This window comes from Drosophila guanche, unplaced genomic scaffold, assembly GCF_900245975.1.
Source record: "Drosophila guanche unplaced genomic scaffold, DGUA_6, whole genome shotgun sequence".
Taxonomy (NCBI): domain Eukaryota; kingdom Metazoa; phylum Arthropoda; class Insecta; order Diptera; family Drosophilidae; genus Drosophila; species Drosophila guanche.
This window is the reverse complement of record NW_022995743.1, coordinates 13,317,210-13,453,171: the sequence shown is the minus strand read 5'-3', so window position 1 is coordinate 13,453,171 and position 135,962 is coordinate 13,317,210. Positions and strand designations below refer to the sequence as shown.

The following is a 135,962-nucleotide window of genomic DNA, read 5'->3' as shown; positions in this document are numbered from 1 at the left end:
AAATACTCCATTAATTTTTAGGATTTTGTTCTTTATATCACATTTTCGATTTAATATTCCCAATTATTTTGATCAGCAATATTGGTTGAAACAGCGAACAGATTTGTCTCTTTCTTTTCTATTCGGATTAATTCAATTCCACTTTCTTTGCTCTCAAAGGGCAAGCGTTCTAGTATAGTGAATTGCTATCCCTTAATCGACTTCCATATTTGATGTTTGTCTATTTCAAGTTCTGAATTTCCTCGCAAGCTCAGTTGTTGTTTGCCCGTTTTGTTTCTAATCTCTTGCTGGAAAATGTCCTTGATTTTGCATCTCCTGTCTACATATCTTTTATAATTTATTTCGGAGCCCTAATTTAATTCTCGTCCATCTTTCGATGAGGCAATCTGATTTGATTCCATTAGTTTCTGCTCTCAAGCCCCGTATTGTTGTTACAAAATTCTGGTTATGGTTCTGGTTCTGATTCCTTCAGCAATGACTTTTGGACGATTCTTTCTTCAACTCTGAAGGAAGAACCAACTTGAAGCGAACTTTTTTCTATTTCCCTTATGAGTGGAACGTTTTGGCGCATTTCCCACACTTAATGGAACGGAATAGAGAGACTCAAATTATACAAATTACGTTTCGTGTTTTGTGTTTTCTCTCTTCCCATTTTTCCGGCCTCTTCTTCCATCACACCTCAGCACACCTCTTCACCTGCTGCTGTTGCTTTTCGTTTCTACTTTTACGTTTCTCAAGTAGTCATTATACACAAATAATGTGTCTTCTTCTGCTTGCTCTCTCCCTCTCTCTCCTAGTCTGTACCTCTCGCGAACGTACTTCTTCCTCCTCTCTCTCTCTCTCTCTCTCTCTCGCGCACTCTGACTCGACTCTCTCGCTCGTCATTCGGCAACGGTCGTGGTCGGTCATTCATACCGAACTCTAGTCTGCTTTTATTTTCGCCGTTAGAAGAATTTGAGTTTTGTTTTCGTACCCTTCCGACCGCTGAGTATTTATAATTTTTGTTAGATGTTTGACCCCGTAAGGTATTTTCGATACAACAATCACATACCCTTCATTCTGCTGCAAAAAGTTCCTAAATGAAGTTCCTCACTTTGTGGCTAATTGAAAACGAAAAGAAAATCAAACCAAACCCTTTCAAATTGTATTCTTAAATCCATACCAACTAATTGATAACTCGCTTCAGTTATCGGATTACTGAGCTGCCGGAGCATCAATGGTTCTGTAGGGTATTTAGATATTTCCTAGCCTTCTTCTCCTTCTACTTCCTATGTTTCGTTTTGTTCTTTTGGTTTATCGGTTGGCCTTTTAATGAACAACATCATTGCATCATTTTGTATTTCCACCCATAGAAAGGCCTAGAACAACATTTTCATTCATTCTGGTTTCTTCCATATTCTCTGATTCTTTTCGCTGGCAGCTTTTCTGTGGCTGTGCGGAACGCAAATGTATCTTGTGGCGCCGTTGGAGAACCTACAAAATAGCAGCAACAGCAACAGCAACAACAACAACAACAACAACAACAGCAACTAAGAGAGAAGACAACGACAACTCACCTGTCAGTGCTTGCTCCCGAAGAGAAAAGTGCAATTTGTATGAAATCAGTTAACTTGAAATAGACGAGATTCGTAAGCCTTAAAACCGACCCGAAGTATCCTCAATAGAAAGCAATATAGAGTAGATTAGAGACCAAACCGAATCGTTTTCAGAGCCAAGCAAATATTTTGCCATTGTATTAGGATGCCACAAATGAAATATTCCAAGGTAGGCAGGGAAGAAAATGTTAAAAATATCGTCAAAAAATAATTAATCAAATATACACACTGACAAGCAAAAAAGAAAAGGTTAGGCAGAAGCACAAAACAGCAACGAATTAATTATAAAATATCAACAAAAACATAGATAAGGTCGCATACGCATACGGGTAACCAACGATTTTGATGTATCTTCGTTTTTTTTTTTTTTGCTTTTCTGGGTGAAAGTCCAAACAGAATCAGAACCCCAAGCCCCAGTAGAAGTAGGCGATAGAGAGACTTTTTTTAAAATAGGATTATGGTATTGCGATGCCCGATAGGGCGCCTGAATGTTAGGGGAAGTGTAATCGCATCAAGAATATTTGATTATGGAAAGTGTTGCCGCAGACTTGCGACTTGCCACCAGTGCGGCGTGGAGAATGTGCTCCGAAGTGTGAAGTTGTGGTTTTCGTCGTGCTGCTGGTAGTGGTGGTAGAGTCAAAAATGTGCTGTCCGGGTAGACAGAACAGCACTTACAGAACACCCATAAAGAAGATGAAGAGAAAACACAGATATACACAAGTACTGGGATGGACACACAAACACCCCGATACATAGATACATACATACATAGCCACGTTCTTCAATGAGGCGATAAAATTTTAACGATTTTGCGCCGCTTTGAGGCGAGCGTGTCAGGCATAAAAATGCAAAACAAAACAATACTCATATAAGCAAATCAAACCAACAAAACGGAATAATGCAAATAACAGACCCACACACATACCGATACATGCATGTATGTAGATACGCGTATATCTTGTAGATACTTTTTTTGGTATTAGTTATTTAAGCGCGTTACGTTTAATTGCAGCACGAACTTTGTACATAAATTTAAATCGAATCGCATCGCAATGAAATTAAATGAATCCCGGGCAAAGCAAAATGAAAACAAAAACAACACACCACACGGCGAATGAACATAAATTTGGCCCCTTTTTTAGAGCTTTGACCAAATAAAAATACTATGCTATTATACTTTATGCAGATATGATATTATACTCTTACATTTACGATATTCATAGACTTGAAAAAAGGCTTTAGGTTTCCATACTTTCCCTCTAACCCTTTCCGCTTTTAGCTGATATTTTGTTTTTTGTTATTACGTATCGTATGTACATATTTTACACAAAGAAAAAAAATTATAAATAAAAGAAGGAATAGAAGGAAGCTATATGAATGCACATCAGTGAGTTTCTTACGGGAATAGCTGTAATTGTAGAATGGTGTCCACCACATAGAGAAAGAGATAAAGAGCTACCCTCTATTTTCACTCGACTTCAACCCTGCGGCATCCACAGCAGCAGCCCTCGTGATCTGAACGAAATTAACATAATTTCCAGGCAATCAAACAAATTGAAAAGCCTCGGGATCCAGCAGCTACAGACTTACGTACGAGTATATTCCAAAACTTTGTCTCGATTCCCGATTGTTGTATATTTATGTATTCCTATTATTGAGATGCATATACGAATGTATGTATATGTAGTTGTATATTTGAAGGTCCGACATCCGATCGCACTGCTTGATTGATCGGAATAAACCCTAAATAAATGATATAAAACCTATTAATATATAAATATGTAGAATATAGCTCTGATTGTACGCACTCTTGTATGAAATATTGTTAACCCACACTCGAAATGTAATCCACACACACACACACACACACACAAACACTCTAAGTTAATATAGCAGATTTTCGAAAACAATAAAAAAAATCATCAAAATGAAACACCCCGTGCAAGAAAATATATTTCAAAATGGGATGGCAATGCGGCGAATGGCGAATGCCAATGCGGTGCTCTCTATACTTTTATGGATATGGCTGTGGCTGGGGCACAGATAAATCAGAGCGATGCCTCGTCGGTGGCGACAGAAGGTGTCGCCCCAGTCGAAGGAAGTTGGATCAGGTTACAGCCTCGACTTTGTTCCTTGCCACCCCTCTTCTACTTGTTGTTGGCATTGCAGATTTCAACGCTTTTCATGCCTCACAGGAGGGGGAGCTGGAGCTGGAGCTGCCACTCCAAGTATGTGTATGGAAGGGAGCACCAAGTGGAAGGAGTTGGGCGGACACTTGCCGGAAACATATGGCAGCTCGCTAAAACCAAAACCCCGTTGTCGTTGTCCATGCCTTCCTCCCCCACAAAAGCCGCAGAGCCGCAGAGCCGCAGCCACATAACGGGGCACGGGACACGTGCCAGCGGCGTCCCAGCAGCGTAACCTTCTGCAAGGGCGATTGCTGTGACAGCACGAGGACGTGCACAAGGACGAAGGCGAGTAAACGATTGCCGAGTGAGCTCGCTCGCCGAGCTTCAGTGGGTGGTGGCAGGGCCTACTGCCTGTCTCTTTGTGGCCGTGTGTATATCATCCAACGGTAAGAGAGTGTGTGTTTTCTGCCCCAGAGATGGGAGCGTGACGGTGAGCTGTCATGTCAGTATCGCATCCCAAGGGGATAACTGAATATTAAACTAGCATATCGTTTATTTTGGTAGCCAACTTCAGGGGCTAATGGACAATCTAGAGGCTTAACTTACGGAATAAAAAACTAATTGAATAATTGAATATTCTAGACTCAAAGAACTCGTTAAAATATTATTGATTTTACTCTAATACCAACAGATTTATGTACATATTTAATTACAGTAATTTTTCGCAGCAAAACTGAAGTCAAGCACTCACGAGTATCTCACTCGTGTCACGCTGCCATCGCCGTTTGGCCAACTTGTTGTTTTATTTGCCTTGTCGTACTTTTATTAAAAACGAACGCTACTTAATCAGCAGCAAAATGTCGCACTTTACTGCGCACACACCCACACCCCACGTCTCCCCATCAATCCGGAGAATCCCTAGTGTCGGCGGAGAGAGAAGTTGTGCGAGAGAGATAGCGAGAGTGGGTTGGGCAGGGGGAAGCAGACGACGTTTGACTTTTTGCTGTCGTTGCAAAAACAGACTTATCAGCTTTTGTTTCTGTTGCTTTTGCTGCCTGCCTGGTTACGAGAGAGCTTTCCAAGCCGCCTCGCGTCGCTTTGCTCCATCCGGCCACCCGTTTGGCATGTGCTGCCTCCCTGCCCAACCCCAACAGCAACAGCAACAGCACCAGCACCAGCACCAGCACCACCCCCCACACCATGCCAGGCCTGCTCCGCTCTGCTGATAAATAGCATTTAAGTATTAGTGTTGCTGTTGCGCCTTTGTTGTTGCCACAGTTGGAACGTGCCCCGCTTTGCGATTCGCGATTGGTAAATTGGGTAATTGAAAACACTTAACGGTTATGATTTATTATCTGTTTGCTTTCCACTTCTGCCCCTGTCGCTGATGTAACTGCCAGTCAAGCCGCCTCAATGCGACATTGTATAGAAAATCGCATTTGCCACACAAACTCTATTGTCGGCCTGAATACCTGCGACACTAGTAATTAAAAACAAATTTATCAAACGCATGTATCAGTATTCTAAGCTCCATTTGAAGGGTTGATAAACCTTCTCCCTGGTGACAAATTCGAGAGATCTCTGGAAACGCCACAAGAAAAAAGATATACTACGTACTACAACAATTAATCTTTTGCATGGAAAAGTTTTGGGCTTTTTCCATTAGCTTAAGAACTGTTTCAAACGTAAATTATAAGGTATTGGGCATTGCTTCTCTCGAATAATCTGAGACTTTGAAACACTGATAACCACGCAGAATATGATCAATTTTATTGACAGACTAAACTACAATCTAAGGCATAAATTCGAAAGCATTTTATGGCTGGAAATGATCCAAGAATCTTTAAAAAACCCTCCAAATGCATTCGCTTGCACAGCCACAATCAATAGCGCTTTTATCTAGACATATTCCTTATTGTATCTTGGTGATAAACGTGCTTAAACTATCTATCGAGGTGCCTAGTTGACTGATCAATCAGAGAGTGTTGGAACGGTGTTAGTGGTCAGCTGCTTACTTTTACGTAACCCTGCATTGACATGCTAATTAATCGAGAATGCGATTTCGATTCCTTTCCGCTTACGCAACCGTTATCAGTGTGTAGTGAAGTAATTCCATTGGAATTGGAGTCATTTGTCTCGACGGGTTATTAATGCTAATAGATTGCACTTACATATAGTTTGCATAAACAATTTGCACAGACTTGCCAGAGCAGAGCAGGCCAGGCTAATCGAACTACATTGTGTGCAAATTTGCTGCCCAGGTAAGCACGTGTTCCATCCAATTAAGTTCAATCAAAATGGAAAAATGCTAAAACTCTCCCGAAAATCCATAAAGCCTGTGACTGTGACTACTGCACAAGCATCTATATTTTTGCATTTGAAAGCTTAATATTTGGCAGACGGTAAGCTAAAACCACAAAATGTTTGGGTATACTTTATGGATGCATTCATTGGCTCTTTAGAAGGGCCAATTTCAATACATCCAGATTTAAGATACTTACAGATTCCAATAGAGATTGAAGCCATAATCTTGATAACGATTATGGAGCACAAACAAATGTGTGAATGTTTGTTTATTTTATCTTACTATTATTTCTGGCAATGGCTGAGTATGGCCTGAGTATGGCTTTTCGAGTACGTTCTCCGACGGTTGATTGGACATATTCATGGCCTAAATCAAATCTCGTTGTCCATAAATCTCTAACAATTAGGAACGTATTAGTTTTAGGGCCACCACCCAGATATGTAGGTAAAAGTAAAATCGAATCTACAAGTGCGAGTTTTTCGTTCATTCCACAAATCGAGGCAAGCAAGATAAGTACAGAAGCACAGGCTCAAGTATGCCTCAACTTTGATCCCAGATGAATGCAATCCGAGGGCATTATATTATTTTTATAACCATTAAAATTAATGAAGAGGGAAGGCAATGCAGCCAGAAAAAGAAACGGACAGAAAGAGGCAGAAACACACTGAGAGAAAGAGAGAACGAGAGAGAGAGAGAGAGAGAGAGAGCAAACGAAGAGAATAACAACAAAATGAGCGTTAACCAAGCGAATCCTCGGCACGTTTTGGAATTTACACGAGGCCAGGAGTCGCGGAGTGAGTACGGTGCAGGGAGGGAGGGCGGCATCAGGGGCAGAGGACGACCAAGGTGTGTCCGTGACTGGAAGTGGTTGGCTTGCGGGGGAAGGCATGACTGGGGTGTGGGGCAGCGCAGGGGCGAAGCTCGAAACGTTATGCGAAACACGCAAAGCGATTCGATTTCGCCTGTACCGATGCGATGCGATGCCGTTGCCTCCTCAATTTTGCCGTTGCCGTTGCCGTTGCCGCACAGTGTGTGCCATGGCAAGGCACAAGCAACCCCTCTCTGCACCCCCCACACTCACTCTACTCCCCCTCCCTGGAGTGCATGGCTAGCATGGCAATTTGCCATTTTGAACGAAGCGCAGAGGAGCCTGAGAGCCAGTGCCGGAGTCGGTCTCGGGAGTAGGGAGTAGGGAGTCGGGAATCGAGAATCGAGTGAGGAGGACAGGCCACAATTTTGCGGCTCCATTGGACGCCAAAGGCGGCGGCTGTAGAGCGTGTAGGGGCGCGAGGGTGGAATGCAACCGCCACTGCCACTGCCACTGCTGCTGCTCCTGCAGCCGGTCTTCATGGGAGCCGAGCCTTGGCCAAGTGTGACCAGGCAATGCAAAATATTCGGTCAATCATGGGCTTCTTTCTGCTTAACATTACAGCAAGGGGATACAACTAACTTACTGTAGTTTCAAGAACTTTATGGCGTTCAATTATTATTCTCAAACAGGGAATTTTTACATTTTGGAACATGGAAACACAGTGGCTGAACAGGCTCTTTTCTTCCACAAAATCAAGCATCCCAACATAATAATTGTTAATTGGAACGTACATATACTTCCTACTGCTTTGTGCAACTTTGAATAGAGTTCGGTTTGGAATGGAATATATGTACATTCTTAATCATTTCCAAACTGTTTGAGCCGTGCAGGCAATCTGTCTGGTCCCATCTCTTTGAATAGATTTCTTTCATTATATTCATTTGCAGCTTTTCATATTCCATAGTTCTGTAATCACAGTCGAGCAGCAGCGCCTTCAGGCTCTCATCTCCAATGGTGATGGAGCGAACGTGCTGCAAAAGAGAGAGCGGGGCAAAAAGTTGTAGATTTTCATGTCCCCCCCCACGAACTACTGAATCAGCTTCAATCAGTGCGCGTTGTGTGTTTCTGTGTGTGTGAGAGTGAGCGCACCTGTTACGGTCGTGCCTTTTCATCTGTACCTGTATCTGTATCTGTATCTGTTTCGCTGAACTTTGCCTTCTCCGATGAACTTCGTTTTGGCTGTTTTAGCCGTCGGTGTCTGCCTGCGCCTGGCCTGGCCTGTTCTGTTTTCGCTCTCCTCCTGCCCTGCCACAGAACCGTGTGGCGTCTGTAGGCGGAACTCGAATAAAAGTTATATTGCCGCTGCAGGGGGATTCGAGTTAATCGAATAATAAGCACACAGATACACCCCGTATACAGACACAACTGCAGACTGATTCGCACACTGAAACAAAGTGCAGCCCCCCGACGAGGTCGAGACATGACCAATTGGCGTGTTTTTCAAAATATTTCGCTTCGCTGGAATTGAAATTGGAATGGAAGATGATAGCCTCCGTGGCAGCCTTCTCGCCTTGTTATGTTTGTGCGCCTCTTCTGTTTCTGTTTCTGTTTCGTTTTCTGCTTTTGAATTTGCCTCTTCTCTTCTGTCTTCTGTATTCTGTCTTCTCTTCTCTTTTTTTGTTCGTTTTCTTGGGGAGCTGTTATTGCTGTTTTATTACCTCTTGCGCTCCACCGCTCCACTGCTCCAGCGATTTCCAGCTCGTCAAAAATTATGTGCACTCATTTGTGAAGTACGAGACGTTCGGTTCGGCGCTCGCATGCGTGAGAAAAGCAATGTTGCGACTTCTTTCCCTTTGTTGATGCCACCGACTGCTCGGTGCTGCTCCACCCAACCGACCTCCAATGAGATACACATTTACACACACACACACACATCTGTACGGACACTAGATCCGCTCAAGTGCCGGGTGAACGGTGCAGCGGTGCTACTTGAAAGCAAACTATCCGAGCGAGTTCCTCAAATTCACTTCTAATTGATTCAAAATTGCTTTCAATTGTGGCAAGCTTGATCTCCAGTTGGATTGAGTTGGGGAAGATTACGTCCGTCAAGTCTGATCTGATCCACATGTCATGAACAATTTTAGTAATTCCATTGATTTTACATTGTCTGTCGTTTGCTTGTAGCTAAAGTATTTAAATATTTATTAAACATTTTCAGATTTTCCCAAAATGATGGGCAAGCAGAGGAGAGCAAGGATAAGAGTCGTAGCCATTGTACAGCTGTTTCAGCTTTCTTCCTGACTACAAGATTACGTATCATTAATTAAGGAATTTACTTTAGTTTAGCACCCACTTCTCTTCATTGCTAGACACACTTTGATTTACCATCGCCTGTTCCGTTCAGTTTCTAATCCCATTTAACATTTAAATTTACATACTTGTCTACACATGCTTCAAGGTAAAACACACAAGAATGTAGCCTCGTATACTTTGGTAAATGGTATAAATAAAATAGAATAAGGTATATCATGTTGTTGTTAAAGTTTCTACTGGATATAGAAGAAAGGAGTGTTTAAAAGGAGAGGTTTTGGGGTTGTGACTGGCAATGTAACTAAAATCGAGCAAGCTGTGCATTATTTGGTAAAAAAGGAAATAAATCAGCGCCCCATATCAGACAAACTATTTATTTAAAATATTACGTGATGTGGTTCTGAATTAGATTGGGTTTTAAATGTACCACATTTATGTAAATATCCATCTGACATCTCCATTTTGCATTTTCCCAACCCCTAAAAGGGTCCGCAACCACAACCCTCTTTCATCGACGATGAACCGTAAACATGATGAATATTTATGGCTTTGTTGCTGTTTTTGCTGTTTTTTTTTTTTATTATAATATTATGGTGTTTTTTTACGCGCGATTATTTATCGAGACAATCTCATATGATCCACATTCCACATTTGACGCTTCCACACAAAGCGCTATAACAACAACAACAACAAAAAGCTTTCAGCGTCGGTTGAAATTCCAGAGCGTCTCGGACAAGCGATAAATTCGTATGAACAAATTGAATGTTGCTGCTGCTGCTGCTGCTTTTGTTGGTTGTAGTTTTTTTTTTTAGCTGCCCTGCCCCACTTCTCCGCTGCTGTTGGGTCTGCTGCTGGCGTATTTCATTTCGTTTCGTTGCATGACTGACTGGCTGACAGCAATTTTAAATTGCAGTGCGCGCCAAAAATGGAGCACTCACCGCTTTTTCAGCTTCTCATCGTTTTTATTTGAATTTTCGCAGCTCAAGGTTTGCTTTTGCATAGAGTATTGGATCACAGAGCCAAGAGAGAGAGAGAGAGAGAGAGAGAGAGCGAGAGCAACACGCTCTCACATACATACATACATATACAGACATTTTATTTTGTCCACACTGCCAGCGTTGTCGTCGGCGTCGTCGCCGTCTCCATCGTCTAGTGCGCCATTTGTCATGTGTCGCTTTGTTGCTGTCGACGTTGCCTTTGCCGCTGGTTTATTGCTGCTGCTGTTTGCCGTTTGGGCGATAATTCTATCCACCCACTTTGCCCCCCTTAGACATTCCATTTCTCCTAGCTCCCATTCATCAGTGAGCAGTGTTCCTTTCCTTCTCTCAGCTTCGTTGCTCAGTCCTTTGCCCAGAAACAGCCATGAGTACTGATAAGGATTACACGATCGTATTATCACGATACCAAATTTATGGCAAACATTCGCTCAGTTCCTATCTTCTCTACTAGTCCTCTTCATATCGTGGTTCCATTATCGCAAACAATCTCCCAGCATAAACGTAGCAACGACAGCAGTAGCAAAACTTTTTCTTGCCTGCTTCACAACCCACACACAACCCACTGTTCTCTTTTTCTTTTGCTTGTTCGCTCTCTCTCTCTCTCTCTCTCTCTCCACCACCCCCTTTACAGGGCGAGCTCTCTCTCTCTCTACAACCATTCGCTGCCCGCACTCTCCCCAGGCTTCGGCAATTTTCTAGCTTTTTCACTGCTCCGTTCGCCTGCAGTTCGTTGGCTGCTTGTGCTGTTGGGGGGAGGTCTGAGGTTCCCGTTGAAGCTTGTGTACCGTTCGGAGGTGTGTGTGTGTACAATCAACCAACTGCTTCGCTTTATTTGGCATTTCATTTATTTTTTTGTCTCCTCTTCCCCTCTCTGTCCACCTTCTTTTGTTGCCAACTTTGCTCGCTGCGAAATTTCATTTTAAATTCCATGGAAAATCGTTTTAATTATATTTGTAAAGTTTCCTTTTTCCTTTCGTAGCTTTTTTGTTGTTTTGCTGGCTGCCACTCATCCGCCGTTGGCATTTGGATAAACTTTGCGGCAAGCTTTTCATTATTCAGCGTTTGAAGAGCATTTCATAAATTCAAATTAACCGAAACGAAAGTGTTAACGCAATTAGCGTTTGGCTGCTGCTTAATTACAAGTGCCCTTCGAGCTTCTTGATGGCCCTTTCACATCTCTGAACGCCAAACGCGGTTCACAAAAAGTGGAGGCACTGCCACTGCCACTGCCACTGACTGATGTTAAAATGGCGGCACCTGCTCCAGCGCTGAATGCAATGAAAGTCCCCGCATGACAGCCATTTGACGTCGCCCCGTGCACGTAGAACCAACCTCATGCATCCTGCCGCATAGTCTACGTGTCCGTCCTCCGTAATTTGATTGGCATTCAGAGAAGCCACCAGAAGCATTCGCATGGATGCTGTACACAGCTTTTCTCTGCTCTAACCACCATCATCTTCCACTTGCGGCAACAGAGTGTGGACATTTCAATAATGTATCCGATTTGTTCGCTTCACAATGATACGGAAATTGATTTTTTTACACACATTCTTGAGAGACTCATAAGACTAGAACCTTGTTTACCAATGGCTATCATGCGGTTTATTAAATGCGCACATCCGCTGGTTGCTGTGGGAGACATTTTTCTTTTGGCGTGATTTGAAAAGTTTTAACTTGAGAGAAAGTTTTTTTGTTCAAAGTAACATACTTTAAACTGCAAGACAGTTCGTAAAGATGGGTGAGAGGTGACTTCTTGGGGCTGTAACCTCGTTAAGCTTACATTTTTGACATACCTAAGAATTCTTGAAAAATAAATCGCATTCAAGAGTTATGAAATATTTTCTTTATAGAGTTTCACTTCTGGTTATTGTCAGTATAGCTGTTATTTCTATGAAATATCATAAACCGAAAACCAAAATATGCTGCTGTACGATATTATTTTTCATAGTTAGTAGTGACGCCGCGACTGTACTTATTAACTATACATATTTATGAACATACGGCGTATGTAGACATGTATTAACTACATATAACTTAAGCTTAAATATATATAAAGAAAGCAGGTTAGTGTCTTTTAAATGTCTCTTCCTAGTAGACTTTGACTGCCTAAATATAAAACTACTGTACAGTTTCTGTTTATTCGCACTTAAGAAGCGCTATCTGATATCTGATAATTCTGGCACTTGTGTATGGCACTTATATTTCTCCTATAATCCCAAATAATGTTGCACCACCAATGGTGCCTGCACCATTTTTATTAGCCCCAGAAGCATATTTTCTGCTCCCTGCCTGCAACATTGGGCACACCGCACCAAAGTAAGCGCATATGAAAGCAAGCTGCGGCCATTTTGAGACATCTTTTATGGCCCATAACTCTCGGGTTATGACAAATATAGAAACTAAAAGCATCAAATTTGGCGACAGCCAGAATATCCATAAAAAAGTCTCGGCAAATTGATATTCAAGCCCGACGAGATGCACGGAAAGAGCGGCCTCAAAGTGTGTTTAGCTTTATAAGGCAGCACAGACGGATGAATAAGGTAGCAACTGTGTGAATGTCTGGGTGTGTTCCAGTACATGTGGATGTCACTGCGAGTTGCTCTTTACAGTCATTGACTCTAATGAATAACGCAATGAAGTCGAAGGCTAAAGAGGCCTATGAATTGACTGAATTATTGACGATTATGGAAATATACTGGAATTCTGACATTAAAAATGTATAGTTTGTGGGCAGTATCTGAATAATCTACAGTTTAACCCTTTGACAACGCAGTCTGATGTCTTTATGATCTAAATTCCTTTCATTTTCATTAGGTTCGATTATCTAATCGTATGACATTTTATTATTGGAGTGACTATAAAGATAATTTGCTTCTTAATTGTAGAATTTGTGTACTTTTAGGTTCAATAACAAATATGTAGATTACTTTGTCTTATTTGCGACCATTTAACGGGAAATTTCGGAAAAGTTGTCGCTAAAATTGTAATTGTTCATCGAAACTTTGATAGACATTTTAAGGCAGGAACTGTCGGAGCCATAACAGCTATAAAAGCCATAAAGATAACACTTTGCATAATAATGTGTGGCCAATGTGGATTGAATATCTCTCAATTTGCTACCTCAAACACCGAGCTGCCGGAGTGCCGGAGTGCCGCGTGTATTCGTATTCCCCAACACCTTTGCTGACAATTGCCATAATTTGCTTAGATATGCATTAGGCCATTCCTATGCTACGAAAATCGTAAAGCGAGGCAATCGGCACGTTCCATCACCAACCCAACCACCCATCCACTCATTGTCCCCACACACATTCAGAGTGCCACAAACTTTGACTTCTTCATATGACCGAATCGTGGCCGAGCCACAGCGACCTTTTCCGATATAAAATGGCGTCGGGCACAGGCACATCATGACGATGCCCGACCCGACCCGACTTGCGATGCTCGTCTCGCCGTTTCCCAAATTCAAGCTCAACTTCTGGCCTGGCCCGGAAACCTTACCACAAAGATATAGCCCTCAACTGCCGCATGTTGTTGTTGTTATTGGTGCTGCTGTGTGTTAATGGCTTACCCTGGACAGCGGTGGAGATATCATGCCATAAAAATAAAAACGCCACCGCCCGCCCGCCCGCCGTTTATGCCACATTCATATGTACCTTCGTGAGGAGGACCCGCAGGTAAGACACACACACACACACGCACACAAGCACACGTACACGTGAATACACGGCCAAAGTCATCAAAGAGAAGCAACAACAAAACATAAAGTAGAACGAATGCACACGGCTCGCCCTCGCCCATTCATTCAGACCAGACCCTCATTCACTTATGTATTCATTTTAACGATGACGCCGACAGGTAAGCCGGACGGACGGACACACTTGTGGGTGGGCTCAAATGTGTTAAGAAAAAGAGAGACAACAACGAGAAAAAAGGGGAAAATTAAGAAAAAAAGGCAACGCTGCTCAACACTTGGAGACGCACTCAACAGGATTCGAAGCTGCGATCCAAGCTCCTCATTTCTGACGATGTACCATGATATGCCGCGTCGGCTAGTTGGCGACTTAACACTTGGGGTTCATCCGACACAGCGACAGGGACAGCGCCAACGCCAACGCCAACGCCAACCAGCGCCAAAGCTTCTGCTTTGCTTTCGGCACAGCGCAGCAGAGCACTCAAGATAAGAAACTTTTTTGTGGCCTTTCTGGCACTCTGCTCTCCACTCTCATTCGCATTCGCATTCGCATTCGCATTTTGTTGTTGCTGTTTTGTGTTTAGACTTTAAGCTGTGCCATGCCATAAAAACACAGCCAGCCGTAGAAAAACTTATTTACATTCGAGGTACGAGTATGTATATACATACATATGTACATAGCTACATAGCTACGTGTGATTGTTGCTACAGCTGTGGCCAAGCGAATGAAAACTTGTTACGTATCACCTCTTTCTATTTGTATATATTTAAATAATTGATTTGAAATCTCTTTCAAATGGAAAGTTCTACTATTATGTCATTTATTTATGACCAAAGATTAGCTACCACTAAATACTCTGAGTACGCTTCGGTTCCCTAACTCAAGCTTTCTCTCTTCCATAACATCCACAAAGCCAAAAAACATAGTATTTGAACTTAATATCCCACTGATTTGATCATTCATTTTTCCTCTCTGTATTTATGCAAAGTTATAACAAACAATGTACAATGTTGTCAATGTATCTTAAAGACTTCCGAACTACTAAAATTGTCTCTGCAACTGTGTGCATATTTACATTATACGTGTACATAGTTCATAAATACACACATATGTATGTATGTACATACATTTACATTTAGCTTTTATTTAAATACATAAAGTTTTCCTCTCGCTTTTTGTTTTTGTTGGCATTTTCATCGTTTACATCTTCTTTATGTTGCGGCGATTTTATTTAGAAGCTTTTGCGGTGCGATGTTTTCCGATGTCCGTCCGTCTGTCCGTCCGGTCCGTCAAGTTCTGTTTGAAGTCTGAGGTTTTTGCGGCCTGTCTAGAGGAGTAGAAAAGTTCTTTGTTTGGTGCGTGTTAAATTCCATGAGATGGCACAAATGTTCCAAAGCAATTTCTGTTTGTCTGCAATCTGAGGAATATACTATAGCCATACATAAATATGAAGACGTATACATAAGTACATATGTACGAATACATACATAAATACATACCTGAGCCTTGTCTTTGAACAGGTTGAAGTGGAAAGTAGTTGGTTCAGGTTCAGGTTCGGGTTCGGGTACAGCTACGGGCCGAGAGCATTTCAAGGTTTGTTTTGCCAACTTAATTTCCATTTAAATTTTTTCCATACGCTTTTAAATAGGCAAATATGTGCACAAATGTTTGCCACTTCCATTGGATCTGTCAAGTTCATCGAGATCGTCGCGAGACGCAGCCGCTCCGGGGCTCCAAGACCCATTTGCATTTGCCAAAAATAAAAACAACGAATTCCAAAATATCAGCTCCACTTCGCTCCGGTCCTCATTAGGCTTGTTTGTGTGATGTGTATTTAGTCCCAACTGCGAAAAGCTGCCCGGCCAGGGGTTTAGTCAACTAACAATAAACTAAGTTTGCCTGATCGTCGAGCACTAAGTAAACTCGATTTGTGTGGCCTGGCCAGAAGTTAGAGTGCTTTTGCAGTTCTCAGTAATTGGGTTTTCATTCAAAACATACAACACTAACATACATACATAGGTTAGGTAAACCATTAAAGACATTAACTTATTAGAGCCAAATTGTCGGATTGCATATTTTACTCAATGAAAGAAACTCCCAAAGCTGCTCCCAAAATGTAATACATATACCATTAAAAAATGCCTAAAACTGTGTTTATAAACTTGACTGATTAGATTTACTGTAATGTAACACAAAGTGTTTAACCTTGTCAGATATTTACGAGCTGGTAAGTGCATGGCTTATGCTCTAAAGAGCTAATAAATGTTAAAATAATTCATTTTGATTGAATTTATTATTTGTTCCCTTTTAGGACAGAACGAGCTGAACAGAACTCAGGTGAAGTGGATTCCTTCTGTGGATGTTTAAAAATTGAACAACAATGGCGACTCCACTCCTGGAGACGATTGCCGCTGAGCTCTCATTCCGGTATCTAACATCTTAGCTCTCAAATTGAATTTGTTTTGTCCTCTTCCGAGTAGAAGTCCTCGACTTGGTTGGTTTTTTTTTGTATTTTGTGTACGGGTATTATTACGAGACGGCTGGAGACTGCCTTTCGGGGGTTGTTCTTCGCTGGGAGGATGGCAACTGAGCCAGAGCAGGTCTGTTTTGGGGTTGGTTGCTAAACGGCGGCTAACGATGTGCCAATCTAATCCTTTGAGATACTCGTATGACCACAAACTCCTGTGTCCCCTTAAGCGGGGACATTAATGCAATGTTTGTGCAGTTCGCTTCTGTTCTTGAGTATACGCTTAAATCTTCCTAAAGGTATTGCTGTACGTTAGGCTCTTTATGTTATTCTCGTACCTTTTGGGTTCCGAATTCAATGGAAAAACTTACCCACACAGATACAAAAATACAAACGGAGGCAGGCAGACACTGACAATGCAGCACAGCGAAGCTTGAGATCCATGCATCCTGCCTCTTGACGTTCTTCCCCAGTGACCGACCGACTCCACTTCGTCTTTGAACACTGCCACTGCCTCATGCCAATCGAAAAGCCAAGGAAATGAAATAAATTGCAAAATAAATTCGGAATATGTGTATGGCTCTGTGTGTGTGTATGCATCTGCATCTGTGTCTGTGTCTGTGTCTGTGTCCGTGTTCGCATTAGAGATCCAGTAGCTGCGATACATAAATCAAGGCCATAAATGGCAAACAGCGCCTGCATCGGCGGCACTGCCGGCGTCAGTTTGATTGGAGGCAGCGACGAACGAACGAACGCCGAACGATATGGGATGGGCGGCGAGGAGAGGCGCTCGCGGCAGCGGGCATTAAAAAAAAAAACATCAATGCATTGTGTCTCCCCCGCTCCGAGCTCCCGCCGAATCGGTGTGTCCATCCGTCTTGCTTTTAAGCTTAGCTGGGATTTGCTCTGCATTGCTTTGGCTTGCAGTTTTCAGCTCTCTCTTTCTCCTCTCTCCATTCTCCTAGCACGCACGATACATTTTGCCACGAAGCAATTGAACCCGCTCGGTCGGTTCGTACACTTAAATAGCCGTCGGTAGTAAGTGTGTCGTGTGGATGCAGCTTTATCTCTGTTCTCCGCTGGTTTAGCTTTCCTCTGCTCTCTCCGTTACTCTTCTCCCCGCTCAATAATCAGAGAGTGAGTGAGCTTCATTTGCAATAACTCTGCGCATTACTGGGCAGAGTCGGACGACCGGGCACCATCTCCATCCAGTGGCAACGGCAGCGGCTGCGGCTGCGGCTGCGTCCGCGGCTCCCCACCGGCAGACCGCAATGTGTGTAAATCAATCTTTATTAAGTGCAAGCTCGGGCTACCTTGCCACCGCTCGCTCCACTGATTTCCCTCCTTCCCGCGCTAGAGCACTACTACTGGGTGCTGGCCAATGTGGCCAAAAACAAAAAAAGAGAAGAAGCGGCAACTGCAGCCACAAGCTGAACCTGTTTAAAGTGCAACTTTGAGGCAGCAGCAGCAGCAGCAGCAGCAGCAGCAACGACTTTTTGTTCTGCTTTCAGTTTTCTCTTGCGCTCCTTCTTCGGGCTTTTTCTTCCGTCGTCTCTCTTCTGTTGTCAACGTTGTTGTATTTGCAGTTGTCGCTCATACGACGCGTGTGCCGCTTCATGCTCTTTTGCTGCAGATTCTCAATTGCTGCACCAATGTATGCCCGGCATCGAGCGGCGCTGCCCCACTCTCTGTGGCATCATCGTCCCCCCATCGTATCTCGAATGAAATCGCAATTAAGTTTTATTTTGTGGCGAGCATTTTTTAATTAGCAACGACGCGGCGTACGCTTCGTGTCGCTGTCGCTGTCGCTGTCGACGTTGCCGTTGCTGTTGCCGTCGTTGCTGCCCCATTTGCGGCTCTGGCTGCGCTGCCTACGCCAAGACTGTGGACTGCCTGCCACATCGCCAATTGCTAATGATGATGATTGCTGGCTCTCTCTCTCTCTCTGTCTTTAGCTGCGGCAGCATCAGCTCTCTCCTTGGCCTGGCCGAGACGTATCGCTGCATGTATCTGGGTATCTCATGTATCTGTATCTCCGCTAAGTGGGCGCTACGCTGCAGTGTGTGTGTGTGTGTGTGTATCTCTGTGCACGACAATTTATTCGCTCCCCGATGTTTAACACCCATGGGGGTAGCCCAGGCAGACACCGGCAGATACACATCGCATACGGAACATAAGAAACAAAAAGCAAACAAAATAAAAAAGCCCAACACAAAAATACCCACGAAATGCAACTGCAGCCTCATTGAAATTCCTCTCTTGCGGATGGGGGCACTGAGCAGAACGGCGCCAGACACGAGGCCGTTCCTAGTCCCTTGATTCTATATATATTTGGTGGCCAGCGGTTTGGTCAGCTTGAGGTTATAGATTTGTGTGTGTAAGTCTTCATGTACATACTTGGATATTTAAGTATTATAATTCAATTGATCATCTACTCGATAAAGGCTTCTGGTTCTATCTAGTCTCATGCATAAGATCTTAAAAACAAAGACGGGAGACGTCTCCTCCAGACACCCGCAACTCCTTCTGGAGTGCCGCCCAGTGGGAGAGCTGCAACGGGTAATACGGAGGCTTTGGTGCAAGAACTTGATTCTGTCCGGATGCCATCTGGAGCTCCTTGCCATGCTCCGAGGACGAGATGTTCCCATTCAGATTGATGGGGCCTCCTTGTTTCGCACATCACTCCTGGTTGGCCACCGATACATTTTCTCCATCGTTTGCTTTGTTTTGGCTTAGAGATGTTTTAATTCCCGACATACGAGTTAGAATAAAAAGTACTATTAAAGAAAAACGGAAATAGAGCCCAGCACGAAAGGAAGAAAATGAAAACACGAACCTTGCCATTGGTTATCCAAAAGGGTAGATTGAGGCACTTTATGGTCAAATTTGATCGCCTATTTTAGACTATTTTTGCAGAGATTATGTGGATTTTTAACTGCTAATAAATACATCTAAGTCTTAAGACCTTAAACTATGTATAAATATGTAAGTCTAATGCTGTAAGGCTTAAGTTTTCTTGAGTAAAACTCTGTGAGTCGTAGCCTAACCCCACTTGACCTGCCACCCCACATTCAGCCATTTGGAATATCGTTTTCGCCCGGTTAGATCGTGATCTGATCCCATTTGATTTCATTTCACTTTGTTTCAGTTCATTTGCGGCCAAACGCGACCCTTGATTGCTGTTCTGCTCTGATGTTTTTCGGCTGCACTCGGAGCATGAGACAAATTTGCATTTGACTTTTATTGACATATTCGCATTTTTATTGATCGTTTTAATTTGCATTTCGTTTTCAATTGGGGCTGTTGTTGTTGCGTCTGTGGCTTTTGGTGTTGCTTTTGTTGTTTGTTGTTTGCTGTTGTTGCGGCTGTTGTACTTGCAAATAAACCGAAGGCCTTTTTGCATTCATTTGTCCCGTGCTGATGCTTGTTGTTGTTGCTTCCTGCACTCTCGGCATTCTGTTCATTTCGTATCTGTATCTATATCTATGTCTGTATATCGGAGTATCAGTGTGTATGTGGATTGAATTTTTGTTGCTGCGCTGCCATAAACTGGTTGCTGCCGATGGGCGCTGCCACCTCACGCTGGGTGCAACAAATACACACATTTGCAATATTTATAAAATTTTATTGCATTAATTATTTAATTTATGACTTTCTTTTCGCTTTACGACTTTGCATTTTGCATTCAGTTTTCAGTTTTCAGTTTATGGCGCACTGGCCCCTGTTCTGCCTTCTCCTCCCATGTCCAACCCATTAATGCATTTCGCATTATTTCGAATTATTGATTGCCGGCTGATAATTCAGACAGAAGCACATGCACGTAGAGCACTGTAGGCACTGAAAGTCTGATTAGGTAATGTTTTTCCATGCCCAAAAACAATTCCCTTTGCATTGCCACAAATGTGGCAGGGCCGTGAAAAGTTTACTTCCTCGAGAACTGCCTACGAACTTGGCAATCGAAGAGCCGCTCGCCAGATGGGGAATTGGCACCGAAAGCGTTGCAGAATTGGCAGACTTCCGCTTCAGTCGTGAAATTGCAAGATAATTGAGCTCAATTTTAAAGAATTTTGTGCCAAATTGTGTCGCGATGATCAAAAACGAAACTTGTTGGGAATCAATTCCCGCAATATAATGAACTGGAACCGAGATGCACGAAATACATAAGTCAATACAGGATTAACTGGTTGGCAGTAGAGTTTTATTAACGTTTAAAAGTGACTAAAAACATGGGAATGTATTTATTCGTCCTTGAACTTATTACTTGAAGTAAGGCACAGATTCGTCAGCTTTCTGGAAGCAAATGGCATGGATAGAACTATGAAACTATGCAGGAAATTGCTTTTGCAGAAAGTGCCGTTTGTGCATTTAAACTTTTGAATATTTTATGCATTCGAGAGACGTTGTGGCGCCTTCTGGACATATTTATCTGTGAATTGGCTTTGTTTAGCTACAAATGGGATATAAATACCAGAGTAATTAGCATTTTTTCCATCTTAGGTAGCTGCACTTCTCTTCTTCAAGGCGAAATAATATCGTAACTAAGGAACTTCAAACGAGAATATGATAATAAAAAAAGAGAATACGCAGTTAATGTCATCGGAAGGACAATAACAATCCATTCGATGGCATGGTCAGTCCGGGACACTCTACGGACAGGGACACAAGTTAATAACTCTGCCATTAAAGTTATGCCGTGGCGGAAGGTCTATTATTATTTCATGACTTAAAGCACTACGGCCTACGGCCCTGGCCCTGGCCCTAGCCCTAGCCTTACAACGGCAGCAGGAGCGCGAACCATATATTTCTTGGTCGGTGTCCTTTCGGGTGCCCGTGGACAAGGGAGCGGGAGATTGGGCGAGCGACAAAAGGAAACCTTTTGCGGTTAATTGCACCACCGACAACAACGAACAAAAAAATGAATGAAAACCGGGTGGCAGGGTCAGAGCCAACGTTAAATGTCAATTGCCAGGGCCCACCCCTGGCAACCTGCTGGGTGAATTCAACAGCACCAGCGACAGTTCCGTAACCCATTCAAGGGTATTCCAGATTAGATCAAATGTGACAACTGGAGCCGCATCGGAAATAATCAGAGAAGGTGGCTCGCTCAGCTGCTGGCAAAGTTAAGTCTTCTTCTGAACTTATACAACTCGTATCTTGGGAAAGTCCACACCAATTTTAATCGATTCTGTTTGGTGCCCAACAGATGCCACGGTAGAAGGTTCTTCCATTGACATTCACATTGGAGCTCCCTCCATCCACTTACTATAAATAAATTCATATAAGACTCAGGCGAATACTTTTGCCCCAAAGCCAGCCATATTTCCATTCGCCAATTAGGCGGCCCCCGGCAGCTAATTAAGATTTGTGTACCGAAATGATGCCACATTTTGCAGAGCTTTGGAGGGAGCGGTATGGGAATGGGCATAATAAATGATTTACATTTAAAGCGAGCGAAGCGGGCGAGATTTAAAATAAATTACGAGTGTATCTGGCAAATTCCCAGGGGCGCTTTAGAGCTCACGAGTGACGTGTGCTCCATGTGCTTGCCCCGAGCTGCGTGGGTTGAGTTGCCGTGTTGAGTGTTTTATGTGTGCATATGTATGACTCTCTTTCGCTCTCTCTCTCTCTCTCTGGGGGTATCTGTGTGTACATGCACGCCTGCTCAGCCCACTTTTGGGAGCACCCAAACAACAGTAGCAGCAGGATGACGACCGACGACCTCGTCACACTCGACACGCCAATTCCATATGTTGCACACAGTCCTCGCCACCTCTCCCTCTCCCACCCCACGCCGCAGCGCTCCGTCCATCCATCCATCCATCCGCACTAACTTTTCCCCTCGGTGAAAGGGGTGCTTGAGGCAGCGGACGAGGACGAGGACGACCGCATTGCATGAATTTAACTTAACCCCGAACAATTTGGTCTAGGAGGACTATCAGCACCATGGGGCTGTGCCTCTCTTTCTCTCTCTTTGCAGCTCTCTATTTCTCTATCTCTTTGGGACTATGAATGTGTCTGTCTCCGTCCGCTTTCCATCGGGGTAGAAGCAACAACAACAAACCATTCCGATAATTGAACATGTTTCCGCTGTTCGTGGCGGGGTTCGGCCTCAACCTCGTCCTCGTCCTCGTCCTGGCCCTCGTTCTTGCTGTCGATGTGGTTGTCGTCCTCGGGCCCTTTTAGCATTTTTCGAAATTGCCTTTTCCGCTTCGTTCCGTCCTGTACCTCATTCTCTTCTCTTTCCCTTCTTCTTTTACCTTTATTTTTGGGATTTTGTGCGCTCTACGAATACGAATACGAGTAAACTCTGAATGAGTGAGTGCCGCGGCGGCAGCGGCAGCGGCAGCAACCAAGCGAGCAAGCCCTTGCTCGCACACAGCGATGAGGCAGCACATCACACGTACAGTGGCGAGAGGCAACTCCATTTTGTATGCTTTGGATTAGGGTGACCAGAGTTGCCAAAGAGTTGAGCAACCTTTTTCCACTTGGACTGGTTTTTGAGGGGGAAATGTTGAGCATTTATAATCATATTTATTTTGAAGGATGGGACTAATGGAACTCCTTCAATATTATATACAATTTCTGCATATATATTTCCCATCTTCCCCGACTCTGGTCACACTTCGCACCATGACACTTTCCTAATGAAGAGCCTGTTGACGCCAAACGGCCACACCACCGCCACGCTACCGTTATTTATGCCTGCTATCGGAGGAGCATGACACACAGGGAAAGCTCTTGTCTTGTCACGCATTTAATGAAGAAACCTATTTGTGTTCGTTCTCACTTATTTATAAAGTTTCCATAATAAATTAAGGCAGGGGGACACACAGAGAGGGAGGTGTGAGACGAGGTGTGTCCCTAGCCCCAAATGGCCCGCCTGCCCTAGCTAAGCTTTTGGGATATCCTCTTCAGTGTCATAAAGCTTACACTTTATGTGCGCTTGCCGTTTATCCTTTAATATTTTTAAAGCCCAGGGAAAATTTCTAACCCGCACACACACAAGCAGACACACAGCAGAACGTGAAAGAGGGCAAGAGGGGAGCAAGAAGGCTTTATAAAAATTAAATATTTGCCCAGGAAAGCAGAGCGGGGGAGGCAGTGAAACGGTAGAAGGGAAAGGCCAGAGTGGCAGTGCCAGTGGCAGAGGCAGAGGCAGTGGCAGAGGCAGAGGGGAAACAACAGCGACAGAAAGTTAGAGCAGCAAAAACTTTTTCTTCTCTTTGATGGGCTGCTGCTGTCCTCGTTGCTGTCCTTGTTCCTGTTCTTTTTCTTGCCATCCTGTGTGTGTGTGTGTGGGTTTTTTCTATACAAAAAAACATATGCATTTGCACGAGTGTGTGTGTGTGTGTGTGTGTGTGTGTGTGTGTGTGTGTGTATCTGTGTGCTGTGCTGGTTTTCTGTGTGGGCGAACAGGGGCTTGAGGGGGCTTGGGAAGGTGGGGAACTTCTCGACGCGTGCTTTACGCTCGTTTGCTTGCCTCCGCTTCAGGCATTCATTCTCTCTGTTTCTCTGCTTCTCTGCTCTCATCTACACACCCACACACCCACACGCACACACACATGGACAGATTTTGTTTGGTTTTGACTTTTTGTGTTAAGGACATTATTGCACGGTTTGCTGGATGCATTTTGGGGGTGGTTGCCACAGCCTGGCCTGCCTTCCACCCTCTTGGCACTACACTGGCTGCAGCGCTTTCCTGGCGTTTCATTTCCATTTTTATATTCGACTTTTGATTATATTACAGAAATACTTACTATATTCCCGGATTCTGGCGTGCTAGCCGCCTTTAGCGCTGTGGGGCGATTCCCCTGAGCTACAATTATGCCGGTTAATGATTGCTTTCGAAAATAACGTTTTCCGGCAGTTGATCAATTTCCAAATGACAGTGGATACTGTCGTCATTGGAAATTGTGTTTGTACTTACAACATACTCGTATACCTTTTCCAGCTACCAATTATTTGGCTTAGCATTTGGGTTCCATTTATTGGGAATATTATCAAATTACTCGGGAAACATCAGATCTATTTTTCGTAGACACTAGAAACTTACAAGTAAACCTCGTGGATGGATCTACAATCTAGATTCTAGAATATTTGTCTATGATTGTTATGTTCATATTCAAACAAATGATGAGAAAACTTAAGCCAATCTTGTAATCTGTTTATTGAAGAACAGACTGTAGAGCACATTGGACTCTAAGAAAGTGCCACCGATCTAAGGATCTCCAAAGTTTTCATCACTTCCTGGGTCCGATTTTTCTCTGCTGTTTAAACATAGCTCTTATCCTAGTCGTAGAGCTTTAAAGATAGCGTTACTTGGGGCTACCAATTTGGCATATGATTTAAAAATGTCTGCGTGTACGCAAAGATTGAGTAGATTAATAACAAAACAAGAAGAGGCCGATGTTGATTGAAGGAACACAAAGAAAATATGACGAAAAGTGCGCACCATTATTTTCCATTATCTGAATCATTTGACTGTGTATTTACATTTGTAAGTATCTCTGGTATACAGGAATGGATTCCCTTTTTATTGTTTTTATTTATGTAAATTATTTATTTAATTTCCCTTATGGCACAAGCATTTCAATTAAACGAACACATTCCCGATTTGTCCATGTTTTCGTTGTCAGCTCTGATTAATCATCTGAACTCAAGACTGGAGGGCGCAGCTCTTTCTCTCCCGCCATTACCAGACTCGTTTTCATCTCACCTTAGCAGCCATAGAGTGCTATCACCGGAGCAGCGCAGCCTCCTCTCTCCCGCCTGTACTTGCAGTTGATTTATTGTCATGTTCTGGACTTCGGACACCTTCGTATCGTGCGTGTTGCCTGATTTTTCCTGCTTTTCCTTCTCGGTTTTTGGATTTTGGTTTGTTTTTTGCCTTTGGCGTTTGGTGTTTGCCGGCAAGTCCCGTTTGGCCGTTGGCTTTTCTGGGGAGAGACACTTAACATATTAATCAAAGGCCTGAAATCTTTATCAAGTTGTCAGGACGGGCTTCGAATCGGGCTCCGGCATTGGAGCTGCAGTCTGGAGTCTGGCACTGGAACTCGTTTGATCCTTAACACGCACCAAGCAGTGCCAATTCCTCTGCACCGAAAAAAAACATTAAAGCATATCAAATATTGTACATAATTACTCATTCTTTTCGGAGTACTAATAGCAGATGTTAATTCCCATGAAAATTAACCATACAAATGGAACAATGTACTTTTCATCCGAGCTTTTACACATTACATTACTTGAACAATATCGAGCTATTTTGGCCGCATAAATGTATACATAGATGTACCTCAGCATAGTATCAAGGGTTTAAGATAATGATCTTAGGGCATAATTATTATCATTTTATTGTCATTTTTCTTGCAGTGTTCCCATTTCTCATTTGGTGTTTTCATTTGCAATTGGCACAAACGAAAACTCTGAAATTGCGAGCACGAAAAGGAGAGAAGCGGAATAAGAACAGATCCGGCAGACTCTACAAATTTTGTCACCAGAACTGGGGTCGTTCTCTGCGATCGCCAGCCCCAGCATTAATATTCACATGTCGTCTGTCGGTTGTTTTGGGCATTCGGCATTCGGCATTCGAACGAATGGCCAGGTTAGGCCTCCAAAGCAGCTCCACTCAGACTCTGTCGGAGAGTCAGGCCGGCCTCTGGTTCGGTTCGAGTTGGATGTCTAAACAGAGGCCGCCGTCTGTCTGTCTCTGTCCCTGTCCCTGCCTCTGTTCCCCTCTGCTCTGCACGCCTCTGAAAGCGGCCGCATAAATTTACTCAAAGCTGACGCTAACTAAAGTCTCCGACTTTTGCTTGGTTCCTCGGCCCCACAAAACTGGTTCCATTTATGCAAGCTATGTATTATTATTGTTGTTGTTCTTGTTGTTGTTGGAGCCTTTTTTGTTGCTTTTGTTGGATCTGTAGTTGGTGCTTTTGCTGCTGTTGTTGTTGTTGTTGTTGTTGTTGTAGTTGTTGTCTGGCAACGCTTTTGGTATTGTGCTAGTTGTTGTTTTGTTGCCTTCGTATTGAATTTTGCGCCTCGATTTTTAACTTTGGCCGCAGATACATTTTACTTATCGGCATCTAAATTCAGAGACGCTGTCAGTCCCCAGTCTCCCCCAGACATTGGGTCCATGGATCCAGCCGTGTCTTGGAAGTATCTCAAACACTTATGCATACATACATACATAGTATATGTATGTACTACAGATGTGCATATCTAAGTATCTGTGTGCGTGTTTTTGTGTCCTCTCCTTGAAAAAAAGTATCAAATTTCTATTGACTGGCTTTTGCGGTGGGATAGAGAAACATAGTGAGTGGTGGGAGGAGGCGAACAGCACTGGGAGTGGACGTGGAAGTGGAAATGGGCAGCAAAAGCGTCAAATCATACACAAAATGAGCTAAAGTCGAAACAACAACAAAATGGTTGAGAGAAGGGCAAAGCTAACAGTAAACTGCACTCACTAATCGCTTTGACAGAGAGTCGAATTCCTACAAAAAGAAAAGCAGAAACAGGCAGAGCGGAGAAAAATGCAGAGCAGAGCAGAGCAGAGCAGAGCAGAGAGCTATGATGAGAAGAGAGAAGAGCAGAGTGGGTGGCAGTGTATGGAAGATGAGCAGAGAAGAGAGAATCAACACAGCGACAGAATTTTCAATTTGTTTATTTAATTATTTTCATTTTCGTTGAACCTAATGAATTCCACTGATTAAAAGCTTCCCCCTCTCCCTCACGCTCTCTCTATCCCTCTCTTTCACATGCTCTCTGTGTGTGAGCCCCTCTCTGTAAACATTCAATGTGCTCGCCTTGAAAAATCGGATTGAAATGATTCCTTTGTTTATCATTATATCAAATCATCCAACCGTACATACATAAATATATGAACATAGACTATAGATGTATGTATACTCGTAGATCTGTATATAATGTGTTTATATGGCTGAACATCTTATTTGTTTGTAAATATGGCATATGAAGGCGTTTGAAGCTACTCTCATGTGTTTACATATCGCTGTCCATCGCAACATATCAACTTTCTATCTATCTATCTATGAACACGGGCCCCACTTAATGAACTTTCGTTTCGCTCGGATCCGTTTGCTGGTAAATGAAAGTTGGCACGAGCCGGTGCCGCGATTTAATGGATATATCAAATAAAGTGCTTGAAGTGTGAATTACGAAACGGAACGAAACGATCTAAGAATACATACTACAAGCTGAATTCTCTGCTAAAAGAAAGATCATTGAAATTGTAATGGGAATAAGTCGTATGTAGATAGTTATTAGTTATTAGGCTTTTCTACAACTCCATTTTCTACCTTTATATAATAAAAGGCATCATCCAATCAGTTTTAAAACCAGAATAACGACTAATGTCTGCTTGGCTCATACTTCAAGTTGTTCCATGTATTTCGACTCTGAATACAAACTGCATGATGAACATCCCTTCAAAATTGATGGAACAATGGAGTACAAATAGTTCCCGAAACCCCTTAAACCCAAACTTTCAGTGACTGAACTCTATTGAAAGTGCGAATACATATAATCTAATTTTAATTTCCATTAAACTGTATAAATGAAGACCTCGAAAAAAACCATTATTCCTACAACAAAATGGAGAACGACAACCCCATCCGTTGGGCCACAACTAACACATCATTCCGCATAGCGCACAAATGACCTGCCCGCGGCACATAAATAACCCTGCACACCATGGCACCACCCGACAACCCCCCCTGGCAGTGCAACACGCTGTGGCAGCGATAAATTTGCTTTGAAAGTTTTAACCCAAAGTTTTCCCAGAGAGTTAATTGATTTATATTTTGACATTTTCCGCAAAAACAACAGTGGAAAACTGAAAAATGAGAAGGTGCAGCCCCAGCAGTGGCAGTGGCAGCGCCAACATGGAAAGGTTGCAACTCCCGAGACCTTTTCGTGACAAATGTCGGGGAGTCGGCGCCTGAGTGGGTGGCTCTTTGTGTGTGTGGGTGTGTGCCTGAGTGGTACGCCAGACCAGACTCCCTCTCTCTGGTGGGGAGCCCGTCCTGGCTTTGTTTTCCGAAAAGTTACTTTATCATGTGCTCCAATTAGTGCAACGACCAGCAGCGAAGCGGAGTGAAGAAGTGGTAGCTGCAGAAATTACTTTCATGCGGCGGACAATAAAAAATGGAGTGCCATGTCTGTTTCCTGAGGGACGAAAATGTTCCCTAGCTGATTCGATTTCATACGGGGAGTTGGTTAGGTATGGTGAGGGGCACCCAGACAGGGGTCCGCATATTGCTTTTGTGAGTGCGACACGATGGGTTGCTTCCGCTGCATTGTGCGTGCCCGTGCCCCCCTCCCCATCCCTTCCACCCGCTCATGGCACCCACAACCCACAAACGTCACACTGCGGGCCTCAGTTACAGTTGCTCTCTCTCCCACTCTCACCTCTCTCGCGTACATTGTTGCTGGCTGTCGATCTCCCACTCTCTTGTTTTCTGCCTTCGTGTGCTGTGCTGCGTTCGGCTCGAATGTCTGTTCGGTTTCTTTCATCAGCATACATACACGCATACATATTGCAGAGTGATGAAAATTATGTTAATGACGTTTACAGAGCGCTAACGCTGACGCTGACGTTATCTCTGGGCGCTTTGCATGTCGCCACCTCCATGTCCAGTGCTCCCCGCCACCCCTCCGTAGGCACCCATCAAGAAGTGACAAGTAGCGAAAGCTGTGCCAAATTGGAACGTCAGCGTTTTGGCTTTGCTTCTGTTTGCAAGTATTTCTTTGTGCTTTTTTACTTCAGCTCTGTTGCTTCTCCCTCTGCTGGTGCCTTCTTTTCTACTCTGAGAAGAGACAGCAAAGCGGAATCCGAAAATTCATTTATATAAAGTCAAATGCATATTGAAGTTATATTGTATTTATTAATTTCGCTTTGATCTGTTTATTAACATATTTGACATTTTATTATGTTCTGTGCATATTCTTTTTTCTGTCCGGCTCTCTGTCGTCGCCGCCCCGTTATCTGGAAGCTTTGTCCGAAGAAAAAAAATTTATAGTAGAGGTAATTGTATTGGAAAAAAGTCTATTGCATTGGTTTGGCGTTAATTTCATCTCTCGAGGATGATGGTCAGATGGAATCCTGCTTTTATGGAGGATCACATTCACCATGTCGTTTCAAATATCAAGTAGATGAAATTTCAATCTTTGGAGTAGTTCCAAAATTGCAGTTATTAAAATGCACTTGACTTTCCCCCATTGGATGTCGATGACATTCAGATCCAAAAACTGAGTTGGACATGGCAAAACGACAACCCTTTCAGATGAATCCCATTTCCTGGCGAGTTTTCTTGAGTATTTCGTTTCATTATCTTGTTGAAAGATCATATTAAGAGCTTTTTTTCAAATGATTTATGAATGTAATATATGAAAATGTACGCTGAAACACTCAATACTTATACTGATGAGTGTATTGAGTTGTATTATATGGTAAGAAATACCCAACATAATATATTTGGCGTTGACAGATATCTAATTACTGCCCAACTTCTTGAACAAAATATTATTGAGCATGTTTGGTTCAGCCTTTACTCTCATATGCAAACGCTTAGTTTTCTGGGGCTGCTTGTTAAATGTTAAATCAGTCGTCTACTAACTGTCATAACACTTTCAGAGCTACTTAAAATTGTTTGTATTACTCTTGTGGATATAGAATACATTGCTTGCTTTCTTTCTTTTGAACAATCTTCGACCATCTTCTAAAAGAAGATCTTCTTTTAGTTAAGAGCACTTAGTTTTAAGTTCCATGATACCACCTGACTTTAGTTTTTAGTCTTATTCTAATTAGGCCCAACAATGATTTCTGCTATTGTTAGAAGGAATAGAAGGAAACGTTTCCGAACCCGTAAAGTATATATATTCTTGATCAGCATCAATAGCCGAGTCGATTGAGCCATGTCTGTCTGTCCGTCCGTCCTGATGAGCGCCTGGATCTCAGAGACTATAAAAGCTAGAGCCACCAAATTTTGCATCCAGACTTCTGTATGCTCCCACTGTTAAAAGTGTATTTAAAAAATGAGCCCCGCCCCCTTCCGACCCGTCTCACACGTCCCTTCTCGTTTGAATTGATTTGATTTGTTTTAAATTTATTTCGAATACTGCCACTATTTTGTTGAACAGCAGATGGGTGTTCGACTAGATTCATGAAAAGAAAGGAAGATGGAATTCAAATGTGACAAGATTTCTTCGGGACTATAATGCTTACGTTCCAGTCTATTCAAAAATGTATACATTATTCAATTCGAAAGACTGGAAGGGCCTCAAAAATATTTGTGAAGGTAATGAGGAGCGGCACTACTATTTCATTAAAAATTCAGACGGATGTACGTAGCCATTTTTTATCGTTTGTGAATTAGAATTAGAACTCAACTGAACGTCCTACTGTAACAGTTTCTCTTTGAAACTCTTTGGGACTGCTATGGACATCATACAAATGTACCCGTGATGTGCATCTATGTTCATTTCAAAGTCTTGGAGTAGAAACAATGCTATTGCTTTTGTTGTTGAGACTCTTAAGCCCGCACCTGGTGATGTGTTTAAAACACAATGTTTCCATGTGATTTGTTAGCTTGAAACCAGATTTTGCTTACCCCCACAAACAATCTCCCTAAACAAGACAATCAAAATGTAGAAGAAAATCAAAGATTTTTTAACCAGCCAGATGTATTTTTCTTCGCATTTTATCTCATTTTAGCTGGCATTCCCTAAAGAAGTTAAAAACGGAATTTTGCAGCAGGTCGAGATTAAATCTTTCTCCGATTGGTAATCTATTTGTCATAGCCATGTCTGCAGTTGTAATGAAATTAGGATCTCTCATAAGTTTCTTTCAGTTTCCCCGCTTTCCATTTTCTGAGTGCCCCCTGGAGAAAGTCAGTTCTGTGGAAGATTCGAGAGAAATTTCGTCTGCGCCGTTGGGCTCTGTTCTGGCTGTGCTTTCCAAACTGCAAATTCAGCATCTAGCCAATTTAGAAGACTTATGGCCCGAACAAAGCGATTGTTTGCCAACTTTGCAGACACTCCGAACTGAAAAACAATGGAGGCCGACGCGACGCCAACAACGACGACGATGACGATGACGACGCCAGGCTGGTGGTGCTGCCAACTGATGCGGCAAATGAGCGCGGAGAGCAATTTGCCTGCCGGACACGTAAGCGGGGCAGATTTTCAGCAAAAAGCGCAAACACAAAAGCAGCAAAATATAATTAGTAGAGTCGTGATAAAAACGGAGAACAGCAGAGAGGAAAAAACCGTACAAAAATACATTTTAGAGGCCTGTTTTTGCGTTTGTTTTCGTTTTTTCGGCTTTGGCGTTCAATTAGCGTCCAATTGCGACGTTGCCACTTTTCAGATCGGCACGAAAGCAACGAGACGAAATTTTCCGCGCTTTTGGAAGTCTCTCTCCCTCTCTTTTAGTTGTCTCGTTTGCTCTCTCGACACACTCTCTCAATGCGACCGGCTAAAAGTGCGGCGAATTCGGCGAATACGAATTGTCAGACACACACACACACACACTGATATCAAAAACGCACATTCATTACTACAATTTATTTTGTGATGCGCTGTTGCCGATTTTCACCTATTACGTATCATGGCGAAACCGAAACAAAACACGTTGAACATGTTGGTGCAGTGGGAGAGGAGTGGGGCGCTGGAGTGTGAGCTCGAGGGTGAGCCTGGAGGTGAGAGTCATGTGGTGTGTTGTGATTAGGGTGCTGTGTTGGCGAGTAAGGGAATAGTGTCTGTTTGGCGCCATTTATGACGATGATTAAGTCAATTTTTAAGTCTCCTATCGCGCTTTTTGGCCCGACAATGGAAGCCCAAAGAAGTGGCAATCGAATTGGAATGAGTACCTGCCTGGGAGTACTGCCACCCCCTCACATTACGGCATTTACTCGAATTTATTTATAAACAATTACGCGCGCTCCGTCACTTGGGCACATGTGAAACATTTTAATTATAGAACATTCTGCGTGTCGCTGTGGCATTTCGATTTCGCATTTTTGTTTTCGATTATTCATTCCCCATGCCATGCCCCTACGGAATTTAATTTCTTTTCAGGATTACCGTTGGCTGCTGTCGTGTCCGCTCCTGTGTGGTCTAGTATGACGTCAATCGATGCGGAAGCCGAGCCACAACACATCGCATCATCTGCCTTTGACGCCATTTTATGTGTTCGAAGCGTGGGCGTGTAGCAGGGATTACGGTCAGAAAAGCAATACAGGCGAAGCTAAGTGATGGATGGATACATGTGTATGTATGTACATATGTATGTATGTATGTAAATATGAAATTTGATTATGTATGAAAGTGTGTAAGTTATGCAGTAAAAGTGTTTCATCTTCTAAGCTAAGGAGAGGCCTACAAAATGTATCCGTTGCAGAAAAGCTTTGGTAGCTATTTCTAGTAGTACTCACCTATGAGATGAGATAAGATGTTGGAAGCTCTGGTAAGATCACCCTAGAGAATGTTACGTTGTGAAAGTTAAGACCAAAATTCTGATCATTCCCATATAGACTAGTTTAATTTGAATGAAATTGATTGTAAACTCAGTAGCGGGAATGTTATATTTGATTGTTACCAGTAAAAAGGCAAATAAAATTAGTTGTTTAATAGTTTCATGATGTTTTTCTCAAAGTGGAAGCTGCCAAACATCTCAATCTAATTTACATTAGCTCACTAGAGCGCCCACAGGCCCACTTTTGGCTACCGAATATGCCAGCGGCGGAGGAGGTCTCTATAAATCTACCTTTTCGACAGGCCATTTCATTAAAAATGGTAATTTGCAACCGGCCGAGGAGGTTTGCTTTGAGCAGAGGAATGGAATGAGTCAGTGGTTGCGGCGGCTGCTGAGGCAAACGACCATTTTATGGCCCGTCACTCAGAAGGCCAACCGCGGGGCGAACGAGCATAAAAACCGAAAATGGAGAACTATGGGGAGAGGTGGTGTGGAGTAGAGGAAGAGGAGAAGAAAACGCCCTCGCCTCGCTTTTCGGAGAATGATGTGCAACCGAAAGCTGCCAGCAGAATGGACTAAATGATTGAATTATCACGTCACTTGTTAGTACAGTAGAAGCCAAAAATTAACGAGAGCCTTACCCGCGGACTGGGTGAATTGGAGAACATTCAAGAAGAACATGAAAGTGAAGGATCACAGACATTAGAAACTGCTAGAAGCCAATGTAACCTTAACCAGAAGGGAATATAATTTATTTATTTCGTATTTGAATAGCAATTTAGAGGGAACGCGTGTTGACAGTTGTTTTAGGCTAGCTTTCCTGCGTTAAGTATCTCATAACATTGTTTGTTTGTCCCAATACTCTCGCTAATATGAAGGTTCAGTTCTAATTTTTAAGTCAAATTGAAGTAAATACACATAAATACATATATACATATCTATACCCAAAGCCATTGAAATCCGTACATATCCGTTCAATTTTCGTATCCATTATTCAGCTGCGAAGGAAGTACAGGCACCACATACGATAGCATAGCTGACGTAAAAAATGAAAGAAGAAGCTAAAGAGAGGAGAGAGAACAGAAAAATGCGAGAGAAATAAAACCGGTTGCGAGCGAATTTAGTTCGCCGTGCGGCGAAATATAACCGACGCGATTGGGATCCGAATTGGTCGGATTGTTGTTAAACACGATTGGTCGACAAAAGACAGCCGAAGTGGGTCTGAGTTTCTATTCGCTCACGATTACTACTTCGTGCAACTTTATTTTCTCGATTGTACGGGGCGTTTTTCTGCGTCGGGTTGAAAAAAAAAACGTGATTAAACGGACGAAAACACTACCATAGAACAGTCGCGTTGGAGACGAAAATCGTCCTGGGGCCATGCAGAACACACAAGGAGTTAAATGAATGGAACAAAAACTGGGGCGACAAGCCATCATTTCCTTAGCTCATATGTAAATCAATCATGAATTTCATCTCACAGACAACAACAATGCAAACAGCCAAGCGATGCTTAATTGAGACCGTTAAGAGCACATGAATATAATTTTCGTTGCAGCTAATGTCCATATTTCAGATAGATATAGCCTATAGCCTTTTGTGGTCTTAAGCAGTAAACTATGTTGTTTTGACTGAAAATCTTAGTCCAATTTAATGTGGATTTTATTAGGTTTATACCCATGCTATAGACCGGCTCGTGCGCTTCTATGCACAGTGGGAGGGAGCGATGAGCGCGACTATAGCTAATTAGTATAAGAGATAAGATAAGATAAGAAACAAGACGAGCTGATCTTAATATTTATGTACTTGCTGCGCCGAACACAGTTAATTCTCAATTTAATTAAATAAATAAATACTATAAAGCATTGTCTATAGTCAAATATTAATATATTTTATTTGATATTTGGTTATTTAGTTGTTCAAACTCCCTTCGCAAAGGATGAGAAATTTGCATCAAAAATTAAGATGTCGACAACAGCTAAATACGTCACAAAAAATCCGGGGGCGCAGGTACATTTCACAGCGATTTTTCATCCCCCGTGATGGAAATTATCCAGGGAAATCCTCTCCTGTGTCCAAACGGTCAGGGAAACCCTCTCCTGTGTCTAAACGGTCAGGGAAATTATCTCCCACCAGAAGCTCTCATCAGTTCTCTTACACCCAGATAATATAAAGTACTTAAGACACCCCATCTACTTGTGACATTAAATTCAACGCCGTTTAAGGAACTTAAATGACACGTCTGGCGTCATCTAGCTTTTGTTTTTGTTACTTATAAATAAATAGACGCCTCAACGCAAAATGCATTTGAATAGTGGAAATGGTCAGTCCCGACGAAAATACGCAGATGGTGCCACTGTAATTTAATTTTAGTTTCACGATTGGCCTTCGATCTAAGTGGCGCCACCATGTAACAAAAATTAACTAAGTTTTTTACATTTTACATGCATATTGCTGTACGGTACATACTACATTATCTGAAAATACCTGATACAAAAATAATATGGAAACCGTTGAGAATGGCAGAGAAATGTATAAATAAATGGAAACGGTTGAGTTCACCGCTACCAAGGTTCCGACCATTACCGGTCATTAAATTTCAAACTCAAATCGATTACCACGGATTATGGTATGTACCTGATTTGAATAATCTTCATCTCGCTGTCCTTCGCGAATGACTTTCCTTTTCGGAAATAACTTAATTAACTAAATGTAAATTTTAATTTTACCGTTTGGATCCACCTCTTTTCGGCTTAACATTTAACATTTCAAAACATTTGATAGTTATTATTATAATTCGTCTATAAATATGTGAGATTAACTTAAAAAATATTCTCAACTCGAAGTTGGATTCGAGTGGGAGACTAACTGTTATGTTAACGATTGCCAACATAAATTATGTTAGTTTTGTGTAAATTAGGTACACATGTGAGCTGGTGATAAGAAATGGGTAACATTGTGGATTTTAACCATGGGCAAAATCTGGGAAACCTCTTTTGAGGGCGCCAATCGGAGGCAAATGGAACCGGTAATCGCAAAATTGGCAACATCAGTTTGATGCTAACCAGCTTTTGTCAGAGTGGCAACGTAAATATTCCCAGTATTATTTAATCGAATACTTATGTATATCAATTGAGGGGGTGCATTCACCGGGAAATGTGCACGCAGTCTACATGCAGGAACTGCAGCCTGACGCATGTCAATAACGCGAACCTGGAGATTTTCGGACAATCTCTAAAAAACAATCTGACGCAACTATTTAACTATTCTGTAGCAATATATAAGAAATTCGTCCAGAGAACGGTGCCAGCCATTAAGCTATTCAGCTGGGAATGTTTGTAAATTAGACAGTTTTTAAGTTATTTGATTGATATTTGATATTTTAAAATGAATACCTTGTAAAAATAAAAGACTTAAATTTCGATTTTGATTAATTATTACCGTAAATACAGTCATACTTTAAAAACGTAATTCTTAAATACAAAATAAATCCTTTAATACTAAAAAACACTTACATGCGACTTACAAATCGTCATAATACATATAGAGGTGTGGCAGAAATAGTCATTAAATACTAAATCTCGTGATCAGCATTAAAATCACTTTCCCTTAAAAATCCATACTTCTTCGAATATATCAAAAAAGGGGGCATGTAAAAAAATACTTTTGCTAATACGTAGGAAATGTGGTTACCATATCAAAAATATATATTTTTTGCTTACAATTTCAGCTGGAAAAGGTTTCAGGAATTAAGGGTCCTATAAAACGGATTAACAAATTAGACAATCTTGTGTAAAACTAAATCATGAATCGGATAAAATTATAGTTACGTAGCCGGAAGTCTTACTTTGCAGGTAATATTAACTAGAATATCAAAATCTAGGAAAATATTTGGATTTATGGTATATTTCGGTATGTTTTGAAATTTGAAGGTGTATTTCGGTTTATTTCTGAGGGTCGCACGGTATATTTTATCGATAAATCCGCGGTCACACTGGTCGAGGAGTCGCGCAAAAATTGTTCATTGCATTTAATACGAATTAATTGTAAATAAAATTGAAGAAATATATCAAATAATACTGTTCTGGCGGAGCGCTTTTTCTGTTCGGATTGATACGTGGTATTAGCAAACGTGTGGTGTGTTTGTGTGAAAATAGAGAGAACGTAGCAGGCAACGCAATCAACTCAACATTGATTTTTTCACGGCATTGCCGGTGAAGCGTCGCCGTTAATAAATGTACTTGTATTTGTATCAATAATATGACATAATCGACGTGGGCGGCTTAATTGACACAGTTGCTGAGTGAAGAATACCTAAAAGTGCGGAAAGAGAAGCAAAATAAAAACATTTTTGTGGTCAAGCTGGGGAAACAGGACTCGCGGCGTTGTTGTTTCACATATTCGTCCCAGTCCATATACAGACACAACGCTCTCGCACACACACACACATTTGGGCGTAGCAGGATGATACACTTCCAGTCGCTGTGCGGTTGCTTTCCAGAGAGACTTCACTCTCTCTCCTCTCTCTCCCCTCACTTGCACTAATCGCCCCAACGTCAAAATTCTGAAATAATTTTTAATATTATAAAAAATAGCTTTCAATTACAATTACACCCCGCCCCTTCTGGACAGCCAAATTATTATATTTGGAAACTCTGAACCATTTGACGTTTACTAACACTGACGACCTGACCGGACCGCCTTCCAGGTCGCCTCTCGTTTTTGCGTCTTGTTCTTCGAGTTGTGCGGATGTGTGCGTGGCGTGCCTCTTTTCAGCTTTAAATAACAAAATAAGCAACCTTTAATGTGATCGTGCAGTGTCAAGTGCCGTAGGAAAAGCGCAAAACCAAGAGAAATATATAAATGTCCGTTTAATCAAATGCAATAAATTTATACAATTTTCTCTTCTCCCTTTTATATTAGTCTATGTTTTGTGCATTACGAGAGCGAGCGAGAGTATAAAAAAACGCGTGTGCTCCCATAGTGATTGTATTGACTTGTACTTGTGTGTGTGAGAGAAACAACTGGAGGATCGGCCGACCGACATTTGGAAAAGCAGACACGGTAAGTTTCTATAAATTAGAATATCCATTGGATGGGTGAGAATGTGTGCGGTTGTTAAATTCGGAAACTAAATGCAATAAAAGCGAATCTTTACTGTTATGCTGTGATGTTTCTGCTGTGATGAGCAGAGGTTATGCCCGGTGACGCCATCTTTTGTACTTCCCTAATAAGTGTTGTTTTTGTTTTTTGGGTTTGGTCAAGCACACGCAACATTCCTAATTGTGTACGTGTATTTGTACGTGTGTGTGTGTTTTGATGTTATTCTTTGCGTTTAATGTTCTGAAAATTTCTGACGCGGCTTTTTTCTCTCTCTCTCTCTCTCTCCTTTCGTCTGTTGGGTGGGTGTGAGTAAGTGCCTTTTCCTTTTCACATGATTCATTTCATGCTTTCTTTCTTCCCACTTTCTATTCCCCTGTCGGATTATGAAAATACGGTTGCATGTCGTACGGACTTCGGATTTAGCTGTTGCTTTTATAACTATTTTGTTATCGACACACACACGCGCCATCTTTGTTGCAAAATCTTCACGCTCCGAGTGCATGTGTGTGTGTGTGTGAGTGTGTGTGTGTGTGTGTCTAATGCAGTATGCTTTGCTATCGCGCCGCGACTGTGACCTACATTTTCTCTTTCGCTTTGGCGAAAAATAACTGCGACCTGCAACAAGTGATAAACAGATTTGTAAATTGTGAAAACTTATTTATTAAAGAACTACGATACGCTACAGTAGGGTTGCAAGTGTAAGTGTTGCCTCCCAACAGATGTTTTGCTGTGGGACTGGCTGCCTGTAACGTTTATTCAGATGCCTGGCAATCTTATCGAAACTTTCGTGTATGTTTTCTGGTTAGATACATTTAAAAAAAAGTAAAGAAGCTTTCTTGAAGTTGTTTCCATGGCTGGAGTAGAGCCAGGTAAATCGACAAGCTTATGACGTCACTTCACCTGCTCTATCTCGCTTCCTGCATGGTCTGTGCATACTCGAACATACAATAGCTCTCGTATCTCTACATCGAGCTTTGTGTTTGCTGATAAATTGTAGCTACCTCTTGTGTCGCATGACGTCATTTCGCACACAAAAGACAACCAAATGAAAATGTTCTCTGTTTTGATTGCTGCCTTTTTGTTTCCAATTCTAAATCGCTCATACATTCACACACATACTCACACACGCGTGGACAATGATGTTTATATTTTTGTTTTAATACGGTTTCTCTGCGTCTCTTTACCAATTCCTCTCTGCTCTTATCATTTGTGCAGTTGTTTCTTGTCTTTTTTTACAATTGCAAATTTACGTGACTCGTTGGCTGGGCATTTATTCGTGCCGCAAACTGCATTCAGCCAAGTGTTTGTCTAAAATCGTTGAGGCATTATTCCCTATAGTCCATGTTGATTACCCAAGGAAAAACAGGGAGAGAACGAGAATGATTGCCCACCGTTGATTTGTCTGTTATGTCGTCGGTCGAGTGCAAAATAGCTGGGGAAACTCAAAACCCTCTGTTTATTCTTGTTTCCTCTATATTTACATACAAATGTACAAACATACATACAAGTGACAAATTAACGGGCACTGAGAGTGCTTAGGTGAGAGTGAGAAGGTTGTATTTTTGTGTGTGAATCGGTGTGGGTGGGAGGAAGTGCATAGTTAAAACTGGAAACAATAGCGGGAGGAACCAAAACCTAACCTAGAAATGTGTTCCAATAAATGACGGAAATACAAAATTGGGAACGGTTTCATATGGATATGTACATACAATATGTGTGTAAACAAAAAAAAAACCAACGATTGAAAGACTTTCTAACGATTTCCCCTTGTCCTCATCGCATCCAACAATGCAAATGCGTTTGATTGACACTTGAGTAGAATGGTAAGAAAATGGAAAATATGTTGAGGGGAAAGGTAGAAAACGTTTTTTGATTCGAAATTGTTTACTCAAGCGTGATATGAGGCTGCCGCTTATCTAATTTCCCACTGACGTCACTTTGTGATTAATTATTTTGGAAATCGTTGGGATTGAACTGCATAATTGTGACGTTCACTGTGATTAATGGAGTCCATACAGTAGGCTGTGGTGGGAATATTGACTAGGACAGAATGGAGAGGGGCTGAGCGGGGTTGAATTGACAAAAATGCAGACACAGATATAAATAAAAGAGGCGTACGTGCCAAGCTTCAAACAAAATAAAAAAGATGTTGCATTTCTGCTGGGTAGACAACTGCCGCTCATCAATTAAAAAGCAACAACAGACATAAAGACGTTAGAAAGGAGACACTAAAAGGTACCGAGAGAGACGCGCAAAAACAAATGTACAGTTTCAGAAGCAGCAGCCGGAATAACAGCAACAACAATGAAGAAAAACAGACTGGGGGCCAAAGAAAGTCCAAGTTCCAATTCCCTACATCTCTAACTAAGCAAATAGTGTATCTTTAGGAGTCCAAGAAGAGCATCTGGCAACGACAGAAGGAGACAAAATATGGCAATGAGAGAGCAGTATTTTCGTGTTTTTTTTTTTGGTAATTATTGATATTGTCTATAATTTAGGAGTCTAGTTTATGAAGTACTTTAAGCCCGAGCTCCAAAGTGGCAGAATGAGCGACAATGTGGATAATTAAATACATACATACAAACACGTACACGTAAATTTGTATGTATGTACATATGATGTGTATGTGCATGTGCATTTACCTAAAAAGTTGTGTACAGTGAAGCAGAGACTGTGGAGATGATGAAGCTGTGTGTCTGCATTTCTTGCCTTTTACATGTTGCTGCTATTTCTTTCTCCTGCCCAGCCGCCGGTGCTGCTGCGCTTGAACTTCAATTGGAAATTGTCTTGAGAGGTTCTCTCTCTCCCTCTCTCTCTCTCTCTCTCTTGCTTGCTCTGTGTATCTCTGTCCGGTCTGTCTCTTACCACTGGAAAGTGATTGAAAGCTGTTATTAAGTGGCTGCTGAACTGCATGCAAATGGATATTTAGGTTATTTTATTCTCTTCTCCTCTTTTTTTGTGTTTCTGTTTGTGGAGGCGTGGGAAATGCAGTTTTTTCATGTTAAATTGCCACAATTTGTCGTAATTACTTTTAATTTGATAGTAAATACTAGGAGATTCAATTTAGTTTAGCTGCAGCCTTACGTCCTACCAAGGTAGCAAGATCCTCTTCCGTTATTCATAAAAAGATCAGGGAAAACCATAAAGAAATTCCCACTTTGCCCGGCTGATTGGCCTTTTGCTTCCTCTTTACCAGAGCCTGCTCCTTCTCTATGCATAACCCACTTTGCCAGTAAAAATGTCAATAAAAATCTTGTTTCTGACCGGCTCTTCTTCATTGTAGAATTGCCTCCACAAGAAGCAACAAAATCAGCCGCGAACAAATTCCATTAAAAATACCCGTCATCGTCATCATCATACTCATATAACAATAGACGGGGAGGCAGCAAGCCAAAGTACTCCGTCCGTGGGCAACAATAAACGCAAACGTGTTGCTGCATAAATGAATTCATAATGCAAAAAACGAAAAATGAGGAGAAACAGAGGAGAAAAAGTGTATTGTGAAGCACACGAAAGGCGGCTTACATAATCTTTTATATCTTCTACTCCTCTCGATCGGCTCTCCCATACCATTTGAGGTTGGGCGATTGCTGGGGGGAATGGGAATGCCTCGACCGCAACAGTATTTAGCCAGGCTCCAAATCAAATTGTTGATTAACACCCCAGAGAAGGTGAGACTGGCAATCTTGCGTGTCTGCATCTTCACGCATAAGCATTTCAGTGCCCATTTCGTGTTGTTTTGTGCCCCATTGAGCAATGCAGTTATTAAATTGTGCGTAAAAAGCGAAAATGCGAACACTCGCAAGTTAAGTTACTACAATTTTGATGGTCGTGATGAGGACTTTATAGTTTTTCTCGGACTCTCTAACCCGTAGGAACCATAATATAATGTAATTGAACCCAATGTGAATGCAACCACTACGATCCCCAAACATGAATTTAAATGGTGTTATTACATACTCAAAATTTTTCTCTCAAATGCAGCAAATATTATTGCTCGAATTTATGAAAGACATGAAAATTGTTCCAGCCGATAAATGTACCTTGGCACTTGGATTGCGAAACATTACGGTGCTGTTAGTTTGCCCCATCGCGATCATACAACCTCTCCCTCAATAATTCAATTATTTTGTTGTAGACTAGGGAGAGTCGTCGCCGTCTCGTACTCTGTCTTTCTCTGAGTGTGTTGGTAAACAGCAGTATAAAATAACGAGTAGTATAGAAATATGTTAACCCGCGCTAACTAAATATATTGGCATGACATCATCGTACAGCGACGTCGGCGCAGCAGCATCTCTCAATGAATCTCAGTTTTTGCCTGACGCTGAGCAATGAGCAGTGTCTATATGTTTCTCTCTTTTTTTTTGATAAAAAATTGTAGTAATTAAACGCTTCCTCCCAATTTCAACATTTACTAATCAACGTAATTTATTATTTTATTTTATTTGCAGGCACATCTATTGATAAGAAAGAGAGCAATCATTTAAATTTTGAGGTGAGTTTTCTAATCGTTACCGTTCGGAGGCAATAAATAAGACAGCTAAAACTTTCGTGTTTCGTTGAAAATTAAAATTCCAACGATGAAATTTGGAAAATTATTACAACTCTTCTACGTCTTGGCTAGAGGGTATGTGGTCGAATCATTTCCCCCGTTTTGCGATAAATTGCCGGAACAATATTTTCTTTTATTCTCAAATGTCTCCTTGAATCTCTTTTACATGACGCCACGCATTACTTCACCTCTAATTCAATTAAGATTGACCTTTGTTTTTGTGGGGTTTTTGCTCTTCTGGTTTTTTACTTTCTATGTACATATATTTTACATTTGCTCGCACCAGTCTGATCTCTCGGTCCCCATCTGCTTCAGTTGAAATTGAATTAAAAGCCACTTGAGCGTTGAGTCTGCTTTTTATTCCGACACGTCTTACATGTATGTATGAACATACATAAATAACCACCACAAATGTAAATATGTACCTATGTACATGCATAAATCTTGTTAAATAGTGCAAAAATCAGATTTCGCCCTTCGGGGCATGGTACACTGGCTTTTTTTCACAATATTTATAATGAGAAATCATGAGCTAAAAGGGCCTGGCAATGTTTTCCTCTTTTGTTAAGTAAACTTGGGTAAATTGGGAAATACTTAAAACTTCATGAAAATGCATTGTTCTTTGTAGGATTTTTTTTTTGCCTCTGTTCCTCTTGTTCAGCAACCCTTTAAGTAGTGTCTCAAAACTCAACTGTACCTCAGGCTCAATTAAAATCCTGTTAAATGCTGCAAATATGAGCCTGCATCAAGATTGAGCTACTGCCGTTGAGGAATTGCGGTGGCTGATCCATTGATTGTCTTCTATGTAAAAAAATTGATGCTACTAAAAACAATGTAAACACGCATCAGGCTTTGAAATTTGGATTGCCACATTTCCTGCTCGCGTGTTAGGGTCAATGACCCATAACCACCCACCTCCAACCCCCTAGATTGGCCAACAGAACAAGGACACCCATCGAACACCCTCTTGGGCAGTGGAGCGAGGCGGTAGCTGGTGTCCTTTGGAAATACCTGTGTGGGACACGCCTATCATTTTATTAGATTTACCTTGTTGGTTTTATTTTGTTCGCCGGCAATTTCAATGTTATCGTCGGCGTCGTCTTGCCGTTGCCATGCAATTTTGAATAAGCGGAGCCGACTTAATGACAGAACTGTGGCGCCAGAAATGAATAGGGAGGGGAATGTTTGTTCCACGCGCCTCGTAAAAATATCCTGGAATTGGGATGGGATTGGGTGGTTGGGCTCATTCGTTGGGGTTGCTGCTGTTGCCGGGTCTGTTGTGTTGTGCTTCTGTTTGCGTTTTGAGTTAATGACAGGAAATGACGTCATGTGTCGTTCTGAGGGGATGAAATTTTATTTGGCTTGTCTTTAAGTGGCACAGGAAGGGAAAGTGGGTGTGGGTGCCACAATGTCCCGAATGATGTCATAGTCTACAATTATGTTTCCTTCACGGAATCTGACTAGATTATAAAGAAAAAACCCGACAGCGACAGATAAACTCTGGGAGATACTTTGCATATTTAAAAAATTGAAATTGAGTGATTTTCTATGCAATAAAAACCTCATATTTGTTCCCCTTCCCCACCCCGCACATCGGCGAATCTCAACATCTGTGCAGATTTCAAGTTTATTTGGCAATCTTACAAACCAAACCAAATTTATGTGTATCTAAAATACAACAGTTTTGGCCAACTTCCAAGTGAGTCAAAGACACCCTCGCCAGCCGCTCGTATCCCATTCAACAAAAGGCTTAAAATCAAGGGCAAATTTTAGGAAAATAAAATATTCAGGTGTACTACTAAATACTCTTCCTGGGTAAATTGTCCACTGCCATAACATATGTAACAATCGTAAATTATCTTTACTTTAGAGTGCATTTCTACCGTACATTGCATTTTAACATTTGTATAGAGGCAAGATTGGGTTTCCTCTTTAGTGCCTTTCAAGGGCACTAAAATCGAACGCGAAATAATTTGTTTTCTTTCGTTTTTGCCAATTTACTTTCTTCTGTGCCTTTCGCCTTCCATTCATTCCTCTTTCGGACTCTTGCTGCACCGCCGACGCCGCCTGTATTTATGCAATTTTGAACATCTCTTCATAAAGAGGGCGTTTGTTGGCGCCAAGTTGGCTACCGGCATTAAGATTTATGTGCAGATTTTGTAATTCAAGCCACGCGACTCACAGGTGACTTTCGGTGCCGCCAGAAGCAAGCAGCAGAAGCGGAAACAGCAACAACGGGTTGTCCAGAACAGACGAGCAAGACCAGACAGAGTGGCAGCTTGTTAGCAAAACAAACAAAATTAGCAGGTGGCAGGGGAGGGAAGGCCAGACGGAAAAGCCTCACGGCTGCGGATAGACCAAGACAAGACCGTCGCTGGCTGCTGCTACATTGTTAAGATATTTCTCACGCACAAGCAATTCCCCGAGAAGAGCTAAAGGCCCAAATTAAGTCATTATGACGATACTTTTGTCAAGATTCAAGACAAGCGAGCACAAAACCGATGGCTTGGCACACTCCATATAGGGAAAGCTGTTATAATTAATGCTTAAAAAGTAATTTAGTCACGAAAAAATGAAAAGTTTTCTGTAAAAATAAAAAATTATTTTAAACATGTTTCCGCCCGGGATCGAACCGGGGGCCTTCTGCGTGTTAGGCAGATGTGATAACCGCTACACCACGGAAACAGTTGCGAATTGACTGTCCAATTTCTTATTAGTATATAAGTGTGTTACGGGGTAGCAAACGGCTGAAATGGCTTGAAATATTTTGTAATCATAATTTATTTTGATTTCAAACAAAACCCCCAACTTCTTGGTTTTACTTCATAAACTTCCCGAAATATACTAGAGCAGCACACCCCACTCCATTGTGCCGAGCCTTGCACTAGAGTATATCCAAAAATTAGTCTTGTTTAGAGTTTAAATGGAACTAAAATAAACGGAAACTGAAAATAAAAAAGATATGCCATCTGTTTCCGCCCGGGATCGAACCGGGGGCCTTCTGCGTGTTAGGCAGATGTGATAACCGCTACACCACGGAAACAGCTGGAAGCCTTGCCGCCAAGCAGAAAACAGTTTCTGTGAGAAATATAAATGAATGGAAAATGTAGAAAAATCTTATAACGATTCAACCAAATTCTTTGTTCCTGCGAAACCTTATATTACTCATTTCAAGTAGAAGAAGGGTCAAATTATACTATAATATAAAAATATTATTATAATACACCTCTTGACGACCTCTGTAACTAGTGCTAAGTTCGATTTTTGGTCAATAGGGTGCTTTGTATCGTGGAAAGTAATAAGGATGGTATTCATTTCTTCTGACTAAAACACATGTAGCCTTAGAGGGCGTAGACGCGATAAATGCATGTGAACGTATTTTTTCTTGAGCTATTTGTTCTTTTAAATCGACATCAATCGACCTACAGATCCACTCTGAAGCGAATAGTATGAACAAATAAAACAGGATACGTAGGGAAAAGATTTTACATATATTTCTGACCTTAGTTTGTCAATGGTACAATTCAAATAAAACCGTTTTAAAATAAAAATCAAAAGAATTGTTTATATTTTTTTTATTCAAAAAGAATATTCCATCTGTTTCCGCCCGGGATCGAACCGGGGGCCTTCTGCGTGTTAGGCAGATGTGATAACCGCTACACCACGGAAACAGCTGTGCGTTGACCGTCCAAATTCTGATAAGTACTCAAGCGGGTTATGGGAGCAGCCGGGTTTACAACCAATTTAAATATATTCTTATTGAAATAGTAGCTTATTTAAATTTGTTCGAACTTAACTTGATTGTTTCACTCGTTCCATAAGTGTTTCAAAAGTCCCCATGGTACAATAAATCCTTTTAAGGTTTAAATCAGGGCTCGGGCATACATTCAAGAGCCGTTTTTGCGTTTGTATGCGAAGACTGCACGCAAAACGGAACATTGCAATGCATTTACACCATTGATAGGGCCGTGCTGGGCCCTTGTTTAAATAAAACTATTAAAATTAAATTTCTGATTAAATTAAACTTGAACATACAAAAAAGCACCAAAAAGATATTCCATCTGTTTCCGCCCGGGATCGAACCGGGGGCCTTCTGCGTGTTAGGCAGATGTGATAACCGCTACACCACGGAAACAGCTGGAGTGCGGCGACCGAGCACGAAACAGTTTCTGTAGGCCATAGATATTTATAGTAAATGCTGAAGAAAATGAATATTTATGAAGATTAAATTCAATTCTAAATAATTATTCTTCATTTCCAAACAGAGTATGTTCCCACACAATGTGAACCAATTTGTATTGCCTAAATGTACAAAAAATGTCCACTACGACTGGATTTTAGAAGACTTTAATGATTTCGACGAAGCAATGAATTCCACTTAACATAAGAGTAAATTAAATGTTTTCATTCAAAAATTGGAATCCACCAATTCATTCCGTCGTGTCGTCCCAACGTCCATTTATTTCTATGCTACATTAACATTAAAAACATGTTCGTACTGTATGTGCAACTTGATTTCATACAAATAAAAGAAAAAGAATGCAAAAAATTATATTTTCATCGCAGCCGGTAGGATTCGAACCTACGCTCCCAGAGGGAATCTGATTTCGAGTCAGACGCCTTAACCACTCGGCCACGACTGCCTGTGGAAGCTTAATGTCCGAAGCGCAATATACCAGAAATGACACCAGCGCTCTCTGCCAATTCATTAGGGTTGGGGTTGTTGTGTGGCGAAATGCTCCACGATTTCAGGCAATTTGTATTTTGCATAAGGAAATCGTAAATATGAACACGTTTCGAGCCATGTTAGTTTACTTGATTTCAATACATTGGAATGCTTGGGCACAAATAATAACTTCCACAAAATAGAGCAGTATAAATGAAAAGTATGCATGAAAAGTAATGATTTATTGCACATTTTCTCTTTCTTTGTGAGCATTTTAATGTCGCCGCCATATGGAATCTTTTTTTGTAAATGTCTGTTTGGGTGCAATGAAATGATTTTTTAGACGACATCAGCATCTCTGGCGGTGTCCCACTGGCTGACTGACTGACTGAGTGAGCGACTTGTTGCATTATTAAAACCGAATGAATTCATTTGCTGTGTGACCTTATGGGCACTCTGTGGCATATCACACTTGAGACGATGAGACAGCTCCAGCACCAGCAACTCCCCCTCTCAGCTGTTTGTAGTGTGCTCGGTGGAGTGGAGGAGATTACGTAAGATTTCTTATTCTTTGGTTGCGCGATAATTGAATACTTGGGAAATTTAATTAACGCCATCGTAAACGAGTATGTATGTACATGCTTTGTATGTGTGAAAATGATGTACGATCATTGAGGGGTGTTAAGTTCTTTGGGTCAAGATGATTGCCAAGATGTTTGCCAAGATGTTTTCTCTTTCTGCTTTAATATTATTTTCTATCGTTATGTTTGTCTTCATGTTTCTGCTTCTCTCTCTCTTTCTCGCTCTCTCCATTGCTACTCTCAACATTCTTGAGTTGTCATTTTTGGGGCACACTGGCACACGACGCTACCCATTGAGAGACATGGGTGTGTCCGCTTCGACGTTGTCGTCGTCGTCGCCAAACAAGTGTGATGTAATTGCATAATGTCAACAAGAGTCAGGCGGCGGCAAACAAAACGCGGCGTCGACATGGCAGGCCAGGCCGTCGGCGGCAGTACGCGTCATCGATGGCGTCGCTGTGGCGTTAGCGGCTCCTAAATTTAATCGTTTTCTTCCGCACAAAAAGGTCAGAAAGCGAAGAAGAGCAGAAGTAGAATGAGAGAGTAGTGTAGCTGGTGCAGCTGGTCTGCAGCAATTACAAAGTTCAATAAACTACAATGTTTTGTATAATTGTGTACACATTGGGATTTACCAAATCTATTAGTTGATCTATTGACACTGTTGACTATATTGGCAAACCAGTGTTGCCTTATCTCAGTTGAAACAAAAAAAAAATTAGAGAACAAGTTTAAAGCCACCCTTCTCTCCCTCTCTTTTCGTTCTTCAATACATTGAGTTCAGCCAAGTGTCTGCCTACGCAAAATTGCAACTCTTTTTGCTAGGCCACTCTGTTGGGAGGATGAGTTGATGATCTGCCTACGCAGAAATTGTGGATTCTTGTTGGGGATCTTAGTCCATACGCCCACAAATTCTCGGGCTCGGGGAGAGTGCACTTAAAAAGCGTTTATTGATTGAAACACAAATAACTTCTTAACGCACCCACGCACTCAGGCACATAAGGCGAAAGGGTAGAGAGCAAGGTAAGGCAAAGTTCAATTACCTTAGAATTTCGATAATTCTGTAAGAACTGGTTGTTGGTGGATAACATGGCATCATGTGCAAAAACACTTGTGAATGCAATTGTTTTCCATTTATCATAGAGAAGGGGGGCACAAAAAGGCTCCCGCGGTAATAGCACTTGGAAAGCCAAGGCATGAGCTCTTCCTCTCTAAATTGGCGTATTTATGTAGAAATTGGTGGGAGGCATGTGAGGGAATTGGGTCAGCATAATTCATATTACTCGTAATTATTGCCTGCCTTTGTTGTGCTGTGCCAACGTGTGTCGTACTGGAGCAACGGATTCCCATTTGTTTTCTCAGCCGCTCTCTGCTGATGATGACATTTTCTGGTTAGTTTTTTTGTTTATTGCATTTGTTTATACGAGTACATATCCCCCTGCGGCGCAGTAACGAACGGGCGCGAATTGAAGGTTAATACTCTACTCGTAGAACCTAGAATTCAATCCCAAGTACCACGCCTAAGAAATAAAGAGCAAAGCATTTTTTCTCAGTCTTGTGTTTATTTATTTTAGATGCCTCTCCTCTCTTTGCTCGGGGTTGCTGGCTGCTTTCCTTAGTTTTGATTTTCGAGGCATTTATTTGAATTCGTAAGAAGCAAAATTGATCTTAAAATAGTTTTTTCTGTGTGTTGTGTGTTCTTTCTGCTTTGCTTTTGCCTCTGGGTTGTCACGCTGGCTCTTCGCACGTGGGCAGGAAGGAAAGTGTGTGGTGTTCAATAGATATTCCCCCTGTTTGTGTAGTGTCAGTCTGGGAAGTAAATGTTCTGATTTTCTTTTTAGCCAAAATTAGAAATTAAATAAAGTCAAATATGCGGCACAGCTCCCTCCTTGGTGCCATCCCTCTCTCTCTTGCACAGTTTCCCCAAAACATTTTTTGCCATTCACAGGGAACGCAAGCAGCGTGCGCTCTCACTTAAATGTTGGGTGGTTGTGTTTGTGTTTCTCTTTCGCTCTCTCTGTTGCCACCCCCTTTTTTCCATTTCGCATGTGTGTGTACATAACGGGAGCAGTGCAGAACCGTTGCTCTGCCGTTTTTAAGGTCAGTTGAAAATTTTCCAGCTGAGCGTAAAGTAAGCCTTAAAAATTGTGAAGGAAAAAAACATGTCTAATATAAATTAGTATTTGACCCTGTCCTTTGCAGCATTTAAACTGAAAACTAGAGAAAAATAAAAGAAAGGAAGCAAACATGACCGAAGTCGAGCAACCGCCACAGAATGGCATAGACCCAACCGCCGGCGATCACGACGAGGACAGGGCGCGTCCCGCGGACATTGAACAGGTAAGTGCTGCTGATGCATCATCACCTCGCTTTCATCCTCACACAGGGCCACTCTTCCACAGGATATGCGCGAAATGGAGCGTCGCAAACGCGTCGAGGCCATCATGGGCTCGAGGCTGTTCCGCGAGGAATTGGAACGCATCGTCGATTCGGCCCGTGAGGGTAATGGCGGGGCCAGTGGAATACTGCAGCAGCTGTCGGACATTGTGGGCGTGCCGGTGAGCCGAGTGGGCAGTGTTTTCAAGAGCAGCAGCTGCATGGTGCCTATCAACGACATACGCGGCGTGGAATCCATGGGCTATGCCAAGGGCGAGAAAATTCTCCGCTGCAAACTGGCTGCAACATTCCGTCTGCTAGATTTGTACGGCTGGACACAGGGTCTGGGGGCACAGATCACCGCACGCCTAAAGGTTGACCAGGAGTACTTCTTGGTAAATCCGTACGGCCTGCTCTACCATGAAGTCACTGCCTCGGCCCTAAACAAGGTGGATATGCAGGGTCAGATTGTGGAGCAGGGCACCACTAACTTTGGCGTAAACAAGAGCCGTAAGTCGAACAACCACAACCCACCCGTTGCAATTAATATGCAGAAATGTTTACCATTTACCTTTTTTCCCTATACAGACTTTGTTCTTCACTCGGTTGTACATGCAGCACGTCCCGACATTCGCTGCGCCATCTACATTGGCTGCAGTCCGGTTGTGGCCATTTCTTCGCTGAAGACCGGCCTGCTGCCGCTCACCAGGGATGCCTGTGTGCTGGGCGAGATCACCACGCACGCGTACACGGGTCTGCTCGATGAGGAGGAGCGCAATCGCCTTGTCCGCAGCCTGGGGCCGAACTCTAAGGTCATGCTGTTGGCCAATCACGGCGCCCTTTGTTGCGGCGAGACCATCGAAGAGGCTTTCTTTGCCGCGTGCCACATTGTGCAGGCGTGCGAGACACAGCTGAAGCTGCTTCCAGTAGGTGTGGAAAACTTGGTATTGATTCCGGAGGAGGCGCGCAAGATAATCTACGATCAGTCACGCCGGCCCCCAGAGGACTTGGAGAAGAAGTTTGCCGCAGTCACGGCTGCCGAGGATGGAGGTGCCACTGCCAAGGAGCCTGCTGTCGCCGAACAGGCTGCACCCACTCCCAAAATAGGCAGCCCGCCCAAGTGGCGTGTTGGGGGAGCCGATTTCGAGGCCCTTATGCGCATGCTGGATAATGCTGGCTATCGCACAGGCTACATCTACCGCCATCCTCTGATTAAATCGGATCCCCCCAAGCCCAAGAACGACGTGGAGCTGCCACCGGCCGTGTCTTCTCTGGGTTATCTGCTCGAGGAGGAGGAGCTCTTTAGACAGGGGTAAGAAAAATTCGAAGGCCATGGCTAAGGCTGATTCTAATCGCTCATTACCAATTGCAGCATCTGGAAGAAAGGAGATCTGCGCAAAGGAGGGGACCGCAGTCGCTGGCTAAACTCACCGAATGTGTATCAGAAGGTCGAAGTCCTGGAGACTGGTACCCCCGATCCCAAGAAAATCACAAAGGTAGAGATCATAACTTTTGAAGATAAACACCAGACCACGACAACGTCCACACAGCATCGGAATGTTGCTAGCCTTAAAGAGATTGAAGGGAATTAGTTGACCGCCAACCCACCCCCGAAATCCCACAATACCCAGACATTCCACTTTCTTATGCTCCTTTTATGAATTTCCCTTGGTTAGCTTCAGTTGAGTTCCGACTTTTCTGCTAAACTGCGAATATATTCACGCATACAATTTCTGCCTAGCCACTAAGTAAATCAAAGTAATCGACTAAAATATTAGTATATGAACACTATATATTTATATACAAGTCTATATGGTCTTATGTATTTTGAAAAGAGATTTCTAGATCGTGCCCTTAACACAAGATATTTTACCCGCTTTGCCATCAAACGAATTCTGTAATTTGTGCATTAAATTACCCAAATAAATATTAAACTTAAAACCGAAAATAACTCTTGCATAGATTGATGATTTTGTGCCGCCTCCTTTAGGGGGTTTCCTCTGCTGTCTGTCTCTCTGCTTTTCTTCCACTTTAACGATAAAGATAACGAATAATCTGTAAAACAATGCAAAGAAAGAGAAAGAAATTTGTTTTAAGTATTTAATCATTAAAATACAAAACATTTCATTTTATTCATTTCTAAAACATTATCATTTCACTATCCAGTTTATTTGTTAAACCATTCTTTTTCTCTTATTAAGGTTTAAACAAAGTTTTTCTTTGCATGTTTTATAGTTAAGAGTCCTTTGAATTTAACCTTTTTTTAAATTTATTATTTTGAATATGTACGCATTTTGGTTCTCATTTATTCTCAAGGCACAAAATCATTTCCTATTGTTATTTTCGTTATTTTAAGATCCTTTTCGATAATACTATAGTTAAAAAAAAGGCTTGCAAACGAATGCTCAAAAAATGTCTTGCATTTCGAACTATGTACACCTAAAATATGTACACCTGATTAGCCAATAATTTTTAGGTGTGGATAAAAAATCACTTCTTTAACAACGAGTCCTTTAGTCGATCCCACTGATATGTACATAAATGTTTTAGACTTAAGTATGTCGGCCCCTAAACTAAACAAATTTCTTTCTCTTTCTTTTCTACTTGCATTGTCCCATTCGTGTCCCCACCACCAAAAAATTGTGTGTGTCTGTTAAATTGAAAACTATAACTTCAAAGTGGGTTGCTGAGGGCTCACCCACCCATTCTACGCCCGTGAGGATCGAAGATCCCTTGCAGTTTGTGCCATGTGGAACGAATACCAAGGAGTTTAAGCGCGTGCAACAGCAAGTCAGTATTCAATCATTAAGTTGACCCAATTCCCTTTTAGATCGCACACTAAATATGATATATAATTGTGTTGTCACACAAAATAGATCAAGGATAACCGACGTGCGGATAAAATCTCAGCTGGACCACAGTCTCACATACTGGAGGGCGTGACCTGGGACGAAGCGAACCGCATCAAAGATGCCACTGTCTCGCAGGCCGGTGATCATGTGGTGCTAATGGGAGCCGCCTCTAAGGGCATCATTCAGCGCGGCTTCCAGCACAATGCGACTGTCTACAAGGCGCCCTATGCAAAGAATCCCTTCGACAATGTGACCGACGATGAACTGAATGAGTACAAGCGGACGGTTGAGCGCAAGAAGAAGAGCATTCACGGGGAATGTAAGTGTTCATCAAAACGTGTATCAAACTTGTATTTATGTCATATAATTAATTTAAATATTTAACTACTTTCCAGATACCGATACGGACTTTTCCGAATCAGAGGCTCTTAATTCGATGCAGGCAGCGGGAGCTTTAGCTCATGCAAAACATGCACAGAGCGAACCCGAGACGGGTATGCCATGTCAAAAATCATTTACCTTTATACAATTTGCATTAATATAACAAATCCAATTTAGAACACCAAATCATACAGATTCAAACGCAACAGGCGCCCATTCCCAGCCAAGCGGAAGTTGTTTTAAGCGATGGTAAGTCCATCCATATTCTCTGCTCTACCCTTAATGTTTTGATATGAGTTCAGAAACTCGTAGTATGATTTACAATACCAAACACATTTAAATCATGCTCAGAGTTATGTCTTTGATTAGACATTATGTGAACAAAATTTAAATTTTCAACTTGTATGTTTTTATGTGTTAAGTCCTCATGTCTTTTCTTGTTATCCCATGATATTCTTTTGGATGCATTTGCTTTATGTTTGTATCAGTTATTTTACGTTTTTAAGTTACTTTTAATTGGGCACAGTTTCTGATCTGCAAGATCACAAAGCAATGATATATATTTTTTATAAATCTAACTTAGTTATGTTATGTTTCGTTATTATTTTATGGATCTACTAATTTAAGGCATTTATTACATTTATATACTTATATTTGAATATTAGATTTCTAACATTTGATCTTACCTGTTTTTTCTTATGCTATTTCCCCCCCATTTAATTTTATTTTTTTGCATAAACACACCCACACACGGCTATAAATGAATTTAAAAATAATACAAACAACTCTAAAAGTTAACAAAAAAGTTCTCGTTGCACTTGATACAGTCTCGACTTCCTTTCTTTGAGAAGAGTAACCAATCAACGACAAATGTTAAATACTTTACACTACTAATCTACTCAAATGTACTGTACTCCTCTAATGCTGCAGTTTCAAAGCTCCTACGAACGGTCCTCAAACTGTTTTAGTTGTTAGATGTAGTATCACACTGTTTCCGTTCTAGCCCGTATATATTTAAACATAATACTTGTTCGTACTACTCGTGTTACTTCTGTGTTATGTACATATTTATTTGCTATATGTAATACTTTGAATCCTTTTTGATGCCAGGAGCAAGCAACTGTTGTACTCCGTGTTTTAAATGATTATTATTTACAACGATCAACCGCAAATCCGGGTACAACTACGACACCAAAAAACATAGTACAAGTTAAACGCAAAACTATAGATCAGATCAGCGGTGAATAGGAATCCAACAAAAAACAACAACAAAACACCCACCCTTGGAAGCGAATCATGCACACTCAATGTATGTTGCTCAAATTCAATTCTAGAGCATTCTATTTTGTAAAAACACGAGTCACGTCACGAGTTGAGCACAGAATATTCCCCTTCATGTAGAAGTGACGTGCTCACGTCAGGGAGCCATGTAGGACATCACCCGCGGCCGTAAATAAGTTCGTTGATTAATTTAAACAAATTAAATTGGTTTACTTTTAAATAATTTGCCGAGTAATAGAAAACAAATTAAAATGAGTTTCAAAATGTGTTTGGGACCACACAAATGTACAAAAATAATAGAGTATAAAGAACAAACCAGATACCAACAACAAGAACAACACCAGCCACGAAGCTATCAACAGAACAGCAAAACTTGTAATTCTACTACCACTACATACTACCTTTTCTACTACCACCACAACTACCACTTCTACTACTACTCGTTCTGCTGCTGCGCTCTATACAAATAGTGTAATCAAAGTTAGCTTAACAAAACAGCTAAAAAGTTTTTGTGCTAGAGGTGAGTGCAGCCCCGAAAGGTTTATTGTGTAGAAATCCACGAAAAACGAGCAGATTTACTCGTAGCATTATAGTTTATAGACAAACAAATCGAAACATTCGCATAACATTGCATTTATACATCTGCACACTAAATTCCATTCAACATTCGATATGATATGCCTGCCTACTCCAACAGGCTTTGCCCTCGGAATTTTCTGTTGTTATTTTATGTTGGAGAGCGATCAGTTTATACCATACTTTTCAATCAGCCAATCATTACAATGGCAATCTTAGAACTAGGCTCATTCTACATTCGAACTTCCCCAGCGGAGCAGCAGCATTAACTAAGGAATTCTTTGGCAGTAGTCCTGCCATTTCGCAGCTGTGTTTCTGTTGATTGCTTTCTTAGTTGCGTAGCATAGCCTTTTAGTCGACACTAATGCACATCTATCCAGTGTTCAGCATGCTTGCTTAATCAATACTAAACCTATACACCTTTCAGCTCAATCTACACTAAGTCTTTTCTAGTTTTAAGGCATTGAACTACGTCTGTTTTACAATTATTTAAAGGTTCTACACGCCGTTTTTTGTGCCATGCCATTTAATTGTATTATTTGATTTCTCAATACTGTTTTAGCCACACTTAGTTTTATAAATGGCGAACGCTCTCATACAGCAACAAATCGCAAGCCGCCAACAGGCCGAGGTAACGAAATATTCCCTCCAAAAAATAAAATTAAATAGTTTTCCTTCAATGTACTCAGGCTATACGCCACATAAAGCCCATGTGTATATATACATATATATATATAATCCAAAACTAATTCCCAAATTATACTCTTTAAGTGGTGTATTTTTTAATGCATATTTAACCATTCTATACACTCGTATATAATCCACCAAAATATCAACCAAAAGCACCAGAACTAAACCCTAGCTGTAGTCTCCTTCCCAGCAATTCAGTTCATACGGTTAGATGATAGAATATCATTCAACATTCTCGGTTTGGTGCAAGGAATAATCAATACCCCTCCGGAATGGGCTAGGAATATTTATTATTTGTACTCAAGTTTCAGCCTAGGTACATCAGTTATGGATACACTCTTATACATCCAAATATTCAAATACGTATCGAACTCTATATATGTATGTATGTACTCCTCCCGTATGTATTCATTGAGTCCCGGGTTTTGTCTGGGACTCCTCCTCGTTAAGTATTTTTCCATAAATACTAATTGTACCACACCTCTTTGGCTCTTATCTCCATATTTTCGTCTTGCATTGTGAAGGTTTGCAAGTCCAGAAGAAGTCGTCCATGGGTGAGGAGACACCCCAAGGTGCAGATGCGAACAACAACGAGCATGAGGTGGACAAGGAGAATCACAAACTTCCGAATAGAAGCGTTTCTTCGAATAGCAAGTGTCGCCGCGATCTATTCTTAGCCACAAAAAGCGATCCTCCTACGATTGAATTAGATATGGGGTCGGTTTCTGGGTCTGGGACTTGGTCTGGGCTTGGCGACTTGGCACAGCACTTGGTTCCTGCCCAGCAGGGGCAGGACCAGCTTTATTCCTATGTCTATGAGGCAGTAGCTGCCGCCTCCTTGGCGCAATGCACTCAGCCGGAGATTTGCTCGGCCCTGCTGAGGACCCTTCATGCCGAGCAATTGGTTAATCTGGCAACCTGCTATCGCTGTTCGAATGGCACTCCCAGTACGGGAACCGGCACGGGCACTAGCACATGTTCGAACAACACCGCCCGGCGCCAACTTGAGCCGGTCAACGGTAACCTGAACCCGCCGCCGTACCGCACTCTCTCGCATTTTGGATTTCAGTCGCCCCGGCAGATACCGGTCCAGTGTCACAAGCATCTGCCCAGCCAGCGTGACGGTTTCGCAGCGCTGGGCTACCGGCCCATGCAGCGCGCCATCAGCTACGAGGAGATCTTCGCTAGTCCCCGCTACGAGCATCTCTGTCAGTTCTGCATCGACAAGCTGCTGCGCCTCAAGCCGGAACTGCAGCGCCTCCGTGCATCCACCATTTCTTGCTGCGAGGAAGAGCTGGTCAGCATGGCCAGCAGCTCTGTCACGCCCAAGCAGCAAAGGCTGGCACCACTGCCCGAGATCCCGCAGCAAGATGCTAGCACGCAGACTCTGCTCCAGTCCCCCCCACACTTTCTAAGCGAAATCGAACGCTTCAACTTCTCCGAGGAGTCAACGAATGTGGGATTTACGCAGGGTGTGGCTACCATCACGAGTGAGTTTAGTTTCCCAGGGATGGAGGGCAGTCCGTCCGCCAGTGCAACGAGTGCACCGCCGGCCAGAGTATATCCCGCAAAGGAGCCCGGAACGGCAACGGAAACTAACATAACGGAGGTGTGGAATTTTGGTAACTGGCAGGAGTCGGCAGAGCAGAATCCAACGGTTGCTACTGATGGGCAGGTGAAGTTTCGCCAACAGCCGCTCACCGAGCGTCGGATTACGCTGGAGATCACGCAGCACTTCGAGCAACCTGGAGAGGAGCAAGAACAGGAGCACGAACAAGAGCAGGAACAGGAACAAGAGCAGGAGCAGGAGCAGGGCCGCCAGCTAATGACACGCGATGAGCGGCAGCGCCGCAAGTCTGAATTCCAAGAGATCTGGCAGGATCACGTCCAGTACTTTGGAGACAAGGAGAAGGTACAACAGGAGCCGCCGTCTAAATCAGAGTACCCCCTGAAAATGAGCCTGGATGAGGAGGAGGTAAGGGCTTTGCGGGCGAACGGCTGGCTAGGCCAGGAGGGGCAACCAGAGACGGAAGAGAATGAAGCTGCGATCGCTGAAGTCGATATGTCACTCCTTTCCCCCACGCTGATCGACAGGGATCCTCCTAATACGGCCGATGAACCGCCACAAATCCTGCAAGACTGCGAGGAGAGCCTCAGCCAGGCTGGAGAAATCTTGCAGAAACTGGTGGCAACGACCGAAAATCTGCAAGGCCTGCAGGTGGAGGATAATGAAGAGCCAGAAACTGGTGCCCTCTTCCGTTCGATCAGCTTGGAGAACATTCCCAATGCGAACGACTCGGTGTGCCTGGTGGACATGGTGTCGGAACTAGGCATGGACCTGAGCGATTCACCAAATGAATCATCAAACGAGTCCACCAAAAACTTTGAAGAGAAGCATGACGATGAGAAGCCCATCACACCCGTTCTGAACGATCCGGAGGAGGCCACGGAAAAGGAGAAGGTCCAGATCGAACGCAACGATGAGAAGGATGTCGATGAAAATGAATATAAAAATGATGAGGAGAACGAGATCGAAATCGAAATCGAAATAGAAGGCCTCGCCAGTAGCTTTCAATCGGCAGAAGCGACTGAGACAGAGCCCTTCCATGGATCGGAGATCCCTATCAGATACCAAGCGCCACAGGACAGCGAGACCTTCTCACCGCTGGAGCTAGAAATTCTGGAGCGCATCGAGGTGGACAAACTCAGCGAGAGCGAGCCCATTTTTGGCAAAATTGATCACAGCATTCGCAACAAGCTGACGCCCCAGAAGCTGCAGCATCTGGTACGTGAGGAAATATTCCACACCTCCACGCGAGTCTTCACCTGTCCGAGTCCGATTTCATCCAGCATAACCTCTGCCTTGTCAATGCACAACATCAGTGCTCCGGTTAGTTCCACGGCCCATACGCACCTCGTGACGCGACCCTCTCCTCGATTATCGCAATCCTTGTCGAATCCCCAGGAGCAGCAGCAGCTGGATGATGATGATAAGCAGTCGGCGGGGAGAGAAACCCAATGTAGTAACCATCTGAAGCGTACCATTTCCTCCACGACCTTCGTGTGCCGTCGCGGTACACACAGGAAGCGCAATTTCATCCAGGAGAACATACGCAATGTCGGCAAGACGAGATCGGTCACAAAGCCCTTCACCAGTTCGATCAAAAAGCCGAAGAATCTCTCCCAGCATACTAGCATTGCTAGTATGTCATCCGTGTGCACCTTTGAGATCGGCCAGAGGGACAACGGGTCGCGTCTTTGGGTGTCTGTGCCCACGCCACCGCGTGCAGCCGTTACCCAAAAGCGGAATGCTGCCACCAGTCCAGGCCATTTTCCACGTAGTCCGTATTTGCCGCAAAGCAAGCGACGCAAGCCGGGTCTTTTTCTTACGCCTGTGAGGCGTTGTGCCATTAATCCAGACCCAAAAATTAGTCGGACCTTCTCTGAGACATCACTAAACTACTCGTTGGACCGCTCCCTCTCGAGCAGCACATTCTGTGTGCCACCAGAGGGAGATCCCGAGGCGGATAATGTTTCCACAACCACATTCGAGATTGACTACAGTCAGGATCAGGAAGAGGAGCAAAATCAGGAAGATCCGAGGGATGAGCCACCGAATGCCTCCAATCAAAGTGTATCTTCAGCAGCAATGGAAGGACACAGTAGGAATGCCACCACAAGTAGCATGTACTACAGTGCCAGTGACAGCACCCAGGATCAGGAATCAGGACGATCCGTTGATAACGGGGGGCAAACATTCTTGACAAGCGATGATGCAACGGAAGATGATGCCACCAATGATATTTCGGACAATGGAGACACAGATTCGACCTATGAACAAAGTGTAGAGAAGAGTTCCTCCCAAGTGAATGATGCAGATACTGAGACATCCTGCAAGAGTTTTGAGGGAATGCCGTCAATTAAAGTCGAGGCTTCAGTGGATAATGCTCAGACAACTCAAGATCCTATTGGAGTAGACTCCTTCTCGCTGGATGGTCAATCAAATATGGAAGAAAGCCCTCTGGACGTCGAATCGAATGTTAGTAGCTCTACTTCATTCAAAAGTGTCCTCGAAATGTCCACGCAAAGTGGAGACATAAACTCTGAACAAACTCCAATGGCAAATCAGTCTGAGGGCTCCGATAAAGAGACAGATGAATCGAACGGCTTTGGCGACACCTTTACTAAGATAACTTCCGTTCAAGGAGAAAGAGAATCCAGCGTAGTCGAGGGAGAGCTAAGACCGATTGAATCGACGAATGACGAGGATATTTCTAGGCATGTGGAAGATATTGCTCCAACAAGCTCAGAATTGGAGCTCACCCAAGAGGGCGAGGAGGAACAGGACGGCGTATTGACCCCCCAGGACAGTGCCGTTGATGTGAACTCATCGGGCCATATGATTCATCAAAGCATGAAGATTCAGAAGCATAGCTCGTTTTGCACCGAGGGCGACAGCAGCAATGATGCAGCTGCTGAGGCAACTATCCCAGAATCTGGAGAAGATGACAAAAAACCAGATACCTCAAAGGAAAGCAACAGTCTCGCCATTGGTGGAGTTGGCACTGTCACCACTGATGATGAGGATGATGAGAAAGTTGTCCTCTCGACGAGTTGCACTTTACAGGGTATGCAAATCCATGTGTGGGATGAGAAGGAAACGGATATGATGAGAAATTATGAAGACGATAAATGATACGATAAATGAATCAATATAACTCAATGGCTAATGGTCGAAACAGAGCCGAGCAAATCCCCCAAATACCTAAATTTCTACTTTTCTGAGCTCTCCTTTTTTTCACATTTGCTGTGTCCAATCAGTCCGCCAGTCCCCTTTCGAATCTGTCAGATATTTTATATTATTGTAGGTCTTTTTGCAGGTCCTTAACTTAGAGATTTTTGTATGTGCTTGACTTGAATGGAATTTTGAGTTTTAGCGACGTTTATATGCACTTTTCACTTTCTATTCTAATCATTTCATTTATACTAACCCACAATTAGAATTAATTTAATGTTTGTATGGCAAAAGGTTTGTATTCAAAGAAAATATCAAATAAAGTTTTATGTTGGAATATTTTTTTCATAATTATTAACATTGAAATGGTTTAAGGTGTAACAATCATCCCCAGGTGCATAAGTGTTTGCGTTGAGTCCCGTTGGAGGCTATGTCGTGCAATGTTAAATGCACGATGGAACCCATCGTCATCGTCTGCGTTTTCGTGATTGTTTCGTGCTGTACCCTTATCCATCCACACCTACCATGCATTTATACTCATACTCATACACATACTCCACCACCCGTCCCAACAAACACATGCTCCCTTCCCTGCCCCTTTCTCATTTTCAGAGGTCAGGTCGTACTTGACCCGGAAGTATGCATTTCTATGGGAACCCAGGCAGTATCTCGATGCCTGCGTCGGAGTCACCCATCGCGTGCAGCAGGTGAATGTCATATACAAAGTAGAAGCCGTCAGCAAGCACAACTATCCCCCACTGAACAACAGTATCGATCCCAATACTACGGCCATGGAGAAGAGTGCGACGAGCGTTTGGGTCGATCTGGCCAGCAGTACACCGGTTCGAGGACGCATCGCTACGTCTTCGAATGCTGGCGAGGTGGGGACGGCCCCATTTCGGACCATCTCCCACTATGGCTTCAATTGTCCACTGACAAGTGCACCCACCATTATGCTGCATCCGGAACACAAATCCATTTGGCAAACGGTGTCTGAGCAGAGGCAAAAGGTCTTCTCCTTCATTGATCTGGCGACCTTGACCAAGGAGAAGCGAAAGATGCTCAATGTCCTTACAGCAGCAGCAACGACAACAACAACAACAACATCGACATTGACAGTCGAGCAGCAGCCATTGACGATTTCTTCACCCTCCTATGTCTCGGAGAAGCAGATCCAGTTGGAGCCAACGCCCCCCAAGCGGAAGCAGCGGGGCTACAGTGCCACGGCAAGCAGTGGCAGGAGCTTCGACGATTCCATGGACGAGCTCGAGTCGATGTTGGGCTCCATGAATTTGGCCAGCCCCCGGCAGCCGCAATCGCACGATTATAGTCTCTACCGCAGCTACAACTTTCTGCCCAGGGACCATGCCTTGCCAGTGGACGATGCGAGTGGGAGCGGGGAAGGTCATCGAAATCGACCTGAGGCAGAGCAGGGCATCTACCAGAACGGCGACGACAGCGGCTTGGGTATGCATCAATCGTCCGGGCGGCGAGAGCGAGCCACCACCAGCAATGGTTCGTCTACGCAGGAGGCCGAGGCCTATACCCCGGGAAAACATGTGAGGCTGACCTTGAGCAGCTCGCCCCTAGCTGGCGCTTCATCTCCGACTCCCACGACCATTGAGGTTATCATCAATGTGTCGCTGCGCAACGCCGAGTGCGTCCAGACGGTGCAGACCCACGAGCAGGAGTTCCGGGCTAAGCTGGAGAGGGTCATTGACGAAGAGATCCACTACATCTCACAGCAGTTGGCCACGCAACAGCGAACGGCTCAGATACTGCAAGAGCAGCCCACCTCAACACGTGCACCGCTGGCCACGCCCACACCGTCCCAGTTGCTGCAGCGTAGTAATTCGGCTCCGGCCCTGTGCCACGCCTACAGCTATGTGGACATTGTAGAGTCCGATATGAAGGGAAAGACGGTGCCTTCAGCTACCGATGCCGCCTCGGTCTCCGTCTTGTCTCCAGTGGTATCCCCCGAGGAGGAAGATCCGAATTGTCATCTTAGCTCTTTGGAGAATGAGTTGCAGCGATTGCTGAATAATGTTATCAAAGCCCATATGCTGCACAACCAGGCATTCATCACGGATTGTCGTGCGCGCTTTTTGCAGCTAGCCGAGGGGCTGGCCTCCGGCGAGATATCCCCCATCAAGTCTTTCAATAATTACTGAAGCATAACATTTGTGAATTTTAAGTTTTTAAATATGATTTTTTGTTTAAATTTTGTTTAATTTTTCCCACAAAAATATATCAAATTGTTTACTATGGCCCTTCAATATTTTAAGTTTCAACTTAAGCTCAAAATCCCCTCAAACGACAAACAATATCGACGAACAGGTAACCTTTTTGCATTTATCATTTATTTACATATGTGTTTTGCACATTGCCTGCTGTTGCCTTTTTACATTAAATTAGTTGTAGATGTCCTGCTGCATGCGCTAGCGTTTGTTTTAACCCTAACCCAAGATCCATAAATGTATTAATACACCTCACATCACACCACCAATACCTACATCTAACTCTTGGTTACGACTACTTACATGTTTTAGTTAGATTGAAATTTGTGTTTCGAATTATGTGTGCGTTTCATAGTGGTGAAGAGAGTACAAAGAAATTATTTAACATATCCTGTGTGCGTCCACTGAGTTACATTTGTAGGAACTGCCGCTACTGGACCTTTGAAAATCGCACTAATCGTGTGTGTTTATACTCTGCCTTTCCCCAGGTGAAAACGTGCAAAATGGCGACCACTCGGAGGCACACTTGAGCACCTTCTCCCAGAGCAGTAAAGAGGTAAGCGAATAGGGATCACAAATGATCGCTGGACTTGGGCTCGTAGTAGGTGATAATGTGAAGACGATATTCTCAATGCAAATTTCTATTACGGTTCCAGGATGTGTCCACGGACGGATCGCCGAAGAAAGACAAAAAGAAGAAGAAGGGCCTGCGCACACCATCGTTTTTGAAAAAGAAGAAGGAGAAGAAGAAGGCCGAGGCATAAGCTGATGCAGATCTAAAGCGACACATTCGTAGCAGCAACAGCAATAGCAATCATTACACCCACCCAACACCACCAGCGGGTAAAGGCGGGGACAAGGACAATGTTTAACCAAGGGCACTAAGAGAATAAACGATATGATGAAACGACGATATATAAACAATAACCAGACCGAAGCAAGCAAGCACTGTACGTGAGACGAGACGAGACGTGACGAAAAGAGCGAAGAGAAGAGGCATAAACCAGCAACAAATGAGCAGCTAACCTTGATCCATACGCAACTAAAGGAGTAACAGTAACCGAAGGCGGCAGCAGCAGTTCAATTAGCATTCACAGCTAACACACATATATCTTCTAATATAATATAAATCTATTTTATAATTTATACGATTATCGCAGCTCACACAATCTGCAACGCAACCCCTCCCCATAATTTTGTATGATAAAGAGAGAGACTTTATTCAAATTCTCAAAAAATCGCATGCAAAACCCGACACCATCCCGATAGGGAAATCTTCTAGATGTACTAGCGCTTAAATATTCATACTGCGTAAACACATTACATAGTAATCAAAAATAACAACAAAATAAGCCGCACACACGACTTTGATGTGAAGAATTGGCAATAGAATTTTTGAAATTTTTGTGCACACACACAAACAGACGACGAGTGTGGCATTTGCGAGTGAACTCAAACGTAATACTTGAATGCAATATTTTTATATAAACGCAATTAAATTGATCAAATGAAAGTACACTTTGATATTCTTTACATATGTATGTATTTGTATGTATGTTTTGTGTTTTTTAGTTTTGTTCATTCATTCAAACAAAGTGAATATAAAATACGTGCAGCAATTGTCTTAGGTTTTATATTAAAAATTTATATATTTTTATTTACGTAAACTGTTTATACATAAATACAACCACACACACACAATATATATATAAATATATGAAAACAAATAAATTATGGAGAAAATACAAAACACAAAGCCACACACTCTTATATGTAAAGCCGAACGATAAATGCAAAGGAAAGCAGAAACAAAACCAATCGCAGATAATAAGGATATTCCAGAGAGAGATATTCCAGCATTTCTTTTGTAAGTACATGTGTAGATGTGCTCCAGTAAAATATTTATGACTGCCATAGCATGTAAAGCCTCAAGGCACAATTTAATCGCATTTCAAATACATAATAACTAGCATTAAGCTTAAATCCAATCTATTCAAATCAATCAAATGTTTCTGCTTTTCCCGCCCGCTTATCCACATACACACACACACACACACAATAATAATAAATACACCCTCTATATACAAAACGCATGCATTGCAGAGCCTTAGACACAAAATAATTACGAGTATACAATATAAAAAGAGAAACTTGAAATGATATGATATTATTGTTTGCACGACGACAGAAGCTTATTTCTAGCAACTATTTGCGTCATCAAAGCAAGAGTTTGTTTATAGAATTCTCTCGCTAGACTTACCTTAGAAATTTGTCAATATTCTCACTCTCTGTGCAAATAATAAAAGGAACTTAAAGAAAACGGAGAAGCGTGAAGCAATTCGTTTAGATGTTAAGCAAACGCATATAATTATATTTAAAATCGTATTATATAAAATGTACACACACACGACACCACACAAAGAAGCAAAAACAGAATAAATAAACACTCGGAAACTGTACAAAATTCAAGAAACACACTTCACTTCAATGAAAAATTGTGCATTAAAACGATGACGGTCAAGAGTCCCTGCATTTAGTTTAAAACACCTTTCCTTAGCAGCGGCATGTCTTTTGCAGGATATAATGCTCTCTTGCCTCCACTCTTTAATATATGTATCTGTATATCGGTGAAAACTATACTGATATTCCTAATAGTTCTGAATTTGATGGCGTAAAGAATAGATATCCTTTTCCATTAGACAAGTCTGGATTCTCAGGAAAAAATCGTCAGCACACAAGGGTAATATGAATTCCAATCATGGTCAGAGATCGTTTAACAATTCTCTACCAGTGGCTATTTCAGATTACCAACGAATAATCATACAACTTGATCAATTTTGAAAGCATTTCTGGTGAAAGATGTAGTGCATTGGATCGGATTAAATTGTCCAATTGGATCAGGTTGAATCACAATTAATTTACAAACAGTATTATGGTGTTCACCAGTTTAAAAAGAGAGGGATTGAGTGGGTTAAGTTCGATCTTCTCGGTATATTTACGGTATTTTTTTGCAAAATAATATGGTATATTTCTAGAGGTCCAAATCACAAAAACAACAGCCTGAGCCATACTGATAATATTCTTTGTTTGGATTTTGTGACTCAGAAAAAACCCGCCCTCAGTATCAAAATAATAAGAATTGATTGTCAGAAATATATATATATATATAGTGCCAATATGTCTCTCGTAACAGATGCAGAGTGGGCCGACTACAAAGTATATTTTAGGAAGCCAATTATTTGCAACGCAATAGTCTAAATACGTTATTCTGTTCATTGATTCAGGCCAAATTCAACAAGAGCTACGAGGCAGAGGAGGATCTTATGCGACGGGATCTCTACGAGAAGGCTAAGGCGAAAGTGGAGGAGCACAATCGCAAATATGATAGCGGCGAAGTAACTTGGAAAATGGCAATAAATCATTTATCGGATGACACTCAGGATGAATTCGCGAAGCGCTGCGGCAAGAGGACGCCTCCAAAATAATGTATGATTTCCATGAATCTCAATGAAAGTGCATTTCAACATGGCCCAAAACGGAATATTCTCTATTTTTATAAATATTTGTATCAGTATGTTTTTACCCAACAAACAATATATGAAACAATAAATCAGCTGTTCTTCAATGTAAAAGCCTGGTCACACAATTGGAATGTAAACAGTTCATTGAACTACAGGGGGGTGGAATGAAATTGCCATTTGCACCTTGATATTTTTAACTTTCGGATATACGTACATATATATGTTTACTGTCTTCTTTTGCACGCATTTTCGTACCCACGCATACACACATACGTACATTTAAGTTGAGTGCAAAGGTATTAAAGAATAAGTTAAACTGAGCTTGTTCAGATCACCTGATCAGAGAACCAGCTTATTTTCTTCACGCAGCTCCGTTCATGAGCGACGGTGCCGACCAGGCTGACCATTATGGTATGTTGCGTATGCGTATGGGAGCGAATGTATTATATGCTTTTCATGATGTGTATTTACAGTATATCAGTATGTAATGGTATGGAGAATTGATTGATAAATCCGATTAAATTATAGTTATGGCGCTGAGACTCCTAACTAACTAGTAATATGAAATAGAACATCAAAATTTAGGAACATGATTTAAGACTACGGTATATTTCCTGTATATTTTTAAAATGAGAAGTCATATTTTGATATATATTTGAGGGTCTGAAGGTATATTCTATCGATATTTCCGCGGTCACACTGGTACCGACGAGCGGCTCAAAATATTTAAATGTAAACTTTTCCTTTCATTTTTATTGCTTTTTACAAAATATTTTAAGAAACAACAAATCGACGCGCACTTACAAAATTCCGACTAAAGTGCCAATCTTTTGCAGAACCTAGACAACACTAGCCACCTAAAAAGCCCAGACGCAACCATGTCCAGAATCATGCGTGTGCCATCGATTTTGGCCAAAAATGCAGTCACCTCCATGGTAGGTAGCCCCAGAACCGCATTGCATCAAGCTCCACAACGGTGCCCGTCTGTCCATCTTGTTAGTGACGATTATACAACGAGAGAAGGTATTTTATGTGCGCGTGACGTGAAGTGCAAATGCCAAGAAGTTTACCAAAAAAACGCGCCCCTTGTAGTTGTTATGTAATTTCGTTAAATTTTGATGGCCAGGTGCTGTTGATGGCCCCACTCGGCGAATAATTAACGTCCAAGGGAGAAAATGTTAACTTTTCGCCCCCCACTATGAGCATTTTCCAAGATTTCAGTGGAAAATGTTGTGTGTAAGGGGCGAGGAGGTTATGTTACCTGCCCCGCCCCCGCTGTCGATGCTTTCGTGTTTTGTCGGTCGGCTCGAATGACTGTGCGTGCAACAAATGCCCCCAAAAATTAAAAGCAATTGCAAAATTGTGTGCGGCCGCGAGTCATTGCTGTCGGATTGACAGCTGATAAGCTCGACAAATTTCATTCAGCGACAGGAAAGTCCAGACAAACAGGGAGGCACGGCCGCGGCTAACAATCCAGCTGATTATACAATGGGACTGGCCACTGCTACTGATGTCTCTACAACTGTTTAATTTATCTATTGCATAAGCAACAGTCACTCTATGTATTCACCTGCGAGACTTGACGCTTTTTGAGCATCCGAGAGTGTCGACGTCACCAGCGTCTCAGCTTGGGAATATTCCTTAGCGATGGCACGGGCCATGGCGTGTGCGGCTCTCATCTTATCTGTCAAGTTGTCGATAATTAGCGAACGTTTTGCCAAAACAAAACTAATGCATCTTATCGATGTAGATATTTTCCGTGCATCTACGTATATACTTTTCCGTCTGCATGGGGCCTATTAGCCTCACAATGCAGATAAGATATAACTCCTTAGCAATGGTGCTTCTGTAGAATCGAAAGATTATGCTGTCTAACGCGTTTACGTAACTGCATGTATTAGCAAAAACTCTGTTTAAATATTGTTGTGCAAAGACTGACTCAATGAAAACCTTATTCCTGAATGACCAAATTCTATCCTGTCTCATCACGTCCTTTAAAATAATTCCCTCGTAAACAGCAGTCAACTAATGATCTCTTTCTCTTTCTCTCATTTAGCAGCGCGTTGCTGCGATTGCAGGGCAGCGCAGTTATCACATAACTCACGGCCGGCAGCAGGCTTCGGCAGCCAATCCGGATAAGATATCGAAGCAGTACCCTGTGGTGGATCATGCCTACGATGCAATTGTGGTGGGAGCAGGCGGTGCTGGTCTGCGGGCAGCCTTTGGCCTAGTGGCCGAAGGATTCCGCACGGCCGTGATCACCAAATTGTTCCCCACCAGGTCGCACACGATTGCCGCTCAGGGCGGCATCAATGCAGCGCTGGGTAATATGGAGGAGGACGACTGGAAGTGGCACATGTACGACACAGTCAAGGGATCCGACTGGCTGGGCGATCAGGATGCTATACACTACATGACTCGGGAGGCACCCAAGGCTGTCATCGAGCTCGAGAACTACGGCATGCCCTTCTCCCGCACACAAGACGGAAAGATCTACCAGCGCGCCTTTGGTGGCCAGAGCTTGCAATTCGGCAAGGGCGGACAGGCGCACAGATGTTGTGCTGTGGCGGATCGTACTGGACACTCCCTGCTGCACACCCTCTATGGTCAGTCGCTGAGTTACGACTGCAACTACTTCGTGGAGTACTTTGCCCTGGATCTGATCTTCGAGGATGGCGAGTGCAGAGGCGTGCTGGCTCTTAACCTAGAGGATGGTACTCTGCATCGTTTCCGTGCCCAGAACACCGTCATTGCCACTGGTGGCTATGGACGTGCCTTTTTCTCCTGTACATCTGCCCACACCTGCACTGGCGACGGCACTGCCATGGTCGCTCGACAGGGTCTCCCCTCCCAGGACTTGGAATTTGTCCAGTTCCATCCCACTGGAATCTATGGAGCCGGCTGCCTCATTACCGAGGGTTGCCGCGGCGAGGGTGGCTACCTGATCAATGCCAATGGCGAGCGTTTCATGGAGCGGTATGCTCCTGTGGCCAAGGATCTTGCCTCCCGGGACGTCGTGTCGCGTTCAATGACCATCGAAATCATGGAGGGTCGTGGTGTTGGCCCCGACAAGGATCACGTGTATCTGCAGCTGCACCATTTGCCACCTAAGCAGCTGGCCGAGCGACTGCCCGGCATCTCAGAGACAGCCATGATTTTCGCCGGCGTTGATGTAACCCGCGAACCAATCCCCGTATTACCCACGGTGCACTACAACATGGGTGGTGTGCCAACGAACTATCGCGGTCAGGTTATCACCGTTGATAAGGACGGCAAGGATATCATAGTCCCCGGCCTGTACGCTGCCGGTGAGGCAGCCTCCAGCTCCGTTCACGGTGCTAATCGTCTGGGTGCCAACTCTCTGCTGGATCTGGTTGTTTTCGGACGTGCCTGCGCCAAGACCATTGCCGAGGAGAATAAGCCCGGTGCACCCGCTCCTACGCTCAAGGATAATGCTGGAGAGGCCTCTGTGGCTAACCTGGACAAGCTGCGCTTTGCCAATGGCCAGATAACCACTGCCGATCTGCGTCTAAAGATGCAGAAGACCATGCAGCATCATGCTGCTGTGTTCCGTGACGGGCCCATCCTCAAGGAGGGCGTCAGCAAAATGCAGGAAATCTATAAGCAATTCAAGGATGTCAAGGTTGTGGACAAGTGAGTGCAATAATACTTTGATCATGTTTCGGTCCGTAATTAATGCTATATGAACTCTGGTCCTCAGGTCCCTGATCTGGAACTCGGATCTGGTCGAGACGCTGGAGCTGCAGAATCTGTTGGCTAATGCCCAAATGACCATTGTGGGAGCCGAGGCACGCAAGGAGTCACGTGGTGCTCATGCCCGCGAAGACTTCAAGATCAGACTGGACGAATATGTAAGTGGATTCGATGCTGACACAAGTAAGCACTGGGTCTTATCGGATATTCTCTCTTCCAGGATTACAGCAAACCCGTCGAGGGACAGGAGAAGGTGCCCTTTGAGAAGCACTGGCGCAAGCATACACTCTCCTGGGTGTGCAACGACAACGGAGATGTTCAGTTGGATTACAGAAACGTAATCGATACCACGCTGGACAACGAAGTGTCAACGGTGCCGCCAGCGATCCGCTCCTACTAAACTAAGTTAATAAGATGGAGGGAGGCTACCCGCATTCACATAAAGCACCACAGTAAATACACGCTACACCACACACACAAACACACGGATGTCTACTTAAGGGGTCGCCAGCTAAGGAAAATGATTTACCGTCGAGTCGAGTCGTAAATGATGTGCTACGATGTGCTATCCAAGGTCTTGCGATGAAATTGAAAGCCAGTGTTATCCCATTTGCATCCGATATAGTATATTCTCTATTTATCCTATGTGGCTCCTGTTTCTCTTTATTTTCTGTATGCCCTGTTCGCCCTCCACCTGGTTACTTTTTTGGTTGTTCTTTATATACAATTTACAATATTACATTAGCAAAATGTGTGTGATGGCATAACTGAGAGAAGATGGTTGCGACGACAAGAACCGAACAGAACGATGATTTGCCTGGCAACGAGCAAAACAAAACAAATCCAACAAACATTTTCTAGTATTTGTTAAACTTATTAAATTATTGAAACAAAAACATGTAAAAATCACAAAAAAAAACTAAATCAGAATTATTTGCTGCATAGCAAATAAAATGAATGAAAATTAATCCAGCCCAAACGATTAGGTGCATCTTTTTAACCGCGAAAGACATGCATCTGATTCGGCATTACATTCAGACTCTTCAGTACATCGACGGCAGCAGTGTTGAAGGGGCTGGGTCCACAAATCGCCGCATAAGTACACCTATCCGGCTGCTTTTCCTTGAACAGGGGAGCCAGCAGTTCGGACGATATTCGTTGCGGCTGCTCCTCCGCCTGCGACAGTATGTGGGTGCAGTTAAAGCGCTCGTCCTGGGTTTGCAGATTCTGCAGTTTCTCCCTCAGCCAGATGTCCGCTTCAGTTTTGTTAAAGTAAAACAGGTGCAGGGATTCGCTGTAGATCAAATATAATTTGTTAGTGTGCGGACTGTGTAGGAGATCCTTGGCAACTCACATGCGATTTGTGTTCCGCTTTAGTAGATGGGGTATCAGACTTAAAATAGGTGTAAGACCGCTTCCAGCTGCCAGTAGAATAATGTTTCTATTCGCGGTTAGTTCGGAGAGCATGAAACCGCCGCGAGGCGAGCTTAAATGGACCCGAGAGCCTGGTTGCAGTCGATGTAAGTAACTTGAGACAGGCCCGTTAGTATATCGCTTAATCAGAAAGTGCAAGCACACAGAACTCGCCAGGGAGTTCGTTTCGGATGGCAAATAATTGTGATCGACTGGCGTATAGCTTCGCTGGATGACATCCCCATTCACAGGGACTTGTATGTTTAAATGATAGCCCACTGGTAGGACCATTAGTACCTCCTTCTGAACGCTCTGTAAACTCAGCTCAAAAGAGTCGTGGTTGAAATCGTTAGCGTCTAACACCTCGTATTCATACGTTTCCTCTTGTAAGTAAAGTTTACTAGACGTGTGCGTGCCGTAAGAAGTCCATGGAGCTGGCTCTTCCTTAGCCAAGACCAGTTCAATCTTTCCAGTCTCAGCGCCGACTCGCACGGCCTTCGGTGGCCACTCCACCTTGCCAGCCAACTGAAAGTCAAACGTGTGCCCGCTGTTCTCCAACAAAACACGCGCCACCAGCTGCTGCGGATCTTTCCTTCTCACAAACAATCCGGGATTGGAGAAGCTTCGAGTATAGAAGAATAGGGTTACTTCGCTTCTTTGCTGTATCCAATCGAAGCGTGGAACAATCTCCACCGGTTTTGATTCGCGTGTTTCTATCGTAAGAGGATCAGCCGCCGTCAGTGGCCCAGCGGCATTCTCCTTTAATGGTCCTATGTAGCATTTTCCCAGCAGCTGTGGATAGTTTACCCAGGCATGGACTTCGTCGAACAATGCTGTAGCATCTCGGCCAACTCCACGCAGTAGCTCATCCACTCCGCCTGGATGAAAATCCATGTATCGAGTTACATTGAACACCCTGCCGCGAATGGCCATCCAAGCATCAGTAACCTTGTTGTGCTGGGCCAACTCGCTTCTGGTAACAGGAACCACCCGTCCATTAGTCCCCGAGAGGTCTGCTCCAGAATTGCACAGCCGTATCCAGCTCATCAGTGAGTAGCCTGGCTTTAGAGCACATTTGTTCCGCGGGTTCCCTGTCGCTGAGCCCGAGCTACCGGAATTGGAGTTCAGCTTTTGGGGCATTGTGGTGGGCAGTTGAAGGCCGGCAGAGGCTCTCGGTAAAGGCACTGTCTGTGGCGGCCCAAGCAGCGTGTTGCTGGTAGATGATTTGTGCGGTAAGTCGGTCATATTGAGCTGAATGGCTTGGAATCGCAAAATCACAATTAATTTCAGGTATAAACAGCTGTTGCATGTTTACAAACGCCGATATGCTCAGCTCATCGCACGAAAATACCGATATATCGACAAGCGACAACGCTGTTCCGAATATCGCTGGGCTTTCAGCACTAGTGGAACATCGATTGTTGTTTGTTTTTGTCACGAGCAGCGACGGAGCTTTAAAATTCGCTGCAGTTTAAATAAATGTTAGCCGTGTAACTGAACAAAACAAAACAGTCTTCCCCTCCGGTAGTGTAACCAAGGAAATACTACACGGAGCCACATTGCTTGTTCTTCGCTGGTAATTTACGGTGTTTGATTTGTCTACTAATCTACGCGCAATAGTGCGCAGTGTGTATCTGTGTATACTTTATCTTTTTGGTGCATTTGTTCAACTGCGAAGTTAATTGTGTTTGCACATGCCGCACACGGCATTCATTGCTAACTGCTTTTGCTGTGAACCGGTTCCAATGTAACATAAAACGTAAGACAATTGTGTTGAGTGCATCTTTGATCAAATGTGAACAGCAATTATACGTTTGAATTGTAATCTGTCTGAATAGTTTTTGGTTCCTGTGACGTCAGCCCATACTTTCGTTTGTGTTGTTGCCCGCGCTCAAAAAAAGAACACTCGGAAAATTACGCTTGATGAATTCGTAATCCGAACAAAAGATATGGCATGAGAAATGATGTCATTCCCAGAGGCAATCCTTCATACATACGCATGAATGCGGGTGTTTCCTTCACCACCAATTGTACAACCTCACATACTCAGATACACAGATCTGTGTATATTATACATATTATACATATACATATATCTGCATACATATGAATATGCTTGGAAATTTGCAAGAAGCCAGCAACAGGTCGTGCTCGTATTAGTAAATCAGAATAGAAGGTTTCTGTGGGGCTGCTGTGCCCAGCAGCCTTTGTCGCCTGTCATTTGTGAAATCATTTATAGCTTATCTTATCCAGATTGTCCACTTAAACTCATGCTATTGTGCGATTATCGTTCTGCATCACTGCCCGCCAAAACATCGAACTTTGACCGAATGGATGCGTGATGTGATTGATACCCTCCCCACGTCCCCGATTCACAGGCCACAAAGTGGACAAATTTAGCACATTACAGTGGCCATTCGAATGTCTGAAAATGCAATAAGCGTCCCAATATCCCAATGAATGGCTCCGCTCCGCTCTGTACATCCACTAACAAATGCGATAAGCAGTAGGAACTTTGAATTCCTGGTAATCACAGTCTGTTGCTGTACACTTTAGTTGCTTTATTGCAAATTATTACATTTATCGCGTCTGAGCAAGCGGCTTTGACCCTGTTCCATGACTCATTTTGGTATACATTTTTTCTGTTCTCAGACCACTGAATGCCGATAAGTGTGTAGCCGCAGTGTTTAAACAAAATATTTCAACTTTATGGGCACCGGTATATGGACTATTGGCGGTTCTTTACTCCTCTGAACACTCTATATATGCCGTCCCCAAGCTAATTCGACTGATAAGATATTAATTCACGTCTGTGGAAACATATGGGAATAACAAAAACCCTTAATCACTATCATCATGCGATGGATGTTGACTGTTTTCCCAGTAACATTTTCGATATCCCTGGGAAAAGAGAATGAAGAAATGAGAAGAAAATGAAAAATACATATGAATTTTTTCTGTAAACTATTTCATTTTCCGTTGGTTTCCTTGATGCGGTTTGTGTGTACAGTATTCTGGAGTGCAAAGGTCTCAAACGACATCGTACGGTAGATGTGAGTCAGCGAGCTCCAACGATGGAGACGTGGCTCGGCCAAAACTATCAAATTATAGTCGTATTGTTGGGCACGCACGGCACCCGAATCGATTGCCCATATTAGACCCAGATATTAGACAAGAAGCAAGCAGCAGAAGTGTCAGCTCAATAAACTATGTTGAAATGATTCAAAATATAGTGTTTTATAGTATAATTGGGAACCATTAGCTTGTTTTCCCCGTAATTACTTATTTACCATATGTACATATTTACAGAACATTGCTGATGAACCATTTCAATCCGGTTGACACATTTTATTCTCCACAAAATATTAACACCCATTTTAAATGTTACTCACTTGTCAAAATCTTCCAGATCAACACTACATGGGCCAGAACCACGCAAAAGACGCGATCATTGGGCATTCCCAGTAAATAAATAAGTATGTTAGGGTCTACATTCCACCAACGCAAGATGGCGCAGAACGTGCCTTTGTCGAGCTTCGTTGGTTCCTATATCTTTGGGTTACTGCAAGCCTGCGTTCGATTCGTTTTCCGCCTGATCTATGGAGCCAAGGGCGAGAGCATGCCTCCCATAAGGGACCCCATTCTACTTGAATCGGCCTCGTCGCTTGCAAGAAAGATACGCAACCAGGAAGTGAGTAGACTTGACATATTTAAATACCTTCATCACCGATCAGTACTGAAACCTCGCATGTCATCTCATAGCTCAGCAGCGTTCAGGTATTGGAGTCGTTCATACGCCGCATCAAGGAGGTGAATCCCATACTGAATTGTGTTGTGGACGAGCGATACGACCAGGCTCTTCAGGAGGCAGCGGATGCAGATAAGCTCATCAAGTCCGGCCAGTACACTGTGGAGGAATTGGCGAAGCAGAAACCCTTTCTGGGTGTACCCATCACAACAAAAGACTGCATTTCGGTGAAAGGTGAGATCTAAGTTAACCTACAACTGAAATAAAACAGTTCTAATTACCTCTGATTACCTCTCCTCTAGGCATGCTCCATACGGCGGGCTTGTATGATAGGCGAGAGGTGCGCGCATCCAAGGATGCCGATGCCATGGCCTTGATGCGCAAGGCGGGCGCCATTCCCATTGCCCTGACCAACGTCTCCGAGGTTTGCATGTGGTGGGAGAGCAACAACACGGTGCATGGACGGACGCGAAATGCTTACGACACAAATCGCATTGTCGGCGGCTCCAGTGGCGGTGAAGGCTGTATACAGTCTGCGGCTGCCTCGGCCTTTGGCCTTGGCTCTGATATTGGTGGCTCTATTCGCATGCCGGCCTTTTTCAATGGTATCTTCGGACATAAGCCAAGCAAGCTGGTGGTGTCCAATGTGGGCCAGTTCCCGGCGCCCTTCAGTGAAGAGCAGAACTCCTTCCTGGGCCTGGGGCCAATGTCGCGCTTTGCGGAGGACCTGCGACCCATGCTAAGAATAATGTCTGGAGAGAAGGCCGAACAGTTGAATCTCGACAAGGAAGTAAATCTAAGCAAGATGAAGTTCTTCTATCAAGAATCAGATGGCGGTGGCCGCCTAGTGTCTTCCGTAGACGCTGATCTACGACAGGTATAGTTTATAATTCTCATTCAATATTCTGATAAACCATCAAATAATCTCTCCTCCGCAGGCCATGCAACGAGTTGTGCAGCACCTGAACGAAAAGTTTGGCAGCAAGCAGGTTGAGCGCATACAGCTGCCGGAGTTTCGCCAGTCTGCGGCCATTTGGTTTGCAAATATGCGGGACGACAGCGGCCACGGCTTCGCCTTCCAGTTGGGCAATTTGGAGCATGACATCAACACGTATTGGGAGCTCTTCAAATGGCTGTTTGGAGCCTCCAAGCACACGTTCATTGGCCTGACAACGGCCATCATGGACAGTGCTCAGTGCAAGCACGGCTCGCCAAAATATGAACACATGGTTCGCAAGCGGAACGATTTGCGGGCCGAGCTGCAGCGTCTCCTTGCCGACAATGGAGTCCTGATCTATCCTACACACCCCACCGTGGCGCCCTATCATAATGAGCCCATAATGCGGCCCATTAACTTTGCCTACACAGGCATCGTGAATGTTCTTGGCTTTCCAGCAACGGCTGTTCCGTTGGGAAAACTGGGCAGTGAGGGTTTGCCCCTGGGCGTCCAGGTCATTGCCAACTTTAACGAGGATCGGCTCTGCCTGGCTGTGGCGGAGGAGCTGGAGCGAGCCTTCGGTGGCTGGGCGCGACCCCAAATTATGGTGTGAAGTCACCTTGCTCTCACCTAGAGCAGAAGCCTAGTTAGTAGATGGGGGACAATCCTGTCCCACCCTCACCTCACTCCTCTGTAACACACTTAAACCCTCCCGCCTGGCGGTGTCGTCAGTATATTGAACCTGCGAAGTGTATTAATTGTATGGTGTACTTCAGTGCCTCCTTATATCAGTTTTTGATGTGGTTTTACCTATTTTATAGATGTTTTTAATCATTAATAATTATTGTGTACTCTATGGTCTCGTGCACGGTCTGGAAGGCCGTGCATTCTCCATATGTTTCTATGATGCATTTATGTATAATAAATAATTGCAACACAAGATGACAGATAATGCAGATAAACACGACACTGTTGAATTTGATCCAATATCGCTTGCGCGTAAACAAATCTTTATTTTTTGTAATCCTTTTAAAACAAATCGAGTTCACCTCTTTATGTGCAGTGTGTTATTTCACCTCCGTGCCTAGCACTGGTTTCCACAAAAATATTTTCTAAATGTCTTCGTGGAGTTAAATCAAAATAATTAACATTAACTCATGGGTTGGGTATCGTATCGTATCGGTATCGTATCGTATTCACATGTTTGCGCAACTTTTTCAGTCTCTTTCAGTCTGTATGTGTGTGTATGTGAGTGAGTGAGTGTATGTATGTGTGCTTGGAGGGGTATTGTGTAAATGCAACATTTACAGCATTGATATTTGTTATTTAAAAACTAAAAATGAAAGGAAATGAACGAGATCTAGCCCTTGCCGCCCAGCGACATGATCAGCTTCAGTAGCTCCGTGCGTTTGGCTTTAACGGAGTCCACCTGCAGTGGCGGTAGGCCATCCATTACCTCATACCTATTAAGGTAGTCGGCAATGTGGTCCGTCATGCAAATGACGTGTATGCCGCAATCGTAGCCATTGGCCTGTTGCAGGCAGCGCGTTGGTCGGAACTTGGCCGAACGCACGTCCATAGCTTCCTTCACCTTGTTCATCAACTCCACGGAGTTGCTTGTATTGTTGTTTCCATATGAATCAAAGTGATAGAAGGTTTTCTCCGGACGCGAGAATACCAGCAGCGACCAGTGCGTACCACCGGCCTCAAAACTTCTGTTGTCGTTCATGGCGAAGAATATAAATGGCTTCTTGGTGCCGTTGTTCTGGTCCATGAGTTGCTCCAGCTCCTGGTCATCCATGTACTTCATGCACTGGGTCACCTCCGGAGCTATGAACGTGATATCATTGTTCTTCTTGTACTTCACGTGCGTCAGGTACTCGTAGTAGAAGCTTATAATCTGGTCGTTCAGCCAGTGTGGTCCACGCAGCAGATGCACGTCGGACATGCGAAGACACGAGTCGTGGAAGCTCAGCGAGATGGGATCCGCCTTTGAATTGGTGTTCATCTTCGACTGATGGTTGTTGTTGGATCTGTTTGCGGTGCCGCTCTTTCCACCGACGCGCCTCGAAGCCGCTATTTGATTCGAATTTTGGTTCTGGCGTGTATGTTGCCTGCAAGAAATTGTATTTCTGAAAATATATACCTCATTCACATTTTCGGGATAATATGTCACCTCAAAATTTTTCTGTCTTGTGGCAGCATGTTTCTGACTTATTTTAAATAATATCTGCTCCGTTGAGTCAAATTTATCCACGAACAAACAGTCCCCTGACACCACACACAACTTGTGCGTTTCAAAGCCGGCGTTCAAATGTTTTTCCTGGCTTCCTTTTGCTTTCGTTTTGGCACTCGCCGGCCGGCCGATTTTGTTGTTGTGACTTTTGTTGCAAGGCGCCATGTTGCTTAATAATTAATTTGACGCGATGTTGTAATAAAGAGATCTGAGAACACCAGCCTGTTTGTATTTATACATATGTATATGTATTATACAAGAACTATCTACATATAAATCCTATAAAATCGGTGTAATTTATAATTTCTGTATGGGGGCGAATACGCGTAGCACAACAAAGGGCGAAAGTAGCGGATTCGCTTGTCGTTCATTGCGTCACACTCACCTGAAAAAATGGCTGCGCTCCACCTGCGAACTTTCCGAATAACTTTACCAGTTTCTGTAATAAGAGATTCCTTGCTTATCATTTATTTTATTTGCGTATGACGGCGAAAGTACTCCTCCACCAATTAGCACTTGCACTGCAGTCTAAGCCCTTAAAACACTCAGGTATTGTGCAAAAATAATTGTCCGATGGTAATTTTATCAATCTGCTTTGGGGCTTGTGTTCGTTGGGGATGGCAAAAAATGGGGAGCTTGCGAAGTGGCACGTTGGAGCAGCGCACCTCTAGTACTGGAAAACGTTTTAATGTTGATAGACAACTAGTGCTGTAAAGCGACCTGATGTTTCAACTACTAGACCCCCAAGACCCACAAACCTGAATTTAGGAACTTAGGAGATATTTCTGCCACTGGTTAATATTTTCCATAAGGAAAACAAAAATTGAGACATTTAAATTTAAACACACTTGACCACAGTTTTCAACTCAGCATTATATTGTTTAATTATGGAAACACCTTTCCAATGCAAAAATTTGCGATAACAGAAACAGAGGAATGTTAGCATTTGGGTTCCAAATTTACAGGACAAACTGGCTTAAAGTTTTCTGGACCCACGGATTCGTTTGGTTGCACATTAACAACTGTTTGCGTCAAGTTGGGCTTGCATTCGGATTTCACTTCTGTGAAAACATCACTGGTCTCGGAAAATACAATTTCCCCATCAGCGGGAGACCACTGTCCGCCCCTCAGCTGCTTGTTAACCAATCTCAGTTGCTTGTTAATCTTGTAAACAGTCCGATGTTATTTCAAATTATTTAAAAAGCACATAAATAAATGACCAACCTTTCGCACTAATACTGGTTCATTTTTGCACTGAAATAGATTAGCTGTAAATTGAAAAATGTCGTTTGGCTTCTTCTCAATGGCCTCCGTTATTATTGTACGTATTATGGCTCGTATTTCCGGATGTCGTTGTAAATATGTCCAATCCCCTTTCCGCATGTTTCTGGATATATTCCCTATGGTTGCATAAAATTTTTCCATGTTCTCTTCATCTCTGGAAAATTTTTCCTTGTCATAGCATACATCGGATTCGGAGTGACTATTCGTAAAGCCCGAGTCCATTATTCACTTTTGCCAAAAAAAATTTTAAAAAATTGTATAAGTATTAAATTAAGTATGTAAACTATTTTATAAATGAACGAAATTGCTCAGGGTTCTCATTTGACAGTTCATCGGTTTGTACACGAGAAAAAAAGAAAACTCGACTCCGTGACAATGCGCATTGAAGCATTGCCGTGACCAGGATTCGAACCTGGGTTACCACGGCCACAACGTGGGGTCCTAACCACTAGACGATCACGGCTACGTCGGGTTGTTGAATTACGGCGGCCAAAAACGAAACGTTATCGACCAACAATTTATTGATTGTTTTGTACATTTAAACTTTAAATTTTGAAGTTCAAGTGCAGTTGATTGCATTTGTATGAATATTAAATTAGTACATATGAATGGACTAGTAATTGCATGCAACGTTTTTTGTTGATACACATAAAAACCTTCCTTATGCAATGGAAGAAAACAACAAGTATCCAATCATGTACCAATCTTGTGGAGAATTTATTGATACATCTGATAACATTATAGTTTTAGCGCTGAGACTCCTAAATAGCTAGCAATATCAAATAGAAGATCAAAGTCGAGGAATCTGATGTAAGACTTCGGTATATTTTACGGCATATTTTGAAAATGAAAAAGTATATTTGGGTATATTTTCGAGGCCCTGACGGTATATTTTATCGATAATTTCGCGGTCACGCTGGTCTAAATATTTATTTTTTGCTCTCGCTGAAAAACAAAAATGAAATGTACAATTCAATTGAAATAACAGATTCCGACGATGAGGATAATTCCGTCGTCGACGCGCCCGAGCGTTCTGAGAGTCTGCCGCCATCTGGCGCATCGAAAACATACGCAGTAAATGAAACTACTCCCAGAAAGGTCAAACCGGCTTCCTTGGAAAACGACGCTTCGCCTTCGTCCTCGGATAAAACAGGGACATCGCCTGGCACAGGAGCAGACAACGACAAATGCAATGCCAAAGGGCCAGGAGGCCGCCAAAGGTCGCGAAAGAGCCAGCACCAAACCCTTCGCATGAGTCCCGCAGACCTACAGTTCGAGACCATTGCATTGGAAGATGAAGAAACCCGTCGAGCCAATAAGGCGCCCAAATTACACACAGACGAGCCGCCACTTCAGGCAAATGTAGTGGACGCCATTTCCAAACTGATAGCTGACGACGAGATGCAGGCGCTTATCAAGCGCATAGCCAGGGAGCGTGTACGTTGTAACTTTCTGTTGGCCACCTATCAGTTGCCAGACATGAATTTTGCACTAAACACCCAAACTAATACGCTCCGACACCAATTTCGGGAGCGTCTTAGACAGCGCAACGAGCGAAATCTGTCAAATTCAGTACCAATATCACGACCAACCGCAGCGCACACTCCCAATGCCAACAAAGTGACCAACAAGGGAATCGTAAGAGCCAGACAGCCTCAGCCGTAGCGCCCAAAGACGCTTACACTATTGCTTTTTGTTGTCATGTTGATAAATAAATTTGGATAATTTGTAAATTAATCCCTTGTTTCAGTGCCACATTGTACATATATCGCTTTGAGTTCAGTGATTTCGTTTTGATTTCAGGGCCACTCTTGTGAAAACAGGGTTTTGACCGTAAACTTCTAACACCCGACGTAGCCGTGATCGTCTAGTGGTTAGGACCCCACGTTGTGGCCGTGGTAACCCAGGTTCGAATCCTGGTCACGGCAATGCTTCAAAGCGCATTGTCACGGAGTCGAGTTTTCTTTTTGTTTTTAAGCCTTATCTCCATAGATTTCAATGAGCGTTATGCACCAATACAATAAACCATAATTCCTTAAACAATTTTAATGCCCCAAGTCTATCAGATAAAGTCGGGTTTTGTAGTTTAATAGATAATAAAAGCTAAAACGTGTGCATGTACTAAAATATGAAGAAATGAAAGAAACTCGGCCGTGAAGAGCGTAAAATATATTCACATCAGGAAAGTCTAAATAATTGTTTTCCCACAACCACAACATTCCTTTAATCATAATTTTAAAATAAAAAATAATGGTATTTAAATTGTTACTGTCGCCATCTATGACTCGTTAAGCAGATGAAATCAATCAACTATTGAAACAATGCACAACTAATTTTGAGCATTCTCTTGAAAATGGTTTTTTGGCTGGTACATTTCAACAACCCAACGTAGCCGTGATCGTCTAGTGGTTAGGACCCCACGTTGTGGCCGTGGTAACCCAGGTTCGAATCCTGGTCACGGCAATGCTTCAATGCGCATTGTCACGGAGTTGAGTTACTTATTTTTAATTATTATTAATGGACAATTCATAATTATTCTTTTGCCTCTTGAAACCTCTTTACACTATTTGGACCCCATATTATCGATTTAAACATTTCTTTGAATGCAATGCTTATTATCTTCGAAAGAAATTTTGTTTTGACTCAATGAATTTAAACAATATTGTAACTTACTAATGATTTTGAATTCTCTTTAATTGTAACGGAAAAGTTTGGGTTACCGGGCGCCGCCTTTTAACAGCCCGGTATAGCCGTGATCGTCTAGTGGTTAGGACCCCACGTTGTGGCCGTGGTAACCCAGGTTCGAATCCTGGTCACGGCAATGCTGCAATTACCGCATTGTCACGGATCGGGCTCTTCCTTTTGTCCATGTCATTCCATATACAAATTTCCAACAAAGCTTATCATCTCAACATCAACAAATCAATCGATACTCGCATATGCATAATTGGTTGTATATTTAAATTTTGATTATTTACAGTTGCCTCTTCGCATAACGCACACGTACAGAAGATATAATTAGTTAAATATTGATAAATTAAACTAATTGAATTACTAAAGCTTTTATGGGATTTCTTCTCAAAATTGCGGTTAAACAATTGTCGATTTTCTGGATGTGATTTAGTGTAGTATAGTTTTCAGATAGAATAATAAACACGCGCACAGGCGGAATGTGTTCTCACTATAGTTAGAGAGAGGGGCTGGAGGAGGAGGCATAACAACAAACGAATTGACACATTCTTTTAGTATTACTACAAACTTATTTTTCCACTACAACAAAAGACAAAAACAAATAGTGCCTAGGGGAATTGCAATAATTTTCCACGCGCTATTTACTGCTGGCCATAGAGCAGCTCAGAGCCTGGCGGTATACTGCTGGGATCAACGTTCGCGTTAAAATAGTTGGCTGGTGTCGCCACAGCGGGAAAGGGGACGGCCATACTTTGGCCGGGCTGCTGCTGGGAATTCTGCTGGAGCGTTAGGTTATAGGGATTCTGCACATATTCCTGATAAATATCCGCTGCTGGACCACCACCTCCGCCAGCTAATGGTGGAGCCTCGTAAACAGGGGAAAAGCTCTGAACAATCGACGATTGCGGCATCTTAGGTAGCGAGGGATACGCGTTGCCGGCCAGCAGGTGACTGATTGGCACATTAATCGCTGGATCGCTGGACTGAACTGGCTGATGCCCTTGATATTGCTGATAGTATTGCTGGTAGAACAACTGCTGTTGCTTAGACTGATCTGCAAGCGCTTCCGAAGGAGCAGGCAACTCAATGGCATAACTATTATACGTATTGTTGGAGGTGATGTTTAACTGCTGCACAATCGGTGTTGGAGCGGCGGTGGTTTGCTCCTCCGCCACCTGGAGGCTGTGCACCGCTGCAGCAGCAGCCTCATTAACAAGATCCGGCAACATAGGGAGGGGCTGAGTATCCAGCGGCTGCTGGATAAGCGGTTGCTGAGGGGTCAACATTAGAGGCTGTAAAATGAATGGAAGATTGACTAAGTTACAATTGTCAAGGCTTTGGGGTGATCTGCGTTCAGCTTACCTGAGCAAAGACGAAACTGGGTGCCTGCTGCAGAGTATCTACCATGGGAGGTTGTAATATAATGCTCCGCCTGGGCGAGTCTACTGGGGATGCCGTGGCTGCACAGACAACGGAATCAGTGGCTTGAGGCTGTGGCTGTATTTGGGTGGGCTGTTGCTGCAAATGCGGGTTCGGCAAGATTGGCTGAGCCAATAGAGGCATTCCATGCTGTGTATTGGAATCACCAGATGGTGCAACCGCAGATGGAGTGTTTGTTTGTGTGTGGGGGCGTTTACCTGAAAGATAAAGGATATTTTCATATGATAACTATTATGTAATTCTAACAAGATATAAGGAAAGGAACACAATAGGAAGCACAACCGAATTAGGGGAAAGGGTTCAATGTTCAGTTCTTCTTTCCCAGTCCCTTGAGCATCTTAAGCTTGGATTTCAGACTAGACCAGGACTTGTGTGCCTTCCGCTGTTTGGTTTTGGTTGACTCTTTGAGCGTATCAAATCTGGCAGTGGCCGCAAAGGCAATCTGAAGCTTACTACTGAACAGGGGCAATGTCAACGATTGCTGAGCCCTTAGGAATTGAGAGTCATTTAAAATGTTTGATAACTGTAGCGATATTGCTGGTAACAGCAGATCTGGTGGCAGGGTCTAAAGTTAAGCGGGTTTTAAAATGGCCTCCTCACGCACCTTCGTCACGGAAGAGTTCCTCCTTGAGATTGGGCAAAAATTCACCGATACGTCGCCAGGTGAGCTCCCAGAGCGCCTGTTGCAGGCTGCCATCTTGGTTGTGGAAAACACGGACCGAGTGCATAACTAGCAGCATGTTCTTCAGTATCTCCTGCATCTGCTCCGACAAGGTGTCCGATCCGACCTTCATGAATCGCTCTATGTAGTCCAGTATGTCCAGCCAAAGCTCGTTGAAGGTAGACCCCAGCTCGATGAGAGTGGTGAGATGCTGCAGGAATACTTTGGACATAATGGTGGCGGTTCGAATGCGTGACTCCTCCAGGAGTGCTGCATCCAGCTGCCCAGCGGCGCTGCTCTCTGGCAACAGTTCGTTCAGTAGCGGGAACAGAACCTGAACGAAGCAGGAGCACCACTCCGCTCCAGACAGCGTCTGAAGATCGTGCACTAGCAGTGCTCTTTGCTGAAGGCACGATATGGCATGGGTGCGCACTTCACGCCGTCGATCCATGGCCAATCTGGCTATGCCCTGCAAAAGGGGACACCATCCTGGTGTCCACAAGGCCGCGGACTGAGGAACAGTGCAACCTTCCTCGGCCCACCATCTGAATATCTGCGCCGTTCGCGTGTACAGAGTGTACATCAGGTCCAGCAATTGAATGGACAACTGCTCGTAGCGCTGGGCCAGGTCCTCCTGCTCGGCCGGATTCACGGGAAGATTGTCGGCCGCGTCGCCTGTCAGCAGACTCAGATTGCTGCTCGAGGAGGAGGAGGCCACACCAGGCTTACGATCGCTTCGCTTTTTAGCACTCCTTTGCTTCCCAGCCGCCTCCAACTTGCGTCGCTGACGAATGCCTCCGTCCCGACAGGCCTCCACAAAGATGCGAATACAGCGGACGCAGGCCTCGAAGTTATAGGGCGTGATGTGTGCCACACTCCTCACAATGAAGGCCAGCGAGTCCCAACACTTGAACAGGGCAAATGGCGCATGGTCCAGAAGCTGGCAGCTATAAACCAGGCTACTAGAAGAAGCTGAAGCCCCCGCAGTGGAGGTTGGCGGTGACTGAGGTCTGCAAAGAAATTCAGTTTATTGCTAATTACAATTAAACCAGTGTCACCGAAAAACTCACCTGGAGGCCGTAGTCAGTTCACTGTCTTTGTTGTTGACCAATATCCAGTTCTCAGCACTTGGACTGGGGGCAGTGGGCAGTGCCGTTGCTTTGGAGAGCTCAGAATCTGATGTGTAGCCACGCTCCGGGGGCGCAGCGGCATCCTCCTCTCCGCTCAAGGCGCCATCTGACTTGGCGCCTCCATTGGGCGGCAGCGGCAGCTGGGTGTCCTCGTAGTTGGGTGGGACAGCACCAGCACCCACACACTCCAGCAGATTGAAGATGATTTGCCAGTCCTGCTCAGAGTGAATGTTTTGGGCGGATGTCTTCAGCAGCTCGTAAATGCCAATTGAAATCTGCTTGGATATGCGCAGCAGGAGGGCAGGCTTTAGCATCAACAGCATCTTGAGAGATTGCAGAACAATGGGACACAGTTCCTCGTTGCGCATTAGGTAAATGGCCAGCTTGAGGACTGCTACAATGCAGCGATTGAGAAGATAGTCGTAGCCACACGAGGCGCTGCCCATAAGCAGCAGATACATTTGATCACGCACAGCTGGCCACAGGGGGATCATGCGATCCCGATTGTGCACCACGATCTTGACGAGAAATTCCATCCAGAAGACGGTTTGATCTTCAGCATAGGGCAGCCCAATGGACTTGTGTCCCTGGGGAGCCTTCAGCAAACTCAGTACACATTTGAGCAGCTCTTGCAAGGACTCCAGCTGCACGAATTTCGACTCCTGCAGCATTTGATCGAGTTGGCATTCCTTGATGCACTTGCGGCCATGTTTTATGAAGTCCTGCTCTTCGTAGGTGGGCTCACGCTGACCCTCCGAGCTGATGAACGAGTAAAGGCTAGAGAAGAGACCCGATTCCTGTTTCTCTCGCGGCTTCTCCAATATCAGCATAGCCTTGCCGTTTGCTTCGCAAAAGTCCTCCACCTCGATCAGAGATTTAGGCAGCAGCTTCAGGCGGAAAAGCTGCAGAAACATGTCGAGAATGTGCTTCCAACTCTCCCTCAAACAATCGCCATAATCATGAACCAACAAGAATACCGTCCTCATGGCTGCCTGCGCCTTGACATTCAATCCAAAGTTCACCGCCTGCTGAATCTCATTTAGCGCCGGTGCCGGCTCATGCTGTTCTACGCTGCTCAACAGCGTTGTGAACTTGCACAACGTTAGCACGAGGGCATCAAAGTCCGCATGCAGATTGTAATGCGCTGATATCGCTGCCGACTTGCTAAAGCCTAGAACGAATACCAATTAAAAAAAACTCATACTTATACTTCTCGTGTTGGTCGTGCATTTACCAGCCAGCGTTCTCTGGTACCCAGTTTCCGTGCTCTTGTCAAACATGAAGCTTAGAGCGCTCAGGGAAGCTCCCCACACAATATTGAATATTTCCACATCGTAGGACGCATCATGGACATAATGGAAATGGCCGTCATGGGTGTCCCCACGACGAAGCAACACTTTCCACAGATAATTTTCACGCACTAATCCGGTTTGTTCTGCAGGCATTACAATCTCCTCGTTTCTGGAATACAATGAAATCGGAAATAAGCTATATGTGCTGTGTGTTTCCCCGATATGAATACTCACTTGATCGCATTAAATACCTGAGCCAGCATTTCCGGATCAAAGTCATTGCCACCGTTCAGGCCACGCAAATTCTTGGTGAAATCCTCCAGAGTCATTGGCACATTCAGACGTTTTGCATTGGAATTATGCTGGTCCATGTTCAGCATGATGATGGCATAGGCCAAGCGGAATGCGGCATCAGTGTTTGCAAACGGCTCCATATTTTGTGTCTGCATTAGAGAACATTTTAGATTATTACATTTGTCCCGTTGTAGTTCTCGGGCTCACTTACATGCCAGTGATCGGAGAAGTGTTCCAAAACCAGAAAGATCAGTGGAGCCTCACCAGGCAAACGGAATGTCTCTAGATACAGACGTAGTGCCTGATCGACACGGAGACCCGTGAAGTCAAAGGAGTCCACAAAGTTAATCAGAATCTTTGAGTCGACATTCTTCTTCTTTGAAATGTATTCGCCTATCATCTTCTTGTCGAGGCCAGGATTCTCGCGCAGGAAAAGCGCCACTTGCATTGGATCAAGCTGTGCATTGAGAACGCCGTGCTCCTGAAGGTACTGGATACCCTTGTCCGGTCGTTGATTAAACCGCTCTGTGCCCTGGGAGAGCAGGCGTTTCTTCCTCTTGACGTTGGCAAGTTTTTCGCTGGTTATTCCGCCAGCCATTCCATTTCCTCCAGACTGAGACTGCAGCCTCAGTCTCTGCGTGCTGCTGTTTATAAAGTTGGAGATGTTCTCAACACGGCTGTGCTCTTCCACCGCTGAAGATCCGCCACCAGCATCGATGACAATCCCCTCCAATCCGCTGTTGTGCCGCGAATGACGACTTCCACCGGCTACGTGACCGGTTTCTGTCACAGCTTCTCTGCTGTGACTATTCTTGGCTGCCGCACAGTTCCGCTCAATGCTGTCGATGACACTGATGAGTGTGTCCATGGAGATGATGTGAGTGCTGTATACCGCATTGGTGGCCGACAGGGTGTACTTGCTAAGCAAGTTGGTCAAACTCTCGAACATGTCCGTGCAATACAGATCGCAGTCGTAGTTGATGTACAGCTCGGTCACGAAGCCAGGAATGCGCCACAGCTGCAATAGATTGTCCAAGGCCAGTTCACGCATCTCATAGGGAGTCTTGGGATTGTCGCTGGCTATTATCTCGCTCAGCTTCTTGAGGTAGCCTTCTAGCTGCAGTTTCAAGTGTCCGCGCAAGGACTCGAACAGCAGGAAGCACAGCTGCAGGTCGGCAGCGAAGATACTCAACCGCTCGGAGGTTAGGAGCTGCAAAATAAAGATGAATATCCTTTATCAGCATACACAATCTATTTAATGAGATGAAAAATCGAAACACCGACTTACCGATATTAAATTTCTGCACAAATCGTCCTTGACCAGCTCCAGCAAACCCTCATATTTGCCAATGTTATCGGCAGCCACTTCAAAGGCCACAGTGAGCAAGCTCAAGCCAGTGTGCATCATACTGTCAGTGTTCTGTTTGTCCAGCGGATTGCACAGGATGATGAGGAACCTGAAAAGCTCTTGGATGAACGGCAGACCGTAGGGCAATAGGGTGACCGCGATGGCGGCTCCATCCTTGTCAGAGGATTGCTGGGTGAATCGAACGCCCACCGAGTTGATGTACTCGCTACTGTTGGCGTCGGTCATGGTTTTCTTTCCATCTCCATCCTCTACGAGCTCCGACTCGGTGACACTCTCGACTTGAATGGCAGGCACATCCATAACGGCATTCTCCTCGACTCCCAAGCTCACGACTGCTGTTGTTGTGGCTGTTGTTGTTGGCGTCTGCGTGATCTTGCCCTGCATATCTAAAATATTGCCTGCTGGGCTGGCTGGCGTGGTTGCCAGTATGGGAGCCTTGAGGTGATTTGGCGCTGCAAGACCGCATTGCGGAGTCTGGGGAGGATCTTCTACCGTCGAAGATCTGCGTTGCACTGATGGGGGAGGCTGTGCTGCAACCACTGGAGCCGTCTTTCGCTTGTGCTTCTCCTGTGCAGCTCCGCTGGCAGCATCGTTAATAGTAAAGCGCTTCTGCAAGACGGTATCGCTGGGTTCCTCCGAAAACTGCGGCAGGCGCATGAAAAACAGAAGCACCATGTCCTTAAGGGATTGCTCGGCGGAGCGTCGCAGCAGTTCACTGAGTCTGGGCTCGAAGCAAATCTTAAAACAACTCAGCATGACCTCGCACATCGACTCATTGCTAACGGCAGCTCCCTCTGGACTGCGGATTAAAGTGTGCAGCACTTCAATAACCCGCAAGAATGTGACACTGTCCGAGGATTGATCAGTGCCCATAAAGCGAGCATGGGTCACGGCATCTGCTATGCGCTCCACAATGTCAGCTATATTGGGCGAAGTGGGATCTGCAAGATGAAACTGCGCTAGAGGGCGAGCTCTGAAGGGATTGGAGAACACTTTATCTCACCAATTAGGCCATATGACAAGAATTTATTGACTGAGGCGAGAGCAAGACTTGTCAGGGGTCCCGTCGTGTCTGCCGTGCGTATCACCTCCAAAAATGGAGAGAGAAATACCTTTGGTTCAATCAGACGAAGATCCTCAATGCGATTTAAGTCCTGCTTTAGGTCTATGAACAACTTCAACAAAGAGTCCTTCTCATAGTCCTGCAAAGCGATGATAATAGGGGAATGTCACAACAATCTTTTAGTGTTAGAATATTTACTTACCACGTAGGCTGTGGCATTCCAACGTGTTCCACGTCGCATAGCCGTCATCAAGGTGGCCATTTCCCCGCGCACCACATAGATGCCATTGCCAGGCAGTGACATTGTGTCTAGCCTTTGTTAATTAATCTTCTACAGCAGATAGCTGGCTTCCGCCGAAAAAATTCTCAAATTCGTGGGCAGCTCCTCTCTCCCTACCGAGCGTTCTCATACATATGTTTTCAGATCCGCCCTTTCTACCGCACACATGCACACAGCCACAGTCTTGTTTTGCGTGGAACAAAACTTGACGCGTCTTCTAGTAACACATTTTATACTTAATTATTAATAAATGTAATTTGTTTGCAACTAATTTTTTGGTGACGTTTACGTGTCTAGCCAGCAGTGTGACGGCCGACTTATCGATCAAAAATACCGAAATATACCTTCTCATTATTAAAATATACCGTAAAGCCTAAAACATTTCCCTCGATTTTGAATTTCTGGTTCATATTACCAGCTAGTTAGGACTCTTAGCACTAAATCAAGCATTTTATTCAATTCATCAATCCATTCTCCACAAGATTGGCTGACTGGTTGTCATAGCTTCTTTTTGTTGGTTCAAGCTAAAAAGGAAAATAAAATATATATTAGCATAAAACGTAAGACTGTTACGTCATTTGACCGCTTGTTGCTTGTCATCCGACTTTGTATACCCTATTTCCTTGATTAATTTTAAAATTCGGCATCTGCTTATAATTAATGTTAAAATTCCTTTATCTTAAATTGACATACTGTTAACTTTTCATTCCACAAGGGTACCCAAAGGGTACACGAAGAGTATATAATAAATTTGCCTAACCTTAGCGTTTAGCAACGTCAGCAAAGAAGACTGCAGGTCGCTTTACCGCACTAGATGTGCGCGCAAACAAAGCTTCGTATATATATGAGATAATAAAAATACCATAGAATAAAACCAAGAAACACAATAAAGATTGTTAGTGATATATGTAAGTATTTGGTACTAGCTTTGATCTTGTATTACTTTTTACAGTTATATGATGCCATGAATTCCATTAATATAAATCACTCATCAATAAAAAAATAGCTAGACTTAGCGGAAAAAAGCCAGACGTCCAGCACTAATGCAGTCAGAGTCGCACGTACTGTCAACAGTGGACAACAACAACAACGGAGCTGGTTGCTTTTTTTTTACGTGCGTAGGCTGATTTTATAAAGAAAAGTATTAGAATTCGTTTTAAATAATTTCAGACGACTAGAAACACTTGAATTGGGGCGACCGCACACGGGGCAGGTGGAAATCAGGCACTCAACAATACCAAAGCGCACCAGAACCCAAACAATATGGGAAACACTGATTCAAAATTGAACTTTCGCAAGGCAATTGTTCAGCTGACGCAAAAGAATCAGAAAATCGACCCCAGTGATGAGCAATTCTGGGAGCAGTTCTGGCAAGGGCACCAAACAACGCTTGAGGATGTGTTCGCTCTGGTTACGTCCAATGAAATTCGACAGATAAGGAATGATAACCCAGCAAACTTGGCCACTCTCTGCTATAAGGCGGTCGAGAAGTTGGCACAAGCGGTGGACAGCAGCTGCCGCACTCAGGCAGAGCAACAGTGCGTTTTGAACTGTGTGCGGCTCCTGATCAGATGTTTGCCATACATCTTTGAGGATGAAAAGTGGCGCGATTTCTTCTGGAGCAGTTTGCCGTCCCAGGAAAAGACAATGCCTCTGGCCCAATCGTTATTGAATGCCATTTGCGATTTATTGTTCTGTCCAGATTTCACTGTTACCTCAACACGTCGCGCTGGTCCGGAGAAGGCAGAGGAGCTCGCCAATATTGATAGCTGCGAATACATTTGGGAGGCTGGAGTCGGATTCGCCCAGTCGCCACCGCACAACGCCCACATGGAGCGCCGGCGCACAGAACTCTTGAAGCTGCTGCTCACTTGTTTTTCAGAGCCGATGTATCGTTTGCCTCAACAATCCGAGGAGCCCAACAAGTGGATAGCTTACTTCACCTCTGCCGACAATCGTCATGCCCTCCCTCTTTTTACTTCATTTCTGAACACAGTGTGTTCGTACGATCCAGTTGGGTATGGCGTACCCTACAATCACCTGATCTTTGCGGACACCACGGAGCCCTTGGTGGAGGCTTGTCTGCAGCTCCTTATTGTCACGTTGGACCATGACATGGTGGTGCAGCAACAACTGACCCAACCAGGGCAGCCCTCCTATGACGAGGGAAACTGTGGGGACAATCTGTTTATCAATTATCTGTCGCGTGTCCATCGGGATGAGGATTTTCATTTTGTCCTCAAGGGCATTACTCGTCTGTTAAACAATCCCTTGGTTCAAAACTATTTACCCAATTCCACGAAACGCTTGCATTGTCATCAGGAGCTGCTCATATTGTTCTGGAAGATATGCGACTACAACAAAAAGTTTTTGTATTTCGTTCTGAAAAGCTCGGATGTTTTGGACATCCTCATCCCCATATTGTATCACTTGAACTACTCTCGGGCGGACCAGTCCCGCGTTGGACTAATGCATATAGGAGTGTTTATACTTCTACTGCTGTCAGGTGAGCCACTTCTTTATAATTGTCATCGCTGTTTTCAATGACTTAATTTGTGACATTTTAGGGGAGCGAAACTTTGGTGTTCGCTTAAACAAGGCCTACTCCGCCACTGTACCCATGGACATACCAGTCTTCACCGGAACACATGCAGATTTACTCATCACAGTGTTTCACAAAATCATTGCAACCGGTCATCAGCGTCTCCAGCCACTGTTTGATTGTCTGCTGACTATTCTGGTGAATGTTTCCCCGTACTTGAAGACCCTCTCTATGGTGGCCAGTGTGAAGCTCTTGCATCTGCTTGAGGCCTTCAGCACGCCTTGGTTTCTGCTGTCAGCACCAAGCAATCACCATTTAGTGTTCTTCTTGCTGGAGATCTTTAACAACATTATACAGTATCAGTTCGACGGGAACTCGAATCTAGTCTATACCATAATAAGGAAACGTCACGTGTTTCATGCCATGGCGAATCTCCCCACAGATATGGCCGGAATATCCAAGTGTATGAGTGGGCGTAAATCAGGTGGAAAGTTCAATTTGCCACGTGTACCGCAGCGGAGGATAGTAGCTGCTGCGCAAGAGCTGCCGTCAGCGCACGTGCCTGAAGAGTATAACGATGATGAGGATGAAGAAGACGAGGAGGAGGACACGATAAACGAGGAGCCGAAGGCTGAGGAAGATCTGGAATCGGAAACGGAATCCCATGAGCGGTCCCAACTTGAAGATCCGCAACCGGAGGTATTGACTGCTCAACCAGCCGAGCCGGGCACTTTGAAAGCATCCTTGCTCGACACACCAGCCATCAGTCAGATGACTGAGCGTGAGCAAGCGCATCCAAATGATAAAACGCAGACGGAGGAATCTACGGAAATCGTCCCTTACGAAAAGTCCCCCGTCTCAACACCAACAGGTGGTCGCAAATCTACCTCACCCACCGACCAATCACGGCTATCGGTGGCCCATCGGAGCAGCATTCGGATGGTTCCCGGCGAAGGGGATAGATGGGCGCCCACGCCCGAGTGGATTGTGTCTTGGCGCTCAAAGTTGCCGCTGCAGACGATAATGCGTTTGCTTCAAGTCTTGGTACCGCAGGTGGAGAAGATATGTATAGACAAGGGCCTAACTGACGAATCAGAGATCCTGAAGTTTCTTCAACACGGAACGCTGGTTGGCCTCTTACCTGTTCCCCATCCAATACTTATCCGAAAGTATCAGGCAAATGCCGGCACCACAGCCTGGTTCCGTACCTACATCTGGGGTGTCATCTACCTGCGCAATGTGGAGCCTGCCATTTGGTATGACACGGAGGTCAAGCTCTTTGAGATTCAGCGCGTTTAGGTCAGTATACGGGCATCACCAATCAAATCGCATCGGCAGCAATGTAACTAAAACGCTTTGGCATTTACTGTAGCTAAATTATTTAGTCCATTTATCATTCCAAAACAATCAAAGTTTATTGAATTCCTTTTAGCACATTGAATGTCTACTTCTCCAAATCAAACTCATCAAGAATATCTCCACTATGAGGCTTATCAGTTGTAACGATGTAGCGTGGTTTATTTGTGTCAGCATACCATTTCGATAATGGCTTTTAAAATTACTATTTTTACTTTTTCTCCCTCACTATTTCTCTCTATCTCTATATATTTCCAAATACATATTTATATTAATTTATTTCAGCAGTTTAAGCGTAACGTTATTGAGTGTTTTAGTTATGATCTAAATTATTACATTTTTATCTTTGTTTATTCCTGCATAAAGAAAGAAATAATGTTCCTTGTGCCGTATTTTAGTTGATTGCTTTAATTGTCTACAATTTTAATGTACGCAGCCTGTAATTTGTATCCAAACGAAGAAAAATTCACTGCTATAGTCGTATGCTTATTGGAACACGAAATAAATGAATGTCCAAATGGCCACATACTTATGCTCTCTGATTTGTTGCGTTTTCAGGGTTTCAATATAATCACCAAAATACTATTTATATTTATTTGAAACCAAATAAAAGCTTTACTTGCTCGTTTAACAATAGTAAGCCTTAGTTGAATTGTAAGCTTTGCTTAATATATTTCATTTAAACTAGCGACTTTATATTATAAAGAAAGGGTTAATATTTCATTAACTTATATGTGTTTAGAATCTATACAAGTAAATGCAAAATATATAAATGAAAATACCAATAAAATTAATGGCACCTATATAAAATAAATACAAATAAATATACATATGAGAAATAAAAAGAATATTAAGCCGATGGATGGGATTGGAGAGTTTTAATTTCCTAACTCCGAGTTTTCTTGCAATTTATTTAAAGAGTTCTCAATTAAAAACAAATTATCTTAACGAAAATGCTGAGCATTAATCACACTGAACATTTGTAACAAGTCTTCATTTGCCATCCTTCTTATTTAGAGCGTGCATCCAGAAGACATATTTCATGGTAAATATTAAAAGAAATGAAGCAGCCGCCACTATTCCAGGTTTCGTTGGATCAGTGGATCTCCGGCGCCCATTATTTTTCATGGTAGAATAGTTATGGGCACTTCTGTTGGGCCTGATGAAGAATGACGGGTGTAGCGCCATTGCTGTGAAATGAGTGGGACTTATCCGAGGCAATGGCGGTAGTTGTCACGACTGGGCGGCGGTGGGCGTGGAAGCGGCAGGTTGAGTCACAGGCAAAATGTTAAACTTTATATAGGAACCCTTGCTGCGTTTTTGAACTATTTTGCCAATGACCTGCGGTTCTGTAATGGTTTGTCCAATTGCCTTGACTATGCGCTCAGCGCTGCTTTCGTCGGATCCGCTGGCACTGCCTTGGATGAGTATGCGGACCTCGTGCCGCTTGCTCAGCCATTTGACGATATTCTTGAGACGCGACGAAAGATCATGCTCTGTGATTCGGGCCCCTATTGTCAGTGATTTCTCAGACTTTTTGTGGACTTTGTCGGTAGTGGTTGTCGTTGTTCCCACATCATCGGCTAACATTTCCGCAGAGGTGACAAGCCTGAAAGGATGTTAGTATAATTAATAATGAGTTTCTCTACTACTGCGTATTGAGTACCAACTTAAACATGGCGCGCCCCGTTTTGGTGTCTGTTTGCTCCAAACGCAACAGGTGCAGCTCTCGCCGCTTGGCCAACTTCTGTGCCTCCTCCAAGGTGGTTATGCTAACTGCCTGGTTTTGCTGAACAAGGGTAATTCTTTGTGGGGGGTTCTTTGGTTTCTGGTCACCTCCTGATTTGTTTCCAGGCGCTCCAGCCGTCCTTTGTGATTGCGCCAAATGCCAATAAAGCGACAAATTGCGGAGTTGTTGCTGGTGTTGGGCCATTGCTGCAACCTGTTGCACCCTCAACATGCTGCGCATCACAAATTGAAAACGTTGCATATGCATTTCAACTTAAATTGTTATTTTTACTTTTCACTTTTGCTTTTCTTTGTGCTTGTGCAATTTTTATGGACGCAGGGTTGTCAAGGCACATTAAGTTGCGTTGTTGCCGGCTTAATTTGAATGTGAACACACAAATCTATTCTGATTGAGCCTTTTTTATATCCTCTCGGTATTCCATAATAATTATTTAGTGTGGCATATCAAGTATGCTTGTTCATTTAATTAGAGTATCCAATATTATTTGAATGATTTGAATTTCCAAAAGAATTCGAGATGCTGACAGCCCTGGAGTGCAGCTGTTTAGCCAAGGTAAATAAAAAATCGGGTCTGTGCGTCTTTCCCTGACTCTCCTGAATTAGTAAAATAATAATAAATAAATAAAGCTACCAAGTGGAGTTCTTCGGAGTGCTAAATAGTCTCTCTTCCCACTTTCTACAGAGTGACAGTGGTAGCGACTAAATTATATTATCAACTAAATACATAAATCATTGGTTAGAAAACTTAGTGAATAAGTAAGTGTACACCTAATTAAGTATCAACTAGATGTTAAATTGTATACTTAATTTCTACCCCGGCCACCGTAATTGCGTCTTCTATTCGACGCTCGTTGCTCCTCCCGAGCTCGCTCCTCAGCATACCAGGCGGCTCTCAATGCCTGGCATTCCGGAGAATTCGAGTGGTGCTGCTGCAGAGGAGCCAGCTCGGGGTCACGGCATTTCTGGCACTCCTCCCACCTGCTGAATTTGTTCAGATTGCGATCGCAAGGATCTGTGGCATATAGCATGCATTCGTCGGCACAGAAGTTATAGAACCAAAACTGGCCCGTTATCGTTTGGTTTTGGCAGCGAGGCTGAACGGTGTGCAGCATTTGAAAGCAGCGAGTCGACATGACAGGATCAGTGTCGCCATTCTGGTAGCTATTGGGTCGTGGCCACGCTTCCTGCTGAGTGCCAGCACTAGGAATATCCGAATCCGAGGTAAGATACTCTCTGCTGTGAGTGTTGCCGGGATCCTGTCGCTGCCAAGGAGTCCGCTCTATATCCTCTAAGCGCGATGGTTTGTAGATGTCGCTGGGACGTTGTCGCGACCAGGGCGAAGGTGCTTCCGTTCTCTGATAAAAGCCGCCGTCCGCATTGTAATTGCTTTGAATCCTTGACTGTTTGTGAGACGAAGGCTCCCGACTCAGAGTTGTCTGTCGCTCCGGCAGCCACGCAGCATCCGATTTCTGTGTGTTGTCGCCCCAGTTGGGATTGAGACCCTTGAGGTTGCCAACGGCAAAGCCGAAGCCTGCTCGACTCTGATCTATTGGAGCCTCATCATAGCCTCTGTTAAAGTTTCCCTCAAATCTATCAGCGTCTACCTCTGGCTGTGGGCCATACATGCCTCCGCGGACTCGGCCACCCATGGGCTCTCCATAAGATGACATATCCATGTCCATGTCGCCACTAATCGATCCTGGCAGATTACCAAGGCAAGCTCTGCCCTCACATTTGCGTGTCTCCTGCAGCTCGATTCGATGTACACTCTGGCACTTTGGCTCGGCTCCCGGATTGAGGTACTGCCGCTGCCTCATTTCATAGCCCTCTCCGCAGGTCACGCTGCATGGACTCCAGCTGCCCCAACGGCTCAGTTGGCACTCGGCGCCACGTTGTTGGGACGATTGACGATTGTTGCCTCCCATGCCAAAGCCCATTCCCATTCCCATTCCCATTCCAGGATCTAGATCATCAAAGTCTCCAACATTACCCATTAGATTGAGCGAGCCGCACATCTGGCCCTGGCACTCGCGCTCGTCATACTGCGGCACATTGCAGTTGTAGATCCTCGCCAGCTCGGGCTGCTTGTAGACGCGTCGCCTGTACTGCATGCCATCGCCACACTTGGACGAGCAATCGCTCCAGCTTGACCAGGGATGTGTAAGACACTCGCGCGGTACCTCTGCTGGATTGTTGGCTGGGGGTTGGGTAAAACTTAGTTATTTATCAGAGCAAATGGGAGATGTTTGCTGCACTCACAGTCTTCATCCGCACAGCGCCGTTCGTAGATTCGTTGGCGTCGCACCGTCAGGACTGCCATGGGCTTCATGGGAGCCCCCGTTTCGTCGTAGAAGGGCGAGCGCGGATCATTTGGGAAGTCGGAACGCATGCGCCTGATGACATCTGGTGGGACCTGCGGCTGGTCCGGAGACTATCGAGTGGACAGGCACATGTTAATGGCACCATCAGCGACTGAATCTGCTCTCACCTACCGTGTAGCTGGGCCCCGCATCCGTGCCGACATCCCAGGGATACAGATTGATGACTTTCCCCTCGAGCCACGTGCAGTTCCGCAGACACAGCTCCAGCCCACTGATGCCGACTATCCAGTCGGGCGATGGCTCTATTTTGGAGGCAAACGACACCATGTGGTGCAATGGGTCCACTCGCACCGAAGCCATGGACTTGCTGCTCATGTTGGGGAACGACGGGCCGCGTGCCTTGATAATGGTGCGGATCTTTTGATCCTGTAAGAACTTGACATTACTTTACACTCCCAGCCAATCCTGAGAGTTATCAATTCACCCTAAAGTTGATGCTGAATTCCCGCTCAAGCAGCCGCGAGCTGCAGTGCTCCGCATATTGCTTGAGACCCTCGCTCGCCAGCGATCCCGATTCCCAGAAGCGGTAGTCGGAGCTGTGGGCAGCACCCAAAAGCTCACAGAAGCGTGTTTCCCAGCCTCGAGCAGGAAAGTCCCTTGGGTGCAGGTTGCGGGACCAGACGCCTTCAAATATCAGCTGCAATGATGGACAAAAAAATGGTTAATGCTGCACTGCCGATGCCATTGCCACGCTCACCTCATAGCGCGCCTCATCACAGGCACAGCAGGGAACTTCCAGCGAAGGAGTCGTTGGCTGGCTCTCGACATCGTCAACGACCTCCTCGCAAATGCGTCTGGTTAGTCCACCGTCATCCATGTGCCATACGTCGCGATGCTGCAGGACCGTGGCGCGCAGTAGGATGCAGCCGCTGCCGGGCTCACTGGGCGCCACCCAGGTCAGGTGCATGTGAGTCTTTGGATTGGTGTTGGTGTTCTCCACCATATTAATGCAGCTGGGGCTGAAGCGCGACTCGGTCATGTCGCTCAGCTCAAAGCGGCCGAGGTCGTCCCCATAGTTGAAGTCCCCATTCTCGTTCTCCAGCGCCAGAATGAAGCTGATGTAGCGATGTCCGTTGAATGCATTCAGGGAAACTGTGTGGTGTGGCGAAAGTGCGAGATCGTTCAGTTCTTTAGCCGTTCGTTATCGCTGACCTTGAATAGTCAAGCTTTCGAATTCGCAAGGGCCCGACGCGATAAGCCAGATCTACTCAAGGCACATCCCATCACATATGTATGTGACATGTGCGTAATTTGTTTACTAAACAATATAAACATTGCGAAATCGTGGCAGCGAATAATGCCACAAGGCAATCAACCTTCCCATGAAGTTCAAGCGCAAAAGCCAATGAACTGTACTCACCGTTGTACTCCTGTCCGAGAATATATGTTTCCGGATTGCCTGTTATGCTTATCACATAGTTCTCGTCTACTGGCGACTTGGGCGTGGCCGTGTTCGCCGGGCGGCGTGTACAGATCAGACTGCGGGCTGTGCCGATCGTCAGCGCCGCCACAAGCAGTGGAAACAGCGAAAAATATCTGATCCGCCTCATTCTGTAGAGAGGTCTAGTCCATTCGCTTTGAGCGACTGTTGCAAACTGAGTGAGAAGCTTTTCCCTTTTGCGAAAACTGAATCAGAGCAGGAGAGAGAGACTTGGCTTGAGAGACTCTGATAAGACCCAGAACTGTGGAGTCTGTTATATTTCTGACCCACTGGTACCAATAGACGGCGACTGGGGGCCCCTTATCAGCGCCGGAAAAACGACGACGAAAGCTTTGACTCTCTTTAAAATTGCCACAGAGAAACCGAAACTGAAACTGAAACTGAAACCGAAACCCAGCTGAAAGATTCTCTTTTAACTCTGGATGAAAGTCAAGAACATATCACCTCGACTCGTAATACTTTATTAATCCTCTTCGAACACATTCAGCTGCCATAACGACGCGGTCTGAATGAATCAAATGTGTTCCTTGTGTGTGACATCGGTGCTTCATCGATATCCCCTACTGCGGCGCCATAAGGTCCGCGTGTCTGGGCGTAGGATCCACCGCCATATAGATCCATGGCTTCATTTTCGCTTCGCTCCACATTCATCTGGGGCTGCAGGCATGTACCTTCGCAGGCCATCAAAGAACGGAAACGATTCTTGTTCTCATCGCAGTTGTCCGTGGTGAAGATCTTGCACTCGTGGTCATCGTGATCGTAGAACCAGTAGTTGCCCACAATCACCGGATTGGCCAGGCAGGGGCGCGTGGAGGCGATCGGCTTCTCGAAGCAGTAATCCTGCACCACATTGTAGGTGCTGCTGCCGCTGCTGCCCGGATCGGGCATGTCCTGCTGGCGACTAGGAAAACGTCCTCCATATGGAGATCTAGTGGTGAAGGCCAAGCCTGGCCGCAGGTTCGGGGTGCTGTAATCGTTGATGTTGTAGCCCGAATTGTAGTCATTGTAAGTGCTTCCGGGTCTGTTGCCCACCATCTTCTCACTGCCGTAGGTGTTGTAGCTAGGACGCTCTCGTTCCGAATCGAGTGGCTGCCGTGCTGTGTCATAGCCCCGGCGATTGCCGATTGGATCGAACGGTGAACGTAGCTGATTGTCTGTCTGGCCAAAGGGCGAACTGCTATCCGGCGATCTATCCACAGAGCCGTACGGTGATCTCTCAAAGGTATTGTCACTCTCGGCGTTGCTGAAACCCTGTCTCTTCCAGCCCTGATTTGCTGATCCCGCATAAGGATTATCCATTCTGTTGTTGTTACTATTTGTGCTCCAGCTGGGAGTCTGATTGGGTTCGCCGAACAGCTCTGGCTCCGGCAAACCGTCGAGCTCCCCGTTGTCGGGTATGGTGCCGCCACAGTCAGAGCCCAGACACTGTCTGGTCTCCTCCATGGGCAGGCGCATGACCGTCAGACATCGCTGCCTCGCCTGGGGATTGTAATAGTCGCGTGTGCGCGTGGAGATGCCTCGACCGCAGGTTTTAGAGCACGGAGACCACTCACTCCAGCTGCTCAGCTGACACTCGGCCATGGAGCCAGTACCTGTCGCACTCTCCCCACCCATACCCAAACCCACATCCTGGCCGGGGCTTCCAATTGCATACTCTTCCTCGCCCGGTCCGCACTGTGTGCCCTGGCACTGGCGCATCTCCTCCAGTCGAATGTCACAGTTGTAGTTGGCCGCCAGGTTGGCATTCTTGTAGCTGCGTATGCGCTGGGTGTAGCCCTGACCACAGCGGGTGCTGCAGTTGCTCCAATCGTTCCAAGGATGCACAGCACATTCCAGGGGTCCCCGTCCACCCTGCGACACTAAAGCCAAGGGTCAGAGAATTGGATTGAATTGAATTCTGGTTTCTGGTTTCTGGTTTCTGGCTATTCACCCTCTTCGCATTCGCGGATGTAGAGCTTCTTCCTTGTCAGGTGGAGCGTGGCCAAGGGCTTCATTGAGGTGCCGGTGTCATCGAAGAAGGGCGAACGGTAATCGCTGGGATACGAGGAAGATATCCGTCGTATCACATCTGGTGGAACCTGTGGCTGGTCGGGCGACTGAAGGACAAAACCCATCTTCAAATTGGACATCTGATCTGTGATTTGTTTACCCACCATATATGAGGGTCCCGAATCGGTGCCTATGTCCCAGGGGTACAGGTTCAATACCTTTCGCTGCAGCCAGGTGCAATTGCTGAGACACAGTTCCAGTCCTGCCACACCCAGTATCCAATCGGGTGAAGGATCGATTTTGGCAGCCAGCGAGATCTGATGATGATTCGGATCCACACGAGCATTGGCCAGCGTGGAGCCAAAGGCATTCAAGCGATGTGGAATGCCCGGCGCCTTGATGATGGTACGCACTGCGCCATTCTGTAAGAGATCTCCAGATGAGATGGAACAGTTCTTAGGAAGCAACAAGGATAAGCCAAACTTGTGTGTTGTCTCGGATCTCCTGCTCCAGGGTACGGGTAGCTCCATGCTCGGCCATCTCTCGCATGCCCAGGCTGGCTCTTCCTCCGTAGGCCCAGTAGCGGTAGTCATAGCTATGCGAGGCGCCAATCACCTCGCCCAAGCGCGTGCGCCAGGCCTCGACTGGAAAGTCCCTGGCATGTGTGTTCCTGGTCCACTTGCGCTCGAGGACGATCTTTGAAAAAGATTTAAGCTGTCAAAGTGCAACGCGCAGAGACTTCCACCGCATCCCACCTCGTACTTGGCCTCATCGCAGGCACAACAGCTCCGGAGTGGCGGTGTCAGGCTGTTCAGCTCATCAATTTCCTCGGGGCAGATGCGCTTGGTGAGGAATCCTTCATCAATGAACCAAACATCGCGCTGCTGCACCACCCCCGCCTTGATGAGGACACAGCCACTTTCGGGCGACTTTGGGGCCACCCACGAGACTTCGATATGCGTTTTGGCATTCGTGTTGGTGCTCTCGACCATGTTCTCGCAGCCGACGCTGAATCTGGTGTCGGGGGAGCCCACCAGCTCAAAGTGCCCGGTCATGTCCAGTCCGCTGAAGGCCGTCGTCTGATCCTCGCTCTCGATGACCAGCGTAAAGCTCACAAACTTTAGATTGATGGGACACGAAAGCGACACTGTGGAAATGAATGATAGAAATACATTCCTTTCGATGTGTCCCCGTCTCACCGTTGTACTGATGCTCGGGTACATAGGTCGCTGGATTTCCATCGATCAAAATGCGAAAGTTTTCATCCACCGCAGACCGTTCTCCGCTGGCTCCTTGCGGAATCCGACTGCACGCTCCCAGCACGCCCTGAATCACAAAAGTTTGAAGCAGAATCAACCTCACAAGTGCCCACATCGCGCCTCGTTCCATAGCTGTCCACAGCTCAGCATCGACTGACTGATGGGTGGATGCCTTGGTGCCGAAATTGGTCTATTAATCGATGAGCTTTTCAATTATCTCATCTTGATTGAGTTGCCGCCAATTGGAATTGTTTTTTTGTTTCAATCAACGGTTTGGCGCTTGGGTTCTTCGAACTTGGACCAGGCCGGACAACAGTCGTACATCAGATTTGGGTCAATGACGAAAGTGCCACGAAGCGGAAATACTCGAAGCAGAAGCTAAACTTTCGCCAGCACTTACTTCACTTCCAACTCATTTTATTCCCCCAGAAAGAGGGGAGCACCTGGCGGATTCTCATATATATTTTGTCATTCACTCGCTTGCGATTATATAATTAATTTATGACTAATACTTGTTGATGGACCATCGATCCTGCCACCCGCCTTTGTTACTGCTGCCTGTTGCCTACCACTTTTCAGCGTCGTCGTTGCTGTTGAGGAGGCACGGCATCATGACACACTTCTCCATGCGGACACGATCCTTGCACTTGTAGCTGAGATCCGTGTTGAGCAGAGTGCGGGTGCGCTGCCGGACAGCGTTGTCGCCACATGTGGCAGTGCAGGGCGTCCAGGCGGACCACTCCGAATAGCGGCACTCGTCCCGCGGATCGGGTGGCGGCGTCTTGGCCACATGACGTCGTTCCCCAAAGCCACCGCCGCTGATCGAGTAAATGTCGTCGCAGCGCTGATAGCAGCGATCGAGGCGCACCAGATGCTTGGGGCAGGGCTTGCCGCCGTACTTGGGAGAGCGGAGAACGCGGCGGGTGCGCAGCTGGTGGCCGTCGCCACAGGTGGCGTTGCAGTTGTGGGTGATCCACTCGGAGACGAGACAGTCGGTTGGCTGGAGGCGATCGTACTGGAGTTCCTGCTTGTGGCGAGGCCGGCGGCAGGTGTCCTCGCACTCCTCCTTCGACTTGAACTTGTTGCGGTTGGTGTCACAACGGTCCGACCAGTAGATGGCGCATTGATCGCTCACGTGGTCGTAGTACCAAAAGTTGGCCACGTCGCTGTCCCGGCAGGGGCTCTCGATCAGCTCCTCGTAGCAGAGGTGGGGCACGATGGTGTCACAGCTGGGATTCGTGCAGTTCACCTCCTCGTGGAGCTTGATGTGGCGGCAGGGATCACTGCCATCGTCGCTGGGATCGCGCACGCCGTACACCTGATTGTTGTTCCACACCTTGCGTATACGTTGACGCTTCCCATGGCCTCCGCAGGGGCCATGACAGGGCGAGAAATCCGACCAGGGCGTAATCCCACACACTGGCGGTATGTGCTCCTCCTTGTGCTGGCTGTAGCTCTCAAAGTTGCGAAAGATCGAGCGCTTCTCGGCCCCATCCTCCGCGTCTCCGCCCGCGTCTTCGTTTTCTATATCGCCCCCGCACTCCATGGCCTCGCACACTTTGGTCTCCTGCAGGCGCGCCCTGCTCGCCTTCTGGCACTTCTTCTTGGCCTTCTTGTTGAGGTAGTGCCTCGACCGTGTCTGCTCGCCCGTGCCACATGTCACAGTACACGAGGACCACTCACTCCACTCGGACAGCCCACATTGCGGATCGTCGGAGCCGGCCGCTGGATATCCAACCTCGGGCTGCACTCCGTCTGCTGTTTCCTCATTGAAGCTGGCGCAAGTATGTCCCACGCAGTGCTTCTCCTCGCGCAGGGCATTGTTGCAACGATGACGCTGCAAGATGAGTAATCAAAGGTTACGTACGGTGGTCTACCGTCGCAAGGATGGCCACTCACCGATGCCAGCACGGGATTCTTAAACTCGCGCGTCCTGTACTGCTTGCCGGGTCCGCATTTGGTGCTGCACTCGTCCCACCTGGTCCAGGCATGGGTGGCGCACTCCGCGGGCAGCTGCTCCGCTGGAAAGGCATTCGGAATCAGAATCAGAATCAGTCAGAGTAAGTATTAAGTTGTTGTGGCTTACAGTCCGTCGATTCGCAGTTCTTCTCGTAGAGTCGCCTGCGATTGATGTGCAATGTGGCCAGAGGTTTCATCTGAGCGCCGCTGGGGTCGTAGAAGGGCGAGCGCGGATCGTTGGGGTAGTTGGACTTGATGCGGCGTACCACGTCGGGCGGCACCTGCGGCTGGTCGGCAGACTGCAACGAGAATGGATTGAGAATCGATGGCAGAGAGACGACTTGCAGACAGTGTTACCATATAGGATGGACCGCTGTCAGTGCCCGCATCCCAGGGATACAGATTGTGGACCTTGTTCTCCACCCACGAGCAGTTGGGCAGGCACAGCTCCAGCCCGGAGACACCCACAATCCAGTCGGGCGAGGGATCCACCATGGAGACCAGCGAAATCAGATGATGATTCGAGTCCACTCGAAAGACGGCAAAAGTCTTGCCCGTCACATTTGGATAGGCAATTCCCCGTGCCTTGATGATCGTGCGGATGTGCTCGCTCTGGTCCTTCAGCTCGCTCTCCAGGGTGCGCGTGGAGCCGTGCTCGGCCACCTCCCGCAGCCCCTCGCTGGCCATCTCCCCGTACTGCCAAAATCGGTACTCGATGGTGTGGGAGGCGCCGATGATGTCGCTGAATCGGGTGCGCCAGCTGTTGGCCGGGAAGTCCTTGGGGTGCGTGTGCCGCGACCATTTGCCTTCGAAAGTGAGCTGCAAATGGGAGTAGCTGCAAGTGAACTTTGAATACATTATTGGACGGTACTCACCTCATATTTGGCTTCGTCGCAGGCACAGCATGGATCCATAATGCTGGGCTGGGTGTCGATGTCGTCCACCTCCTCCTCGCACATGCGCTTGGTGAGGAAGCCATCGTCCATGAACCAGACATCGCGATGCTGCATCACGGTCGCCCGCAGCAGGATGCAGCCCTGTCCGGGGCTGGACGGCGCCACCCAGACCACATCCACGTGAGTCTTTACATTTGTGTTGGTGTTCTCCACTAGATTGGCGCAACGCGGACTGAAGCGCGTCTCGGCCAGATCCTGTAGCTCAAAGGTGCCCACTGCATTCGGATCATCCTCACCGTCCCCCGTCTCCAGGTCTAGGGCCAACATGAAGCTCACAAAGGATAGCCCCGAAAATGCACTAAGTGTCACTGGAAAAGCGGGAAAGGTTAGTTTAAAGGGCGAAGATTCCTACCTTGGCTATGTTTCCGATCCACTCACCATTGTACCTCTGGCCGGGCACATAGCTCTGGGCATTGCCAGCGACGGACAGCACATAGTTATCGTCCACTGGAGACTTGGCTGCAGTGACACCCAGCGGTATCCGATTGCATGCCTCGATTCGAGGCCAAGTCCGCGCCACTACCAGCAATAAGATGAGGCGGCACTCCAACGCTTTCATTGCGGATCGCTGCAATCAGAGAAGGAACTTTTATTCCCTTAATTGTTTTAATTATCAGCATTCGTACGGCAATGTCAATGGCAGGCGCCAGTTGTGGCTTTCTGAATTGAACTTGAATTTGCTGCTGCTTCGGGCAATCATCTATGCATACACTGCGACATGTATATACCTTTCAATTGAAGCACACCCATTTACTTTACCCAGTTTAGATGTCCATTTCTATTTTTACAGACACTTTCTATTTCCTTCCACCATTGCCATGCGGAACTTGAACCAAGCGGCGTCAGCGTTGTTTTCCCCCTTGACAATCGCATCACATTGCAATCTCATATTTAATCATTTGTTTGTACATGTGTGTAGTATATGGATACTATATAAACCGACTACGTCACTGATTAAATTCAATTGAATAACGCGCCGACTGTCCATAGGAAATGTGAGCAAAATAACAGCCCCCAGACGTCTACAAAAACAATTCCCATAGATTTCCATCATTAAAAACACTTTTGGGGCTTCGCCCTGACAGTGGAAAAAACAAAAGTAAGTCCAAAGGTAAGCCCAGTCTGAACCCAGGCACACAACAACTTATGGCATATTCAATTTACCAATGTAAAATGAATCCTTTAATTATATTTCAGGATGTTTTTAGCACTTTTTGATGGATCTTTTACGCGCTGGACAGAAAATGTACGAAAATGTTTTTAGAACGGAACGTTCTCTGGAGGCACTCGAACGGCAACTGAATGCAAATTTTGCACGAGCATCGGAACCGACAGCCAGCCCCGTCGATTATTGGCCAGACGATGTGCATCATATGATTCGTGTCGACTATGGGAGAGAGAAGCGACGCTCTTCTTTCCACTATCGTTCAGCACGGCTTCCGTTTTGTGGCGAGGCTTCGCATTTGTTGATGGGGTTCTGTTTTCGCTCGCCCATCCTAAACAAAGGGGAAATGCAAGCCACGCCACCGGGTACTGTGGGAAAATATGCAATAATAGCAAACAAAATCTAGATCTAGCTGTCATTCAAAATAACCTTGGGAAAAAGGTCTGTATTTATAATTAGTAGGTACATAGAAATCTCTAAAACTGTCTTGGGGTCAAAAATTGTTTATTTTGTTTAGTTTCATTTTATTTTTAAATCATTCTTCCAACTATGCCGACGAACACAGCATTTATTCGACGTGAGTTCTTGGTTCTTATTTCTAGGTCGAAATTATTTCACGACACATCCTTTGCAGCTAGTAAAAAAGGCTTTGGAGAGCTAAAGCTAACAATTTGAAGGTAAGTTTCGTAGGTAAAAGTGGGAAGCAAGAATTCCAAATGGAGAGTTCCCCAGTTTTCGAAGAGGAGGAATGCAGAGTCCTGCTCGGTGTCCCTCGACGACTGTGTGTCGTTGCCAGAGAAGACACAATCCTCAACCAAAGCAGAAAACTCTTGCTTCCGCAGCTAACCCACGTAGGTTTACCTTCCATTTTTTGTAATTGTTTTTAACCAGCGTCCAGAGTGCGACCGAGGAAAACTGGCATCAGACACTGGGCGAGCTGAGGGATATGCTACAGCTGTGCGAGGCACAATACAACGAAGACCTAGGGGAGCTGGCCAACACCATCGACTCCATGAGGACTGAGATGGACAACCTAATGTCTCGGTGAGTGGAGCAGCCTCATCAATTTATTCTGATGAAAACTGTTGCTTAATTATCTATAGCAATAAGGGGCTGGATCAACAGATGAAGGATTCGGAGGCTTTTGTTATCCAGGCACAGAAGGAGCTCGAAAGGAAAGAAAAGGCGAGTTAATAGACTGTCTGGAGGAGGAGTTGAAGGACAAGCGGCAGCAGAGCTGAGGATGCAACAAGCCAGGTAGAAGTGGAGAAAGATCAGATCATTTGCGATTTGAATCTGAAGCTCCTGACTTGTATGCAGTTCAAGGAAATGCTCCACAGACAACTCGAGGATATTCAAAAGCTGCAGGCGGGCAACGAAAGGCTGGATAGAAATATCCAAGAGACTGAGAGGGCTGAGATCAGGTTAAGCCCTCACTGATGTGCACAGTTAAGCACCTAAATATTGTCATTCCGAATCCCCAGTGAGCTGCAGGAGAACATGAAGAGCACGGAACTGCAGCTTGATTCCAGTTGCCAAAGGGAGCAGCAGCTCAGCTTGCCTCTCGAGCATGTCAAGTCGGAGCTGTTAAGGTCCGAGCAGCTGGTGGTCCAGTTACGGGAGGAGAACGGAGAAAACATGAGTCAGACTCAGACTGAAAACCATTAAAGTCGAGGGATGAGCAGCTGTGCCATGTCTTCAGAAAACTTAGCAGCATGCAGAGGAAGCTTATGAGCATGGAGGAGTCTATAAAACTAGTCAACGATCCGAATTATCGCCTCTCCCACCTCTGCAATGGGCAGCGTAAGAGGAACGCGACACTTCCCAACTCATTTTTGTATAACATTTCGAAAGCAATTCAATCTCCAGAAAGGTGTATGAGGATCATATCAGCATCAGCTTCAGCAGACGATCAGAACAGCCAACTCATCAGAAGAGATGCTGCTGTGTAAGTAATTTTCAGCAGGGAAACTTTCAATTGCATGGAAATTACTTTCGGCCACCTTTGCTTAGGAGCCTCAGGTAACATATTTTCCGGTAGGCATTGCAATTGCCAGGACTGGCAGCACCAAGCTCATCAGCATTAAAATTCCATGTCAGGTGGTATAGAGACAAGACAACATCGGAAATTGATCAATCGACCAAAGTGATTTATAGTTATTGTAAATATCGCTAAATACTAAGTATCACTACTTGAGTCGCTTGTATACGTATGTTCATGTGGGTTGGCTTGGGTCGTCAGTATTGGGGAATGATGATGATCAGTAGAGATGCCGCCCGGCTCAATCTGGCACAGTTAATTGAAATGATTTGCATTTTGAGGGCAGGGTCGCTGTATTTACGCTCTGCCATCGTTCGATGGGTTTCAGATACTCCCGAGGGCTGATCAATGCGAGTGCCTCAAATAAAAGATCTTGGACTTGAGTTACCCTAACAAATCCAAAGCATTGCTTTCCTCTTTGGCTGAAATTCTCAGCGCAACGAGCAGCGCGAGAGCATCACCTCGAGCGCTCATCTCGACAAATTTCTGATGCGGAGGTTTCCTAGTCTATTATCAGTTATGCTTCAGTTAGTCGCATTGGACCGCTTGCTAAAGACGGTTGACGGTGCCAATTAAAAAGAAGGACAACTTTCGGGTGGACTGGAACATCTTCTGTACGTGAGATTAGGAAGTTCTAAGGAAAAGTGAAATTGTAAGTGTAAGTGTAAGAGCTAAAGAACAATTTATCTGTCGTGTGGATTGTTTGGTGTTGTCGGTGGTTGAGCCTTGTCTCTGTGTGTGTTCAATAGATAAGCAGAGAACTTGCCACAAATGTCTCGGCAAGCATTAAGATAATGACACGAGTTTACAGCATATCTGAATCTGATCAAATAACTTTCCACTATCTGGATCAAGCACTTGGCTGGGCAAACAGTCTGCTGGATACCCACCCGAATTATATGCGGCCAACACTCTCTGTGTTAGACAGTTGTGCGTCCAGATTAGATCTCTTTTAACGATTCCAAAGATTCCGTGCATATTTGGGGACACAGTGGTGCAAGAACTGCGCAACCAGGCAGAGATTGCCATGGATGTGATTAATGGTCGCATTGAACCCGCATTGGCTAGCGATTTCGGATTGCATTTTGTACTATCAGCAAAGCGTCGCATTGTCCCATAAATTCTACATTTTCGTATAAATATTAATTGCCCGAATCCGTGACAGATAAAATTCAAAAATTCAAAAATTCAAAATTTTACTGCCATTTATTTTGAACCAGTTGCGCAGATGACTTTTAAGTTAATCCCTCTGTTTATATACCTATTTGGGCAAAGAATAGAGTCGCACCCGGTTACTGAATTTTAATCCGATGAGTGGCGATGAGTGGCGACTTAGAAACTCGATCTACACTTTTATGCGACCAAATATCAATAATAAGAACAAGAGAATAGCAGTAAACAAATTCATAAACTATCTCAATTTATGCGTACAACGTGACGCGTGCCTATTAAATATTTGTTATCCAAAAAATTGGAGTCCGTAAGCGTGCCATTCACTTGATTGCTTTGTCATCTTATCACCTGATCTGTGGTAAAGTCACGCCAATGCTAATGACCTGCGTATAAGTAGCCCCGACCTTGGTATACTGACCGATATCGCAATTTCCTTACATCCGATCTTAATAGATTTTTACTTGAGCTTTTGTGTCGTGCACTGCCAGCATTTGTCGTTTACTGTCCCAAGAATATATCCAGCCTTTAACCAATAACTATGGATGCAGCTGCAGCAGAATACCAGAGGCTGAGCCAAAGGATGGACACAGAACAGCCACAAAGGAGCTCCGTGCTCTACACCACATCCAGCGATGAGGTGGGTAGCCGAATCATTGTTGTTTGGAATGTTCTTTTGACTACTTCGATCCGTACAGCTTTCCATTAACTGCTGCCTGGACAAAGTCGAGAGACAGCTACCCCTTCAGCTGGAAGCAGAGGCAGAGTCGGTGAATGAATCCCCTGGGCAGCGCGATCAATGGAGTCGGGGACTTGAGTTCCTCTTCTCCTGTATTGCCCTGTCTGTGGGCCTGGGAAATGTGTGGCGCTTTCCGTTTATCGCCTTGGAGAATGGCGGTGGAGCCTTTGTGGTTCCCTATGTAATTGTGCTCCTCCTGATCGGCAGACCAATCTACTATCTGGAGGTAGTCATTGGTCAGTTCTCTAGTCGAGGTTGTATCAAGGCCTTTGACATGGTGCCCATTATGAAGGGTGAGTGAGTCCTCAGACAAAGATCTTTCTCTACGCTGAAATATTCCTTTTTCAGGCGTCGCCTATGGTCAGGTTTATTCCACTGCGCTGGCCACCACCTACTACGCCTGCATTATGGCCTTGACCATACGATACCTGGTGGCCAGCTTTGACGATGTCCTGCCATGGACCTACTGCCTGGTGGAGTGGGGCAGTGCTTGCGTGGCCACAGGAGCCACCGTCTCGCCGAATGGAACTGCCCTAGGCCAGGGCGTATCTTCCGCGGAACTTTACTTCACGTACGTTTCAACCAAATAACAATATTCGCCCCCGAGTCTTTTGTAGTAGCTTGCCACATACATTTCAGGCATACTGTGTTGAGGGAGCCTGAGAACCTGCAGGAGAATGGGCTGGGAACTCCCAGTTGGGACTTGGTGCTCTGCCTGGCTGCCACCTGGCTGATCATTGGTGCCATCCTCTTCAAGGGCATACGCAGCTCGGGCAAGGCATCCTACTTCCTGGCCCTCTTTCCGTATCTGATCATGCTGATCCTGTTGGCGAGGGCGTTGACCTTGCCCGGCGCCTGGCGCGGCATCGTCTACTTCCTCGAGCCGAAGTGGTCCGAGCTGCTGAATCCGCATGTCTGGTATGCGGCCATCACCCAGATGTTCTTCTCGCTGGCCATCTGCTTCGGCACCCTGGTCATGTACGCCTCCTTCAACGACTTCCACAAGAATGTTCACAAGTAAGTGGGGTGGCTGGGTGTATGCCTTTTTCCCTCCCTCTTTCTAATGCTGCCTCCACCTGCTATTAGAGATGTGATCATCATTACCAGCATCGATTCGTTCACCTCGATACTCGCTGGCTGCATCATATTTGGCATCCTGGGCAATCTGGCACATGAAACCAACACCGAGGACATCTCTCAGGTGGTACAGGGGGGAGCTGGACTGGCCTTCATCTCGTATCCGGAGGCGATTGCCAAGTTCAAGTATCTCCCACAGCTTTTTGCCGTGCTCTTCTTCTTCATGCTGCTGGTGCTGGGAATTGGATCCAATGTGGGCATGGCCAGTTGTGTGATCAACGTGATCAAGGATCGGTTTAGCCATTTGCCGCACTGGCTACTGTCCGCCAGCTTCTCTCTAGTTGGTTTCCTTTGCGGCCTGGTCTATATGACGCCGGGCGGGCAATTTGTTCTCAACCTGGTGGACTTTTATGGCTGCACCTTCATAGCCATTGTGCTGGCCATTGCCGAGCTGCTGGCCGTGGGCTGGATCTACGGGGTGAAGCGCATCTGCAGCGACATCGAGTTCATGCTGAACGTGAAGACGAGCTTCTACTGGCGCATCTGCTGGGCCCTTGTGGCCCCTGGCCTGATGTTCCTCGTCCTCGTCTACATGCTGTTCAACTATGAGCCGCTCACCTATCGAGGTGTGGAGTATCCGCGGACTGCGTATACCGCGGGCTGGATCATCTGGGGCCTGGGAGTTCTCCAACTGCCCATCTGGGCCATCTACACGATCTACCAGCAGCCGGGAAAGACTTTCAGCAGCGTAAGTGGAACATTCTCCTCGCTCCAATCCGAAATATCCTGTAAACAACTCTATTTTTTCAATCTTCTAGAAATTTAAGATGGCGCTGCAGCCCACAGCGGACTGGGGTCCTCGCCAGCCGCAGGAGCTCGAGGCCTACATCCTGCACAGGAAGCGCCAGGCAGAGTTCAAGCCCCGACGCGGTGGCCACCTCTGTGACAACATTTTCGGCTAAAAATCCACATATGTACATTACATTTTGTTTTCATTTAATTTTACGCTTTATTATTAATGCCAAAACGCACAAAACTTTTGTTTGCTGCAAGCTTTAATTATGACAAAAAAGTTGTTTGTTTGGTTTGTTGAGAACAAATGTCTAACAGTTTGTAATTAATTTCCTTTATGGCTTAGGCTTAGCTTAAGCATTAAAAGAGTGGGTTTTAGGATTGTAAGTACTCGTAATTATCTAAAAAAAACCACAAACAAAAAAACAAGATAATTTTAGAAAATATAAGCCAGAGACCTCTGAAGCATTTCTTAGATGGCAGCTACTTAGATGGAATAATTGTCTTTGACTGGTTGAATCCCTTGAATACCTTGAATTTCACCATTCCGTCTTTTAAGGAATACGAACGAATTATACATTTGGTTTATCTTTTTGTGTTGCTCCTCTCTGCTTTAGTTTAATTATCACAGCACTTTTTTGATATTGTTTTTATTGTGCAAAATTATATGTCGCTTCAACAGAATCCATGAGCCTGGTCTCTGTGTGTGACTCTGTGTGGAGCGCAAGTGCTTAACCAGTTCTCCTCACATATAATTATACTCTCCCTCTCTCTCTCTCCCGATCTCTCATTCTCTTTCTATATATTTATTTGTTATATCATTAAGCTATTTAGTATGTCTCTTTATAGTAAGCTTAGTGGCAAGCTTAAGCCAAGCAATAATTTGTTAAATTAATTATTGAAAATCTTTGGTTTGGCCTGCAATCTCAGCTACATATAAAAGTTAAATTTGATGTCATTTTTTGAACCTCGAAACGGAGTAGATTTTGGTTTTTGTTTTGTTTTTTTTTTCTTGCTTATTTTTGGCAGATTTCTGTTAGATTTGTGCAAAGTTTTCCCCCGACCCTATTGCGGCTTTTCTGATCTGCAACCTTCCCCCCCCCATCGACAGTGTGACGAAAATTTCTAGGTTTTATGCTAAGAATTGACTCTTGGTTTGCGGTTTTGTTAGCCTACTTTTCAGCGCGAAAAATTCAGCGTTTATATTTGTTGTTTTCTGTGTTTTGTTTATACTACATAATAAGTACATACGAAGTTGTTTTAAACTCTTGATATATCTAAGTTAAGTTCGAATTCATATACATATAGTAGTTCTGATTGATTCGCTAATTTATTGTGGCTAAAATGGAAGTTCTTCGCTAGCAACTCTCACTAGATATGGTCCTATTTATTGGGTCTGTCTCCCTAGACGACGTTTGATAGCAAAATCTAAAATACGATATGAGTTACCTTGAGTATAGTGTCTCCTACTTATGATATGAGCCTATCGAGTGTTCATTGGCAGATGCTGATCCGTTTCTGAGTTGAGAGAGTTTTAAAATTTGTTTAGGCCTAGTAAATATCGAATCAGAATCACGTAACAGGTGCAGAGTCCATCGCATTGGTAATGCAGTGTTTCATTGTTTCATTTTTAGTTTTAGTCGAGTTAAACTATGTATTTATAGCTGATAGAAAAATATTGGGCGATGCCATCTAGAAGGCCTGTATTGGTCGATAGAGTCCCGTGTAGCCGCACAGCCTGGCCCGCATGGCCGGGATGAGGAAGGCGGCCAGGGAGATGTCCTTGAGCAAGTCCGCACACTCACACACCAGGAGGTACATCTTGTCGCCCTTCTGCGAGGTGCTCTTGTGCAGGGCAATGCGCCGCAGCCCCGCCGCACGTGGCAAGTATCTGAAATGTTCCATGCACGAGTGAAGGAATCAACAATACAATTCCAGGCCAAATCAGGCGCTCGCCCTCATACATACCTGTACAGCATCCGGGCGCCTGTCCAGTAGAGCCAATTCTTTTCAAACCTTTCCCCATCGTCGCCCTCGAACACCTGCGGAATTAAAATTGAATTTTTCATGAAATCCGTGGAATCATTCGACCTGGCAGCGGCAGCGCCAACCACCTGCCTTGAACACAGTAATAATGTAGCCGGTGGCCGCGGTCTGCGACTTCTTAAAGCTCCCGGCCTCGTTCGATGGCAGGACCAGCGGCGGCCGGCAAATGGACGCCACCTCGCTGTAAAGATCAAGAGTGTGGGCGGCAGTGTATCTGAAATGGGTTTCAATTGAAGATTGAAAATATCATGGGAAACATTCAAGTGGACTCAACTCACTTGAGGGCCTTTGGCTCAAACTTAGACAGCGATGAGACGCGTAGGCTGGCATAGAAATTGGAAGGATCCGTTTGCAGCGTATTGATGAGATAGTACGAGATGAATGGGAATTCGGCTGTGAAAGAAAGTCAGCCAAGTAAACGAGAAGTTCCACTACCTCCAGGAGAGTTACACTTACAGTTCTTCTCCATGTTGGCCAGAAGCATGCCGCCCACGGCCGTGTTGGCCTGCTGCACCTCCGTCACCAGCTCGGAGGCAATTGAACGCTGCTTGAGCAGCGGGTGCGCCAAGGGTGACTCCATGACGGGATCGATGGCCTCCAGCGGACTCATCAAATGCACCAGGATGCATAATTTCGGATCGGAGACTTCAAGAACGCTCAGCGGACTGGCCGTCTTGCCATCGGCACTCAGAGCGGGCAGCTACAAGATGGAGTTTTAGATCTCGGAGATCATAGGTGGGAAGAGCTGACTTACCGGTATACCGGCTGGCAGGAAGCGATCCACGCTATGCACGGGAATGATGAAGCAGTCCCGATCCAAGGTGGCCAGTGAGATCGGCTCGGCTCGCGTGACTCCAGTGTGGCCACCACCACCAAAGTTCACTGAAAAACGCAGTAACTGAATATTAGCGATCGAGCTTGATAAGCTAAGCAAGTGTACAGTTAACGGCTTAGTTGAATAGTTAACCAACGGCATCGATGGCAAGCTTTCGATGGCAATTACAACACTCGAATGACGGAAGCCTCTCATTGATTTGATCCAGTGCGTTTGTGAAGCATAGAAAAGCTTTGCCTTAGGGTTTAGTAAAGTTATGGGAGACTGATCATGTGGATCTCTGTCATTCCTTTATTGGCTCCTCCACCCAATGCTCTTTCTGTGTTGTTTGTGGTTGGTTGCTAACAAACAAAATGTTACCAACAAATTACTGAAAGCAGCTCCTCTCCGCTCTCTCGCTTTCAGTAAAAAACAATCTCAAATGTTAAGTAAAACAAGGTAAACAGAGACGAACAACCGTAGGAACTGTATCTGTAACGGTAGGTTAGCTACAACGTGCAAACACACAGAGTTTAGATGGGGAAAATTGGTGTAAGTTTTGGTATTTGGGGTGTTTTGGTGGGTTCGGTTGTGAGTTTGGGATTGAAACTAGAGGAGTTTGGGTTTGATTTGTGTGCGATTGTTTGTTTGTGTGGGTGCGTGTGAGCATTTTGGCAATGACGTTAGTGGCTGATCGATTGGGCAGCAACAACAACAACTAGTTGAGACCGTAGATCCAGTTGGATCGAGTCTATGTGGGATATTTTTGAGGAGATTCAAGTTCAAACCTTGCCGCGTGGCTGCAGCCGCGGCCGTTAGCAACGTGGTTGTTGCATTGGCCACTGTTGCATCACCATATCCCAAGGTTGTTGTTGCTGTTGCCAAGTGATGCTGCTGCTGCTGCTGCTGCTGATGTTGCTGCTGCAGGCGTAGCATACTGTTATTCGCACTGCTGCTGACAGTACCCGGTCCGCTGCTACTGCTATTCCACCGCATCAGGGAAAAGGACGGCCGGCGGTCGACCAGCGGCTGTGGGGCGTCCAACTCATAGGGCAGGTTGCCGGGCAGGGCGAATGACGTGGCTGTGCTCGATATCGGGGTACTTGGTATGCCTGAGAATGCGCTACATCGTTCTGCAATGGATTCTCTCGATATTTATAAGGACACAAACACGCAGCAGTCAAACAACAAACAACATACGAAATGAGTGTGTGCGTGTGTAGGTGTGTGTGTGTGCGTGTGTGTGTGTGGGCAGGGGAAAATAATAAATAACAATTAGGTTGGCTTTCCATGGAGCTGGATGATGTTCGGGAGAGTTGGCTCAATGGATTCGAACTGCTATTATTCACAGGGGACGAGACAAGACACATTCATCAGTTTCTTCTGTTTTGGGTTAGCTTGGTGGGCTTTGGGCTATTTGTTGGATGTCGCAGCCAACTCGCAGCCACACCGCCAACCGCCCACCGCCTACCGCCAAAGTGAGACTCAAGGCCATTGCCAGGGAAGCAGGAAGTGCAAAAAGTTAAAGGGGAATACAAAAAACACTTACATACGGCTGTGCTCTAGCTCTCTGTACGAGTGTGTGTGCTCTGTGCCCCTGAAGCCAAGCCAACTGGAAATCGGAAGATTAGCTTATGCTTCCACTCACACCCCTACGAGTAGTAGGAAGACCTAAACAGGCACAGGCACAGGCACATGCATTGAAGATGAAATGTGGAAGAGAATGCAGGAATTTTGGTATGATAACTCTGCGACTTCTGACCATCGTACTTACTACTTCGCATTCTTTTGGAATTCTCTTATAGTCTCACTAGGTGGGAATTCATTTTGAATTAACATTAAAACTGTTTGCCAATTGATAACAATTTACATTTATTTTCCAATGTACACATGTTTTTAGTCTGTTTTTGTCTCTCTTATAAATACTTAAATCTCCATTATCTTCCCACCTTTGAGTAGTATCCATCGTGCCCATAAGCTGTTTGTTAGACTGATTGGAACATTTCAATGAATGCACTGCAAATGGATGAAATGTAAATGTGGGGTTACTGGAGCACAAGTGACGGAGGGCCTCGCTCAAGCGAATACAAGGGGATAAGTAAAAAAGGAATGACGGAAAGGAACAAGAGAGTGAGAGAATGGGAGTGGGGTGAGCCATGTTTGTGGATGATTGAAATGGGCGCTAGGAGAAACGGAACATTTGCTTGTGCTGTGCTGTTGGTTGTTGCTGCTGCTGCTCTTGCTGTTGCTGTTGCTGTTGTTAGTGCCGCAAGGCGAACGTCAATTTACCTTCGCCCACGTCATAGCCAGGACGATTGGGTGAGAAGAACAGGTGTGTTCGGTAGTGGATCTCCTCCGGCTGCTGCACGAGGCCCATGTCCCGCGACCGTTTCGTCCGGTTCGCCTTCGACTGTAGCTTCCCGCCGCCGCCGCCGGACTTGCTTGCCCCCTCGCGGAAATTCTTGCGGAACATTAAATTCATCGTGAGTACAGGGGGGTATGTGGTACGGGCTACGCAGTGTAAGAGACTTGTTGTTGTGGTGTGGGTGGTGGTGGTGCTCTTTGTCCTGTTTGACCACCGCTCTTACCAAGCCGGAAGGAGCACGTGTGTGCGGTTGTGTTGGCTGTGTGGGTGAGTATTGGGGTATATGTTGGTTGGCTTCTTTGTTCGCTTGTGGGGCTTTCGCTTTTTGTTTGTTATCTCATTTGTTGTGTGGCTGTGGATTTCATTTGGATAACTTTCAGTTATTTTCGTTTTTTTTGTTGCGCTTTCGCTTTGTTAACTTTGTTATTATCAGGAATTTGTATTAATTTTTGTTTTAAAGGACTTTCCATTTACTTGCCCTTAGCCAAGGACAGAAAATAATGATAACAGGTGTAGAAAAGTTATCTCCATGTGTTTTGGGTTACTTCAAGGGAAACAGTCGACTATCGACCGCTGGCTTATTTTGTGTGTGTGTAGGAAATATGCAGGATGTTCAATCATAGAAATAGTTGAATGGGGAAGAGAGTCTTTAGGCTTAAGGCTTAAATAATGCTACAATTTTACAGTCGTTGAATGGGCACCCATTTACTTCACCGAAGAGTGTCGACGCAGTACATACCCTGCTCTAAGAGAGAGAGAGTGGGTAGCTTCGTAGACACACGCAATCGTTTCGTCGCCTTCCGGTTCGTTGACTTGGTCGTGAGGCCGTACCAAAATGGCTGTTGTCCGCGGTAAAGTGGCCCAAATGGCTTTCAGGGTGTTTGTGTAAGTGCCGGTGCTGGTTGGTATGTACAAAACTGTATTTGCAAGTGTGCGCGTGTGAGGAGAAAACGGCTTACGGCTTACGGAAATTGCCGGTTTCCGTCTCAAAATTACTTAGCTCAACCGAACTGAACCAAACTTTCAGGATACGTAAGAAGCAAAGGGCAACCAGAGAAAACAGGGCAAAGTGGAGAACCTGGAGAACCGGAAGCAGCGGGAAAAAACGGAAAAAAGCGGGAAAATAAAATTCCAAATGCTTGGCAATTACGATTGCCTCTAAGCTAAGGCTACTAAGGCACTCTCGGCTGGAAGGTGTCAGTGTGTATCCTGAGACACGTTTGTGTGAGTTTAATTAGTTCAAGACACGGCGCAATTAGTTTTATGGTCGCTTATTGATTGTCTGGCGCGATAAATTTAGACAGCTGTTTCCGAGAGCCGAGCGGTGAACGGGGGGGATGGATGTTGCAGGAACGTTGGACCGACTTTGAGTACAAATTGAAAAGTGCTTAGCCAAGTGCTGGGGCCATTTACAAACAGCTTGCTGGCAGGCTTAAATGAAGCATAAAAGGCTGCTCCCAAGTTACCAGGCAAACTCAATTTGAAATTAGTCAAAGTCTGCGAAGGAAGGGCATTCCACATAAAGGGAACTCTTGGCTTTTCTCCAACCAACTTGAGGCAATTCCGGCTAATCCCATTAAACTTGATGTGAAACGAAATTGGCAAACTTAATCTTAATGAAATGTCAAGAAGTTTTCTCATAATAATTTGAAGAATGATTAAGCCATTAGGAAGTCATAATTTGCACTTGCATTATGTGTACTCTCTGGTATCAAGTAGGTTTCCGCCTGTTTATTACTCATACGCAGCATAGCTCAAATGGCCAAAGGCCCCAACTGCATTTCCATCAACAAAGTTCCTTTCGGCACCCACTTAAGCTCTGTTTTCAGCACTCCCTCAATCACGCAGGCCATCAACGAAACCAGAAATCTAACAGAACCACGCCAAAATGGATCGTAAACATTTTTACAGCATTCTCAAGTGGCTGGGGCCCCAATCTTATTAATTGTTTTTACGACCCCAGTTACAGCAATAATAATGCCTATCATTAAACATCCAACATACATATGTACATACAAATCAAACAATCAAACAATCAAACGGCCAAGAGATCAGATCTGCGGGGCAAGAGCAAGGCGGGAGATAATAACCACAGAAAATAAAGGAAAACAATTTCGGGAAGCCGCATTTCGTTTCGTTTTCTGGCCAAAAATAAACAAGCTAATGAAATACAATTTTTGCGTCTTCTCCTCTGCCAAAATAAACCCAAACGAGCAAGAAGAAGAGTCACAAAAATTATAAAATTAGAATTTTGCCAACAAAGAGAGCGAGAGAGAGCGTGGGGTGGAGAGGGGCATACTCGTAGAGCATCGAGAGTGTGCTGTACATGACCTAGACAGGTAAGGTAGCCCGGTCGGACGGCCCTTGACCTTGCCGTGTGTGAATCGTAAACTACATACATATCACGTGCATGAATGTGTGTGTGTGTGTGTGTGTGTGTGAAGTGCCAAAGATTTGGGTGCTGTGCCACATCTGAGTGTGGCCGATACCTACATATAGATACATGTGCCTGGCTCTGTCGATTGGCAATCTGAAATCTGATTGCTGAAAGAGTCAATTCATTTATTTCTTTAATCTTTAAATCTCTTAAACATCTGCAAAGTATTAGAAATTCCACGGGTTAAGGATCCCAAACAGGCATCTAACAATATAAGTAGCACTTGTTTAACCCTTCTGAAACAGCTAAACTGAATATGTGCAGGTGTGAAACAATGGAACAATTGAATTTTCATTTGGAATATCTTTTGTTTGTTGGCATTTTATCTTTTTATTGCCAAAGATATTTCACTTTCTCCATGCTTGCACGTATACAAAAATCGGTTCAATTATGGTTTAATTGGACTAAAACTGAGGCCACATGTAATTTGGTTTGCACTTTAATCAAAATTTTGGGGCATTTTCCGCTTTGCCAAATTGGTTTCAGCTAGTTTTAGCTGCAGGACACAGCGACGCAGAGGCACAGACCGACCGTGGTTCTCTTTGTGCTGCAGCCGTTTCGTTTGTGCGTAATATTCAGACTAGGACTGCTCGGCCCACTAATTGGTTTAATTCCACATAAGTGTGCAGACCCGAGTCACGACACTTAAACGAGCACTATCCAGATACACATGTAGTGTATCCAAAGCTATGCGTCACCCGGTGGGGGGGGCCAGGTGGCAATTAATAGAGAAATTGGGAGACCTTATCGATGGGACGATTGAAGGTTTTTCCAATATTCACACGCTTTATTCAACGCGCTCCTTCCGACGCCACAACTCAAGGAATTATGAATGTTGTACGAACATGAACAGCCCGCGTCGCGTCAGATATACAACTGGCACTTGGAGAGCTTTTCCGCTGACAGGCGGCCATGCCATGCTGGCGACGGCGCTGTCAGATCTCTCATCGCTCGCACGGCGAGCGTTTTTCATTAACTTTACATGCTACTCTATAACTTAAATATATGAAAAATGACACAACAGAACAGAACCAAAAACAAACGAACAGCAGACTGAAAGCTCTGGCCTGGTTGGTCTGGTCTTCGTCACTTGTTGCGCATACGCCGCTTGTGACGGACCGCTAATGCGACTGTTAGGCTCTGCCTGGGGCTGCCGCTCACGTGTACGTGTATTACAGTGATTCGTCCCAATACCAAAACAGTGCAATGATATGTTTTGCGTGCTGCCGAGCCCTGCTTTATATGCAGGTACATATATTTAATACACATCTGTACATAAATCAATATACCCTATTTACCCTTCGAGTATAGGGCATAAATATGAACCTACCTACTGTATGTGGAAAGAATTTCAGGGCTTTACGAAACGCCAACAATTAACGCCAAATGAAAATTAAATCGAGTGAAAAACATTGCCCACAGGGCAATGGCGTAAAGTAATGTGAGAAACCCCGAAGCAGAAGTAGGCCAGTCGAAGTGGGCTGAAAAGGGCACTTGGAAAAGCTATACAAGATATATTCCTTCTGTTGAAGTGAAAGCTGTTAAGTTTGTAGGGGTTTCTCATCGTCTTTAGGCGCTCCATAACAACAGCTGCTATTTTTCTCAGCTTTAAATATTAATTTCAATTTCATGAAGCATCAGCATAAATGAACTCTTTCTCACATAAGCTATGGGATACCCCTTATGGCATTTGTTCCTTACCCCTTCGTAGCTTTTATTTCCTTCCTATTCTGCTTTGCTTCTCAGCTGCCTGCCCCTTGCTCTCCAATAGGCTTTTTATTGATTATTTCCTGTCTGTGTGGTTACCAATCACTCTTCATGCTGTGGCTATTCCCAGTGCCAGTATGTCCTAACCCCACCGTTCGTACCCAAACGAGAGGCAGGAACCACTGCCAGAAGTTTGGCTGCCAACCGGAAATCATTCTTTGTTTCTGTGCTAATTGGTTTACCACAAAAAATGAGCATCTTTACTGCCAGCTGCAGAGTGCTAAGAATATTTGTTTCTTATTACGTTAATTCTCAAATTGAGAAGAAAATCCCGTCATCGTTCCATTGGCCAAATAAACAGATTTTGCATTAATTGCATCTAATTAATAATCGGACTTCAAAAGGAGAAGGCAGAATATTGAGGCAGAATACGGCTAATGGCGATTTATTATTTATATTATTTATTATTTTCCGATATTTTGGGGTAATTTAATGTAACATTTATGTATTTGCATAAAATTTCTTCTGCAGTTTGCCTGAGGCCCAACTCAAGTGCAGGACGAGCAAACCGCATTTGTGAGGTTTTTGGAGCTTTAGACTGTTGTGTCCGTTTTCAACTTGAACTGGCCCGGAGCCCCAGGGACCAGCTGTGATTTACATGTGTCCAAGTTTGAGCGCTTCTCCTGCCTCCTTCCCCGACAGCGATTGTCATGCAGCCGGCTTGGGATTAGTGCCATGTGAGATGACCCTGCCACAGGACCTGCTCTTTCCATTCTCCTTCACTTTTCGGTTGCATGCGGACTAACTGCGGCAAAGCAACACGCAACAATTCCACTGTACTGCCACTAAGTGACTGCTGCAGCAATCAGCTTTAATCAGCTGAGGAAATACCCTATTAAAACCACCAACTTGGGATTACTTTTTATGATCTATCCGAGTAAGTTATTGTTCCTCAGTTGATTGCTTTGTCGATTGTGACTCGACGGGGATTTTGCTTATTAGCTTATCGACGCATAAGCCACTTTTCCAAGTACTGGTCCTTAAGCTTCCACAAACCACCCTTAGGGACACGATCTAAATGAGATTCCATGCTTTATAAATTCAAATGAATTCCATTTTCATGGCCTTCTCAAGTGCTGCAGGGAGACTTGGTGTGGAGCACTGGGGAAAAGTGTTGAAAATGTCGCCGTTTACCATCCGTTGTGCACAGCACACTAAATCTTAAGTTGGCTTTCAGATTCCCGTTATGAGCTGCTTACCGTGAGCATAAATTCTCCTGTTCCTCTGGCTATTTTTCACTCTCTGTACCTCTCTATGTCCACGTTGCGCTAGCTTTCAACTGCTGTTCTTCAGTCTCCTGTCTCTCCCTCTCCCTTTGTGCAGGCTTAAGCAGGTCGTAACTTTTACCGTTTCTTGCTGCCTTTTTGCATTTTTTTAGTCTCTTCGAAGTTGGTGCTAGGCACGTGATTTTTCTCTCTCTGTCTTATTTGCTTTCTCCAGCTCATTGTTCTCTCTCATTAGGGTTCCTGGTTGGGCTGTCATGGCAAATGCCATTTTGATTGTTCGTTATTGAGTCCTCCACGAGGACATAATCTGCATTTTGTGCCTAATTTATGCCACAAATAAGTATGTAGTTTGTTCACTATATTTGCTGTTAACGGCAGTCGGCATAAGCCTTACATTGCGTCAGGCAGTTCTATGTTAAGCATAGTTTAAGAGAGTCAGAGCTCTAGCTATGGCATACTGCATATCTTTTATATTTGTTATTTTTTTAGACGTAAGACAGCTTAAACTGCATCAAAGGTATCACATCGTCGACTCATCTTTATGTCTGTACATCAGCTTTAGTGCTCCACTGCTGACTAACGCTCACATGACTGGGCTCCCACTGGTACACTCACACTGCCCCCCGGTGCTGTCCATTGCATTTGATGCATGTCAATTCAGAAAAGAGTTACAAAAAAAGTATATTTTACCTTTGCTTTGATTCTGATAAGCGGATGTCAAAGATAGCCGGTTGATGGACAGGGAAACTACGCGGGAAAATGGTAAAGGGAATGACAGCTAGAACGTACATAGCTATGTATCAGTCTTTTAGTACGAGAGTATCCCCGACGTCACTCAACGGTGCTTATTCACACTTTTATCATGACTGAATGAGCAAGGAACCCCCCTTATCCATACACAATTTGAAATTCCATTAACTCTACCATTGAGGAAAAAATAATAGAAAGAAATGGGAACCGGACATTATGATGTTAACAGAGACCATAAAATGGTACTGCAAATTGCAAGTAAATCTGTGTCAGCATTTCAGCTCTCGCTGCATCAGTTTCAATTTTCTCAACTGCTTTTCCTCGTGCTTGTTGAACAGGGGGAAACGAAGAGGGATGCCAGAGGGATGACAAGATGGCCGGCGCGCAAAAGGGAGAGCATAAATAACGGCATCATTCCATTTCCGCGAACATAAAATTGAAAAATGTTGTGCAAATTACGTGTAAATACCAAAAACAGAACCAAACAACCAGCACCGAAATCGCAATGAAAGAGCGCGTAAATGTTGCGGCCGGAAACTGTTTCTTCGTGTGTTTGTGTATGTGCGCACTGCTCATTGTGTGCCTCCGTGTGTGGGTTTGTGATTGTGCCATGGAAAGGCGGAAAGAGTGGCAACTGCATTGAGGTTTATGGCGACGGAGTCTGATACACGCGCCTTCGTACCGTACCACGAGCAACAAACTTTCATTTGTTTGGATTGTTCTTTGTTCTTGCATGTGTTCTTTTAAAGCAGGAAAAAATATCAGAAAAAACTTCCATAGTTTGGAATAATTTGATCTAGCCTTCCCATAAGCGTTATATTCTAGGGTAATGGCTTGCATACTCGTTTCGTTCCCGGTTTGCCTCTCAGCCAGCATAATTCTTTGTGATTTTGCACACTTGATATTTGCATAACATTCAACCACAGTCAAGTGCTCCACAAATATCCAATTACCAAATAGAGAAAATTGCGGCATAAAAACTTGTTAGCAATTGGCAAGAGCCAAAATGCTGATGTATAAATAATTCCGAACCATTATGGGTATGCTGACACAAGTGGCCATAACCTCACATAACAAACAGGCAGCGGAGTGCTTCCACATTCGCCTGTCTACCCAGCAGGAAATTGCCATAAGCACGCACAAATTGTGGAGGGTGAGAAAAGGAGAGCATTTGCACAATTTACATGAAATTGGTTTGCACTTACGACACTTACCCCCCCCATGCTGCCCCTTACACACAGAAATATACGAGTATGTACATACTCTATAAATGTAGACTCACTCATGTAGTCGCATTTGATGGGCTCGGGTGGGGGCTCGTTGAATTGCCTGAGCCAGCTCATCAGGGTCGCCAGTTTGTTGCGTTTCGTTTGGGTCCGCTCGCACTTGAGGACCGCCTCAGAGTCGAGCTCGAAGCCCGGATTGAACTGGCCCATGTCCCAGAACTTCTGGACGGCGTTGCGATACATTGTACGTGGTGCAGCTCTCAACAGGTGCCAGCAAACTGACGAAAAGGAATACCTTGCAAAGGTGTTCTGATTCATGGCTGGGCCTCGAGCAGGCAGCCATAAATTTAGCTCAACTGCTGATAACAAAGACCAAGTTACATGTCAATCAAATGTGAACTTCTTTTCACATTTTCCTTCCTTTTTATCCGTTGAGCAACCACACAAAATCCCAAACTAATTTCTGCTGTCATTATTCATAATAAGCGCTGAAATCAACACTCAGACAAAGGCAGACCCCGATATTTATGACTCTCTGCTGCAAACACATCTGACTGGCAAGCAATAATTCACAAAAATCCACAACAATGGAAGTCGTAAAATTGAGAAATTTATTTGCATAAAAATGTATGGGGGTCCAATTTAAAGAATTCAAACTAAATCAATCATTATCTACAATTCTAAACAATAAATTCGTAAGAATAAATGATTTCCTTAAACTATTTACACACTCTAACATTCTTAAAATACTCAAATAATATATTAAATATTTTCTTACTAGAAAATTTCTAGCAAATGGGGGGAATTTGTGAGGCTTAAAGTATCTATAAAAATGTCCCCCACATAGCAATTTAAATTTGTGGGCGTTTGAGCTCGTAAAGTGTTTTTTGTGAGATTTATCATAAAGCATTAATCATTCCGAGCGATTGCAGCAAATCAATTATCCACAAAGACGAAGATTCAGCCCCTGACTCCGACATTAACTTGTCTTGGTTGTCCTTGGTATTGGCCGCTGCTCATCACAACAGATTATCGCCAGCGCCGCAAACAAATTGCGAGAGCATGTCGGACACAGGGAGCGCCCTAGCGGCAGAGGGAAAGCGAGACTATAGAGCTGTTAAGAGCTACTCCTCCTGGCCGGTGTCAGCGCTTCGCATTCATCTCTATAAGTGGCATTTAGAGCGTATCTGTGTATATATGTACCGTTTTTTTGAGTATGTCTGGACAAAATAAAACCCAATTTTCTTCTTCTTCGGCTTGGCGTTGCCGTGCAGCATTTTCCTTATTGCTTTTGCATGCCGAACCACATTTCCATAAGAAAATGGCATAAAATCATACAATATTAACCAAATGAGAGGCAGCGCAGAGGGGAAAACTTGCTTGGATTAGGAAGCGTAAAACTTTTGCAACCAATTGTCTTTAGCAAAACTTGCAAGCGCGATTTGAGCTAATTTTTCGGTTTCACTGGGAGCTGTTCGAGCTTCTTTTCTCGGAAAGACAGCTACGTAGACACTTTTTAAAGAGGATTCTAAGAGATAATTATAATTAAAACAAAATCAAAATACCTTTCTGATCTTTGACTCCTCAGTACACAACTATCTATCTTGAGAAACTTCAAACTTTTGTCAGCTAGCACGTTCCTATTGAATCCTGTATGACTTGTTCGCGGTAAGCAAATGGTGGAGATGATAAATACTTGAGGATCTGTAGAGAAGGGAACCTTTTCAAAGGAGCATTCCGTTTTCAACATTTTTTACGTTCCAAAGTCCTTGTTTCATATCCTATACGTGACTCTCCATTGAATGCATTCTCAGATGATGAGAAGGGGTCGTTTTTGGGTGGTAAGTAAGTCGGAAATGGGCTTTGGCATTCATTTTATTTGCGGATTTCTTCATCATTCGTTTGTTGGCAAGAGGAGATTGTGAGGAAGGTCAGGAATGTGGGACTACCGCGACTGAAAGCGCGGCCAGACCATAAATTCCACGTGACTGTGTGGGCAGGCAGAGAAGGCTGCACCTTCACCATCGTAAATGAAGACATTTTGTGGCTCAAAAAAGGGTTTTATGGAGTTCTTAGCCAGGCATATGCATTAAAGATTTTTATTGTTAGATTTTCCTTGAATTATTTGAGCCCTCACACATACACATACATATATTTACATATATGTATAGGGACATAAACAACATAAAGTATGTAAATAGCCAGCATATTTCTTTATGGCATTTTTGCTTTCTGCATAAATAAATCTGAGCGTGAAGAGGAAAGGCTGCCAAGTGGATTAAATATGACGGAAGGGCGAAGCTAAGAAGGAGGGAACAGACCAGAGCATGTCGGGATACTTGGGCACTAAATAGAGCATGAAATCGAAGGAGAAGCCCCCAGGAAAGCGAGAAAAGACTTTTTTATGGCTTAATTTACAAACAAAGTTTTGATGGGAATTGTAAATTGCTCACAGATCGTTCGCTACGCTTTTTAGACACTATTTTGGAGTTTGGAGTTAACGTATGCTCACGTGAAAAGGGATTGTATCAGACTCTACAAGAAATTTATGCGATGCTATGGTGAACCGACGGTCTTATCCTTATCTAAAAAGATCTCGACTCGGTTCGCCTCCAGACAAGGCTGACTGGACGACGTTGTATAACCAAAACATCTTTGAGCTTGTTGGGTGAGTCAGTTTTATAATGAGGTTGACCTTACTGCAGGCTTGCCCTTTGCCTGTCACTGGTAATCGCATGGTCTGACCTCCACAGTCATAGTCCAAGGATGAGGCGAGAAAAATACTTAAAAAAAAAAGTATCAATTGATGGAGCCAAAAGTTCTGTAAGTTGCCAAAAAAACAAGCACCTGCAGTGGCAGTGGCCGTGGCAGTTGCAATCTGCATCTATGTTGCGGATGAAATCGAAGGAGAAGCCCCCAGGAAAGCGAGAAAAGACTTTTTTATGGCTTAATTTACAAACAAAGTTTTGATGGGAATGCATTTAACGAGTGTCTAGCAAGCGATGCGAAAAATCTGTGATAAAACCTCAAACCTCAATTGCATACGAGTGCACTTTTCCCTAACATAGTCTGAGATGTTCTTTAAATACGCTACGATACCACTTGGCTGCCAGAATAGGAATAGATTTTTCTAGAGCTGAGCCAAGCGGAGGTCTGTTCCGACTGACCTGCTGCAACTATAACCAAAACATCTTTGAGCTTGTTGGGTGAGTCAGTTTTATAATGAGGTTGACCTTACTGCAGGCTTGCCCTTTGCCTGTCACTGGTAATCGCATGGTCTGACCTCCACAGTCATAGTCCAAGGATGAGGCGAGAAAAATACTTAAAAAAAAAAGTATCAATTGATGGAGCCAAAAGTTCTGTAAGTTGCCAAAAAAACAAGCACCTGCAGTGGCAGTGGCCGTGGCAGTTGCAATCTGCATCTATGTTGCGGATGCAATTGCTGTGCGGCCGTTGGCAAAGTCATAAATTTTGATAAATGAAGTGGGATGCCGTGTCGCCAGCTAGTTATCAATGTTGCCATTGTCCGGGCTGAGTCTGTCCATCCGTTCTTCCTGTTCGGCCCATGTTTGGCAGACATCCAAAAAACAAACACCCACTCAACGATTGTTGCTGCTGCTAGGATACCCTTTCCATAGCCAAAAGGTCTCTTTACCCCCGAAGAGCATCTAAGTTTCGCTGCTGTTGCTTCTTGAGTGGGATGAATGCCTTTGGCTTTCCTTCTAGTTGGCTTTTCAATTTACTGTTTGTTTGGGTCTTTTCTATGGAATATCCCATTGTTGCGGTGGTGTCGGTGCAATTGCTGCAAAAATGTTGCTCATGCATATGCAACAGCTTCTGAAACGCTGCATAAATCATTCGCCGCGTTGCACGCTGAGCGAACGTTTTCGTAGCCCCATTTATTGACTTTTTCTGTCAGCATGGGCAAAATATTAATTAACTAGAGAAGATTAATGAGTCTCTCACGGTCTGGCGCTCTGTCACAATTACAAACCTGTTCCAGCCTGTAAATAGTTGCCTGTTTCTGTCGTAGTCATTGCTCTTAATTATGTTTTAATTTATATGGTTATCGAAGGGAAACAGTGTTAGGATAGATTCGAGAAACTGATTAATATTACATGCTGATTATCAGCGATACAATTTGTATATAAATAAGGTAATAAATAAACTCTTAAACTAATTTGGATAGTAACAATAGAAGTGGCCATGTCATCTTGTCTATGCCGAGAGCTTTCAATAATGAATTATGTTTCTGCAAGGTGTGACGGACTCATAGATTATATTGATATGTATATATTTCCTTTCCTATTACCTTATAAATCTTACTAAGACAAAACTCGTAGCAATAATTTCAATGAAATCTATTTTGGTGGCAATCAAATATAGTTCTGTGATCTTTGTTAGAAACTCTGGCGGTTTTTTGGGACTTTCGCTTGCAATCACGCTGACAAATTGCCAATCGATTTTGAAACGACAGACTGCATCGCCTGTGCGACTTTTTCCCTCTCAAATGCTCTACGCTTTTTGACTGTCTGTGGAAAGAATAACAAAGTTTTGTTTGCGTTTTGATGATTGCCGAAGACAATGAAATGGCAATCAAAGTCACGTGCCACCCATCGCCAGCTGCAAAGAGTTGCATGTAGATTTGTTCGAAGGGGAAAAATCAAATAAAGGAGGAGAAAAGTATGGGAGAGAAAGTGAACGGATGGGAACGAAAGGTATCAGGCCCACAGAAGCCAAGGTACAAATATATTTTTGCTGTCTATTTCGTTTTGAATGTCGGAAGCAAATGGCGCGCTTGGGATGCCTACACCAAGACCGAGAACAAATCAAAACATAAAAAGAACAACGCATTTCACTTGCATGCCAAAACCGTGTCTAATATGCTCATTGGCCCTATTAGTGTCAGATAAGACACATTTAACAGATTTGATATCTTGTCTTCTTTATTTGATTGTCATATCATGACCCTGAGCCTGACCCTCACCCCTACCACGACTTACCTTTGTTGCTCGGTCCATTGGCCGTCTGCAGCGATGACATGGGTATGGCCAGGCAATTGCGCGATGGGGCCGGCACCGACAGTGCCAGATCCTGTGGCGGCTCGGAGCGCGGACATGGCGTGTACGCAATCTTGCTGCCACGTCCGGGCGTGGGACTGACCCGGGCATGACGTCCACCGGTTACGGTGCCTACGCCTCCTCCTCCGCGTTCGCTCATGTCTGCCTTGCACTCACACTTTTACTGGGCGGATAAATGCATATTGCAGCGGCATCCGCTCTGCCCCAGAGCTGAGAGTGGTCAAGTGGAGCAGCTAAGGCAGCAGGTTTGTGGTTGAATTATGACATATGGCAGTGGTGTGGCATGCAGCCCGCTTCCGGCTCTTGTGTGTGTCGATGTCGATCCCAGGCAGTTTACGTTAATGCTAATGCACGGATTCCAAATATCTTCGGGGGGGGGGGAGGGTATCTTTTAGCTCTCGGAATGGCCTGAACTTTTGCATTCAAATGGCGGAGGCTGGGAAAGGAATGCGACCTGAGTGCACTCGTGAATGGCTGCCGAATGAGCTGGTGAAGGCAGGCGATGCGCTGTGGGGTTGTGGTACCTGACCGTGAGCAAGGCTAAGGATAACACACGCGGCGCAAGGACAAGGACACGGGGATACAGCCAGAAGCAACGACAGCGGCAACGGCAACGGCAACGGCAACGACAACAAATCGAAACTTTACAACATTCAAAACGGCTCTCTACTTCACTCACTGTCAATGCAACGGCAAAGGCAACGGCAACACGGGGCTACACCAACAACATTTGCCACATCCACGTGCGACCAGTCGACTTGCACTGCTCGATGTCCTGTCGACGACTGAGACGAAGGCGGAAAGTGGAAGTGCAGCCACAGCCGCAGACACGGGCGTACAGTGGGAACAAGAGCACAAAGAGGCAGAGCAAGACGACAGCTTCTCGTGCGGGCATAAAAATAACACGATGCCAAGTGCCGACGACACACAGTGGTCCCCACTCCGACGAAAAGAGGTGTATAAAATGATTTTAAAAGAGAATATTCCAGAGGAGATACAGGAGGAGAGGAGATATTAGGAGATGCATATGTACGGGCGCGTAAAGTATACAATTGTGTCGTATTCAACTTTTATTCACATACTGCATCTCTCTCGAAAAAAAGAAAACAAAGTAATCGAAAATATAGCTTTGGTCCTTTTTATTATATGAGTTTGAAGTTAAAAGAAACGCCTATTGTCGAAGCCATCTACCTTTTGGATAGTTCTTTTAATTTGACTGTGCAAACCCACTGTGCGACAACGACGACGATGACACCAATAACAACGAGAAAGGCCGAAGCAAAGCAAAACAAACAAAAGACTCGTACTACCCGCCATCCCATCCATCCCCATCATACCACATCTTTACAAATATCCGACTCTCTCTCACGGTTATCATCCTCCACATTATATATAAGCTGATTGTACCCTTTATATTTTTTTAAAATGTATTCCTTTTAAAATTAATTTTAAAATATTAAACATAATATTTCCTAATTTTATTTTCGTGCTTTTACTCGACATGTAGTATGAATGTAAAACTCAGGCAACTACATATGCATGTTCATATGTAAGTAAAAAGTTCAGAAAAGCTTTTCGGTTATGTTAACTTTACAGAATAGCTTCTTGCCAGTGATGTTTCGCGTTTCGGTTCTGTTAACTGTACAGAAAAGCTTTTCGGTTATGTTAACTTTACAGAATAGCTTCTTGCCAGTGATGTTTCGCGTTTCGGTTCTGTTAACTGTACAGAAAAGCTTTTCGGTTATGTTAACTTTACAGAATAGCTTCTTGCCAGTGATGTTTCGCGTTTCGGTTCTGTTAACTGTACAGAAAAGCTTTTTGCCAGTGATGTTCGAAGTTATAAATAAATAAGATGCTTCTTTATGGCGGTAACTTCAAAAACAACAAAATGTAACACTACATAAAATGTATTGTTAGATGTAATGTAATATATTTTTATTAATGTATTTTTGCATTTCTCAGTTGAAAGATGTCGGATTATTATCACGCATACGCAATGAACTGTAATGTAATGCACTCGTACCACTCGTACGTCCACTGCTTCAACCGACTCATTTTCCAGTTTCTGAAAAGATGCACAATGATCTAAAAAAGATTTCCTTCCCATTCCCACACCGTCAAAGTAGATTGGTAAATAAAAACTTTGCATTTCTCATTTAATTTGTATATTCTGTTTTGTCTTTATTGGTTTTAGTTCTTGCCTGTTAAGTAGAATATAATTATTATTAAAATTGTTCTTTTCGATTCGTTTCGGTATCTGCTTGCTCTCAGATCACACGGACCGAGCGTGGAATTAGTTGTGGCATTTTATTTTCTGGTTGTAGCTCACTCTGATCTGATTATGGATGACGTGACCACCCTAATACTTTTCGATGGTTCTAACTGCAATTTTCTATGCAATCATGTCTCTTGAGGAGTTAGCTTCAGTTCCAGTTGGATATAATAATTTTCGATCAGTTTAATTACAATTTAGGGCTTAGAATTTACAGTTCATAAATGTATTTCAGTTGAGTTTTTCCTATGGGTGAAATTATAGTTTAGGTTTAGCTGTTTTGGTGTGACTATATAGTTATGACTGCAGCTGTACTGTTGCGCTGCACATTGGGGTAGGTAAAGCTTTATGTATTTCAATATTGATACTCGGTATATTAAGTTTTAACAATTATGCTCACTTAGTCCTAAAACTTATCAATTTGCCCTATCAGTTTGAATCTGATGCCTGCTCTTCCCATTTGTTTCTTTATTTTGTGAGTAGGAAAAAAATGTGATCAATTGTTGCTGTCATCGGATCGCATCAAATTTATTTTGCCAAACTTTCAGGGAACTATTTTGAGTATCTGTTTTTTTTTTTAAGTCTGTAATTATGTGTGGGTGTGTGCGTGCTGACAAAAAAGAAAAATCAGATAACTTATTGTATTAAAACTAAAACATAAATTCATTTGTATGTGTTTAAGAAAGCTACAAAATACAAAACAGTATTGAAATCAAGTCATAAAACTATTCTTGCCAGCATTACCTATCACTAAATTGTATAAGTACTTTATATTTAATCAAAATGCTTTAGTATCTCATGCAAATCTCCTGTTTGCATACCCTATAATATCCATTTACTATCGTTTAAAATTTGATTCGTTCAAGGCCTACAATTGCTTTCCACACATATTTGGATATCAAATCTATAACACGCCTGACAATTATTGGTTCAAAGAGCTGAAGGAATCGTTCAACGTCGTTATCAATATTAGGTTATACGGCATTCGATTAATCTCGTAGACATTTAGTGCAGTTCCAATTTGAGGAAAAGTGTGAAACGGGCCAACTACATGCCTGGGGTATAGGTACGTACGGTTATGGTATATTGGACATCAAGAATAACATTCATATTTCGATATATGTATGTATGTATATAACATATTTATATAGACGAATTTCTTCATGATGAAATCTCTTGTTAGGTGGTTTATTGGGCATACATTACATGTATTACTTGTTAAATTCTTATCGCATTAAAGTGGAGTGTGCATATGACGTGCCTGGGGTCTCTCCAGTTCCGGATTGGGGGCTGGCCGCAGATTCTTGACTATCCATCCATTTATTCGAGTATGTATGGACTATGGCTACGCTTAACTTAATTAACTTGACTTTGGAGCTCAGTGATCATCATCAGCCACAGCAAAGTCAAACACTCAAGGGGAAATAGTATCCTTTTCGCCAATTCGTATTAATGAGAGGGGATGATAAAGTTGTTGTGTTTGTAGAATTTTTTGTAAGCCAATCTAGAAACCAGAAAAGTTCCCAACAGAATATAATAGAAAAAAAGAGAATTTTTATGCAAAAAAAGAAAACGACAATTTGTTGGTTTTTTGTTTCGAGGTTTTTAAAATGTTTGTGTATTTTTTTCAAAGAAAATTCTGTTTTTTCTTGTTTGTTTGTTTGTTTGTTTGTTTGCTGATGCATTCCATTCATCTTCATGTTCTGTTGCAATTTTTACAATATTCATAAATATAGTTATTCATATATGTTTATGTATATATAGCATTATACATATATTTATGCATATAGATATAGGCGCACGATGTTGGTTTTCTTTCTATGCCCTTCAAAATATTGTAAGTTGCTAAAAACATCTTTTTTTTTTGCTTCTGCATATTTTAACAATGTTCGGTTTGGTTTTTTAATAGTATTTCTTTTAATTCAATTTGATGCCTTTTGCTTTGCAAACGAAAATTAAAATTAATGCACGTACGTTTAGAAGGTTTGGATGAAATCGGAAAACCCAGCACCATTGCTACAAGGTAAATCTGTTACATACTTTCGAGGGAATGGACACACTCCTCGAGTGCAAAGACTCAGCTTGCTGCTCTAACTGTACTGGCTTCTCCCGTGGTTGCTTTTGTTAAAAAAATTAAATTTTCATCCTCAGTTTAGCAAATTTTTAGAGTTTTGAAAAAATTCGTTTGTCCTTTGCCTTCAATTTTTTAGATTTTGTGTTATAATTTCATTGTTTTAAAACGCACAAATTTTCGCTACAAAATCTTTTCATTTTTGTTTGTTAAAAAAAGTTATAGAAAAGTTTTTTGTGTTTTTTTTTTCTTTCTATCTTTAGCGCAAATGGTGTTTTTGTTTTAGTTTTTTTGTCTTGCCCTTCAGTGACCTGTCCAAAGTCAAGCAAACAAAATAGATCAAATTTCACTTAAATATTATATTATAGAAAACACTCAAGATATTTGTGTTCCTTTTATAACGTTGAAGTTATACTCACAGTTGATTTTTGCAGTGGAGAAGAGTTAGAGTTAGCATTAGAAAGAGATGCTTGATCAAAGTAGGATGGTGGGTATATCTGGATGGGTGTGTGACGAGCTGGGCTGAGGTATGAGGGTGAGTGTGGATTGATCGGTGAACAAACATCACGACAAGTTTTGTTTGGTTTAGTTCAGAAAAGGAAACAAGGTTTTCGATATAAAATTAAATTAAAACCAAGTACAGTTGTGTACAAAGTACAGTTTGCTTTGGTCGACGCAGACTTTCTTCTTGTTCGTTAATTAGGCAGCAGTACACAAAGAGAGAAAGATAGGCAGATAGATAAAAAGATAGATTGATAGTTGTTGGTAAGGTTGGGTGGAGACAGAGCGGGAAGGTAAAAGCTTGCGGTTTGCTGTGGGTTCCCAATGGGTTCTTGTTGTAGTTAATTTGTTGTTGCTGATTGGTTGGATTGCCCTTAATCTTAAACCTTTATTTTTATAGTATATATTAGAATATATATGCTAAGCTTAGTTGTTGGCTCTGTGTCCTTTGTCTAAGTTTGATTTGGTGATCGTGCTTCTATCGTTTGCATTTTGTTACATTTAAGACAATTGTCCTTGCATTTTTCTAGTTTTGTTCATATGTATAATTTATTTATAAATATATATATATATAAGTATATATAGCTGCTTCGTATTCTCTTCTTTGCTGCCGCTTCTTCGCCAGCGTCTTTGGTTGTTCTTAATAGTTGTCTTCCTTGGGAGCTGCCGCTGTTATTGCTGCTTCCCTTTCGTTTTCTCCTCCATTCTTCTTCCTTCCTTCCTTATATATGTGTGTGTTTGATGAAATCGTCTTCTTCCTGCTCTTCGTCTAGCTCTTCCTCTGCTTCGTCTTGCATATAAATATTTAATTTATATTTCTTTATAATAAAATTATATTACCTTTATTAGTATTGTATTTGTATGTATATATAGAGTTTCCTTTGTATT

General features: G+C 44.1%; 17 protein-coding genes and 9 non-coding genes across 54 annotated transcripts in view; 11 read left to right on the top strand and 15 right to left on the bottom strand.

Annotated features, from left to right (window-relative positions):
• The window catches only part of LOC117586690 (protein suppressor 2 of zeste), a 10,425-nt gene extending 8,635 nt beyond the window's left edge, over positions 1-1,790 (top strand). For both annotated transcript variants that reach the window (XM_034276950.1, XM_034276959.1), the window contains exon 8: positions 1,421-1,790. The gene's annotated coding sequence lies outside the window, so the exon portion shown is untranslated. The remainder of the gene's footprint in view (positions 1-1,420) is intronic.
• A 34,989-nt stretch (positions 1,791-36,779) lies between these two features.
• On the top strand, positions 36,780-64,171 carry LOC117591600 (protein hu-li tai shao). Of its 11 annotated transcripts, none has more exons than XM_034284962.1 (13): positions 37,538-37,866; positions 42,357-42,400; positions 49,904-50,041; positions 50,104-50,587; positions 50,666-51,389; positions 51,450-51,573; positions 52,757-52,867; positions 52,954-53,248; positions 53,325-53,423; positions 53,488-53,559; positions 55,730-55,798; positions 63,318-63,385; positions 63,486-64,171. In XM_034284962.1, the coding sequence occupies exons 3-13, from the start codon at positions 49,949-49,951 to the stop codon at positions 63,591-63,593; spliced, it is 2,247 nt and encodes a 748-aa protein (XP_034140853.1). In that variant the 5' UTR covers positions 37,538-37,866; positions 42,357-42,400; positions 49,904-49,948; the 3' UTR covers positions 63,594-64,171. The 11 variants fall into 11 exon arrangements, with proteins under 11 accessions (XP_034140811.1, XP_034140816.1, XP_034140822.1 ...); XM_034284955.1 differs by having other exon boundaries at positions 63,480-64,171; XM_034284920.1 differs by lacking the exons at positions 55,730-55,798; positions 63,318-63,385; positions 63,486-64,171 and adding exons at positions 36,780-36,848; positions 56,382-60,582 and having other exon boundaries at positions 37,726-37,866.
• Trnav-aac lies at positions 45,070-45,142 on the bottom strand. Its single transcript has one exon. It is a non-coding gene; the product is annotated as a tRNA-Val (tRNA).
• Trnav-aac lies at positions 45,428-45,500 on the bottom strand. Its single transcript has one exon. It is a non-coding gene; the product is annotated as a tRNA-Val (tRNA).
• Positions 46,056-46,128, bottom strand: Trnav-aac. Its single transcript has one exon. It is a non-coding gene; the product is annotated as a tRNA-Val (tRNA).
• Trnav-aac lies at positions 46,520-46,592 on the bottom strand. The gene has a single exon. It is a non-coding gene; the product is annotated as a tRNA-Val (tRNA).
• On the bottom strand, positions 47,019-47,100 carry Trnas-cga. Its single transcript has one exon. It is a non-coding gene; the product is annotated as a tRNA-Ser (tRNA).
• A 1,713-nt stretch (positions 64,172-65,884) lies between the features above and the next one.
• On the top strand, positions 65,885-66,461 carry LOC117591722 (protein CTLA-2-alpha). The gene is made up of 2 exons (XM_034285040.1): positions 65,885-66,045; positions 66,114-66,461. The coding sequence occupies exons 1-2, from the start codon at positions 66,007-66,009 to the stop codon at positions 66,312-66,314; spliced, it is 240 nt and encodes a 79-aa protein (XP_034140931.1). The 5' UTR covers positions 65,885-66,006; the 3' UTR covers positions 66,315-66,461.
• Positions 66,462-67,063: 602 nt separating this feature from the next.
• LOC117591657 (succinate dehydrogenase [ubiquinone] flavoprotein subunit, mitochondrial) lies at positions 67,064-70,831 on the top strand. Of its 4 annotated transcripts, none has more exons than XM_034284989.1 (5): positions 67,064-67,082; positions 67,187-67,285; positions 68,407-70,004; positions 70,072-70,222; positions 70,285-70,831. In XM_034284989.1, the coding sequence occupies exons 2-5, from the start codon at positions 67,229-67,231 to the stop codon at positions 70,462-70,464; spliced, it is 1,986 nt and encodes a 661-aa protein (XP_034140880.1). In that variant the 5' UTR covers positions 67,064-67,082; positions 67,187-67,228; the 3' UTR covers positions 70,465-70,831. The 4 variants fall into 4 exon arrangements, with proteins under 4 accessions (XP_034140880.1, XP_034140895.1, XP_034140888.1 ...); XM_034285004.1 differs by having other exon boundaries at positions 67,065-67,082; positions 68,410-70,004; XM_034284997.1 differs by lacking the exon at positions 67,064-67,082 and having other exon boundaries at positions 67,114-67,285; positions 68,410-70,004.
• LOC117591694 (cytochrome b5 reductase 4) lies at positions 70,708-72,787 on the bottom strand. Its single transcript, XM_034285020.1, has 2 exons — positions 71,419-72,787; positions 70,708-71,358 (listed from the first exon to the last, which is right to left on the bottom strand). Exons 1-2 carry the CDS (start codon positions 72,720-72,722, stop codon positions 71,061-71,063), a joined length of 1,602 nt encoding a protein of 533 aa, XP_034140911.1. The 5' UTR covers positions 72,723-72,787; the 3' UTR covers positions 70,708-71,060.
• Positions 72,788-72,914: 127 nt separating this feature from the next.
• Positions 72,915-77,099, top strand: LOC117591687 (fatty-acid amide hydrolase 2-A). The gene is made up of 5 exons (XM_034285014.1): positions 72,915-73,053; positions 74,887-75,168; positions 75,240-75,459; positions 75,528-76,102; positions 76,164-77,099. Exons 2-5 carry the CDS (start codon positions 74,956-74,958, stop codon positions 76,773-76,775), a joined length of 1,620 nt encoding a protein of 539 aa, XP_034140905.1. The 5' UTR covers positions 72,915-73,053; positions 74,887-74,955; the 3' UTR covers positions 76,776-77,099.
• An 87-nt stretch (positions 77,100-77,186) lies between these two features.
• LOC117591705 (sentrin-specific protease 8) lies at positions 77,187-79,016 on the bottom strand. Of its 2 annotated transcripts, none has more exons than XM_034285035.1 (2): positions 78,784-79,016; positions 77,187-78,276 (listed from the first exon to the last, which is right to left on the bottom strand). In XM_034285035.1, exon 2 carries the CDS (start codon positions 78,168-78,170, stop codon positions 77,523-77,525), a length of 648 nt encoding a protein of 215 aa, XP_034140926.1. In that variant the 5' UTR covers positions 78,171-78,276; positions 78,784-79,016; the 3' UTR covers positions 77,187-77,522. The 2 variants fall into 2 exon arrangements, with proteins under 2 accessions (XP_034140926.1, XP_034140919.1); XM_034285028.1 differs by lacking the exon at positions 78,784-79,016 and adding an exon at positions 78,339-78,498.
• A 253-nt stretch (positions 79,017-79,269) lies between these two features.
• On the bottom strand, positions 79,270-79,960 carry LOC117583835. Its single transcript, XM_034272437.1, has 2 exons — positions 79,623-79,960; positions 79,270-79,562 (listed from the first exon to the last, which is right to left on the bottom strand). The coding sequence occupies exons 1-2, from the start codon at positions 79,902-79,904 to the stop codon at positions 79,338-79,340; spliced, it is 507 nt and encodes a 168-aa protein (XP_034128328.1). The 5' UTR covers positions 79,905-79,960; the 3' UTR covers positions 79,270-79,337.
• A 113-nt stretch (positions 79,961-80,073) lies between these two features.
• Trnah-gug lies at positions 80,074-80,145 on the bottom strand. The gene has a single exon. It is a non-coding gene; the product is annotated as a tRNA-His (tRNA).
• Positions 80,146-80,596: 451 nt separating this feature from the next.
• LOC117580511 lies at positions 80,597-81,398 on the top strand. The gene has a single exon (XM_034267106.1). It carries the CDS (start codon positions 80,646-80,648, stop codon positions 81,345-81,347), a length of 702 nt encoding a protein of 233 aa, XP_034122997.1. The 5' UTR covers positions 80,597-80,645; the 3' UTR covers positions 81,348-81,398.
• A 140-nt stretch (positions 81,399-81,538) lies between these two features.
• On the top strand, positions 81,539-81,610 carry Trnah-gug. The gene has a single exon. It is a non-coding gene; the product is annotated as a tRNA-His (tRNA).
• Positions 81,611-82,073: 463 nt separating this feature from the next.
• Trnah-gug lies at positions 82,074-82,145 on the top strand. Its single transcript has one exon. It is a non-coding gene; the product is annotated as a tRNA-His (tRNA).
• Positions 82,146-82,431: 286 nt separating this feature from the next.
• Trnah-gug lies at positions 82,432-82,503 on the top strand. The gene has a single exon. It is a non-coding gene; the product is annotated as a tRNA-His (tRNA).
• A 112-nt stretch (positions 82,504-82,615) lies between these two features.
• LOC117587534 (Golgi-specific brefeldin A-resistance guanine nucleotide exchange factor 1) lies at positions 82,616-90,208 on the bottom strand. 2 transcript variants are annotated; one of them, XM_034278377.1, is made up of 10 exons: positions 89,825-90,208; positions 89,563-89,761; positions 88,479-89,500; positions 87,402-88,400; positions 87,131-87,339; positions 86,839-87,065; positions 85,545-86,775; positions 84,418-85,484; positions 83,736-84,010; positions 82,616-83,665 (listed from the first exon to the last, which is right to left on the bottom strand). In XM_034278377.1, exons 1-10 carry the CDS (start codon positions 89,924-89,926, stop codon positions 83,015-83,017), a joined length of 5,982 nt encoding a protein of 1,993 aa, XP_034134268.1. In that variant the 5' UTR covers positions 89,927-90,208; the 3' UTR covers positions 82,616-83,014. The 2 variants fall into 2 exon arrangements, with proteins under 2 accessions (XP_034134268.1, XP_034134354.1); XM_034278463.1 differs by lacking the exons at positions 82,616-83,665; positions 83,736-84,010 and adding an exon at positions 84,028-84,365.
• A 755-nt stretch (positions 90,209-90,963) lies between these two features.
• LOC117582404 (protein HID1) lies at positions 90,964-94,375 on the top strand. The gene is made up of 3 exons (XM_034270094.1): positions 90,964-91,016; positions 91,073-92,408; positions 92,470-94,375. Exons 2-3 carry the CDS (start codon positions 91,166-91,168, stop codon positions 93,741-93,743), a joined length of 2,517 nt encoding a protein of 838 aa, XP_034125985.1. The 5' UTR covers positions 90,964-91,016; positions 91,073-91,165; the 3' UTR covers positions 93,744-94,375.
• A 437-nt stretch (positions 94,376-94,812) lies between these two features.
• Positions 94,813-95,866, bottom strand: LOC117582413. Of its 2 annotated transcripts, none has more exons than XM_034270106.1 (2): positions 95,471-95,866; positions 94,813-95,409 (listed from the first exon to the last, which is right to left on the bottom strand). In XM_034270106.1, the coding sequence occupies exons 1-2, from the start codon at positions 95,794-95,796 to the stop codon at positions 95,034-95,036; spliced, it is 702 nt and encodes a 233-aa protein (XP_034125997.1). In that variant the 5' UTR covers positions 95,797-95,866; the 3' UTR covers positions 94,813-95,033. The 2 variants fall into 2 exon arrangements, with proteins under 2 accessions (XP_034125997.1, XP_034126006.1); XM_034270115.1 differs by having other exon boundaries at positions 95,467-95,604.
• Positions 95,867-96,192: 326 nt separating this feature from the next.
• Positions 96,193-99,534, bottom strand: LOC117590000 (spondin-1). 2 transcript variants are annotated; one of them, XM_034282295.1, is made up of 7 exons: positions 99,291-99,534; positions 98,628-99,022; positions 98,355-98,567; positions 98,042-98,296; positions 97,809-97,980; positions 97,163-97,746; positions 96,193-97,114 (listed from the first exon to the last, which is right to left on the bottom strand). In XM_034282295.1, exons 1-7 carry the CDS (start codon positions 99,478-99,480, stop codon positions 96,353-96,355), a joined length of 2,571 nt encoding a protein of 856 aa, XP_034138186.1. In that variant the 5' UTR covers positions 99,481-99,534; the 3' UTR covers positions 96,193-96,352. The 2 variants fall into 2 exon arrangements, with proteins under 2 accessions (XP_034138186.1, XP_034138178.1); XM_034282287.1 differs by having other exon boundaries at positions 96,193-97,746.
• A 280-nt stretch (positions 99,535-99,814) lies between these two features.
• Positions 99,815-103,011, bottom strand: LOC117581133 (spondin-1). Its single transcript, XM_034268098.1, has 6 exons — positions 102,560-103,011; positions 102,116-102,507; positions 101,844-102,056; positions 101,525-101,782; positions 101,302-101,467; positions 99,815-101,230 (listed from the first exon to the last, which is right to left on the bottom strand). The coding sequence occupies exons 1-6, from the start codon at positions 102,747-102,749 to the stop codon at positions 99,855-99,857; spliced, it is 2,595 nt and encodes an 864-aa protein (XP_034123989.1). The 5' UTR covers positions 102,750-103,011; the 3' UTR covers positions 99,815-99,854.
• Positions 103,012-103,090: 79 nt separating this feature from the next.
• LOC117581019 (spondin-1) lies at positions 103,091-120,604 on the bottom strand. Of its 2 annotated transcripts, XM_034267973.1 has the most exons (8): positions 120,601-120,604; positions 112,193-112,197; positions 105,913-106,102; positions 105,454-105,842; positions 104,936-105,397; positions 104,706-104,877; positions 104,519-104,640; positions 103,091-104,456 (listed from the first exon to the last, which is right to left on the bottom strand). In XM_034267973.1, the coding sequence occupies exons 3-8, from the start codon at positions 106,091-106,093 to the stop codon at positions 103,185-103,187; spliced, it is 2,598 nt and encodes an 865-aa protein (XP_034123864.1). In that variant the 5' UTR covers positions 106,094-106,102; positions 112,193-112,197; positions 120,601-120,604; the 3' UTR covers positions 103,091-103,184. The 2 variants fall into 2 exon arrangements, with proteins under 2 accessions (XP_034123864.1, XP_034123776.1); XM_034267885.1 differs by lacking the exons at positions 112,193-112,197; positions 120,601-120,604 and adding an exon at positions 106,699-106,778.
• Positions 109,266-112,723, top strand: LOC117581207 (sodium-dependent nutrient amino acid transporter 1). Of its 3 annotated transcripts, none has more exons than XM_034268306.1 (7): positions 109,266-109,392; positions 110,462-110,550; positions 110,609-110,942; positions 110,998-111,220; positions 111,289-111,666; positions 111,736-112,474; positions 112,545-112,723. In XM_034268306.1, the coding sequence occupies exons 2-7, from the start codon at positions 110,494-110,496 to the stop codon at positions 112,686-112,688; spliced, it is 1,875 nt and encodes a 624-aa protein (XP_034124197.1). In that variant the 5' UTR covers positions 109,266-109,392; positions 110,462-110,493; the 3' UTR covers positions 112,689-112,723. The 3 variants fall into 3 exon arrangements, with proteins under 3 accessions (XP_034124197.1, XP_034124110.1, XP_034124291.1); XM_034268219.1 differs by having other exon boundaries at positions 110,367-110,550; XM_034268400.1 differs by having other exon boundaries at positions 109,266-109,398.
• On the bottom strand, positions 113,481-131,029 carry LOC117581357. 8 transcript variants are annotated; one of them, XM_034268703.1, is made up of 9 exons: positions 120,237-120,310; positions 117,668-117,839; positions 116,167-116,511; positions 115,319-115,446; positions 115,021-115,264; positions 114,843-114,957; positions 114,637-114,778; positions 114,487-114,560; positions 113,481-114,409 (listed from the first exon to the last, which is right to left on the bottom strand). In XM_034268703.1, exons 1-9 carry the CDS (start codon positions 120,246-120,248, stop codon positions 114,211-114,213), a joined length of 1,431 nt encoding a protein of 476 aa, XP_034124594.1. In that variant the 5' UTR covers positions 120,249-120,310; the 3' UTR covers positions 113,481-114,210. The 8 variants fall into 8 exon arrangements, with proteins under 8 accessions (XP_034124594.1, XP_034124420.1, XP_034124502.1 ...); XM_034268529.1 differs by lacking the exons at positions 117,668-117,839; positions 120,237-120,310 and adding an exon at positions 130,153-131,028; XM_034268611.1 differs by lacking the exon at positions 120,237-120,310 and having other exon boundaries at positions 117,668-118,190.
• Between the last annotated feature and the right edge of the window lie 4,933 nt (positions 131,030-135,962).

Coding starts and splice junctions, on each gene's coding strand:
- LOC117591600 (XM_034284920.1), top strand. CDS start 49,949: ATGACCGAAGTCGAGCAACCGCCACAGAATGGCATAGACCCAACCGCC. Junction 51,390..51,449: donor GAGGAGCTCTTTAGACAGGG/GTAAGAAAAATT, acceptor TACCAATTGCAG/CATCTGGAAGAAAGGAGATC. Junction 53,249..53,324: donor GAAGAGCATTCACGGGGAAT/GTAAGTGTTCAT, acceptor ACTACTTTCCAG/ATACCGATACGGACTTTTCC.
- LOC117591722 (XM_034285040.1), top strand. CDS start 66,007: ATGTCTCTCGTAACAGATGCAGAGTGGGCCGACTACAAA. Junction 66,046..66,113: donor CAGAGTGGGCCGACTACAAA/GTATATTTTAGG, acceptor TCATTGATTCAG/GCCAAATTCAACAAGAGCTA.
- LOC117591657 (XM_034284989.1), top strand. CDS start 67,229: ATGTCCAGAATCATGCGTGTGCCATCGATTTTGGCCAAAAATGCAGTC. Junction 70,005..70,071: donor GATGTCAAGGTTGTGGACAA/GTGAGTGCAATA, acceptor TCTGGTCCTCAG/GTCCCTGATCTGGAACTCGG. Junction 70,223..70,284: donor AGATCAGACTGGACGAATAT/GTAAGTGGATTC, acceptor TCTCTCTTCCAG/GATTACAGCAAACCCGTCGA.
- LOC117591694 (XM_034285020.1), bottom strand. CDS start 72,722: ATGACCGACTTACCGCACAAATCATCTACCAGCAACACGCTGCTTGGG. Junction 71,359..71,418: donor AAGCGGAACACAAATCGCAT/GTGAGTTGCCAA, acceptor TTTGATCTACAG/CGAATCCCTGCACCTGTTTT.
- LOC117591687 (XM_034285014.1), top strand. CDS start 74,956: ATGTTAGGGTCTACATTCCACCAACGCAAGATGGCGCAGAACGTGCCT. Junction 75,460..75,527: donor AGACTGCATTTCGGTGAAAG/GTGAGATCTAAG, acceptor CCTCTCCTCTAG/GCATGCTCCATACGGCGGGC. Junction 76,103..76,163: donor TAGACGCTGATCTACGACAG/GTATAGTTTATA, acceptor TCTCCTCCGCAG/GCCATGCAACGAGTTGTGCA.
- LOC117591705 (XM_034285028.1), bottom strand. CDS start 78,367: ATGCTGCCACAAGACAGAAAAATTTTGAG. Junction 78,277..78,338: donor CAAGACAGAAAAATTTTGAG/GTGACATATTAT, acceptor AATTTCTTGCAG/GCAACATACACGCCAGAACC.
- LOC117583835 (XM_034272437.1), bottom strand. CDS start 79,904: ATGGACTCGGGCTTTACGAATAGTCACTCCGAATCCGATGTATGCTAT. Junction 79,563..79,622: donor AACCAGTATTAGTGCGAAAG/GTTGGTCATTTA, acceptor ACTGTTTACAAG/ATTAACAAGCAACTGAGATT.
- LOC117580511 (XM_034267106.1), top strand. CDS start 80,646: ATGTACAATTCAATTGAAATAACAGATTCCGACGATGAGGATAATTCC.
- LOC117587534 (XM_034278377.1), bottom strand. CDS start 89,926: ATGTCACTGCCTGGCAATGGCATCTATGTGGTGCGCGGGGAAATGGCC. Junction 89,501..89,562: donor CTTGTCATATGGCCTAATTG/GTGAGATAAAGT, acceptor TTCATCTTGCAG/ATCCCACTTCGCCCAATATA. Junction 87,066..87,130: donor CAGGTATTTAATGCGATCAA/GTGAGTATTCAT, acceptor ATTGTATTCCAG/AAACGAGGAGATTGTAATGC.
- LOC117582404 (XM_034270094.1), top strand. CDS start 91,166: ATGGGAAACACTGATTCAAAATTGAACTTTCGCAAGGCAATTGTTCAG. Junction 92,409..92,469: donor TATACTTCTACTGCTGTCAG/GTGAGCCACTTC, acceptor GTGACATTTTAG/GGGAGCGAAACTTTGGTGTT.
- LOC117582413 (XM_034270106.1), bottom strand. CDS start 95,796: ATGCATATGCAACGTTTTCAATTTGTGATGCGCAGCATGTTGAGGGTG. Junction 95,410..95,470: donor ACGGGGCGCGCCATGTTTAA/GTTGGTACTCAA, acceptor ACATCCTTTCAG/GCTTGTCACCTCTGCGGAAA.
- LOC117590000 (XM_034282287.1), bottom strand. CDS start 99,480: ATGAGGCGGATCAGATATTTTTCGCTGTTTCCACTGCTTGTGGCGGCG. Junction 99,023..99,290: donor TCTCGGACAGGAGTACAACG/GTGAGTACAGTT, acceptor CACACCACACAG/TTTCCCTGAATGCATTCAAC. Junction 97,747..97,808: donor GCGCTGTGCGGATGAAGACT/GTGAGTGCAGCA, acceptor CCCAACCCCCAG/CCAACAATCCAGCAGAGGTA.
- LOC117581133 (XM_034268098.1), bottom strand. CDS start 102,749: ATGGAACGAGGCGCGATGTGGGCACTTGTGAGGTTGATTCTGCTTCAA. Junction 101,468..101,524: donor ATTCGGGACCCTCATATATG/GTGGGTAAACAA, acceptor TTTGTCCTTCAG/TCGCCCGACCAGCCACAGGT. Junction 101,231..101,301: donor CATCCGCGAATGCGAAGAGG/GTGAATAGCCAG, acceptor CCTTGGCTTTAG/TGTCGCAGGGTGGACGGGGA.
- LOC117581019 (XM_034267973.1), bottom strand. CDS start 106,093: ATGAAAGCGTTGGAGTGCCGCCTCATCTTATTGCTGGTAGTGGCGCGG. Junction 104,641..104,705: donor GAACTGCGAATCGACGGACT/GTAAGCCACAAC, acceptor ATGCCTTTCCAG/CGGAGCAGCTGCCCGCGGAG. Junction 104,457..104,518: donor AGAATCCCGTGCTGGCATCG/GTGAGTGGCCAT, acceptor CTCATCTTGCAG/CGTCATCGTTGCAACAATGC.
- LOC117581207 (XM_034268219.1), top strand. CDS start 110,452: ATGGATGCAGCTGCAGCAGAATACCAGAGGCTGAGCCAAAGGATGGAC. Junction 110,551..110,608: donor ACACCACATCCAGCGATGAG/GTGGGTAGCCGA, acceptor CGATCCGTACAG/CTTTCCATTAACTGCTGCCT. Junction 112,475..112,544: donor CGGGAAAGACTTTCAGCAGC/GTAAGTGGAACA, acceptor TCAATCTTCTAG/AAATTTAAGATGGCGCTGCA.
- LOC117581357 (XM_034268529.1), bottom strand. CDS start 130,369: ATGAGCGAACGCGGAGGAGGAGGCGTAGGCACCGTAACCGGTGGACGT. Junction 114,958..115,020: donor GGCCAACATGGAGAAGAACT/GTAAGTGTAACT, acceptor TTTCTTTCACAG/CCGAATTCCCATTCATCTCG. Junction 114,410..114,486: donor GGCGCCCGGATGCTGTACAG/GTATGTATGAGG, acceptor GGAACATTTCAG/ATACTTGCCACGTGCGGCGG.